This window comes from Scyliorhinus torazame, chromosome 9, assembly GCF_047496885.1.
Source record: "Scyliorhinus torazame isolate Kashiwa2021f chromosome 9, sScyTor2.1, whole genome shotgun sequence".
NCBI lineage: Eukaryota > Metazoa > Chordata > Chondrichthyes > Carcharhiniformes > Scyliorhinidae > Scyliorhinus > Scyliorhinus torazame.
The window spans coordinates 71,526,684-71,670,862 of NC_092715.1; the positions used below are offsets into that span (position 1 = coordinate 71,526,684).

A 144,179-nucleotide genomic window follows, 5' to 3' on the forward strand; every position below is an offset into this window, starting at 1 on the left:
ACTACTTTCTGTGGTAGAAAATTCCACAGATTCACCACTCTCTGGGTGAAGAAATTTCTCCTCACCTCAGTTCTAACAGGTTTACTCCTTATCCACAAACTATGACCCCTAGTTCTGGACTCCCCCACTATCAGGAACATTTTTTCTGAATCTACCCTACCTAATCCTGTTAGAATTTTGTAGGTTTCTATGAGATCCCGTCTCACTCTTTTAAACTCCAATGAATATAATCCTAACTGATTTAGTCTCTCCCCAAATGACAATCCCGCCATCCCAGGAATTAGCCTGGTAAACCTTTGCTGCACTCCCTCCATACCAAGAACATCCTTCCTCAGATAAGGGCACCAAAACTGCACACAATACTGCAGGTGTGGCCTCACCATTGCCCTATACAATTGCAATAAAACATCTCTATTACTATACTCAAACGTTATGAAGGCCTACATACCATTGCTTTCTTTACTGCCTGCTGCACCTGCGCGCTCACTATCAGCGACTGTTGCATGAGGACATCAATGTCTCACTGAGTATCCACCTCTTTCTATTTACACCCATTCGAATAATAATCTGCCTTCCTATTTCTGCTGCCAAAGCGGATAACCTCACATTTATCCACCTTATACTGCATCTGCCATACATGCGTCCACTCACTCAGCCTGTCCAAATACCGCTGAAGCATCTCTGCATCCTCCTCATAGCTCACCCTCCCACCCAACTTTGTATCCTCTGCAAATTTGGAGATAATCCATTTAGTTCCCTCGTCCAAATCATTAATATACAATGTGAACAGTTGGAGTCCTTGCACAGATCCCTCCGGTAGCCCACTAGTCACTGCCTGCCAATCAGAAAAAGACCCATTTATTCCAACCTTTTGCTTCCTGGTTGCTAACCAGCTTTCTATCCATCTCAAGACACTACCCCATAATCCCGTGCGCTTTAACTTTACATAGTAATTTGCTATGTCGAAAGTCTTCTGAAAGTCTAAGTAAACCACATCCACCGGTTCTCCCTGGTCAACGCTACTTGTTACATCATCAAAGAATTCTAATAGATTTGTCAAGCATGATTTTCCTTTTGTAAATCCGTGCTGACTTTGTCTGATTCTACCACTGCTTTCCAAATACTGTGCTATGAAATCCTTGATAATGGACTCCACCAACTTTTCTACTACCGATGTTAGGCTCACTGGTTCCCTGATTTCTCTCTACCTCCCTTTTTGAATAGTAGGGTTACATTTGCCACCCTGCAATCTGTAGGAACCATCCCAGAATCCAAAGAATTTTGGAAAATTACCACCAATGGATCTACTATTTCTAGGGCATTTCCTTACGTACTCTGGGGTGAAAACGATCAGACCCTGGAGATTTGTATGCCTTCAATCCCATTAATTTCCCCAACATAATTTCTTTACCAATATTACTTTCCTTCAGCTCTTCACTAAAAATTGTGATTCTCATAGCTTCCAGTACATTATTCATGTCTTTCTTTGGGAAGTCAGATGCAAAGTAGGAATTTAGTACTTTGTACAAAATAATTATACTTGTATCGTCGCTACTCTCATTTTTGGTAATAAAGGATTGCCTCATCCCTTACTCAAAATATTTATCACACCAAACTTGTTTCTCCAGGGTTACTCCCTCTCTGCTCTGCATTGCCCATTCACATCCCATTATCTCCCTTTCAAAGCCCACTAGGCTGCATTCAACTGCTTGCTGCTTTGTACTGTTCATTCACCGGTTATATCTGCATAGCGTACTAATAAATTGGCATCCCAGTATTGACAGAAACCCTGACTTATGGGTGGTGAATCTTTCAGTTCATTGAAATCTCTTTACCAGGCCAAACATTAGAAGTCCTGAATTCTCTGTTGAGTACTCCTTCTTAGTTCACCCATATCCTTGGTGCCTTCAACCTCTTTGCTAAATTTAAATTGAACATCACGTCAATTTCTTGCACACAGTAACTCAGCTTCACATTCTGCCCCATTCAATAAGATCAAGACTGATCTCAACTCCACCTTTTTTTTAAACTTAGAGTACCCAATTCATTTTTTTCCAATTAAGGGGCAATTTAGCATGGCCAAGCCACCTAATCTGCATAAAAGCAAATTACTGCGGATGCTGGAATCTGAAACCAAAAAGAAAATGCTGGAAAACCTCAGCAGGTCTGGCAGCATCTGTAGAGAGAGAAAATCTGCACATCTTTTTGGGTTGTGGAGGCGGAACCCATGCAAACACGGGGAGAATGTGCAAACTCCACACAGACAGTGACCCAGAGCCGGGATCGAACCTGAGACCTCGGCACCATGAGGCAGCAGTGCTAACCACTGCACCACCGTGCTGCCCCAACTCCACCTTCTTGTCTGCTCCCATGGCCTTCACTCTCTTGTCTATCAAAAATCTGTCGAATCCAACCTTGAATAAATTCAATGGCCCAGACCTCCGCTGCTTTCTGAGGAAGAGACACGAATTAAGAATCCTCTGAGAGGAAAAGAAAATCTCATCTCTGTTTTATTTTTAATAAAAACAGCAAGTATTAGAAAACTCAGCAGGTCTGGTAGCATCTGCAGAAAGAGAAGCGGAGATAACATTTGGAGTCCTCTTATTTTTAAACCGTGTTTCTCATTTTTAGTCTCTTCCACAAGAAGAAACATCTATCATGTAACCCCTCTATCAAATCCCCTCAAGATCTTTTATGTTTCAGTAAGATCACCTCTCATTTTTCTAAATTCCAATGGGTACAGATTCAACCTGTTCAAACTTACTTCATAATGAATTTGTGATGTATTTTGTAGTATCAAAGCTTGTAGTTTTTTGGGAATGACACTAATTGAAAGGGGAAACTGAGGAAGGAAATTGACCGACCCAGTTTCTAAGAAAACTAAGACTGAAATTATGGACAGCATGGTAGCACAGTGGTTAGCACAGTTGCTTCACAGCTCCAGGGTCCCAGGTTTGATTCCGGGCTTGGGTCACTGCTTGTGCGTTCTCCCCGTGACTTCGTGGATTTCCTCCGGGTGCTCTGGTTTCTTCCCACAGTCCAAAGATGTGCAGGTTAGGTGGATTGGCCATGATAAATTTTCCTTAGTGTCCAAAAAAAGATTGGGTGGGGTTACTGGGTTACAGGGATAGGGTGGAGGCATGGGCTTGAGTGGGGTGCTCTTAACAGGAGCCGGTGCAGACTCGATGGGCCAAGTGGCCTCCTTCTGCACTGTAAATTCTATGATTCTATGAAACCAAAAATTCTGGGGATGCTGAAAATCTGAAGGAGAGTCACATTCGACTTGAAACATTAATTTAGGGGTGGACAAGGCACGCTGGCCTAGCCAACAACACCCACATCACATCCCAAAAAAATGTTTAAATCAGTTTCTGCTGCCAGACTTACTGAGTATTTCCAGCACTTTCTGATTTTATTTAAAATATCTAGGGAGACTGGAACTGGCTGAAACCATTAAAAAAAGGATGTATTGCTCAATTGATGATGATCCAAATGGAAGAAACAGGCTGAAGAAGACCAGGCTAGATCCAAAAGCTAAGAATAGACAAAGATACAGTTGGCTGCAGCTGTTTTCTGTCACTTGGAGATAGCATTGGTGGATCCAGACCATCATAATAATAATATTTTATTGTCACAAGTATGAAGTTACTGTGAAAAGCCCCTAGTCGCCAAATTCTGGCGCCTGTTGGAGTAAGCTGGTACGGGAATTAAACCCGTGCTGCTGGCCTTGTTCTGCATTACAAACGGCTGTCTAGCCCACTGAGCTAAACCAGCCCATGAAGCAGAGTTGAGGAGACTCTGCAGGTTTGTGCCAGTTTTGATAAAGACCATGCCCACGGATCGTGTTGGTTGTGCACTGCTGTTGGCTGGGGTCAGGCTGGATCTCAGACGAGGAAGGGCTAAAATTCTTTGTGAGGAAGACCGAGTTCTGAAGGACCTTGTGAGAGAAATTGATTATACGTGCGCTGAATAGGCAGCAGAACCAATTTGTAAGATCTGTTTTAGTTGTGTCTGCCATTGAATTTGTAATTCATGGTTTAGAATTTACCTAAATGTGTTAATTCATGTCTAACTAATGTCGATTCTGAGTTTTAAAGTATAACTGGGCGCCCAAGATAGTAATTAGTGTTTGATTTGTTTGACTCTTGTATAGTTATTCCGTTTGTTTTATTCTGTGGCATCTTGTAGCTTTGTTCCTTCAGTAAATAACTGGCAATTTTGAATTTATTTTAAAACAAAGTTAGTGGATCTTGACCAAGTTCGCAACACCTTCTGGTGCTCTTTCGGGCTTCTTCTCCAGATTCCTGGCTCTCAAAATCACTTCCTAGCGTTATGCCCCTCAAAATATATCACTTCAGCCAAACTTTTGGATAAGTTTACTAACCCTGCCAGGTGCATCCTGCATCATGGAGTATCTTCGAAATGTTCTCTACATTAAAGGTTCTATATAATAGAATTGCAGTTATTCACGTTCCATTTTTCCAGGTTTCTACTCACTTGTTTTTTGCCTTCCTTTATTGTTTTATTTTCGAAATGTAAGTATTAGTTGGGTGGGAGTGAACTCACTCAGTCACGCAAAGGGCGGACGTGTTGTGAAAAGTCATGCCCAAGATTACAGGGCTGACGGCAACACTGGGGGCTCAGCTCTGGAACTCAGCACCCTCTGTAGGAAGCTGGTTCCGTGTCTTTGTTTCTGGAAGATTGTGGCTATTGACAAAAGGCGAAAAACCTCCGCCGGCCGCCAGCCATGCGAACAAGCAGCACTTCGGAAAAGAACCAGAAACGAAGTATCTTCGCTCCTTGGCGGGATAAGACTGAAGCTCATGTCTGGTTAAGGTTAATCACCTTAAAATCCAGCACAATCCCCGGGTGCATAAAAAGCACGGGTCCAAAACAAATGCAGCTTTTATCAAGTAACCCGATTCTTTTATGTGTGGTATTGAGCACAGGCCACTCAAGAGATGAATGAATGCACGCAAAGGAACCACTATTTGCCTTTTAGTGCTGCTTACAAGGCACAGCTGACAAGTCCAAATATTAGGCAAGTAAATAATCCAGTTAATCTTTAATGTGTAAACCCTTCGTTTGATGTCACCCACACCTGTAATGTTCCCCTGCCACTACCTACAGCGGACTGGGATGAATTTTATTGCCGCCAGTGGAAAAGGGCAACTGCCTCCTTTAAAACTGCCACAGCCAGTTACTGCACTTCGCGTGACTTTATAAACTTTAAAAGCTCCACTTACTGCATCTAAATCAAAACGGAAACATTACGCATTCCGCGTCCGAATCGCCCTTCTGCGGTTGTGTGGCCGGCATGTAACCTTTTGTGACGCAAAGCCCAGCCGTACTCCCGGAAATTAATATGATCTGATCAAAATTATAGGTATATCACCCCCCCCCCCCGCCCACCCACCACCACCACCCGCCAAAAATCTCACATTTAGTGACTTGTTTCTCTTTTAACTCTGATTGTATCAAATCCACACAGCAGCAGGAAGGTTTCTGAAATTCCGTTGTCACTACATAGGAATGGAAGGTTTTCTTTACACGATCAAGAAGACATTTCATATCCAAATATTGTCAAACACTTTATAATTTCTCACACAGCCAGGGATTTCTGTACCTCATTGCAACGCAGTTGCTCCGTTTTACATTTTCGCTGCTTTGTCAAAATAGAATTAAATAAATGCGTTGTTTCAAAAATGAACAATTCGAACTGTTTGTTTATTTACCCAATCACAATCGAGATATGAAATACACTTGTAGGTATTATTGAGGGAAATTGCCCAGGAACGTCCTTGAAATGCGATGAAAGTTGTGTCTGCAACTGGTGCCCACCCTACATCAGAACAATGGAAAGTCTCGCGGCTCTCTATATCTGCCAGCCATATAGATTCCTAACCTGCCAATCCATTTACACAAACATTTATACTCGAACTGAAACTGTTAAAGCCCGTTTTTAGGTTTTGTTCTGCTTCTCAAAGGGAAATTCCTTTGGGTACAATTTTTCTCACATGTGGCGATTTAGCGTCAGCTGAAATAAAAGGTCACTTTGATGGTTCAGATCATTAATAAGGAGGCAAAAAAAAAATCCTTCCTGACGGGTGAGTTCACAGGTCTCATAATTGCAGAATGATGGAATATCTCCCCGCAGACCAGAGGAGGACATTTGAAAGCCAAGTTGGTAATTAAGAAAAACAATATTTAAAAAAAGCTCAGAACAAACTTTACAGATGAAAGGGAGGTTTTTTTTTAAAAGGCAGATGTAAACTATGGGAGTGAACTCTGAAGAATAACCGCATTGTGCTTCACGACTTTGGACTCGAAAGTTTGGATAGGAGATCAGGAATGAAGGGTCACCGGGAAGGATTTGCCGTGTTTGTAAGTTGATTCAGCAATAGCTTCACAGATATAACCCTCCTTTTAAAGGGTTTGGATCGGGTGGTCCTTTTCGACAATTATTTTTAAAAGTTCTGTAATCAACTATCGCCTCTCCAGTTTCCTCTCCTGATCATTCCTGGCAGTATTGTCACTGCATTCACAAAGTCGACACTAAATCATCGCAGCGAATCTACTTCGCTGGGCAAGTCAACGTTTGAAATTAAATAATTCAAATAAATGAAATGCCAAATCTGTGTTGGCGTTATAGGCATTTTAATTAGTCTTTTAATTAAAATATTTGAACAGCGCATGAGGATAGAGAAGATTCATGAAACAGAAGCGGACAGATAAACGGCAAGGGCCAAATCCAATGGTTTACTTTGTAATGCATGAAAGTGGAACTTGTTCACACATAAACGCCGATACAGGTTTACTGAATACAGATACTCACAAACACAAGTAGAAAGACAGCACTGTACCTCGAATGAACCAGAGTAGAAATTTTAAATATAACATTATTCTATTTAATATATATTGGATACAATTATTGATGATACTGTAAATATAGCGTCTTCGAATGCCACTGTAATGCAAATTCGTTTTAATAACACTGCAGCTAAATATAAAGTGGGGTTTGTGCCTAGCCTGTTGTTTTTATTCATTTGTGGTATAATATTGTCTACGCCATATGAATGTAGATCAAGCATTCACCAAAAAAATAACACAGGTCTGGGTGTATCTAGGGGAAACTCATATTAGTTAATTTCGTGTGGATCTATTTGTCCATATCATAATAAATAAGGTAGGCTCTGCGGGGAGAAAGCAAATATTCGACTTGTGTCGTTTTCCTTTACACCGTCAATGAGTTCCCAAAGAAAAGGGGCAACTATACTCGAATTCTTCAGTCAAATCCTCACTTCCTTTTCTGAGCATTCTACCAGGTCAGCAACACCCACAGATGTGGGATTTCGTGTCTGAGAATGGTATTTTGATTTATTTTAACAAAACAGGTATCCCATAAATATATTTCCCAGATTGATTAACAGCTACAGATTTTTTTTGTGAACTCGGGTCATCTGACTGAATACGAGTTACCAGTTATTTGGTTTTTTTCTGAATAATTTGTTACTCTGTAGAAAATCAATCTAATTGGTCAAATCTCATTTCCAGCCGTTCTGTCAGATAAAAACTAAGTTATGAGTATGGTCATTTCACACACCCTGACGTTCACACATATACACACATACACCCTCGCCCATTACACATCTAAAATACAGACACACAGAGTTGTGTAACACTCCAGACTTAGTGATACACCCCACCCTACACACACACAAAGTAATATAACCCTTCACACACCCAAATTCGGTGACATAACCCCCACCCCCGGTAAGAAGTCTTACAACACCAGGTTAAATTCCAACAGGTTTGTTTGGAATCACTAGCTTTCGGAGTGCAGCTCCTTCATCAGCTCCAAAAACTAGTGATTTAAAGAAAACCTGTTGGACTTTAACTTGGTGTTGTAAGACTTCTTACTGTGCCCACCCTATCCAACACCGGAATCTGCACATCATGGATAGCCGCCCCAAACACACATAAACAGATACACAAATTGGTCTATCGCTCCACGCAAAAGCTTACTCCCCCCAGTCACAACCAATGGAGTACATTTTTACAGTGTGGTTGCTGTGGCCATCCAAGAAACACTGCAGCCAATATGGACTGAGAGATAAGTATTGGCCAGAGCAGTAGGGATTACTTTCCTGCTCTTCTTCAAAATAGTGCTTTGGGATCTTTCACATCAGAAGGCAAATGGTGCCTTGGTTAAATTTCTCATTTGAATGGCAGCATCTCTGCTGTGCAAAACTCCCTCGTTGCTCAACTAAAGGGGTTGTCTTGATTTTAGCCTTTAGGTTTCGAGAGTGGGGCTTGAAGTTGGGACCTTGTGACTCAGAAGCAAGAATTCAACTGACTGGGCCACAGTTAGCACAACCCATAAGGGCAAGCATAGTGGTAATGTAACTGGACTAGTAATCCAGAGGTCTAAATTGATGCTGTGGAGATATGAGTTCTAATCTAACATGCCATCAGGGAGAATTTGTGTTCCATTAATTAATTCAGTCTTGAATGTAATGTCTAGTTTCAACAACGGCGAGCATGAAACTTGGATTGTTGCCAAAAACTATTTGATTCACTCATGTCCTTTCATGAAGGAAATCAACAGAACTACATGTGCCTTCAGACCCATTGTCCTCCAAAATACCCCAGCAAAAATCTCAGTTATATCAAACTACCACAGGAAAGTTTACCAAAAATAAAACTGCAAGAAGTACCTGGCACTGGATACGACAAAGTGATAGCAAGACCAGTGAACTCTGTAAAGTCTTCTTAACTAATATCTGGGACTTGTGCCAATATTCAGACAGCTATCCCATAGAGCACTCGAGGAACACAAAATCAAAATGCTGCAGGCGCCTATTTCTGAGGGCAGTTCAGATGCTAGAAAAGTAAATTGTGTTTTTCTCTCCAGGAATGTTGCCAGATCTACTGAGTGTATCCAGAATTTTCTGATTTCATTCCATCAAGCAACTGCCTGACATAGTTCTGCGCACATAATCACACCTCGAGACAATTCCCCAGACTCCTCCATCATCATCCTTGGGCAGGGCAGACCAACAACCAGTAGTGGCACAGTGATAAACAGCCAGGAGGAAGTGACCTTACAAGTCCTCAACATTGACTTTGGACACGGTGAAGTGACATGGCTACAGGTTATACTTGAGTAAGGAAAGGTTCTGTTGATTACTACCTACCATCCTTCCTCAACTGATGAATCAGTACGTCTCTGTGTTGAACACCACTTGGAAGAGCCGTTTGGTAGATATTGTAAAAAATGTATTCTGTGTGGGGAACTTAAATGCCCCAAGAGTTACTTGTTGTCACCATTACTGACTAACTTGGCTGAGTCCTATACATATAGCTATCAGACTGGGCCTACAACATGTAGTAGAGATCCTAAACAGGGGAAAAGCCAGCTTGATCTCATCTTCACCAATCTACCTTTCATAGATACATTTGCCCATGACAGTATTGGTTGGAGCAGTCACCACATAGTCCTTGAGGAGCCAAAGCCCCAATTTCATATCAAGGACATCTTCCATTGCGTTCTATGGCACTACCACTGCACAAAATGAGATAGATTCAGTACAGATCTAGCAGCTTAAAACTGGGCATTCTTGAGGTAATGTGGATCATTAGCAGCAGCAGCAAAATGTTATTCTACCATAATATGAAATCTCATGGCTCAAAATAGCCTTTTCTCTACCATTACCATCAAGCCAAGGAATCAACCCTTTTTTTAAAATGAGGAATCCACTAGAGAATGGCAAAAACAAAACCAAACTACATACATGAAACTGATGTGTCAATCTGGTGAAGCTACAACACAGGATGGCAATCATGGCAATCTGCAGAAGCAGCATCCTAGAGATAAAGCTAAGTGACCCCATGACCAATGGAATGTATAAGGCTCTGTAGTCCTCCCGCATCCACTTATCAATCGTAGTGATCAATTCAACAACTAATGCGAGGATGAGGCTCCACAAATATTCCCATCCTTCATGTACATTAAGTAAAAAGTAAAGTTGCCGCAGTCCCAGATCATCATAGGCTGCTTTCCCCTTAGAGGGAGAGAGCTGTCTGGTGGTGATTTAACCTGCAGATCACCACACCTCAGGCAACGGGCAAGGTTGAAAAGGTGAGGCCTTCATGGTAAGGAAATGATAAGGAAACCAAGCATATCAGTGCAAAAGATCAGGCTGAATGTTTGCAATAATCTTCAGCCAGAAGTGCAGGGTGGATGATGCATACATGTTTCATCCGGAGGTCCACAGCATCATAGATGCCATGCTTCAGCTGAATGATTCACTCCACATGATTGTAAGAAATGACGGAATGCAGTGGATGCAACAACGTTTCTTGGTAGTTGCGTGTCTTGTCCCCAGAATCCAATTAGAACACTATCAGCCTGCTCTCAATCTTTGACAAATAAATAGAAGATGTCAATGATAATGCTATCAAATGGCATTTACTCACCAATAACCTGTGCACCACTGTTCAGTTTGGGCTCCATCAGTACCACCCAGCTCCAGATTCTCATTATAACATTGGTCTAAACACTGACAAAAGAGTTAAATTCCAGACATGTGGTCAGAGTGACTGCCCTTGAGACAAATGCTTTGACCAAGTGTTGCTTAATGGATGGGCAGCACGGTAGCATTAGGGCAGCATGGTAGCATAGTGGTTAGCACAATTGCTTCACAGCTCCAGGGTCCCAGGTTCGATTCCTGGCTTGGGTCACTGTCTGTGTGGAGTCTGCACATTCTCCCCATGTGTGCGGGTTGTCATCCGGGTGCCCCGGTTTCCTCCCACAGTCCAAAGATGTGCGGGTTAGGTGGATTGGCCGTGCTAAATTGTCCTTAGTGTCCAAAATTGCCCTTAGTGTTGGGTGGGGTTACTGGGTAATGGGGATAGGTGGGGTTACTGGGTAATGGGGATAGGGTGTAGGTGTGGGCTTGGGTAGGGTGCACTTTCTAAGAGCCGGTGCAGACTCGATGGGCTGACTGGCCTCCTTCTGCACTGTAAATTCTATGATTCTAAGTAAAATTGAAGTCAATGAGAATTTGTGGAAGCTCTCCTGGGGGCAGATATAGCTCAATGGGAGATGGTTGTGGTTGTTGAAGCATATCATCTCAGCGCCAGAACATTGGTACAGGAATTTTTAAGTGCAATTTCCTAGGCCCAGTCATCTTCAGCTACTTCAGCAATAACCTTCCTAGCATTATTCTTGATTCCTCGAGGAATTAAGGGCTATGGAGAGAGAGTGGGTAAATGGAGTTGAAATCAGCCATGATTGAATGGTGGAGTGGACTCGATGGGCCGAATGGCCTTACGTCCACTCCTATGTCTTATGGTCTTATGGTCTTATTATAAATTGGACATCAGAGTTCACTGATGAAGACAGAGTATTAGTCACATTGTGATTAATCAAATAAGTGATATGATACAGTAGAGAAGCTCACCAAGCCTTCTTCAACAATGTTTTCCAAACCCATGACCTCTGCCACTTGGAGAACAAAGGCATGGTAACATCACCTGCAAATTCTCCTTCAAGCCACACACCATTCTGACTTGGAAACATGTCACTGTTCCTTCATTGGTGCCGTGCCAAAATCCAGGAATCCTACATACAGCAGTGATTACACTGCAAAAGTAAGTCATTGACCATTAAAAAGTGTGGATGTCCTGTGGAACATGAAAAATTCAGGTTTTTTAGCTCCCTCCCTAAGAACCTCTATGGTGTACCTATAGATCACCATCAGTCAGCTCTCCCCTTCAAAGGGGAAAGCAGCCTATGGTCATCTGAGGCTATGGCAATTTTACCTTTACCACAAGAACCACAGCAGTTCAAGCAGCTGACATACTGCCCTTCGCAAGGGCAATTAGGGATAGGCAATAAATGTTAGCCATGCCAATGATGCCTACATCCCATGGACGAATAAAAAAATCACCCCTTATACCCCTATACATACCCACTCACAAACATATTCATATAAGCAGCCTTTCACACACACATAACATACATGCATGCTCGCACCTTGATATCATCACGTTTGCACACATCCATACAACCAGGCTTCTACACAGCCACAAGCACATTGACTTTATTACAGGTCCATACACCCACACATAGGCACACACACATGCACAAACACACACATAGCCACACACACAGACACACACATGCACACAGACACACACACATATAAACACACACAGACACATAGGCCCGCACACACACAGGCACACACAAAGGTGCACATACACACACCTACGCAAGTATGCTCACATGTAGGCACACATACACACACACATAGCCTCATACACACACGCACATGCATACACACATAGGCACATGCACATAGGCACACACACAGAGGCACACCCGCACATAGGCACAGCCACACACACACACCACACATACACATACATACACACATAGGCACACATATACACATAAGCCCACAAACACAGGCACATCCACATACACACACATATAGGAACATACACACATATATGCCACACACAGACACATAGAACGCACACATAGGCCCACACATACACACACACAAAGGAACACATACATAGGAACACAAACACATAGGAGCACGCACACATAAACACACATATAGGAACACACACACATAGCCACACACACATACCCAGATACATAGTCACACACACATAGGCATTCAGACACACATATAGGCCCACACACATACATACGCACATACACATATACACAGGCACACACACACAGATAGGCACCACCATATACACACATACATAAGCCACTCCCCCCACACACACATAGGAACACATATACAGGAACACACACATACGGATACACACATAGGACCAGGCACACACATAGGAACGCACACATACATACACACATAGGAAGACACACACAGGAACAAACAAAGAACAAAGAACAATACAGCTTTGGAACAGGCCCTTCGGCCCTTCAAGCCTGCGCCGACCATGGTACCTGCCTAAACTAAAACCATCTGCACTTACGGAGTCCGTATTCTTCCATACCCACTCTGTTCATATATTTGTCTAGATGCCCCTTAAATGCTGCTATCGTACCTGCTCCCACCACCTCCCCAGACAGCGTGTTCCATATATTTACCACCCTCTGTATAAAAAATGTGCCTCGCACATCTGTTCTAAACATTTCCCCATGCATTTTAAACCTATGTCCCCTAGTACTTGACTCTCGAACCCAAGGAAAGAGCATCTGACTATCGACTCTGTACATGCCACTTATAACCTTGCAGACTCTATCAGGTCGCCTCTCAACCTCCGTTGTTCCAATGAGAACAGACTGAGTTTATCTAACCTCTCCTCATTGATAATGCCCTCCATACCAGGCAACATCCTAGTAAACCACTTCTGTACCCACTCCGAAACATCCACATCCTTCTGGTAGTGTGGCGACCAGAATTGTACACAATATTTCAAATGAGGCCTAAGGTCCTGTACAGCTGCAACGTGACCTGCCAATTTTTATCTTCAATGCCCCGACTGATGAAGGCCAGCATGCCGTATGCTTTCTTGACCACCTTATCCACATGCGCTGCCACTTTCAGTGATCAGCGTACATTCATGCCCAGATCTCTCTGTCTGTCAGTACTCGCAAGAGTTCTACCATTTATTGTAATTCCTACATGCATTGGACCTTCCAAAGTGCATTACTTCACACTTAGCTGGATTAAACTCATTCTGCCATTTCTTCGCCCAAGACTCCAACCAGTTTATATCCTGCTGTATCCTCTGACAATCCTCTTCACTATCCACAACTGCACCAATTTTTGTGTCATCTGCGAACTTACTATTCAGACCAGCTACATTTTCTTCCAAATCATTTAGATACACCACGGACAACAAAGGCCCCAGACTGATCCCTGTGGAACGCAGCTACTCACAGCCTTCCATTCAGAAAAGCACCCTTCTACTGCTACCCTCTGTCTTCTCTGCCCAAGCCAGTTCTGTATCCAACTTGCCAGCTCTCCCCTGATCCCATGTGACTTTACCTTTTGTACCAGTCTACCTTGAGGTACCTTATCAAAGGCTTATCAAAGGTACCTTACTGTATTGTTATCTACACACATACACATACATTTACACACACATACACACACACAGGAACACACACCTAGGAACAAACACACACACAGGAATACACATAGACACACACACAGATATACACACACATAGGCACACACACAATGACGACTTCGTCCTTGTGTACACGCTGAACGATAACGGCCTCAAGCATGATACATGATACATTCGATTTCAATGCCGTCTATTTACAATTGCTGACTTATCGCTCTGCGACATTAAATTATTCACAATTTTGATCTGCTTCTGGCAATGCGTCCATTCTGAGAAGTTGGATTTTTTTCATTTTATTCACATTTGATGTTCCTTAACTTAGATAGGTCCTGGGGAAATTGTGTGATTGGCGCAAATCAAACGTGAATCCGCTCAATCCAGAGGTAGCTTGACCCGTGAGATTGAAGCCGGACTCAACATCCAACGCCGCATGCTTTAACATGAACGCTTGCAGAGGCCCATCTCGTCCTACAATTGCAGACACAGTAGATCACCTGATCTACTCTATAACCAGCAGTATGCGCCAATTTCTCCAAATTCAATCTTAACAGAGCTAGGACCCAACTACACTGAAGTGATGAGGAAGATGGACCAACAATATACGCTAATATAATTATTGCAAAATGTCCACAAGACAAATGACGGCGAACTGAATTAATTGCAGGGTTTCAAGTGAGATATGTTTTGTTTCATTTCTACCTCTTGCGCTTTAAGTTCAACAAAGGGTCAATTATTGACAAATTGACAAATGTGCAGAACAAAACACTTTTTTAACTGCGCGAACAATTCACTTACAAAGTTTTGGACAAAAACAATACTGGGCATGTAGTTCCCAGTTATAGTTAATACTGGACATTACCGGGTGTATACTGAAGAAAATATAGTTCCCAGTTATAGTTAACAGTGGACAATACGGAGTGTATACTAAAGAAAATATAGTTCCCAGTTGTAGTTAATACTGGACAATACCAGGTGTACACTGAAGAAAATATAATTTCCAGTTATCGTTAATACTGGACCCCCGGGAAATGCCTTTAGATATATGCAGGCGAGGGCTTTTATGAGGCGACAGGTGAGGGAATTCCCGTTGCTCCCGGCACAAGAAGTTCAAGATAGGGTGATCTCGGATGTATGGGTCGGGGAGGGCAAGGTGTTGTAAATACACCAGGAGTTGAAAGAAGAGGGGGAAGCGCTGGTAGAAGAGTTGAAGGGTAAATGGGAGGAGGAGCTGTGGGAGGAGATCAAGGAAGGTCTGTGGGCTGATGCCCTAGGTAGGGTTAATTCCTCCTCCTCGTGTGCTAGGCTCAGCCTGATACAATTTAAGGTGGTCCACAGAGCGCACTTGTCGGGGGCGAGGTTGAGTAGGTTCTTTGGGGTAGAGGACAGATGTGGAAAGTGCTCAGGGAGCCCGGTGAACCATGTCCATATGTTTTGGTCATGCCCGGCACTGGAGGGGTTCTGGAGAGGAGTGGTGGGAGCAATATCTCAGGTGGTGAAAGTCCAGGTCAAGCCAAGCTGGGGGCTAGCAATATTTGGAGTAGTGGATGAACCGGGAGTGCAGGAGGCGAAAGTGGCTGGCATTCTGGCCTTTGCATCCCTAGTAGCCCGGCGAAGGATCTTGCTAATGTGGAAGGAGGCGAAGCCCCCCAGCCTGGAGGCCTGGATAAATGATATGGCTGGGTTCATAAAGTTGGAGAGGATTAAGTTTGCCTTGAGAGGGTCTGTGCAGGGGTTTTACAGGCAGTGGCAACCGTTCCTAGACTATCTCGTGGAGCGTTAGAGGAAGGTCGGTCAGCAACAGCAGCAACCTTGTGGGGGGGGGGGGACGGGACGTCCTGGGAGGGGGAGGGGGGGGGAGAGGGGGGACTGCCTGGGAGGGTGGATGAGCAAGAGATAACATGAAGGGTTGGGGAAACTGGCACGTACGGGTGAGGGCCAGTGTACAAAGCTGTGTAAATATATCATTTTGCCATGTATATATCTTGCTTTGCGCGATTTCTCGGTTTTTTTTGTTACGGGGGGGGTGGGTTATTGTTTGTAAGGGAGAAAAATTGTGTTACAAAACTTTAATAAATATATTTAAAAAAAATAAAAATAGTTAATACTGGACATTACCGGGTGTATACTGAGGAAAATATAGTTCCCAGTTATAGTTAACACTGGACAATACGGGGTGTATACTGGAGAAAATATAGTTCCCAGTTATAGTTAGTACTGGACATTACTGGGTGTACACTGAAGAAAATATACTTCCCAGTTACAGTAAACACTGGACAACACTGGGTGTACACTGAAGAGAATATAGTTCCCACTTATACTTAACAGTGGACAATACAGGGTGTACACTGAAGAAAATATAGTTCCCAGTTATACTTAACACTGGACAACATCGGGTGTATACTGAAGAAAATATAGTTCCCAGTTATAGTTAAGAGTGGACAATACGGGGTGTATACTGAAGAAAATATAGTTCCCAGTTATAGTTAACACTGGACAATACGGGGTGTACACTGAAGAAAATGTAGTTCCCAGTTAAAGTTAATACTGGGCATTACCGGCTGTATACTGAAGAAAATATAGTTCCCAGTTCTAGTCAATATTGGACATTACCGGGTGTATACGAAGAAAATATAATTCCCAGTTATAGTTAACAGTGGACAATACGGGGTGTACACTGAAGAAAATATAGTTCCCAGTTATAGTTAACAGTGGACAATACGGGGTGTACACTGAAGAAAATATAGTTCCCAGTTATAGTTAACACTGGGCGATGTGTGTGTATACTGAAGAAAAGTGCTATCAAGGCACTTACTCAGCAATATCCTGCTCACAGACGCTCAGGTTGGGTTCGACAAGGGTTACTCAGCTCCTGACCACATTACAGCCTTGGTTCAAACATGGACAAAAGAGCTGAATGTCAGAAATGATGTGAGAGTGACTGCCTTTGACATCACGGCAGCATTTGACCAAGTATGGCATCAAGGAGCCCGAGTAAAACTGGAGTCAATGGGAATCAGGGGGAACACTCTTTGCTGGTTGGAGTCATACCTGGCACAAAGAAAGATGATTGTAATGGTTGGAGGTCAATCATCACAGTTCTAGGACATCACTGTAGCAGTTTCTCAGGGTAGTATCCTAGGTCCAACCATCTTCAGCTGCTTCATCAATGACCTTCCATCATAAGGTCAGAAGTGGGGACGTTGCTGATGACTGCACAATGTTCAGCACCATTTTGCACTCCTCAGATAATGAAGCAGTCCATGTCCAAATGCAGCAACATCTGGACAATATCCAGGCTTGGACTGACAAGTGGCAAGTTATATTCGGGCCACACAAGTGCCACATAATGATCATCTCCTACAAGAGAGAATCTAATCATCGCCCCATGACATTGAATGGCATTACCATCACTGAATCCCCCACAATCAACATCCTGGGGTTACCATTGATCAGAAACTGAACTAGCCATATTAATACTGTGGCTACCAGGGCAGGTCAAAGGCTAGGAATCCTAAGGTGAGAAACTCACCTCCTGACTCCTCCTAAGCTTGTCCACCATCTACAAGGAAGAAGTTAGGAGTGTAATTAAATACTGTCCACTTACCAGGATGAGTGCAGCTCCAACAACACTCAAGAAGCTCGACACCATCCAGGACAAAGCAGCCCACTTGATTGATAGCCCTCCCACAGTCAAACCCTCCACCACTAACGAACAGTAGCAGACGTGTGTACCCACACAGGATACACTGCAGTAACTCAGGAAGAACCCTTAGGCAGCATCTTCCAAATCCATGACCACTATCGTCTTGAAGGACAAGAGCAACAGATTCCTAGGAACTCCATCACTTGCAGATTCCCCCCCAAGTCACTCACCACTCTGACTGAAAATATATCACTGTTCCTTCACTGTGGCTGAGTCAAAATCCTGGAACTCCACCCCTTCTCCTCCCCCCCCCCCCCAACCTAACAGCACAGTGGATGTACCTACACCTCAGGGACTGCAGCGGTTCAAGAAGGCAACTCACCACCACCTTCTGAAGGGCAACTAGGGATGGGCATTAAATGTTGGCCTAACCAACGACGCCCACATCCGGTAAATGAAATTGTTTTAAAGATAGTTCCCAGTTATAGCCAACACTCGGCGATACCGTTGTATACTGAAGAAAAGATAGTTTCCAGTTATAGTCAACACTGGACAAAACCGACTTTTGGATCTAAGCGGGCAGGAATGGAGCATGTGTGAACTCTGGCCTTAAGTGTTCCTTTATAGTTGACAACAAGTGTATTTATTAATATTCTAATGCAATTTCTAGCTTCACAGTAAGACAGTGTAGGCAGTCGGGTTTTCAAGTAGTTAGTCATCATATTCCCAAGCTTTGGCAGAGAGCGATCAGAGTTTCGCATATATGGGACGGTCATACTGGGATGTCGGTGGATAATGGGGAAAGCGGGTGTGTATTTGATGTTGCGAAACTTCCCTGAGTTCACTGCAGCCCCCTCTAGTCAAATAACACGGGCTCCGGTTCCCGGAAAATCAATTCCATGAAACGGAGAGGAATGAACATATGTGCGTTAGAAAAAAACAACGATTGGTTGGGGGGGGGGGGGGGGGGCACAACTTTTAAAGGTCGCATGGATATTATTAAGAGGGCAACAGTGAAATGGAAATGCATGGATGAAGTGAAGGAAATAGATGAGGGAACAAAGAAAGGAGAGAGCAAAGGATTTGGGGAGGATGACCTGTGCATCAGAAACGGCGGAGGGAGTTGGAGTGGAAGAAGAGGAGAGGAGGATAAATAGAAAACCACAGAAAATGAAATAAAAATATGGAAAACAATGAGCCAGGAACAAGAGGAATTAAGAAAAAGTGTATACAATAAAGACAGAGAGAGATATAAAGAGGAAAAGACTGAGCTGTTTGGGGGAGGGGAGGGGAGGGGAACCTTCTCCTCTAAACGTTGCGTGACGCTCCTTAAAGGCCCTTGACTCATTTTTCCACTTGGCTGATCCATGGCTGAACTGTAAACTGAAAATGACATGGTCTCATTAATTTGGCAGAGACGGCAAGACGTGGTCATTTTACCCAGCAAGCCATTGCCTAATACATGAATGAACTTTGCAATACCTTAAACACAAATCTAGCTATCTGCAATCAACCGGGGCATCGTACAATAATATATTATTCATATATTGATATATACAATATATATTTCATCCATTATTCATAACTGTACGCGAGACCGTATATAGAGGGATCCATGATTGTAACCCGCTCGAATGTCTGTTTAATTTAAACGTAAGTTGTTTGTTATCCTTTTTACTTAGCAGACTGCTAAATATTCCAATTTCCGAATTCAGAATCCATACGGCATATTTTGCAATTCACTCCTTATCACTGTTTACTTGTGCTTGACATGTGTTGGCAAAATAGTCAAGCCGCAGATGCTTCATGTGCAAGGGAGCGATTTTAATTCAGACATGGGAGGTTTTCAGACTTGACAGTGAGGTACAATGCCCTCGAATAATAACATCAACGTATGGAGTGCAAACAATCCGAGCGCTCTCCCATTTCGGTGCGAATGTGGAACACGGGGACGTCCCGTTGTTTGCAGGAACAAATATTACAGATCCAAATGTACACTTTGATATTTATCTGTATTACATAGTTTACTCAGCTCACTGAAAGAATGCTCCTTTTAAGGTATAAATATTATGACTGAAAATATCTAAAGTTGATGTTAACAGTTTTAAAACATCTATTCTTTGTTTCCATATATTATTTAGGGCGTTTGGTATTAAATAAATAAAAGACCAAATGGTGCAAAAGGCGCCATTTTAGAGTTCTAACGTCGCTGCAATTATCGGTAGCAGGCAGGATTAATGTACAAATGTGTAGAATGCCAGATCAGCCACGAGGAGATCCCTTTAATATCTCTTTCTGTTTAAAATATTTATCGAAAAGTACACATTCCGGAACGAACGATTGTTTGAGGGTTTATTTTGGCAGTGACTCGTGAGTTTTCATTATATATATATCCATTTTGACAGCGTCAGATTTGCTGTGCAGAATTCCATGGTTTTAGTTAAGGTGAGTGCTCCCACCCCATTAACTCGCCTCATTGATTGCCACCACTTTTCTCTCAATTGACCCAGAGATAAACCCCGCCACTCCCGAGTCGTCATTTTGTCACTGACTGAATGAAGTCTGTCATATTCTTGGCATCGAATATGACAGAAACAAGAGTCTTTTTTTCTCTCGGGGTCAAGCAGTTCTCCTATGAAATTTAAATCTGAAAGCAATACCATCAATATTTTTGCACGTGGTCCTGTCGTGACCTTGTCTACTGGAATAGATTAACTGAATTTCAGAGATGTTTTCCTTTCTTATGTGAAGCAGAGACCTGAATGTTATTGACACTATTTAAATCGTTCTAATGATGGCTTCTGAAAATCCTTTAAATCGTTGTTAATTGAAAACGAACAATATTTAACGGCGCAGCATAAACATAGCAAAGGGACATATTAGAATAAACACACCTGAAAATTGTGAATTATTGGTCTGTTTTTTTCAAAAGAGCCCACACGATTATATAAAAACTAGAAATGGCCGATTTGCCTCTATTCCTGAACTGTTTACAGGACCTATGATTGCTTTCTCTTGGTCTCTTGTGACTCGCACCTTTGTAGTATTCCGGTCATTTTGCTCTACCTTTCCTTAATATCGAGGTGCATCTTCGTGTGATCTACTCCGGGACCTCAGTAACCTTTACAAACTTGCAATGGCAATTTTGAGGCATTTTCGACACTCTCACAAACAGTTGGCCTCGCAATCTGCAGTCGAGCCAGGGACGATGCCGTTTTTCTTGAATCTCGCTTATAATTGGCTAGTTAACATTCATGTTATTCCAAATAAGTTAGTTTACGGGCAAAACAATCTTGATACAAGTCTAACGATTCATAGCGCCTTACCCCTTTCCTTCAGGAGGACATCCTCCGCACTATTATTACATTCGTATTTATTGGAACCTGAAACTTTCAGTGCCCCAAGTTATAATAACAGTACAAGAAACTCTCAATTATCTGATAATAAGTCACAAAAACACAGATATGTAGAGAATGGGTAACATTTAATTGCTTAACAATATCCAGTCTTCCAAGTTAACTTTAGCTGAACTAAATTGACGTTTTTACTGATGCTATCTGCAAGTCTGCGGTTTTAAGTACTATAAATAAAACAATTGTGAATTAAAACTGAACCCATGCTCTCTGGGGGAGCACATTCAGACTTGTGCATTTTTTTGCAGCGAACTTCTCGAAAGTACTTAGCGGAAATTGGAAACGTGTTATATTATCTGTAACAAGAAGAGTTTATAGGTAACTAGCTGACCATAGAGTCTTTCTCCGTTGAAGTAAAATCGCTACGTTTGGTTATGTCTGTGTGGGGTCAGTTTAAATGAAAAAAGGGAGCGGGTCTCTTTATATCCAGATGGGACATATGGTGATCACATGTGGGCTACATGTATTTGTGTGTGGCTCTTGTCACAAACAAATGGAAATGTGAAGTGCTCGATCCCACATTATAAGTAGGACAAATGTAGCTGAAAAACTCTCTAACCACAACGCACATGGTCTAATCTTCTACTTAAGTATAATCTAAAAAACAATCTAACCAATGAAGTATGAAATTATAACATCATTGGGATCCGAAGGAGCAGCAAAGTTCCTGTGTGAACACTGAGGCATCGACAGTTGTTGGCTGCTGCCCAAGGTGGTCTATAGGCACAGGAGAATGTAATTGGGGAATTGGTCCAAAATCACCTACCCTGCAATCTGCAAGGGTGCAATCAGTCTCTGACATTTGTTTGAGGCATGGTTTGGCAGCTTCACGACTCTGGTGGTAAGCCTTCTGGCAAACTGTTATGCTACATAATGTACAAACATTAATACATAACAGCTTCCTCTTCTTGCCCATATGAATAGTTGTTTTGTTTCTGTTAAACGAAAATTACCCCTTAAGCCAAGGGAAATGTTTGTTGTGCTGCAGTCCTGGAGAATTAGATACAACAAAAAAGCTCTTGTGGGATGTGGAGAGCAGACAAGCGGCTGTTATGAAGGCCTGTTTTGCCTGAAGACAAGGAAATTCTTCCACAAGTCTTGGTGGGATTCCGAGCAGTGAAAATTGCTGGCCTCTGGTTTGTATTTGTTCTGTGTGAGGATATGGGAGGGGTGGGGGTGGGGGGGGGTCACTTTGATTATACCACCACAAATGTTTTAACTATTTGCAGTCAATTATCAACCATTTACTCTAACCGCGCATAACAACATTTCATATATTGCTTTGTATTAAAGTATGTACAGAGATAAAGATGCACTTAAGTAGAAATTTGCCAAACAATACGTCAAATTCAACAAAAACTTGTAAATTTGAGGAATAGATATAACCTATTAATTAGGTTGAATTTTAAACTGTTGTGGCATGTCAAGTGTAATAAGGTTATCTAATGCCAAGTGCTGTTGATTTATTAAATTTATCAATCGCCGTATTTCCAAGTTACTTTATCATATTCTAATAGGTACACGACCCAGTGACTGCTGCACCGACTCTAAAAAACAGAAAACCCCAAAGAAGTGAACAGTACTTCCGTCTCTCACATCAGTAAATAACATACACATTGAAATGAGTCTGTGCTTACAACAAACATTCCAGATATCAATGACACCAATGATATTTTAAAATCATTCTTGGTTGTATATTCCACATAACTGTACATTTTAAATAAGTCCTGTGTTTTGTGGTCTGCTAATTTGTATAACCCATGTATTGAGAAAATTGATAATTCCTTTGCAATTCTGCCCCAGATGTGTAAAAGTCAATATTCTCAGCTCTGTGACATTCAGAACCGTGTAACAAAAAATGCCATTACCTTCCATCTGTATAATTCCCTTCAATATCTTTTCAGCAAAAGTCAGCTCTTTGGAAGGAGGATGGTGCTGAATCATTTAAACCAAAGAGAACTGGTCCCTTTGCGACCCTGTGTAACTTAACTGAAAATGATTTATTTTTTAGAAAATATTAACTTTTGGTGGCATTACATGTAATAGCAGTTAATGGGGGGGGGGGGGTCCGAACTTAATGTAAATCTTAAAACTTGAAAAATAATAATTAGTGTTTGATCACCTCTTTTTAAAAATCTGCCGCGGTCGAATAATGAGCGACCAGGGTCTTGCTTTCCATTAATCCCTTAGCATTTATATCAAAATCTAGCAAAGTAAACTGCGAAATACAAGCTCTGAATGTAACCCAGCTATTTTAAAGAAATGCAAATTGAGACAAGAATGTTCCTTAGTCACATTCTGCAATGGGAAAATTTTACCTCAGTAACTCCTGCATTATTATTCCTATTACCCACCAGGTCCAGAGGCAAGTTTTCTCAGAATTCCTATTCCCAGGAGGATGCATCTAGATTTTTTTCTTTATCAATATACTTTAAAATGTTGAATTTGATGCAGTGGAGGGAGTTTTAATCTTGCACCCTGTAGAATACCCGTGCGTTTAAAGGTTTTAAGGCATGTAAGGTACGAAATGGAAATTAATTGGAGAACTCGAATGTAACCGCTGCATTTCAAGCGGGCGCACGCTTCCCCCCCCCCCCCCCCCCCCCCTGGTTTAAAACAAATACTTGTGATATTTAAAGCTCCGTGACATTTGTTATTCCGTGTCAGTGTAAGTGGGGAATCCGGATCCGAGGGAAGAGAAAGTGGAGGCGACGCTGGCCGAGCAGGCAGCGCGCCCGCTGTGCAATGTTAATGTTCCCACTGACGATTCGGTCAAGTTCACAAGGCTCTTTCTGCCAGCATGAATGGTGCCAAAACTCATCCCAGGAGACTACGCTTATGAGCGCAGCTCTGTTCGGCAAGAGGGTGGGGGGGGGGGGGGGGGGGGAAGCGCACTACTTACACAGTCCTGACCTGCCCGAGCAGACAAGAGGGCGGGTTTTTGATATCTGGTTTCCGACTGGAAGTTAAAACAAGAAATTAAACCATGGGGGTCCGCTTCACTCAGCGGAGCTAGAACAGCTGCTGTGCAATTTGGCACTGAAGGAAGGAAAGTATAAATTTGTTCTGTTTTCATAGGGAGTCTAAAGTACAAATTTAGTCAATGTCAATGCCTTCTTTCAAGGGAGGTTCAATCCTGCAACCTGAATGAAACTCATTTAGAATTGATAAGACTTCAGGATTTCGATCCAGCGGCGGATGTGAATACATATCTGCAACACAACATACGAACCCGTCCCGGGTCTGTCAACAAAAACGAAACAGCGTCTTTCAAGAATCGATGCTGATTTTGAAATATAAGATTCAATTTGGCCAGTTTTTCGAAAATAAAACAGACGGATGATATTCCTGGCGGCCAGGTGATTTTGTAAGAGGCTGACTTAAACACATCTGAAGATCAAGAGCTGAAAGGGTGGTAAAAGGAATTGTAGGAGTAAACGTTTCAGCCTCTTTATTGCTGGAATTGAACTCTGGAAATGGCATTATTTACAAATTACTTGGAAATTGCAACTTTACACGGGGGGGGGGGTTACTCTCCCCTTCGCCACAAAACGGCTTACTTGGCCACGTTTGTAATCCCCAAAGAGTGGCGAATGATCTCAGCTAAGCACAATAAAGTATCCCTTTTCACACTGGCCATGTCACAGAGGAAAGCAGTTCTTTCCCCATTAGCACTGGCTGTGAGCTTCACTTGTGTGGTCCCGGCAGAAAAGTTCATAAAACTGTAAAATAAACATAAATTCTGAAGCCTGTAATCCAAACCTAAATCAATAAATCATATGTTAATCATTATTGAGAACAGCTCGTTCTATTTTTGTTCGAGTCCTTAAAAAAAATCTGAAGTTTTCCGTTCGCTAAAATTCTTTATCCAGCGGAATGAAACAAGTTGTCCACGTCCAGGGCCTGGTAGCAGCTCTGCAGCAGAATAAATAAACACAGTATTAAATAAATATCTTATTACGTGTGTCAACATAATAGTATTCGTTTAATAAACATTACATAGGGCAAGAAATTATGCATTGGGAAAAATAGGCATCAGTACAATATATACAAATGGTTAAAATTGAAATAGTAACTGAGAAGTGCTAGAAACACAACCACTTCGAAAGATTCATCATTTTTATTGTTTTATATAAGTGAATTGAATGCTGCGTAAATCGCAGATGAACATTAATGTTAATGGTCGATTGAAGGAAAGGGAGACAGGTAAATTTCACACGAGGATGTAAACAGGTGCAGGAACCATGGTAGCCAACAGTGAAATGCCAAGAAGCAGTAATGGACATAGGTCGTCCTATCAACGTCATTTATCATCAGACCAGTGCCAGTGATGAGAGATAACACCAAAGTGCACACACTTTAACAGGTTCCAAACATTCCGAAAAGCCTTATAAGCGAAGGCGTGCGGATTGATCTCTCCCTTCTTTGACTACAACATGGGAGAACGCGCAAAAATCGGGAGGAATCGCGATGGAGGCAAAAAGACCGAACCACACGCCCCATATTGAGAGAACAGTGGGTTTAAAGATCCACATTCTGGACACCATCTTTCCAGACCACACGCGCTCTTTCATCAATGAAACCAATGGGAGGCTCGTCTGCTCAACACTTTCCATAAGCATTCAATCTAACCGCGGAAATTGGAATCGCGGTGAAATCCCCAAATAGCTGCCAGCTATTCTCAATGTGTGCAGTGCCCTGAGAGGGGAGGGAAAGCGAAAGTGTATTTCGTTACCGACTGGTAACAGACAAGGGGGGATTGCATGAAGTGTATATGAATGAATTTAAGTGTGAGCTGAATCTAGTCATTTGGAGCATAAATAGCGGCAAAGTCAAAAGACAAACTTACTCAAACAAGGCAAGGAGCCTCTGAAACTTTCCTGTTTTTCTTATTCTCAAAGTCAACAGTCTAAAGCTATTACGATGCTTCATGATAAGTTTATGAAGACACAGAACAATTTCAATTTGACCCCTGGGACTTGAGAACCATGCCAGGAAAGTCTTCAAATACCCACATTGACAGAACGACCAAAACGATATTTCACACAATGTAGTAAAAATAATATTTGTCTTTCTGCTTTCCAGCCGCTTCTTGCTTGACAGAAGAAAATTATTTTCTTATTGCGCTCCAAAAGCGGTGATCTAGATGAAGGGAGGTTTATTTTTTTAAAGCAATGATTTCATCCTAAACGTCTGGACGCAAAATAACAAGCGGTTTAATAAAAGGTCATTGCAAAGGCTGCCAGCAACTTTGCCATTTTCACCAAGAAACGATAATGAGGCGGGAATGTCTGGCCATAGTGACCACCGGTGTTGAATACCACAATGTGGACTACAAGAAAATCTGTATTGTTTATTTACAAGGGCTATGTTCAATCCATTGTCTTAGCTTGCGGCCTGCTGCGCTCGAGCTCATTGCCAGCGAGGGACACGTTGCCTAGGAGCCTTGGTGAAAAGGCTGGGCCTGTTCCCGCCAACCTAACATTGTAGGACTGGTGTTTTCAGAAGCACCATAGGAACATAGAGCCTGGGCCCATTCAGGCCATTCAATAAGATCAGGGCTGATGTGGTTACGGTGTAGCACCCCCCCCCCCACACACACACACATACACACATATAATCCATGTCTCCCTCGTTCATCAAAAAACTGCCCTTGAATTAATTCGATGGCCCATCGAAAATTCCACAGACCAACATCTCATCTCCATCTTAAAGTTTATTCTTAAACTGTGAACTCTGGTTCTAGTCTTTCTCACAAACGGGAACTTCCTCTCGGTATCCCCCCTAGCAAATCCCCTCACCATGTGTTTCAATAAGATCGCCTCTCATTCTCTTAACTTCGATGGGCAGAGGTCCAACCTGTCCAGCCTTTCTCCACAAGAAAAGTTTACATCTCTCTGGTCCTTAAGTTTATCCGATGTACGCTTCTTTTCTTTAAGATAACTGGGGCTCTTTCTGGGGAAGGTGGGACCTCTACAGACAGGATGGTCTACATCTGAACCTGAGGGGCACAAATATCCTGGGGGGGGAGATTTGTTAGTGCTCTTTGGGGGGGTTTAAACTAATGCAGCAGGGGCATGGGAACCTGGATTGTAGTTTTAGGGTAAGGGAGAATGAGAGTATAGAGGTCAGGAGCACAGATTTGACGTCGCAGGAGGGGGGCAGTGTTCAGGTAGGTGGTTTGAAGTGTGTCTACTTCAATGCCAGGAGTATACGAAACAAGGTAGGGGAACTGGCAGCATGGGTTGGTACCTGGGACTTCGATGTTGTGGCCATTTCGGAGACATGGATAGAGCAGGGACAGGAATGGATGTTGCAGGTTCCGGGTTTTAGGTGTTTTAGTAAGCTCAGAGAAGGAGGCAAAAGAGGGGGAGGTGTGGCGCTGCTAGTCAAGAGCAGTATTACGGTGGCGGAGAGGATGCTAGATGGGGACTCATCTTCCGAGGTAGTATGGGCTGAGGTTAGAAACAGGAAAGGTGAGGTCACCCTGTTGGGAGTTTTTTATAGGCCTCCTAATAGTTCTAGGGATGTAGAGGAAAGGATGGCGAAGATGATTCTGGATAAGAGCGAAAGTAACAGGGTAGTTATAATGGGAGACTTTAACTTTCCAAATATTGACTGGAAAAGATATAGTTCGAGTACAATAGATGGGTCGTTTTTTGTACAGTGTGTGCAGGAGGGTTTCCTGAAACAATATGTTGACAGGCCAACAAGAGGCGAGGCCACGTTGGATTTGGTTTTGGGTAATGAACCAGGCCAGGTGTTGGATTTGGAGGTAGGAGAGCACTTTGGGGACAGTGACCACAATTCGGTGACGTTTACGTTAATGATGGAAAGGGATAAGTATACACCGCAGGGCAAGAGTTATAGCTGGGGGAAGGGCAATTATGATGCCATTAGACGTGACTTGGGGGGGATAAGGTGGAGAAGTAGGCCGCAAGTGTTGGGCACACTGGATAAGTGGGGCTTGTTCAAGGATCAGCTACTGCGTGTTCTTGATAAGTATGTACCGGTCAGGCAGGGAGGAAGGCGTCGAGCGAGGGAACCGTGGTTTACCAAGGAAGTGGAATCTCTTGTTAAGAGGAAGAAGGAGGCCTATGTGAAGATGAGGTGTGAAGTTTCAGTTGGGGCGATGGATAGTTACAAGGTAGCGAGGAAGGATCTAAAGAGAGAGCTAAGACGAGGAAGGAGGGGACATGAGAAGTATTTGGCAGGAAGGATCAAGGAAAACCCAAAAGCTTTCTATAGGTATGTCAGGAATAAGCGAATGACTAGGGAAAGAGTAGGACCAGTCAAGGACAGGGATGGGAAATTGTGTGTGGAGTCTGAAGAGATAGGCGAGATACTAAATGAATATTTTTCGTCAGTATTCACTCAGGAAAAAGATAATGTTGTGGAGGAGAATGCTGAGCCCCAGGCTAATAGAATAGATGGCATTGAGGTACGTAGGGAAGAGGTGTTGGCAATTCTGGACAGGCTTAAAATAGATAAGCCCCCGGGACCTGATGGGATTTATCCTAGGATTCTCTGGGAGGCCAGGGAAGAGATTGCTAGACCTTTGGCTTTGATTTTTATGTCATCATTGGCTACAGGAATAGTGCCAGAGGACTGGAGGACAGCAAATGTGGTCCCTTTGTTCAAAAAGGGGAGCAGAGACAACCCCGGCAACTATAGACCGGTGAGCCTCACGTCTGTAGTGGGTAAAGTCTTGGAGGGGATTATAAGAGACAAGATTTATAATCATCTGGATAGGAATAATATGATCAGGGATAGTCAGCATGGCTTTGTGAAGGTCATGTCCTTATTGAGTTCTTTGAGAAGGTGACTGAACAGGTAGATGAGGGTAGAGCAGTTGATGTGGTGTATATGGATTTCAGCAAAGCGTTTGATAAGGTTCCCCATGGTAGGCTATTGCAGAAAATACGGAGGCTGGGGATTGAGGGTGATTTAGAGATGTGGATCAAAAATTGGCGAGCTGAAAGAAGACAGAGGGTGGTGGTTGATGGGAAATGTTCAGAATGGAGTACAGTCACAAGTGGAGTACCACAAGGATCTGTTCTGGGGCCGTTGCTGTTTGTCATTTTTATCAATGACCTAGAGGAAGGCGCAGAAGGGTGGGTGAGTAAATTTGCAGATGATACTAAAGTCGGTGGTGTTGTCGATAGTGTGGAAGGATGTAGCAGGTTACAGAGGGATATAGATAAGCTGCAGAGCTGGGCTGAGAGGTGGCAAATGGAGTTTAATGTAGAGAAGTGTGAGGTGATTCACTTTGGAAGGAATAACAGGAATGCAGAATATTTGGCTCATGGTAAAGTTCTTGAAAGTGTGGATGAGCAGAGGAATCTAGGTGTCCATGTACATAGATCCCTGAAAGTTGCCACCCAGGTTGATAGGGTTGTGAAGAAGGCCTATGGAGTGTTGGCCTTTATTGGTAGAGGGATTGAGTTCCGGAGTCGGGAGGTCATGTTGCAGCTGTACAGAACTCTGGTACGGCCGCATTTGGAGTATTGCGTACAGTTCTGGTCACCGCATTATAGGAAGGACGTGGAGGCTTTGGAGCGGGTGCAGAGGAGATTTACCAGGATGTTGCCTGGTATGGAGGGAAAATCTTATGAGGAAAGGCTGATGGACTTGAGGTTGTTTTCGTTGGAGAGAAGAAGGTTAAGAGGAGACTTAATAGAGGCATACAAAATGATCAGGGGGTTGGATAGGCTGGACAGTGAGAGCCTTCTCCCGCGGATGGAAATGGCTGGCACGAGGGGACATAACTTTAAACTGAGGGGTAATAGATATAGGACAGAGGTCAGAGGTAGGTTCTTTATGCAAAGAGTAGTGAGGCCGTGGAATGCCCTACCTGCTACAGTAGTGAACTTGCCAACATTGAGGGCATTTAAAAGTTTATTGGATAAACATATGGATGATAATGGCATAGTGTAGGTTAGATGGCTTTTGTTTCGGTGCAACATCGTGGGCCGAAGGGCCTGTACTGCGCTGTATTGTTCTATGTTCTATGTTCTAAGATAGTTAACCTTGCCATTACTTAGAATCTTAGAATTTACAGTGCAGAAGGAGGCCATTCGGCCCATCGAGTCTGCACCAGCCCTTGGAAAGAGCACCCCACCTAAGCCCACACCTCCACCCTATCCTCGTAACCACTCAACATTTTGGGACAGTAAGGGCAATTTATCATGGCCAATCCACCTAATCTGCACATCTTACAACAGGTGATGAAGAAGGCAAATGGAATGTTGTCCTTCATTACTAGAGGGATGGAGTTTAAGAATAGGGAGGTTATGTTGCAATTGTATAAGGTGTTAGTGAGGCCACACCTGGAGTATTGTGTTCAGTTTTGGTCTCCTTACTTGAGAAAGGACGTATTGGCACTGGAGGGTGTGCAGAGGAGATTCACTAGGTTAATCCCAGAGTTGAAGGGGTTGGGTTACGAGGAGAGGTTGAGTGGATTGGGACAGTACTCGTTGGAATTTAGAAGGATGAGGGGGGATCTTATAGAAACATATAAAATTATGAAGGGAATAGATAGGATAGATGCGGGCAGGTTGTTTCCACTGGCGGGTGAAAGCAGAACTAGGGGGCACAGCCACAAAATAAGGGGAAGTAGATTTAGGACTGCGTTTAGGAGGAACTTCTTCACCCAAAGGGTTGTGAATCTATGGAATTCCTTGCCCAGTGAAGCAGTAGAGGCTCCTTCATTAAATGTTTTTAAGATAAAGATACATAGTTTTTTGAAGAATAAAGGGATCAGATTATGGTGTTCGGGCCAGAAAGTGGAGCTGAGTCCACAAAAGATCAGCCATGATCTCAATGAATGGCAGAGCAGGCTCGAGGGGCCAGAAGGCCTACTCCTGCTCCTAGCTCTTAAGTTCTTATGTTCTTTGGACTGTGGGAGGAAACCGGAGCACCCGGAGGAAACCCAGGCACACATGGGGAGAACGTGCAGACTCCGCACTGACAGTGACCCAAAGCCAGAATTGAACCTGCGACCGTGGAACGGTGAATCAACAGTGCTACCGTGCCGCCCAATGTGCTATTCAACACTATACTTTAATTACAATCATAGAATGGTTGCAGCAGAGAATGGGGCCATTCGGCCCGTCCTACCTCTGCTGGCTATCTGAAGGAACAGTTCACCCAGTGTCACATCCATGCCTTCGCCCCCCCCCCCCCCCCCCCCACGAAGTTCGAAAAGTAACCGGATTGAATGAAATTGGTTCACGGTTAGTCTGAAGCATTCCGAAATCTAATTGCCTACTACTCAATATTCCATAGCTCAAGCCAAAGTGAAAGGTTTAATTCAATAACAACTGGCCGATCGTTCTGTTTTGTCGAAATCACAGTAGATTGGAGATTCTCCTGTGTTCTTTTCCATTCACTTCCTCCCCTGTGGCGGTCACATCGCCTCTCGTTGGGGGTGAGGGCTGTGGGGGGGGGGGGGGGGGGGGAGGGGGCATCCCGTCAGCTCGAGGAGGACTGCACATCTCACCTTGGTGAGGGCGGGAGGGGGGGGGGGGGGCGGCATCATTTATTTTTGAGGGGGGGTCATCTCCATCCTTCCAAATTGGCCTGGATTAAAATTCCTGCTTCCCTTTGGAAATCTAAAGTTCCAATAAATCAAGCAGTAGTCATCAAACAAGTCTGCCAGCGGGTCTGGAAAGTCGTGGTTGAAAATAAATATATGAGAGAAAAGCAATGTGTTATTTTTCGCGGAGGGCTGTTATTAATTAACAATCCTAGCGGATGGCTTTTCAATTTTCCCCCTAAATATTGTCAGAGCGGCAGTAATTGTTTCTCTGCCTCGGGCGTGGGGAAAATTTGTTTTAATGTTTCTAAACTTCAAACAAAAAGGACCTGCTCTGGGGTACGTCACCAGGGATGGACATTATAACAACATGTGACTAGCGGTCTTGGCAGTGTTCTGGCTGTCGGGATTAAAGTGTTTGCGGAAGAAATAAGCATTCCCTCCCCACCTTCCACAACAGAGTGCATCAGAACAGTCTCTGGCCATTTTCACCTACCGCCAAGTGTGATAAAATGTGACTGCAGTACATGGGACTGTTCCAGCTCAGTCCCGGGGTGAAATCGATCAAATGCATGATCACATAAGCAGCGCTTTTGCAAATGTGCTCCACAATGTCCTCCCACCTTCCCATAAACACAGAAACCCATGCTTGGCTCGCAAAGTATCAGGGGGAGAAATACACAGAAAATGCTGGGAATACTCGGGGAGACTGGCCGCGCTAACAGAGTTAACTGCGAAAAGTTAGAAATGCACTCGGTTTTAAGGAGATAAAATGGGTTGGAAAAGAGCAACAGGGGAAGCCTGTGTAAGGCGGATGACAATTGACAGAACATGAGGGGGGCAGAGCGGGAGATGAGTCCAGACGAGGTGTGAATGGCAAAATAAGAACGGCTGCCACCCAAATGCAGGAGGAAAACCAAATTAAGGCTGAAATGAACAAATAAAAATGGATGTGGGTCGGATGGCGGGCAGTGTTGAACTCGGTGTTGAATGCATAAAGCCGTCAAGTACCTAATTTAAAGATGAAGTGCTGTTTCTCCCATCTTAAGAAGTTCATTGGATCGCTGCACTTAGGCCAAGGACAGAGATGTCAGTGTGACAGGCAGGTGGAGGATGAGACTGGCAGGACAGTAGAAGTTCAGGGACACACTTGTGGACCTAACAGAGGGTGTTCCACAAAACAGTGTTTGATCCTCCCAATATAGAGAAGACTACATTGTGGGCAGCAAACTAAAAATACTAAATCGATAAAGGTACAAATAACTTGCTGTTTCACCTGGAGGAAGTGTTTGAGGCCCTGAATAACAAGAGAGGAGGTAAGAGGGCAGGGATTGCATATCCTGCACTTGAGTGGAAAGCTGGCCATAGGAAGGGAATGTGGGATGAAGATCCATCCAGGATGTGACAAAGGAAATGCCGGAAGGGGGAGCGGACGGTTTGTTTAGAGGTGTCATCGTACTGGGGGTGATGGGAAAGGTGGAGGATGACCTGTTGAATGTGAACGCTGGTGGGGTTGAAGGTGAGGAAAGGTGGCACCTTACACGATTCTGGGAGGAGAGCAGAAGAATTATGTCAGCCATGGGGGAGGGCCCGGTCCAACACTGTCGGAGGTATTGATAGGGAGACATATCAGAAGTAGTGGTCTGGAAGGTTGCATCATCAGAACAGAGATGAGGGAGGCAGAAAAACTGGGAGAATAGAATGGAGTCGCTATGGGAAGCAGGGTGTGAGGCAGTGTGGTTGAGGTAACTGTAGCAGTCAGTGCTCTCATGGTGAACATTGGTTGAAAGCCTCGCCGACCCCAGAAATGGAGACCCAGAGTTACGGAACGAAATAATCGGAGATGAGTCACGTGAGCGTGAAAGAAGGGTGGGGATTGAACGCAAAGTTCAGACAAGAGCAGGAAGCGGCATTGATACAGCCAGCAGTATACCAGAGAAATAGTTGGGGTAGGGGTCAAATTGGATTGGAACAAGGAATATTTCACATATCCCACAAAACGGAAGCCATGGCATGGGATACCCACAGCAACAACGTTTATTTGAAGAGTATGAGAGAAGTTAAAGCGGTTGTACAATGTGAGATCAAATGCAGCCAGACAGAGAAGGAATCTGATGCATTTCCCCTCAAGGAAGAAGCAGCGAAGCATCGCACTATCGCTGTGCCAGGTGGAGATGGAGAGAGATTGAACAGTAAGGTAGAGGGGTGATTGGGGCCAGGACATTTTCCATCATTATCAGGCATCTCTTGCCTGTGGCCCACTTCCAGAGAAACGCAAAGTCATGTAAAGAGTATTGGGGCGTTTTTCTTGTCTCGTTGTCCTCGTGGTTTGTAATTCTGTCCCGCCCCTGCAGAAGTTCAGGCATAACTTGCTGCATCAGGGTTCCTAGATCATGCTTAAGGTCGTGGGAAATTTGACATGTGGATTTTTGCCTTCCTTGTACAATTTCTCTTTTTCTATGTTTTCAGCAGTTGGGCCGGTTGTGAACAATTGTCTTCAGCTTCGCTGTTCTCTGCTAGCGGATATCTTGACACTTGCAAAATGGTGATCACAATTCCTGAAATAAACCCAGTTTGAAGTAAAGTAAAAGTAAAATGCTGCGGATGCTGGAAATCTGACATAAAAACAGAAAATACTGAATACACTCAGCAGGTCTGGCAGCATCTGTGGAGAGAGAAAAAGTTACGTTTCGAGCCTGAATGGCTCTGCTACAGAACTGTGAAATAAAGGCCATCTTCTGTGCACATGTACAATTTTCTCACTAAACAGCAAAGCTGTTCATTCAAACCTGTTTCGCATGAACAATTAAGGGTTCACTGATGGTCAGGGCTGGAGAGGACATCATGTCAGTGCTGGGAATGCATACAAAATTCAGAGTGATATTGAGATAATTGAGGACATTATGGTTAATATAATCCCAATTGCATCAGAACAGAAATAACCAATGTCCAGGAAGCTTAATAACCACTGCTGGATAGAGTCCCGTTCATACACAACTGAAACTCTACCAAATGTGATAGTCCATAGATGCGCGGTAATCGTTATGACCAGTGCCCTGTTAAATACCCGAGTACTTTAACGATGTTGGGGTCTTCAGATTAGATGTTGTATGGCCACTGCAGCCATACATGCGGCTACTTTGGAAAGTGAAGTGGACTTTCTCAGCGATTGATGCAAACGCATCAGCCAATACGATCGCGCAAATTCAGCAATTAAGCCAATCGAGTTATTTAAATAAATCCTGTGTGGTCACAGCTCATGACATGGCAGATCACAATCAGTATTTTGTTGCATTCTTCCCTTGCAAACTGCTGCCTTTATATTTTTATTTCCCGGGAAAGGGGCAATTATTTGGAAACAGGCACCAGCGAAGTTTATATACCTCAGTGATATACCCTCACGTGCTGGGCATTGATATCGTCCACAGAGTCAAGAACAGTCGCACAATCAGATATCAACGATATCTCACTGTAGATTATGTCACCGTGTCAAGTTTTGCCAACAATGTCTCAACAAAGAATTTTGTGGATTAGACCGAGTGCCCGGAGACATGTCCAGTAACTTTGGGCGCTAATGCTTAGCGAGCATGTTTTGCCCTCTCCATGTAAGGCTTCAGCTGCTGGTTGCAGACTCTTGCACGTTTTTGTGGGGTCAGGTTACTTGGACACGTCACTATTTGAGATCTTGCTAATTTATTTGTGTTGCCTTTTTTCTTTGAGAATGGCTCACATGAAAACGCGCTGTCCTCTGTACACCAGTTCTAGATACAGGCTACTCAATTATTCAAGGGCCAGCCATTGAGCTAGGCCATAAGATGCAGGAGCAGAAGTAGACCATTCGACCCATCGAGACTGCTCCGCCATTCAATGACATCATCACTGATCTGATATGATAATCCTCAACTCCACTTTCCTGACTTATCCCCATTACCCTTGATTCCATTACTGATTAAAAATCTGTCTATCTCACCCTTGAACATACTTAAGGACCCAACCTCTACAGCTCTCTGTGGTAAAGACATCCAGACATTCATCAACCTCTGAGAGAAAACAAATGCTGCTAATCACTGTTTTAAATGGGCAACCCCTTACTCTGAAATTATGCCCTCTGGCCCTCGACTCTCCCACAAGGGGAGCAGCCTCACAGCATCTACCCTGTCAAGCCCCCTGAGAATCCTATGTCGCAAAGCCGCTGCATCATCTGCAAGACACAATTCAGGATTGAGATGAAATATGAACACAAATGCTCAAAAAACTCAACAGCAGACAGCAACTGTGGAGAGAGAAACAGAGTTAACATTTCAGGTGGATGAACTTGCATCAGAGTAATAAACAATACCACTTAAGAAGCTCCAGTACACAAGCAGTCAGCTTGATAATGCCTTCATCCATTAAAGTAAACATCCATCCACACCCTCGCTGGCACACTGTGGTGCAGTATATACATTGACTACAGGAAGCACTGCAGGAAGTTACCAAAGCCTTTTTGCAGTACCTCCCAAACCCACAATTTCCACCATCTAGAACAACAAAGGCAGGCATGTTCATCTTTAATAATAGCTTCTGACATTTTCTCTATGACAAATGTTAAACTCAATGACCTATAAGTTTCTACTTTCCATATTCCTCCCATTTTAAATAAAGGAGTTACATTCACTATTTTCCAAAGTACCATTGGAACTGCAGTAGTCCCGGGAAACTGTTCTACATTTACTTAGGTCATGGCTGATCTATACCTCATTTTCATTTAGCTGCCTTTGCTCCATAGCCCTCAATGCCCTTTCTTCTTCCTCTTTAGGCTGTGTTCACCCAGTGTTGGATATAACCCTTGTTATGGACAGTAGGGGGATTAATTTAAACTGCCCTGATTTCTCCTCTTACTATCCACCTGTGAACCGAGAGGTATTTTGATTTCTGATTTCCCCCTTTATAAATGGTGGCAACTTTCCCCAAAGCCTCATTTCCGAGTGATCCAACCCTTTATTAATAACTGCACAGCAAACACAAGATAAAGTTATATTTGTTTATTTTACATGCACACAAAAAGTGGGAAGAGGCTTCACAACATCTGCTCCTTTTTACACTCAGACAACAGAATCATGGAATCTCTACAGTGCAGAAGGAGGCCATTCAGCCCATCAAGTCTGCGCCCGCCTTGGAAAGAGCACCACACTTTAAGTTTAGTTCACATCTCCATCCTATCCCTGTAAGCCAACCTAACGTTTTGGACACTAAGGGGCAATTTAGCATGGCCAATCCACCTAAGCTGCATATCTTTGGACTGTGGGAGGAAACCGGTGCACCGGGAGGAAACCCATGCAGACATGGGGAGAAAGTGCAGACTCCACACCGTCACCCGAGGACAGAATTGAACTCGGGTCCCTAGAGCAGTGAGGCAGCAGTGCTAAACACTGTGCCACAGTGCCACCCTAAAATAAGTACAAGTGGAATAATGGAAAGAAAGGGGGACAGAGGAAGACCCTGGTCAAAAATTAGAGTTATGGTTTCACATCACTCCCAAGTCCAGAGCCCAAAAACCCAATGTTGTATTCCACAATTGTCTCACTGTTACGGGGTGATTTATCACTCCAGAACTGAGGATTCCACAGTGGGAGAAGCATGTACAGATTCATTATTCTTGAAGGCACAAATACAGACGTTCCAATGTTCCAGTAGTTCACAGTCACAGGTGAGGGCCAGACCATTTACCTAGGCAAAACTCTTTCTGTTGCTACCTGTTAGATGGTAAAATGATAGACCTGGGGAGAGATGGTGGTCGAATGCAGACTGTGAGCCTGGAGTCCAGTTCTCTTCAGAACATAAACCGCAACTGAAGATAAAAATCAAAAGCTCTCTAATGAAAGGTATTCTGACAGCTCTAGTCTCGATCAAATGACATGGTAGTTTTAGGTTGAGATATTCAGCTAACAAAGCCCCTCGAGGAAACCCATTGTGTTTTGGAGCAGGCAATGGTGTAACCATTAGTACAGCATTTGAGATTAGGAGTCACAAATAGCTCTACCATTGTCTGTTGATGGCTAATGCAGACTTACTCCCTACTCTCCTTTGTGTTTGGTTGGGATGTTTATACAACGCAAGGCACCTTATGTTCCAGGGAGGTTGATGTCTTAACCTTTGTTTGCTTTCAAACTGCTCCAAATGTCCAGAAACCAGCCTGCGGTCATATTCATGTATATAAAAGCAAATTACTAGAGATGCTGGAATTTGAAACAAAAACAGAAAATACCGGATAATCTCAGCAGATCTGACAGCATCTGTGGAGAGAGAAGGGACCTATCATATCAGGTCTGGATAACTCTGCCAAAAATCATATTCAACTATTTTATCAGCCCAGCAATTGTCCATTTTGAGCAAGAGAAAAATAAATTATATATAGTAGCCAAGCTAACATATATTTATATCATACAATCAGAGAATCATTGAATTTACAGTGCAGAAGGAGGCCATTTAACCAATCGAGTCTGCACTGGCCCTTGGAAAGAGCGCCTTATTCCACCCTACGCCCGTAACCCAGTAAGCCCAGCAAACCTTTTTGGACACTAAGGACAATTTAGCATGGTCAATCCAACTAACCTGCACATCTGTGGAATGTGGGAGGAACCCAGAGTACCTGGAGGAAACCCACAGACACAGGGAGAACATGCAGGTTCCGCACAGAGAGTGACCCAAGTCGGAATTGAACCTGGGACCCTGGAGCTGTGAAGCAACAGTACTAACCACTGTGCTACCATGCCGCCCTATATAATGTTTTCTTCCTTTTTACTGAATGGAACACATCTCTCCCCCTGGAGGAAAGAATGAAATGAACTCCAATTCATTAAAAAAAACCATGCATGTGGCCATGGGAAGGAAATGTCGGAAGTAAAGATGTATGCACGCAGTCTCTCATTCAAAGCTGAAGAAAACAAACACACACAGCTAGTTGGGGGATGAGGGTGGGTGGTGCGGGGGAGGGGGAATATCAGTTCCCTGCTATACTTTCAAGGTTTACATATGGGACAGGGTGCCATCCGGTGTGACATAGTAGCACAGTGGTTAGCACTGTTTCTTCACAGTGCCAGGGACCCGGGTTCGATTCCTGGCTTGGGTCACTGTCAGTTGCGGAGTCTGTACGTTCTCCCCGTGTCTGTGTGGGTTCACTCAAGGTGCTACGGTTTCCTCCCACAAGCCCCGAAAGACATGCCTGTTTGGTGAATTGGACATTCTGAATTCTTCCTCAGTGTACCCGAACAGACACTGTAGTGTGGCGACTAGGAGATTTTCACAGTAACTTCACGCAGTATAATGTAAGCCTACTTGTGACACTAATAAAGATTATTATTAATAATTCCTTTTGCTGGGTAAAAGGCTGCAAGATCCAACACCAGGACAGAGGAGGGGAGATCCAGCTATATCAGGGTCCAGAGATGCCTGACCTGTGATAGCTGGTTGGACCTCTGCTTGTGCTTTATTCAATGTATTGGTGGGTGTTCTTCCATATTGACATCATGGACTGCTAGCAGGGTACCCTCCAGCAGATCCCTGGGAATTTCTTTAAAATTCCTGAGCAGGGAGGCCACAGCATCCGACTGATCTGGTGTCAGGGTTGCTGATGTGCATTTGAGTTCTAGGTTCAGCTGTGGAAGCCTGTTCTCCCTTGACCCCTCCTGGGTACTCTTAGATGTGTCCATCTCCTGCTAGACACTCATAGGTCGACTGGGTTCTGGGTTGAATTTGGTTCTAACTACAATTGAGCTCCCTGTGTGGTAGTCCCAAGGGCTTTGGAGTTTCAGGGTTACTGTCCATCCCTGACCTGTTAGCTGTAGAGGTTTGGTTCCCATCATATTCCATTTCGCTTGGGACACAACTGCCCTCAGGTGACTGTCCAGCTCCTACTGCATTTCCCTGCACCTCATCAGCTAGATGAGCAATCGCCCTCACTATCTTCATGTCTACTTGTGACCTTTCCTGTTCTCCCTTTAAGGTTGGACAAAAAGGTGTGACCAGACCTCCTGTTCTTCCAACAGGAGTACTGGCTTCTTTTTAAAAAAATTGTTCTGCCTGCTTTGAACATAAGAACCTAAGAACTAGGAGCAGGAGTAGGCCATCTGGCCCCTCGAGCCTGCTCCGCCATTCAATGAGATCATGGCTGATCTTTTGTGAACTCAGCTCCACTTTCCGGCCCGAACACCATAACCCTTAATCCCTTTATTCTTCAAAAAACTATCTATCTTTATCTTAAAAACATTTAATGAAGGAGCCTCTACTGCTTCACTGGGCAAGGAATTCCATAGATTCACAACCCTTTGGGTGAAGAAGTTCCTCCTAAACTCAGTCCTAAATCTACTTCCCCTTATTTTGAGGCTATGCCCCCTAGTTCTGCTTTCACCCGCCAGTGGAAACAACCTGCCCGCATCTATCCTATCTATTCCCTTTATAATCTTATATGTTTCTATAAGATCCCCCCTCATCCTTCTAAATTCCAACGAGTACAGTCCCAGTCTACTCAACCTCTCCTCGTAATCCAACCCCTTCAGCTCTGGGATTAACCTAGTGAATCTCCTCTGCACACCCTCCAGTGCCAGTACGTCCTTTCTCAAGTAAGGAGACCAAAACTGAACACAATACTCCAGGTGTGGCCTCACTAACATCTTATACAATTGCAGCATAACCTCCCTAGTCTTAAACTCCATCCCTCTAGCAATGAAGGACAAAATTCCATTTGCCTTCTTAATCACCTGTTGCACCTGAAAACCAACTTTCTGCGACTCATGCACTAGCACACCCAGATCTCTCTGCACAGCAGCATGTTTTAATTTTTTATCATTTAAATAATAATCCCTTTTGCCGTTATTCTTACCAAAATGGATAACCTCACATTTGTCAACATTGTATTCCATCTGCCAGACCCTAGCCCATTCACTTAGCCTGTCCAAATCCCTCTGCAGACTTCCAGTATCCTCTGCACTTTTTGCTTTACCACTTATCTTAGTGTCGTCTGAAAAGCTCGTCGGAGCTTTTTACATCCCTGCCCCATATCTTTGGGGATATTCTCACTCACAGGGATTGGAATAATGTCAGCCACCGCTCTCTGCAGATCTTCAACTGGGTGACGCACTTTCCGTATCAGCTCTGGGGGTATTTGGGAACCTCTCACGTCAGCCTCTAAATTTGGAATAGTGGGTTTGGGTAGCCAGTCCTCCTGCTCGCCCAGCAGGGGTTTTCACCAACTGAATATCAATTCAGTGTTTTCCTGGAATCCCTCTTCAAGCAGGGAAAAGAAGGTTTCAGACAACCACACCTCCTGCAGATCCTTTCTTTTTAAATTTGCTGGCTGGATCTGGGAACTTTCTGCACCCCTATTCATCCTTGGGAAGAAGGATTTTGTTAGTCCTTCCTTAGCAGCATCCTTGCATCATTTGCTACTCCCATCCCAGTCTTTTTGTTTCTCCCTGGCCCCTCAACTAAGTATTGCCCACTCATTTCAGATACTGTTTCGCCTTTTAAGTAGTTGGGAGCATGGACTTGCTCATGGGTTAATGACCTCCCCACTGTAGTTACTATAGGGGTGGGTTGGTCCCTATTTGGGCCCCATTACCCCTGGGACATCATGGCTCACATGGGCTGGCTAACTTCCACTGCTCTGCCATGCAGCTCTTTGACTATGTGAGGAAGCCACCTCACTATTATTTTGCTGCCTGAGAATGGCCCTGCTCCCTGGTTAGTTTCGCAAAAAAGTTGTTAACCAATTCGGTCTCTAGCTCAATCCGTTCATTTCTTTTGAAATCCATTTTCCTGACCTTTATTTTACTTTTGCTGACCTAATCTCAGCCTTTTTAAATCCAGTACGTAGTCTTACAACACCAGGTTAAAGTCCAACAGGTTTGTTTCGATGACACTAGCTTTCGGAGCGCTGCTCCTTCCTCAGGTGAATGAAGAGGTATGTTCCAGAAACACATATATAGACAAATTCAAAGATGCCAAACAATGCTTGGAATGCGACCATTAGCAGGTGATTAAATCTTTACAGATCCAGAGATGGGGTAACCCCAGGTTAAAGAGGTGTGAATTGTATCAAACCAGGACAATTGGTAGGATTTCGCAGGCCAGATGGTGGGGGATGAATGTAATGCGACATGAATCCCAGGTCCCGGTTGAAGCCGCACTCATGTGTGCGGAACTTGGCTATAAGTTTCTGCTTGGCGATTCTGCGTTGTCGCGCATCCTGAAGGCCGCCTTGGAGAACGCTTACCCGGAGATCAGAGGCTGAATGCCCTTGACTGCTGAAGTGTTCCCTGACTGGAAGGGAACATTCCTGCCTGGTGATTGTTGCGCGATGTCCGTTCATTCATTGTCGCAGCGTCTGCATGGTCTCGCCAATGTACCACGCTTCGGGACATCCTTTCCTGCAGCGTATGAGGTAGACAACGTTGGCCGAGTCGCACGGGTATGTACCGCGTACCTGGTGGGTGGTGTTCTCACGTGTAATGGTGGTATCCATGTCGATGATCTGGCACGTCTTGCAGAGATTGCCATGGCCGGGTTGTGTGGTGTCGTGGTCACTGTTCTGAAGACTGGGTAGTTTGCTGCAAACAATGGTTCGGTTGAGGTTGCGCGGTTGTTTGAAGGCAAGTAGTGGGGGTGTGGGGATGACCTTGGCAAGATGTTCATCGTCATCAATGACGTGTTGAAGGCTGTGAAGAAGATGACGTTGTTTCTCCGCTCCGGGGAAGTACTGGACGACGAAGGGTATTCTGTCGGTTGTGTCCCATGTTTGTCTTCTGAGGAGGCTGGTGCGGTTTTTCGCTTTGGCGCGTTGGAACTGTTGATCGATGAGTCGAGTGCCATATCCCGTTCGTACGAGGGCATCTTTCAACGTCTGTAGATGTCTGTTACGCTCCTCATCGTCTGAGCAGATCCTGTGTATACGGAGCGCTTGTCCATAGGGGATGGCTTCTATAATGTGTTTAGGGTGGAAGCTGGAGAAGTGGAGCATCGTGAGGTTATCTGTGGGTTTGCGGTAAAGCGAAGTGCTGAGGTGACCGTCCTTGATGGAGACGAGTGTGTCCAAGAATGCAACTGATTTTGGAGAGTAGTCCATGGTGAGTCTGATGGTTGGATGGATCTTATTAATGTCATCGTGTAGTCGTTTCAGTGATTCTTCGCCGTGGGTCCAAAGGAAAAAAATGTCATCGATTATCTGGTGTATAACGTCGGTTGAAGGTCCTGTACGGTGAGTAGGTCCTGTTCAAACTTGTGCATGAAGATGTTGGCGTATTGGGGTGCGAATTTGGTCCCCATGGCTGTTCCGTGCGTCTGGATGAAGAACTTGTTGTCGAAGGTGAAGACGTTGTGATCCAGAATGAAGCGGATGAGTTGCAGAATTGCGTCTGGAGATTGGCAGTTGTCGGTGTTGAGTACTGAGGCTGTTGCAGCAATGCCGTCGTCATGGGGGATGCTGGTGTAGAGTGCCGAGACGTCCATTGTGACGAGGAATGTTCCTGGTTCAATTGGTCCATGGGTGCTGAGTTTCTGCAGGAAGTCCGTCGTGTCGCGACAGAAGCTGGGCGTACCTTGTACGATGGGTTTCAAGATGCCCTTGATGTAGCCAGAGAGTTTCTCACACAAGGTCCCATTGCCTGAAACGATAGGCCGGCCTGGTGTGTTGGCCTTATGTATTTTTGGGAGGCAGTAGAGATCTCCAATGCGGGGAGTACGTGGGATGAGAGCACGTAGGGTGCTCTGAAGATCTGGATTCAAGGTCTGGATCAGTCTGTTAAGTTGGCGGATGTGTTTCTTGGACGGACCTGCGGGTAACTGTCTGTAGTGTTCTTGGTTGTTCAGTTGTCGGCATACTTCTTTGCAGTAGTCCGTTCTGTTCAGTACGACAGTGGCCCCTCCTTTGTCTGCTGGTTTGATGACGATGCTGCGATTGGTCTTGAGAGTGCGGATGGCATTGCGTTGTGCTTGGGTGACGTTCGGGGCTGTCTTGTGAATGCGACTGATGAATCTGGCATTGATGCGACTCCTGACGGCCTGAGCATACATGTCGAGTCTAAGGCAGCGGCCTTCCGGAGGGGTCCAATTCGACTCTTTCCTCTTCGGTTGCAGCACCGCAGATCTCTCGGTCTGCTGTTCCGGTTCATTGATAGTCTGCTTGGGTTCGCTGTTGGCCTCTTCGGGTCTGTGGAAGAATTCCCGGAGCCTCATTCGCCTGATGAATTCCTCCGTGTCTGCCGCGAGACTGATGGGGTCCATTTTGGTGGTGGTGCAGAAATTGAGCCCTCTGCTGAGGACTTCGATTTCGTCTGGTTGAAGGGTGTAGTCTGACAAGTTGACAATAGATTTCCCTGTATTGTTTTCTACTGTGGCACCGGGGGTGGCTTGGTTGCTGCCGGTGGTGATGCCAACTTTCTCAAGCTTTTTGTTCTTGGTGTGCATATATTGCATAGTATTGTTGTCTCATCTGTTTGGCGGTGTTCCGCAGCTGGTCTGCTGCATCCTGAGCGCAAGTTGAGAATATGGCCTCTATCTTGGTTTCCAGGTTGCGTCGTCTGCTGTAGAGCTGGCGGACGAGGTGGTTGAGGAGTGTGAGAGAGGTGCGACGGCAGAGTACGCTGCAGGAAACGATGTCCCGAAGCGTGGTACATTGGCGAGACCATGCAGATGCTGCGACAACGAATGAACGGACATCGCGCAACAATCACCAGGCAGGAATGTTCCCTTCCAGTCGGGGAACACTTCAGCAGTCAAGGGCATTCAGCCTCTGATCTCCGGGTAAGCGTTCTCCAAGGCGGCCTTCAGGATGCGCGACAACGCAGAATCTCCGAGCAGAAACTTATAGCCAAGTTCCGCACACATGAGTGCGGCCTCAACTGGGACCTGGGATTCATCCCCCAACATCTGGCCTGCGAAATCCTACCAACTGTCCTGGCTTGATACAATTCACACCTCTTTACCCTGAGGTTACCCCATCTCTGGATCTGTAAAGATTTAATCACCTGCTAATGGTCGCATTCCAAGCATTGTTTGGCATCTTTGAATTTGTCTATATATGTGTTTCTGGAACATACCTCTTCATTCACCTGAGGAAGGAGCAGCGCTCCGAAAGCTAGTGACATCGAAACAAACCTGTTGGACTTTAACCTGGTGTTGTCAGACTTCATACTGTGCTCACCCCAGTCCAATGCCGGCATCTCCACATCATTTTTAAACCCAGGTAGTTTTCCCGGAGCCATCATATCCCGGATTGGTTCTTTTGCCTCCCGCAGGGTTTCTGAGCTTTTCTTTTAGCCTTTTGCCACACTGCACAGCTTTGCTGAAATTGTTTGTGTTCTTTACCCTCTCTGGCCTATTCTGGCTTCTCGGGACATTGTACTTGGCACCTAACCAAGTTATTTCTCTGAAGTATAGCTAATTCCCCCTGTCTCCTTTCCATCTCCTTTAGCAATTTGCTGTCTGCTTCTTCATTTTCAATTTCATATCCAGCATCTTTAGCTGGTGAGCCTGTTCTATCTCTCTCTCTCTCACTCTAGGGATAACCCTGGGAATTACAGGCCAGTTAGTCTTACTTCGGTGGTAGGCAAAGTAATGGAAAGGGTACTGAAGGATAGGATTTCTGAGCATCTGGAAAGACACTGCTTGATTCGGGATAGTCAGCACGGATTTGTGAGGGGTAGGTCTTGCCTTACAAATCTTATTGAATTCTTTGAGGAGGTGACCAAGCATGTGGATGAAGGTAAAGCAGTGGATGTAGTGTACATGGATTTTAGTAAGGCATTTGATAAAGTTCCCCATGGTAGGCTTCTGCACAAAGTAAGGAGGCATGGGATAGTGGAAATTTGGCCAGTTGGATAACAAACTGGCTAACCGATAGAAGTCAGAGAGTGGTGGTGGATGGCAAATATTCAGCCTGGATCCCCGTTACCAGTGGTGTACCGCAAGGATCAGTTCTGGGTCCTCTGCTGTTTGTGATTTTCATTAATGACTTGGATGAGGGAGTTGAAGGGTGGGTCAGTAAATTTGCAGACGATACGAAGATTGGTGGAGTTGTGGATAGTAAGGAGGGCTGTTGTCGGCTGCGAAGAGACATAGATAGGATGCAGAGCTGGGCTGAGAAGTGGCAGATGGAGTTTAACCCTGAAAAGTGTGAGGTTGTCCATTTTGGAAGGACAAATATGAATGCGGAATACAGGGTTAACGGTAGAGTTCTTGGCATTGTGGAGGAGCAGAGAGACCTTGGGGTCTATGTTCATACATCTTTGAAAGTTGCCACTCAAGTGGATAGAGCTGTGAAGAAGGCCTATGGTGTGCTCGCGTTCATTAACAGAGGGATTGAATTTAAGAGCCGTGAGGTGATGATGCAGCTGTACAAAACTTTGGTAAGGCCACATTTGGAGTACTGTGTACAGTTCTGGTCGCCTCATTTTAGGAAGGATGTGGAAGCTCTGGAAAAGGTGCAAAGAAGATTTACCAGGATGTTGCCTGGAATGGAGAGTAGGTCTTACGAGGAAAGGTTGAGGGTGCTAGGCCTTTTCTCATTAGAGCGGAGAAGGATGAGGGGCGACTTGATAGAGGTTTATAAGATGATCAGGGGAATAGATAGAGTAGACAGTCAGAGACTTTTTCCCCAGGTGGAACACACCATTACAAGGGGACATAAATTTAAGGTGAAAGGTGGAAGATATAGGAGGGATATCAGAGGTAGGTTCTTTACCCAGAGAGTAGTGGGGGCATGGAATGCACTGCCTGTGGAAGTAGTTGAGTCGGAAACATTAGGGACCTTCAAGCAGCTGTTGGATAGGTACATGGATTACGGGAAAATGATATAGTGTAGATTTATTTGTTCTTAAGGGCAGCACGGTAGCATTGTGGATAGCACAATTGCTTCACAGATCCATGGTCCCAGGTTCGATTCCGGCTTGGGTCATTGTCTGTGCGGAGTCTGCACGTCCTCCCCGTGTCTGCGTGGGTTTCCTCCGGGTGCTCCTGTTTCCTCCCACAGTCCAAAGATGTGCGGGTTAGGTGAATTGGCCAATGATAAATTGCCCTTAATGTCCAAATTGCCCTTGGTGTTGGGTGGAGGTGTTGAGTTTGGGTAGGGTGCTCTTTCCAAGAGCTGGTGCAGACTCAAAGGGCCGAATGGCCTCCTTCTGCACTGTAAATTCAATGATAATCTATGATTAATCTAGGACAAAGGTTCGGCACAACATCGTGGGCCGAAGGGCCTGTTCTGTGCTGTATTTTCTATGTTCTATGTTCTATGTTCTCTCACACACTCTCTCTCTCTCCCTCCCTCTCACCTCCTCTTTTCCAGATCGAACAATCGTTTTGCGGCCAGAGTAACGATCTTGAATACAGGTCACCAATTAATCTTTGGTTCTGATTCTTCTGTTTGTTCTAGATAGGCCTAACCACTCCAAAGTGCCTTGGGATTTTTGGTCCCAAGAGGAACTTTACCTGTATTTTTCTGCCAACAAATCTTAATTGTCCATAACTTAGGGAAGCTAGGATTTCATTATTAGTACTTCCTTTTCCATATCCATCTTTGTAGTATAATTTATGATGTTGCACTAATGTGCTATTAAAAGAGTTTGCTGCATGGATTTGTCTTAAAATTAGTTCCTGCCACCGCGTTTCCCTCTTTTGGCTTCCAATTGACTCTATTTTCTCTAATTTGGCTTATCTCTTAACTTGGACTCTGGTAAAATTCAAATTGGATCAATCCCGGATGTGAGCTCTCAATTTCGGTTGCAGACAGGAGGGGGATTAATTTAAATTGCCCAAATTTCTCCTCTCGTTACCCATCTGTAAACAGAAAGGTTCTGATTTCCCCCTTTATAAGTTGTGGTGTCTTTTCCTCAAACCTTCAGTTTGGTGTGATCCAATCCTCTATTAATAACCCCACAGCAAATTTGAGATAAGCAGCAGAATTTACCGGCTGCGCCCTGCCGGAATTGAGATGGGAAATGACCGGTTGATCCCGGGAGAGGCTTCTCTCAGGATTCCTGATGGTCGTTACGCTTTTCAAAGTCTATACAGATCTCATGAGATGTCGAAATCTGGATCCCGCTCACAATGAGGACCAGGCGTAACCGCAGTTAGGGGGTGTCCCAGATGACCGGAGGCCCCCGGGTGGTCAGCCTCTGTGTAGGGTGCACCCTGGCACAACTGGTGCCACCTGGGCACCCTGGCAGTGTCACCTGCGTGTCACTCTGGCACTGCCAGTGTGCCCAGGTGGCACTGCCAAACTAGCAGGGGTACTGCCAGGGTGCCAGGCAGGTAGTGCCATGGTACCAGGCTGGCATTTTCTCCATGTCGAGGGTGTCTTTCGTATGTGAGGTGGGGTGCAGGGGCTCAAAGACCTCTTTATAGGTGAGTTCAGGCATTAGGGTGTCTGGGGAGTGTGTCGGGGGTCGAGAGATGGTGTCATGTAAGAATGGTGCCCTGATCTCCTCCTGCACTTGCGAGAGGAGCTCCTCAATGCAGGAAATTACGCTAAGTACGGCTTTGGAAGGAGGGGGTTTCCCTGCCGGGGGACGAAATAGCAACAAGGTGCCGTTAGATAGGTGGGGGGGGGGGGGGGGGTCCCTGCCGCTACATGAGGACAATCAGGTGCTCGGCCAAAACCAAGGATGCGCTGAGCGCTGAACCGACTGCTATGCTCTGGCCCCCCACTGGCTGCGGGATCGGGGTTCACGCTCTTGTGTACCAGATGGTCCTCTGAGCCGGGAATCACATGGTGGGGGCTTACTACAGGTATCACCAAATGTGAACCTGATATGGTGCTCCTCACGGTGAGCCAAGGGGAAAATTCTTTAAGGGAATTTCCCCCAATATCCATTCGAGGGCCACCCTCCCCCTCACAATGCAAGCCCTGCCCAACCCTCCCATACTAGACACGCCTGCATGAGACTCCCTAAATAGGGAGACCCCCAGGGATCCCATAAATAGGGAGACCCCCCACTGAAACCTCCTAAATAGGGAGACCCACCCCAGGGTCTCCTTAACAAAAGGACCTTCCCACAGAGATCCCTAAATAGGGAGGACAACCCATAAGGACCCACTAACTAAAGGCACACTACTGTAGAGACCTGTTAAATAAGGAGACTCCCACAGGGATACCCCTAGCTAAAGGAACCCCCCCACAGAGACCCCCTAAATTGGGAGACCCCCCCCCCCACAAGGATCCCCTAACTAAAGAGACCCCCAGAGACCCCCTAACTAAAGGGACTCCCCAGAAAAGAGACTCCTGTCTGGAAGCTAGTGAGCAGCCCAGACCGAGGCAGTGAAAATAATTACAGTTTAAGACTCACCTGGAAGCACCAAGTGTCCATTCTTGGAAAGAGAATAGCTGCAGCCTGTGTTTAAAACCCTCAGATCCTTTAGCTGCAAGCTATTCATTCATTTCTTCCAGTGGGCTGTCATTGACAACTTCATCAAAACAGCTGTGAGCCTTGCTTCATTCATCTTCTTCATGGATGTAATTCTACGTGCTATGACTAAAATGTTTACAAACATCAACCACATCAAAGAGACTTATGTGCATTCCAATCAGGCTTGAGTGATCTTGAAGTGCTGAGCTGGAAATTGACAGCACTTAACATTAATTGACCGCAGGAGCACAAACCAATAGCGTTCTCCTCCACAGGAGGGCATAGTTTCCCAAACGGAGAATGCTGGCTGCTGTATAGTTAATTGGAATTCAGACAGCTCTCGTCTTGATCATGTGACAGGATGGTTTTGAGTTGAACTATCCAGCTAACAAGGCCCCTGGTTGAAACCCGTTGTGTTCTGGAGCAAGCAGCAGTGGGGCCATTTGCACAACATTGGAGATTAGGAGTCGCAAATGGCTCTATCTTTATCCATAGCTGGCTGGTGCACACTTATCATCTATTACCCTTTGTGTTGGCTTGGCTTGAATGTTCATACGATGCAAGATGTGTTGCACTCCAGGGGGTTTGATGTGTTAGCATCTGTTTGCTTCCAAACTGCTCAGAAACATCCAGAAACCAGCATGAGCGGTACAGTAGCACACTGGTTAGCACTGTTGCTTCACAACGGCAGGGATTGATTCTCAGCTTGGGTCACTGTCTGTGCCAAGTCTGCACGTTCTCCCCGTGTCTGCGTGTGTTTCCTCCGGGTGCTATCGTTTCCTCCCACAGTCCCAAAAGATGTGCTTGTTAGGTGAATTGGACATTCTTCATTCTCCTTCAGTGCCTGAACAGGTGCCGGAATGTGGCGACTAGGGGATTTTCACAGTAACTTCATTGCAGTGTTAATGTAAGCCTACTTGCGACACTAATAAAGATTATTATTATTAATGTGATCAGCAGCAACCATTTTATCAGCCCAGAAGTTGTCCATTTTGAAAAATAGAAAAAATAAATTTATAAAGTAGCCAGGCTGATGTAGATATATATATATTATGGGCTGGATTCTCCGGTCCCTCATCCATGTATTTCTCAGAGGCGCACCATTCGCTGGCGACGGGATTCTATACTCCTGCTATTTGTCAATGGGATTTCCCATTGACGCCAGCCCAGGAAACCTGCGGGGAGGGGTGCGCTGCCGGCGGGAAAAGAGAACTCCACTGGTCGGAGATTCTGAACTTTTTTCCCTCCTTTTATCCCTTTACAGGAGGGATTTCTGCCATGTACTAATGCACTGGGAAGGCATGTTGTCAGTATTAGCTGACCAAAAATCTCTCCCATTGTTATAACTTGCCATGGCTGTATTGGAAGAATTTGCAGATTGATATTCCCACTTGATACCCTTAACTGACTATAATCCATTGCTGTCATTATTGAATATTTAAACTGATCCAGCATTCAAAGCGTTTTGAGCAGACAGTTCTAGACCACTACATGCTATGAGAAAAAGTGCTTCCTGAGTTTGTTCTCACGTGGCCTAGCTCTAATTTTAACACCATTCCCTATTGTGCCACATTTTCCCATCAGAGAAAATAGTCTTTCTGCATTACCCTTTACTATTTTAAAGATCTCCATTAGATCACCTTGCAATCTTCGAAATTCAAGCTGTCCTCAATAACCTATTCAGTTAGGCCTTGGAACTCTTTACTTAATACTGTGGGAGTATCTTCACGACACTGACTCTAGTAGTTTAAGAAGCCCCACCAGCACCTTCTCAGAGCAATGAAGGATTGACAATAAAAATGTCAATTCTGCCAAAACCCCTCAGATCACAAGACTGGACTTAAAAGGATAGCTACTATCCCAATATCCCATTGTGGTTCTAGTGATGAATTCATTTATATGGCAATGGTGGGGGTGGGAAGAGGGGTGGGTGTATGTGTAAGCTAATATTTATTTCATTTAAGAAGGAGGATGGACACATCTCAAATGAAATTTAGCCTTTGAAAGACAGTATGAGTTTAACATGTTTCAGATGTTTTACTCTCAGTCAATTACTTGAGTTGAATATTAATAACCCTGTTCCCACCCCCACATTTACACACTGGCACCACCTAACCAGAAAACAATGTCCAGCACAGCTAGTGCAATTCGCTCTGGCTGAGCAGTTCAATTGGGGGGCAACAAGCTGTTTCCAAGATTAAATCATGCCCTGGAGGTGGGAGATTTTGTTCCGAGGCAAGTTGGCAGCCAGGATCTTTGCACTGTTTACACAACCACAACATAACTGAGTACAGCTGATGATTCGCCACAAAAATGAACAGTTACCATCATGTAAAAAAGAACAGATGATACTTTGATATATCGCAACCCCTGGGAAAGACTTGTTCCACTGCTCATTTTAGATCTCAACAGAACATTTGTTCTTTGGCTGAATGTAAGCAGTGCACAGTTTTGTCATCTTATTGTAACAGCTATATGATCAGCAGCTTTCATTATAGTGGTATCTAAAAAGTAGGCTTCATTTAAAAATCTTTTACAAAATATTTAACATAATATTCCCTGTTCCCAAAGCGAACAAAATTATTGTGTTATAATTGTTCAAGAAACAGACAGATTTCCCCATTTCTATATGTATCGGTTATTGAAAATGTCGAGACAATAGAAGAGGAGTAGGCACTTTAGCCTCTCACCTGTTCAGCCATTCATTGAGATCATGGCTTTTTAAAAAATTTAGTGTACCCAATTCATATTTTCCAATAAAGGGGCAATTTAGTTTGACCAATCCACCTATGCTGCACATCTTTGGGTTGTGGGGGCGAAACCCACGCAAACAAGGGGAGAATGTGCAAACTCCACACGGACAGTGACCCAGAGCCGGGATCGAACCTGGGACCTCGGCGCCGTGAGGCACAGGGCTAACCCAACGTGCCACCGTGCTGCCCGAGATCATGGCTGATCTGTGACCCAATTACATGTGCCTTCCTGTGTGCCAATCAACAGTGTTACATTTCATGTGTCACTCTGTCAACATGTCACATTTAATAGGTATGAACAATTCCATTTGGTTCCAATCACCAAATATTCAATGGACTCAAAATGGACAAAGTGAAAGTAACACATTGTACCAACGAGGAATAAATATTCAATAGAAACATCAATCACCAAATCTGGATAAACCTTTTCTACACCCATACAAAGCTTATGTACTTTTATAAGATCACATTTCAGGAATTTTTTCTCCAGGATGTAAAAACAGAATTTCTCCAGTCTTTACTTTGCAACTCATTGTTAATATTGAGTCTCTACCGAACTGAGTCTGGTGCTTCAATGGCTCTGTTCTTCCTTGGTGTTCAGAATGCAAGATTCAAAGTGAGGTCTAACTAGAGCATTATGCAGTTTGATCATTCCCACCTCTGACTTATATTCGACTATTTTCCCTACATGATTCCACATGGAATCATAGAATGATACACAATAGAAGGAAGCCATTCAGCCCATTGTTCTTGTGCTGGCTTTGCTGATCACTGCTACTCCTTGGTCAGTCATGTGCAGTGTTCAGTCGACTGAGGTTCCTCGGTCTCCTTCAATTCTTCCATAGCGATGTCAACGCCATTCGTGAACTGTGTTCTCTGTTTATTTTTACTATGCACAGCATTTTGTACCTATCTATATCACATTTCGATTCCCATTGTTCTCCACTCCTATACAAAAGTACAAAACTCAAGACTGATTCTCCAATGCAATACTGAGAGATTGCTGTGCAGGGCAGCACGATAGCATTGTGGATAGCACAATTGCTTCACAGCTCCAGGGTCCCATGTTCGATTCCGGCTTGGGTCACTGTCTGTGTGGAGTCTGCACATCCTCCCCGTGTGTGCGTGGGTTTCCTCCGGGTGCTCCGGTTTCCTCCCACAGTCCAAAGATGTGCAGGTTAGGTGGATTGGCCATGATAAATTGCCCTTAGTGTCCAAAATTGTCCTTAGTGTTGGGTGGGGTTACTGGGTTATGGGGATAGGGTGGAGGTGTTGACTAAGGGTAGGGTGCTCTTTCCAAGAGCTGGTGCAGACTCGATGGGCCGAATGGCCTCCTTCTGCACTGTCAATTCTATGAGAATCAGACGTGTGACTTTTTGAATGAGATATTAAACCAAGGGTGTGGGTGGTGCGCTGGTCTGGGCTGGCCACCTCCCCACCGCCCCGACCGTCTCACCACCATCACCCCAGGGGTTCGATGGGACTGTGTGATGGAACGGCCCTTGGGGAGGTGGTGTGTGGGGTTGGGATGCAGTGTCCAGGCCGCTGGCCAGTCCCGCCCTCCCTAGGTGGTGAACCTGGAGATGATCAGAGTGTCCTGTGCGCGTTGGCCCTGGAGCACAGGTCATGGAGCCTCCCGTGACTGCCTGAGCCCCATGACCTGTCCATCCTCTCCCTCCCCCCGCATCCTCCTCATCGGGCGAGGCCTGCCATTCCGCCTCCTCCAGCACATCACCCCTCTGCTGCGCGATATTGTGGAGGACGCAGCACGCTAAAACGATGCGGGCGACCCTCTCAGCATCATACTGGAGGGCCAGGCAGCTGAACCGCATCTTCAGGAGGCTGAAGCACCACACGATGATGTTTCTGGTTGCTGTATGGGCGTCACTGCAGCGGGTCTCCACGTCAGTCTGTGGCCTCCGGATAGGTGTCTTCAACCACGACCGCAGCAGATAATCCCTGTCATCCAGGAGCCAAGCCCTCAGCCGGGGCGGGGCGGGGGCGGGGGTGGGGGTGGTGGAGGTGGTGGGGGTGGGGGGGGGGGGGTCTCGAACATGACAGGAACCATTGAGTGTGCCAGGACAAAGGTTTTGTGCACACTGCCTGGGTTTCGGGCGCAGTGGTGAATGATGCGCAGCTGATGATCACATATCAGCTGCACGTTCATCGAGTGGAATCCCTTTCGGTTTGTGTAGAGCGGCCTGTCATCTGCAGGTGCTCGTAGGGGGACATGTATTCCGTTGATCAGCCCCTGGACCCGGGGCATCTCGGCGATGGCGGCAAACCCCGCTGCCCAGGCATCCTGGTGGGCTCAGTCCACATTGAAGTGGATGTATTGCTCCGCCTGGGCATATAGGGCCTCAGTGATGGCACGGATGCACCTGTGCACCGTGGTCTGTGAGACCCCGGACAGGTCCCCACTCGGTGCCTGGAAGGACCCCATGGCATAAAGGTTCAGGGCACCCGTCACCTTGACGGCCATAAGGAGCGGGTGTCCTCACCCATAGCCCCACACGCACAGGACATATCTGACAGATATGTCGCACTGTCTCAAGCTCAGCCGGATGCCCGGTCCGACAGCTCCTCAAATGACAGGCGGGGCCGGTATATACAAGGCTTCATCTGGCATCTCATTGGCAGCCCCCGTCCTCGGCATCTTGGGTAGCTCACTCTCCCTCCTGGCGGCTGCCTTCGGTCCCTCTGTGGCACACTCCACTGCTGCAGCTTCCACCTCTTCAAGAAGCTCCAGCTACAGCTCATACAGACTCAGGGTATCCCCAGTGCTGCGGTGATTAGCAGAAAGGCCACCATTGATGGTTGAATTCCAATATCCATTGTCTGCAGGGGGTAAGAGGCTGACATGTTAGCATGTTGCTCAACCCCGTGCCCAACCAAGTCTACCAGGCTACATGGTGGCCCCGCTTGGCACTGCACTTGTCCCACCATCATCCCTGCACCCTTGGCCCCGTTACTGCCCAGCAGTGTGGGGGCCTCTGGCCCTGGCGGCTATCCCCGATGCCAGGGACACCATTGGCTGGCACTGCCTTTGCCAGTGGTACTGTCTGCGGGCCCCGCCTTGTGCCTCCGTAGGGGCTACTGTGGGCATTGCCCTAGGTGGGCCGGCGGCAAGTGGGAGGGGTTGGGCGGAGGGTGGGGTGAGGGCACCCATACTGCTGGTGTCACTCGGCAGAACCAGGGCCCAAGGTGGGTGGTCAGTGGGTGCGCAGCAAACAAGCAGGCCGCAGTAATGGCAGCACGGTAGCATTGTGGCTAGCACAATCACTTCACAGCTCCAGGGTCCCAGGTTTGATTCCGGCTTGGGTCACTGTCTGTGCGGAGTCTGCACATCCTCCCCGTGTGTGCGTGGGTTTCCTCCGGGTGCTCCGGTTTCCTCCCACAGTCCAAAGATGTGCAGGTTAGGTGGATTGGCCATGATAAATTGCCCTTAGTGTCCAAAATTGCCCTTAGTGTTGGGGTTACTGGGTTATGGGAATAGGGTGGAGGTGTTGACCTTGGGTAGGGTGCTCTTTCAGAGAGCCGGTGCAGACTCAATGGGACGAATGGCCTCCTTCTGCACTGTAAATTCTATGATAATCTATGACTGTACACCATCCCAGTCCCGCGGGGGGGTCTCCCCGGCCACTTGGTCTGTTTTCCCCCGTCACCACCTCCTACCCCCGGCCCTGGCTGGGTCACCGCCACCCCTTCCAGTCCAGCCAGTGTCCGGCCCGGTAGCTCACAGTTGCTCCTCTCTGTGTCCTACCTCCTCTCTCTCTCCCTCATCAGCCATGACGCATGTTTCACAATTTTTAAAAGCACCAGTGAACCACGCCATCGGGAACTCGGGCCATCGGAGGAGGCAAATCGCAGAGGCCCCGCTAATGACATGCAAACGGTTTTTACTGTTCCGGAACACCTGACGCCGTTGCAGAGGTGACGGAGATTTGCAATTTGGCGTCAAATTGGCAATTGCCGCAATTTTGGTGTCGGAACCTATTCCTCACCCAATCGCGTTTCCCGATTTCGGTGTCGGCCAACGGAGAATCCCGCCAACGTTTTATTTCTTAAAAGTGTTAAAAGGTTGTTTGTAGAATCCTTTCTTAGTTGCCAAGATGAGTAAAGATTTTTATAAACACTTCAACCAAAAGCAAAGTTTGTGGTTATTCAAAGCCTGTGGTCATAACCACTTCCTTGTTTCACCCAGTCACAGATAAATTGCCCCTTATTTCTGCAACTTTTAAAGTCCAGAAAAACACTGTTATAAATGACAAAATTTCAGGGATGGCAGTTTTGGCTCTTTAGCTGGTGTTAAAATAATGAAAACTGTAGAATCTAGGCCACAGATTTATCACAGTGCATCATATACACGCCACAGAATGGGGTCAATGGCATATCCTTCACATTTTACTACGAGAATTATTAGTGCAGAAATGATTTTGTCGGGCGGTACGCTGGCGCAGTGGTTAGCACTGCTGCCTCACGGCACTGAGGACACGAGTTCGATCCCGGCCCTTGGTCACTGTCGGTGTGGAGTCTGCACATTGTCCCCGTCTCTGCATGGGTCTCACCCCACAACCCAAAAATAAAAGGATGTGCAGGGTAGATTAATTGGCCATGTTAAAATTGACCCTTAATTGGAAAAGAAGACTTGGATACTCAAAATTTATTTAAAATAAAGAAATGATTTTGTCCAGCCTGATAACCCAGGGTAAATTTATTTACATAATGTTATACACCCCAGCATATCATGCATGATAAACTCAGAGAGGGCTAGAATTTTGGATGGTAGCCAACAATTGAGGATTACTTGCTGCCTGTTCATAGAATCATATAATCTTACAGTACGAAAGAAGACCATCAGTCAATCATCCCTGTGCCAACTCTTTGAAAGAACTGTCCAGTTTAGTCCCACATCTCAGCTTTCCCCCCATAATCCTGGGAACTGATCATCTTCAAGTATGTGTACAGTTATCTTTTGAGATATCCAATGGAATCTGCTTCCAGTTTCTTTTCTGTTTGTTCTTTCCCGATCTTAACAAGCATCTATGTGAAACAACTTCTTCTCATTTCCCCACGGCTTATCATGCCAATTATTTGAAATCATATCTGGAAATTGATTCACTTGTCAAAGGAAATAGTTTCTCCCAATTGCTTTCTCAAAATACTTTATAATTTTAAATACCTCTTCTCAGGAAAACAATCCTAACTTCTCTGTTCTCTCCACACTTAAGTCTCTCATCCCTGCTCTCATCCTGCTGAACCTCCCCTTTACCCTTTCCAAGGTTGGCCATTCTTCCTAAAGTCTGGTGTCCAGAGTTATACACAGTACCTCAGCAGTGATTTCTACATGCTTGGCATGACTTCCTTGTTTATATATGCAATGCTTCAATTTACAAATGATGTGGAAATGCCGGCATTGGACTGGGGTGGGCACAGTAAGAAGTCTTCCAACACCAGGTTAAAGTCCAACAGGTTTGTTTCGAATCATTAGCTTTCGGATCCCAGCTCCGAATCACCTGAGGAAAGAGCTCCGCTCCGAAAGCTAGTCAACTTACAAAGCCAAACATTCCATATGCTTTCTTAACTGTCTTGTCAACTTTCTCTCATCTCCAAAGATTTGTGAAAATGCACACCTTACTCTTGCACCTCCCTCAAAATAGTACAATTTAGATTATATTGCATCACTGTTGTTGGTCTCAAAGTGCAACACTATAAATGTGTCTGTCCATTTCACGAGTTCGCCTATTTACTAAGTTGCCAAATTCTGTGTCATCTGCAAACTTGAACATTGAACTCCCTATGCTCAAGTTCTGGTCATTTATATATAACTAGAAAAGCAATAAGCAACAGCCACTTGTGTTTATATCGAACCTTTAATATACTAAAATATCCTATGGAACTTACAAGTCATAATAATGATCTTTACTGTCACAAGTAGGCTTATATTAACACTGCAATAAAGTTACTGTGAAAAGCCCCTAGTTCCGGCATCTGTTTGGGCACAGAGGGAGAATTCAGAATGTCCAATTCACCTGACAGCATGTCTTTCGGGCTTGTGATAGGAAACCGGAGCACCCGGAGGAAACCCACGCAGACACAGGGAGAATGTGCAAACTCCACACAGACAGTGACCTAAGCCGGGAATCGAACTTGGGACCCTGGAGCTGTGAAGCAACTATGCTACACACTTTGTAATCAAACAAAGTTTGACACCGCATCACGTAAGAATATATTAGGCCAGATGATCAAAGTCTTGGTCAAAAGTGTTAAAGAAGCATCTTAAAGAAGCATCTTAAAGAAGCAAAGAGAGGCAGAGAGATGGAGGAATTTAAGGGGCGAATTCTAGAGCTTGGGATCTTGGCACCTGAAAGCACGGCCACCAAATGGTAAAATGGTTAAAATTGGGAAAAGTTAAGAAGTGAGCATTGGCAGAGTGCAGACATCTTTGGGGGATTGGGAAGATGCTGTAAGCATTTTGAAAAAAGGTGATGAATTTTAAAATTGAAGCATTGCTTAACTGAAAAACAATGTAGGTCAATGAACAAAGGGTGGGCGGGAAGACTGGTGAAGTGTGCAATGTAATGGTTAATCTACAGATAATTACAGCATGGATAAGGGTTTAAGCTGCAGATAAACTGAGGCAGGGTTGAGTCAGGTGATGTAATGGAGTTGAAAGTAATAGTGTGGATATAATCACAGATCTCCACAGTGCAGAAGGAGGCCATTCGATCCAATGCGCCTGCACCGACGCTTCGAAAGAGAATGCCACCCAAGCCCACTCCCCACCCTATCCCAATAACCCCTTAACCTAACCTACACATCTTTGGACACTAAGGGGAAATTTAGCTTGGCCAATCTACCTACCCTGCACATTTTTGGACTGTGGACATGTTTGGCTTAGGCTCAGAGAAGTGCCAGAGCGAGGAAGAGGGGATGTAGTTTTTACCTTCTCTCTTCCCAATACAAAGGAGTGAGGGCAGATATCGCACAGGGGAAGAAAAAGGAGATAAAATGTAAGGGATGGAAAGTTGCAGGTAGGGATATACAGATTAATTTTGATCCCGTTTTAATTATCGAGAGGCATCTATTTACATGTATTTTTGACGCCATAATGATCCTTTCACACATTATCTGTGCAGGTTCCAAACATTCTTCACCTGTTCGGTGCTTTCATATGTCAGAGGCCTTAGGCTTCCATTCTCAATAATGCAAGAATAGTTACAAGAGGTTGCTCAGTGTAATCGATAACTGCTGTCACATTATTGCCCCTCCTTGGACAAGTATAGTTCATGAATTTGTCATGTTGTTTATCTCTTATTACAGTTACAGCCATAGTACAACAGTCTGTGTTTGTGATAACAGGAATTTGGGAATGAAGTGCTTCCATATGTTATCCTGCAACTTCTAAAAAATAAGGAACAGTTTTCCTTTAATACATTAATCAGAAAATTCCATTGAATTGGACAGGTAATTATAGTTAACAGATTTTCTATTACTCTAAGGGTACAGTTACACTGCCAATTTCACGTCAATGCAAATTGCTTTGGGGTGAGCATTCTGTGTAAATAGAAACCAAACTCTGGAGGCAGACCCCATGCTAAAAGCAAGTAGTGTAAAATCTCTTTGGTTAGGCTCCCCACCTCCACTATGGATAACACCAGTGTGGCGAAATGACAGGTTTCAAAAGCGTTCAGTCAGACTGTGGGACCTCCTGTGCACTTTATAAACTTCCTGCAAAATCATTTTAATATTATGGGAAAGCAGACCTACCCACACTCTCAAAATAAAAGAAATTACTGGCTAGGAGTAGAACTCATCTGAGTATATGTGCTCAGAGGTCTCTGCTGGTGGGCAGAGTCAAATTCAAAGCCCAGGGTAGATTGTAAGTGTTGAAGTCTGCACTTCACACTGTTCAGTTGCTGGTCTCAGCCCAGTAGTGCAGCATAGCTCCAGCCTCATTAATGTGTCACATAACAGAAACATCTGTTTTGCCTTCCATCTTCTCCCAGTATGTCTTTCAAATCAATTATGCTGTTCCTTAAATCCACTGTGCTTTTACAAATGCTGATACTGTCAGTATATCCTGGCTCAGATCTATGGCTTGGCTCCAGCAGATTAAAGAAAACCGAGTGAATGAACATAGGAATGCTGGGATTAAAACTCTATTTGGAGTCAAATAATTTGCACATTGTCAGGTTGAACTTAAATAGATGAAGAATGAATGGGATGAGTGTAACAAATGGAATTTCTGGTCAAGGACAAATAAGATGGCTTTGAACTGTGAGTAATTATCACTCGTCCAGCATTTGATGTCAAACAGACAGTCAGATAGCATTTTGTTAGTTCCTGAATAAAATATCTATTTTCTTGGGAGGTCCCCAACATCGTAAACGACAGCATTTAGCCAACTCCATTTGCTTCACTCCATGTGCACTGGACAAGGCAAAGGGCCTATTAATAACATTTCAACTGTTGATGTTGCTCTTTTTAATGAGTGGAATACTATCCCACCAGCGTCACCAATAATGTTGCCAATCGGCACCTATAATGTGGCCAAATTTACTAGACATGGCAGTTATTAATGATAATATTGCTTTTCAGAGTCGCCAGGTATCGAATGATACCACCACATGGCTTTACTGGATATCAATCAAAGAGCAAACAACCAATTAGTCAGTTCAAGTTCAAAGATAAGTTTATTTACACACAAGGATTACTTCGACATGCAACATAAAACACTACAAGTTAAACTACACTTAACAACTACAATAACCTATACTTAACTTCAGGGCAACCGGCTCTTTGCAGATGAACAAGGCCTTTGTTCGGATCTTGCGTGGCTGGGTAGAAGAAATGGCTTCGTTTCCGCTGGGCTCATCCGTCTGGCAGCGATCGTTGGTTTTGAACTTGTCTTCTGGTCGTAATGCTACACTTGGTTTTAGGCATAGGCCAGGGCCAACAGAGACCAAACACATGGCTGTGTCTCTTTTTATCCCTCTCGGATTTCACGCTCTTTGGGTCGTTCCTTAGCTTTGGACCCAATAATTTGACAGGCTTCAATCACTGCTTTCGATTTTGGCCAATAAAGAGGTGGGTGCCTTGATGGCTGGGCGTGTCCTGAGCGGTCATTGACCTTGGCTGTTTGGGCTTTCTTAGCAAAGGGAGTGGCGCCGGTTAGTCTGCATCTGTATCGGTTACCTGAGTCCTTTTGTTCTGGGGAAATGGGCCATTAGAATGCAAACGAGCGGGGGTTTCGATCGAGTCCAGCTATCTGGGTTGCAAATACACACACAAGCTCTGAGTGTGTCTGAGTCCTGGGTTGGCCATAATTCCCATGGTGCTTTGCAGGTGGCCATCTGAGATGGCTACAGGAGGTCCCCACCATCATAAACGACAGTGTTTAGCCAACTCCATTTGCTTCACTCCATGTGCACTGGACAAGGCAAAGGGCCTATTAATAACATTTCAACTGTAAGCAAAATATCTATGGAATAGGCTATAGAGTCTCATCGGGTCCTGTATAACCGTACAGCCCAACAATGTGGAAGATTGCATAAGTATGTCCTATATACAAAAATCAGGATAAATCTAACCCAGCCAAGTGCCATGCTGTCAGTCTCCGCCCAGCTGTTAGTAAAGTTATGGAAGAAGAATCATCGGACCACCAAGCAAAACTACTCAGAATAATCAGTTCAATGATGTTTATTCTGGATCTGCCAAAAATACTTTGCCGCAATCCTCATTACAGCCCTTATCTAAACATGGACACAAAGGCTGAATGCAAAGTGGAGGTGAATTCAACATCAGGGCACGATTCAATTGAACCAAGTACATCACTAGAGAGCTGTAGCAATTCAGAGGTTTGCCTGGAGTTACATCTGTGCAGTGGGAAATGACTGTAGTCGTTGAAGGCCAGCGATTACAACCCAGGATATCACAGCAAGAATTCCTGAGGGTACCATCCTCAGTAGAACTATCATCAGCTGCTTCATTAATGATGATCACTGGGGATGGGCAATAAATGCTGGCCCAGCCAGCGAGGCCTACATTCTATGAATGAGTTATTAGAAAATTAACTTTGTCAAAGATCAGGAATGTCCATGTTCACTGATGAATCCACATATTCCCCACACCTGGCAACCCATGCCAACCAGGCCATCCAGGCTTGACTGACAAGTGGTAGCTAATATTCACACTTCATAAATGTCAGGTAATTAAAATCCTAGTCATCTCCCCTGACTTTCAATTACATCATCTGTGCTGAGTTCTCCACCAGCAACCATCCTGTGGTTTACCAGAGGCCAAAGCTTAACTGAACTAGCTAACTCACCACTGTGAACAAGGCAGAGGTTGAGTACTCTGAGATGAGTGACTTTTCTGCTGGCCACTCAAAGTTTATCCATGATATACCAAGTTTAGGTCAGGAGCCAGGAAGGAATACTCACTCACCTGGATTCATGAAGCTGCAACAAGATTCAAGAAGCTCAATATCAGGATCTCCCCTGCCACTCAATTACATATCCACTACTAGCACATTGAGGCTATCATATGTATGACTTGCAGAATACACTGCAGTAACTCACAAAAGTTAATTCAACAACATCTGCAATTTGGAGATGGTGCTGCTGTTGTCCTTCTTGATGTTTGAGGTTGGGCCATTTCCATCAAATCAGACGCTATTTTGACTTAGACATATATATCCCTTTGTTATTGTTGGATCGATATTTTGGAATTTTATATTAGATTGGTGGAATTTTATATTAGATTAGTGGAATTATCGAGATTTCCTGAATAGAACATTTACCTGAACTGCACTGTACTCCAGCTCCAGGAGATCACATGGCTGCTGGGAGTTAAGGATGCTTCAGATATCATGGGAAGGAGTTGGGGGTTTGGCTCTGCTGGGGTCCAATGGGTGTCACTGTAGCCATCTGGGATGGCCACTTTCCAATTACAAAATGGACACTTTGCAAAGATTGCAGGGAAAATGGACAATACTGAGAAAACAGGCAGGTTCAGGGTTTGGAGCCACAGCTCCCAGACAAGACCAAAACTGTAGGCCGATTAGCATACTAATGACCCATCTCCGGGAACAAAAGAGTAACATTTGAGTAACCGATACTAAGGCAGACACCCCGGCGCCAGAGGAGACCGAAACAAAGCAGGCCAACGGCCACCTAGGACACGCCCAGCCATCAGGGCACCCACCCCTTTATTGGATGAGATCAATATGAATGATCAAGAAATGGCCCAATTGATTGGGGCCAAGTTCAAGGCCCGCCCAAAAGAGCGCAAAGCCCCTTTGGGTATAAGAAGGAGCCCCAAGAGAGAATCATTCTCTTGGACCCGGCTCTCACCGAGGAGAGACCTATCCACCAGCTGCACCAGAAGCAAGTAAGTCCAAGGTCAACGCATGCTACCAGACAGACGACCTTAGCTATTCCCCTGTACCAGTTCGACCCCAGCAGCCTCAGAACCGACAACGGCCATTGTTCCTCTGACTGAGTGGGCGCCCGAAGCTAAGTATAGGCTTTAGCAGTAGTGATAGTTTAGTCTGTAGTATTTCGTGCATGAGTATATTTAACTGTGTGTGTAAATAAATAAGCATTGACTTTGAACTAACTAACTGGTGTATCGAGTCTTTGATCAGTATTCGGTTTTGAACCTTGTGGCGGTATGGAAAGATACCTGGTAACTCCAGAGCAAACGTAATTAGAATTAAGGAAGGCGACCATATTGACCGTCATATTCAGAGCCAACCAAAGAGAGCAACATTTACTGGCGACTCCGCCGGGACTCGACCTAGAAGTGGCCTAGTCACTCCGAGAGAACACAAATTTGAATTGGAATCCAATTGGAAACAGGAAAACCACAAGTGTGAGAACGATACTGATCAAACCTCCGAGATTCCGAAGTGTGTTAATGCATGCGTACTAACAGGGATATAAGGTAAACCTGAGAGATTTTGTTGCGTAAAATTGTCGGGGGTTTTGTAGGCCGGAAATGAGAGTAAGCCGTACCCGTGTTTACATCACCACTTTATCACCCCCTGTTCCAAATTCAGTAGACCACAGAGATAGTGAGAAAATGGCAATGAAGGCAATGGATGAGAATATGGATCAAGCTACTGGATGTCAAACCGAGTTTTAGTTTGGATCTAGAATCAAGCTTGATGGGAAAATGAAATGTCAAAAAGAACTTTTTGGTCTAACGGAATTTATGTTATCTTTATGTTTTTGTGCTAGACAGTTGCAGTAACAAAACACGGCCTTGGGAATCGTTTCTATTTCTACAGATAACTTCATTTTAGCTGAGAGCCACAGAATGCTGTATTTCTCAGACCTCTTCTAAAGGGGCTGTCCTTGGGAAGGAAACATTGTCATTTTATTATATAAGTAATAGTCTGCTGTATTAACTTCGACTTGCATCTGTAGACACTCTGATGTACAGTGCTCAAGTCCCGGCCGTGAATAAACGTACGTTGGAGTAGCTTGGTGTTCGATTGATCATTTCATCCGGACTGAAGGGAAACTAATTCACATTTGGTAGCAGAGAATGGTTCTCACGGAGCCTTGCCAGGAGCAGACGGTGTAACTGACTGATCGTGTCGGGAGGCGTTGGAGGAATTGGATCCCCAAATGTGAGTACCCTTGTTACCACTTTGGCTTCCCCCTCCGCTGTACCGAGCGCGACCTGGTCCTACCGTCTGTTTCTGGAGAGACTCTTACGAGATCAGGTCAGTCCGGCGAACCCGTTACAGTCCGGGTTAGAGGCCCGGGAAGGGTTGGAGTCCCGTAGGAGCTTAGAGTTCTCCTCAAATTCTGGGTTGGAGTCCCGTAGGAGCTTAGAGTTCTCCTCAAATTCTGGGTTGGAGTCCCGTAGGAGCTTAGAGTTCTCCTCAAATTCTGGGTTGGAGTCCCGTAGGAGCTTAGAGTTCTCCTCAAATTCTGGGTTGGAGTCCCGTAGGAGCTTAGAGTTCTCCTCAAATTCTGGGTTGGAGTCCCGTAGGAGCTTAGAGTTCTCCTTAAATTCTGGGTTGGAGTCCCGTAGGAGCTTAGAGTTCTCCTCAAATTCTGGGTTGGAGTCCTGTAGGAGCTTAGAGTTCTCCTCGAATTGTAAAGGTGCTTGGCTGTGAAGATCCTTCTGGTTGCTTGATACCTTCGCGATAAAAGGTTGCCCTTAAAACAAGTGATTGTCTCAACCAGTATCTCGACTTGTTCGACACTCCGGGTTGACTATTGGCTACAGCGGAGAACGGATAACTCCGTCTAAATTATAGTACTTCTGACCATGTGGATGACGCCTTAAACTCCACAATAAAAAGGGTTTCACCGTTGCGCACCCTGTCGGAACACTCAAACAATTTCTTAAATCTGTTAGTTCTGTCTTTAATTCTCTGAGTCTGTCTATCTGTTGTTCTGTCTTTGATTCCCTGAGTCTGTCAGTCGGTTTTGATCAGTCCTCTCTCTCTCTCTCTCTTCATGTTTCATTTCCAGACTTTGACCGTCTAAAAATCACTTTCGAACAATTGCCTAAGCCTCCTGATTGGGTAACGGGGCAGGATAAACCCGTTTAAATTCTTGATTGAATAGGCGATTTAGGATCGCTACCAAAATTACATAGGTAACCACAAAGATCATCCGAGGAAGGAGACAATGCGTAATACTCTGGATAGCACCTCTGATAGAGGAAGCGCGCTTCAGATTCTTTGTGAACAGTATCCGGAACATTCTCAGCAGCTGCGGCAGTTATCGGGAGAATTGCATAAGAAATTGGGAAAGGGGAAATGGCCCCTGGGAGGATCAAAAGATTTGCCTACGGTTATAGAGGCACAGCAGATTATTTGGCAACATAACCGTAGCTCCACGGCTAAGAAATTGCTTGAGTTATGGCGGGAGTACTGCCAAAAATTAAAAGATACATCCTTATTGACTAGTTGGCAGGCTAACGCTTTAAAATTGGGTATTGAATTAACAGAAGGGGGAATTGTTAAGACTGCGGAGGATTTGAAAAAGGAATGTGCCCACCATAGAAGAAGACCTAAGTCTGTAGAACCCCCCATTTCTAAATCAGGACCGTACGGTCAAATGGCCGGCCTTGCCCTGACCGAGGGAGACAATGAAGATGACCCTGAAAATTGGCAATATAGGGGACGATCGACCGTTACACCGCCAGTACCACCAACTCCACCGTCGCAAGGAGGTCCGGCGACTCGCACTCGTTCTAAAACCCATGCTAATCAATTCCCACAGATGAATCAAGAGTTAGTCCTGGGAAAAGAGGGGGCACTAGAGGTGGATTTCCCTGATTACCCAGACGATTATCAACCGCAGGGTCAGTTCCCCGTCCGGCAAGTTCCCAATATAACATACAACCCTGCCAACCACAGGGGCCCAACAACCAGGCATTTCAAAATAATTATTATAATTAATAAATTAATCAAATTTGATACTACTGACTCAGTATTAATAAATTATACAATATGTTACTAATAGTCAAACAGTTGATTGATTAGTAACATTTCAATAATAGTATTTCAGCTCAAATTCATCGATTGGGGGTACAGTTGGGTTAGTTGAATCATTCTAATAGTTGGTCCCCTGCGTTTAGCGAATAGTTTTTTATGCACTTAGCACATTGGTATGAATACAGCTACACAGGAGAATAAGATTATTTTTATTATGGACATCCCAGTATGTCCAAGCCACCCACAAATTTTATCCCAGAGAGAGATAAATTGGGGTGGATCACGTTTTTTGATTTCTTTTTGGATATGTAATGCCAAATCTTTAACTTCTTTAGAGTTATTGGGAATGAAAGTGCAACATTCTGCACTTTGACATCTTCTGGATTATACACAAAAGCTTGTTGAAAGGGTTAATTTTCTTGCAGAGACAAAAAGAGGCGTATAGCTTGGAATGATGCCATTCGCATCTCCAAACTTTAAAAAAATATATATATATATTTGTCACTCAAATGGACTGGGAGTAAAAGTTGGATTGCTGCCAAATTTCCGTTATCAAATGTCTTTGAACGATCTGTTCTTTTTAATCAGCTGTTTTGTTTTTTTAAAACCAGCTTCCACATTGTTTGAAATTTTAATTCCCAGGCTAATTCTAAACATTTATTTTAAAATATCAAACACAATAACTTATTAAACATATATAACTGAACCAATCTTATGCTGTCTCTTGGTTTTCTGTATATTAATTCTTCGATTCTATTAAAGAAAGCACTACTTGCAAGATATGTTAATTTCTTAAAATTAATAAAGCAATATTCAGAATAATTACAGTTCTCTTAAGTTGACAGTTCTTGACTATCCCGCCTGCACTCAGATCCTTGCTTCTATTTGCAACGGCCTCCAGTCGGCGGCTAACCTTACCCTCCAGCAGGACATTGTGGTTTACAGTTCCCACTCTGTCACGGCATTGCTCGGACAGCTCCAAACCCAACATTTAACCATGGCTCGGCAGAACAAATACGAGATTTATCTCCTGAATAATCCCAAGCTCGAATTTCGCCACTGCACCACTATCAATCCAGCAAGTTTTCTCTCCGAACCACCCTCGGAATGCTTACAGTCAGACCACGATTGCCTGACGCTCCTCAGAGAGGAAGCCTCCGTACGCGATGATCTCACTGACACTCCCCTGCCCGATGTAGACTTAACTGTTTTCACCGACGGCAGTGCTTCCGTCGGCGAAAGGGGGGATAGATTATCAGGGTACACTATAGTTAATCAGCAGGGCGAAACCCTGGAAGCAGCAGCATTTGAAACGCCGTTCTCCACCCAACAAGCCGAGCTATTTGCACTTATCCGAGCGTGCGTGTTAGGAGAGAATAAGAAAATAACCATTTACACAGACTCCAGATATGCATTTGGAGTCACACACAACTTCGGTCAATTATGGAAGAACAGGGGATTTCTTACATCTGCAGGCACTCAGATATCCCACAAACAGTTAGTTACACAATTACTACAGGCTTTAATGCTCCCTAAACAAATAGCCGTAATAAAGTGCGCTGCCCATACGACAGGCAAAACCCTGGTGGACACGGGTAATCGGCAGGCGGACCACCAAGCCAAAGAGGCTTCTCGCTTAAAACACATGGTGATACCAAAAATGATGAGCCAGACTAAAAGCTCTAAGGGTCAGTCTCCCTCTGAAAAGCCAATGCCGACCATCACTGACATCATTCAGTTACAGGAGGACGCTCCTGCCTGTGTAAAAAGACTATGGGAAGAATTGGGATGTTGTTATGATCCTGTAAACAAATTGTGGGTCACCCCGGCAGGGCAAACCTGTATGCCCGATGCATTAGCAGCCTGGGTCACCGAATGTGTTCACTTTGCAACTCATTGTGGTGCGCGAGCTACGGGTGATGTATTGCTCAAGACTTGGTGGCATCCAAGACTGCAGGACATAGCGCAAAACATTAGCAGTCGTTGCCTAGTATGTCAGCAGTATAATCCTGGAAAAGCAATACCCTGTGAAATGGGTAAAACCCCGCTACCGGAAGGTCCCTTTGAGACACTCCAGATGGATTACATTGAGTTGGAAAGATGCCAATGTTATAAACATGTATTGGTTATTGTTGGATAGAAGCTTACCCCACTGTAGATAACAAAGCTTCCACGGTAGTAAAAGTTTTAATGCGAGAAATTGTTCCTAGATTTGGGATTCCATATCGATTAAGCTCTGATAATGGACCTCATTTTGTGGGACAGATCAATGAGGAATTTTGTACTCAGCTGGGAATAAAACAACAATTTCATTGCACATACGGACCCCAAGCAGCAGGAATGGTAGAAAGGGCTAATCAGACATTAAAAGCAAAACTGGCAAAACTACAGGCAGAGACTGGAGTCACTTGGCTCAAATTATTGCCTATTGCCCTCTTCCAAATACGTGCAACCCCAGCTGGAAAGACGCGGCTGAGTCCCGCCGAAATGTTATACGGAGGATCCTTGCGTACTCCTTGGGATCAAGGGAAACATAAGGAAGTACAGTTTCACCACATGACCACTAAAATGGCCAACTATGTGATAGCCTTGACTAAAGTACTAAAAGGCCTCCATTCACGGGTACGAGCTGCTTATGAGGAGATACCTCCCTTGTCCAGTTCTGTCACTATTAATCCAGGGGAGTATGTTCTGATTCGTAATTGGGTTAGGAAAGGATTAGAACCCCGATGGGAAGGACCACACCAGGTCCTACTCACTACTCCCACTGCTGTAAAAGTGGAAGGCAGAAATGCCTGGATCCACATCCACCATTGTAAGGTTGTGAAAATGCAATAGAGAATAACCCTCTGTTTCGAGCCCTAGGTAATACCTTCGACACCACTTCTAGGATGAGGGCCACACTTATTATCGTAACCCTCCTGGGACTTTTGGAAACTGGAGGAGAGGCAAAGCGAAGAACCTGTGGCCCCAAGGGAAGACGGGCTCATCACCTCTGTCGAGGAGACACCTTACAATGCACCAGTCAAGGCTCAGGAGAAGGACCTTGGAACGCGACCCCTGTGGACGGATGTTCGGCCTACGTACAACGATGCAATCGGACCATACTCATCAGTGGAGTGACTAAGGGCAACCTACCCTGTCATCAGGTCAACTGTAAATGGGACTATAGCTGCAGAAACAAAAAAAAGACTTTACCCTTGGCATGCGTTGACCAAGGGAGGGCAAGGCTGCGGAAAAAAAATGGAATTACATGTAAACACGTATCTGTATATGTCATATGTGTACGCAAAGGACATGAATGTTTCTGGTTGCTGGGTATGTGCACATATCCCGACCCATGCTAAGGGAGGGATCCCCCTCAGACCTGTTCTGCTTAACCTGTTAGAAACAGTAGAATGGTATATTTACCAGAATGGTACTCGTCAATCCCCCAGGACTATAAGAATTGCATCTATGGTAAGACACCCAGATGGTGGGGCAGCTTCTAGTTTATCGTTTCTCCCCATATCCCCAAGACCTTGGAAAGAGGGGGGCTATCCAATGAACACCTTTGAGATGTGGTACCAACCAAGTTATAACAAATCCCACCAGCCTCCGTTTCTTACCCTCACTAATACCACCAACATGGGAAGACCACTGGGAATAATATGTTTAGTAAGGAATGTGGTTAAAGGGATATTTGTAGGTGCGAGTCAATGCGAGCACAGATTTGTGGTGGCCAACATATCCGAGGTCTATCCTGTATATACGTCTCCTCAGTTTTATGGGTGTACACTGGACGTCCCATACGCAAATGGGACAGGTACCTTCAAGTACTCCTTGATGGCTGAAGGGTTTGATGTGGACAAACTCACTTCGTGCAATGGGGCGTATTTTATTTGTGGCCACAAGGCTGGCTGCCAGAGAATTGGACGGGATCCTGTTATCTGGGGTATGTAGTCCCCTTTATACACCACCTCGCCAATTTAGGCGACCATTACCAAATGATGACAAAAGAGAGAAATAACTAAAACGCAACGATACTTTGGGATCCTGCTTCCCCCTATCGGGGTAGCTCTTGCAATAAAGGAAATAAGGAAGATAGCAAAAATCCTGGAGGAGGTAGCAAACGACACCACTGAAGCATTGACTGAGATAAATAATGAAATGGTGGCAATAATAACCGTAGCCCTACAAAACCGAATGGCCCTCGATTATCTCCTTGCAAACAAAGGTGGGACTTGTGCCATGATTGGTTCGGAATGTTGCACCTACATCCCCGATAGTTCGGAGAACAGAACTCACCTCGTGGATCATATCCACAAAGAGGTTAAGAAACTGCATGAAACATCAAGGGATGGGGGTTAGATTGGTTATTTGCCGGATCATGGGGGTCTTACCTGGTGCATGGATTGATAATCCTGGTAGTTGTAATACTTGTAATAATTATGTTTAGCTTCCCAATGAAATGCTTGTGTAAAAGAGTCAGTGCAGCAGTAATTTCTCAACAGTTAATGCAGCAACATGAAGTGCGCCTTGAAGAGTTAATGGATGTGAAAGAAAGTGCAGAAGAAAGTAAGAAAATGATAGACGTACAGATAGAATGGGAGAGACTGAGACGATTGGCTATGGATTAGAAGTTATCATGAAATGATAAAAGGGGGGAATGAGAATATGGATCAAGCTACTGGATGTCAAACCGAGTTTTAGTTTGGATCTAGAATCAAGCTTGATGGGAAAATGAAATGTCAGAAAGAACTTTTTGGTCTAACGGAATTTATGTTATCTTTATGTTTTTGTGCTAGACAGTTGCAGTAACAAAACACGGCCTTGGGAATCGTTTCTATTTCTACAGATAACTTCATTTTAGCTGAGAGCCACAGAATGCTATATTTCTCAGACCTCTTCTAAAGGGGCTGTCCTTGGGAAGGAAACATTGTCATTTTATTATATAAGTAATAGTCTGTTGTATTAACTTTGACTTGCATCTGTAGACACTTTGATGTACAGTGCTCAAGTCCCGGCCGTGAATAAACGTACGTTGAAGTAGCTTGGTGTTCGATTGATCATTTAATCCGGACTGAAGGGAAACTAATTCACAATGGAACGCCTTATGAACCCCCAAGAATTTGAGGTCGCAGCGACCAGTAGAGTAGGACAGTGTCCCGTATGGGAAGAAGAGATCAGGAAATATCTCAAAGGGAAAGGATGGTCCCATGGAGTGCATTCTGCGCCAATGACGAAACAGGTGCCGGGAGTATAGGACATACTTGGTGGGAGAACCTGTCAGAGATTCATAAGAAGAGCTTAGGGATAGCTCGCAAGCCAATGGCAATCGTGTCCTGCTTGGCACAATTGTGAGGCACAGCGGAGGTCGTTAGAACGCTCCGTAGAGAGATTGAGGAGAGAGACAGAATTAGTAAGGGAGATGTGAGTGAATTTGAGAAGGAGAATAAAGAGTTAAGAGAACAGCTAGCAGCGAGGGACAGAGAGGTGGATGATGCCAAGAGGGCACACCAGTCTTGTCTCGCCCATTTGAGTAGTTTTCAGACCCAGTACGATAAGGCCTACCAGGACACGCAACGCGCGGTCTTGGTAAGACAAGAAACCGAGCAACAGGTAGAACAATTGCAGAAACAGTGCAATGATTTAAAAGCAGCCCTACGAGCACTCCACACTTCCACAATGGAACAAAGGCAGAGCTCCGTAGATCATTCAAAGTGCCGGAAGCAAATTGCAGAATTACAATCTCTGCTTTCTGTCCAGAATCAGTATCAAAGTATATTTGGATCCCAGTTAGACCAGGAAAACGGCCCCGATTGGCAGGAGTTAAATGAAACTGATTCCAGTGACCCCTTCGAAATCATGTACATCAAAGCCCCTGACCCAGACCCACCGCCCGACGATTACGGATGAAAACCTAGGAGCTCCAACCTCGACACACGATTCTGGCACTGAGACAATTCGTTCAGGCTCATCTGGAATGATGAGATGGACCCCAATTCGCCCCAAGCAGCTTTAGCCAATCAACTCCAGTCAAGAGTATGGCAGCCGGGAGAAGATGATGACATAGAGTCTGACTCCCACCAAACGAATCCCTGTTCGCTACTGAGAAATGAGCTGTCCACATGATGGTAAAAAGGAACCGATGGAGAGATACGGTGTCCTTTCTGATGGAACCTGCACCTTGTTTGTCGTATGTTTGTTCGTTTAATGTACATGTTAAATGTTGTTTGTGAATTTAAAAGTTTTCATGGCCCCACGCCACCACTCTTTTAATGCCCACTGGCAGTTAATGGAACAAGTTTGTCGACAGACAACCGATCAGAGGAACTAGTTTGTTGGCAGACACCACTCATAGCTACTCTTCTGATTCGATCATAAGAGACAGCCCCTACGACGACCACATTCTTATCCGTTCTTGCCGGTCGCTCAGGCAGTGGAGAAACGGCACTGGTCCCCGCCCTGCCTGAGGACCCCCCTCTGGTCAGCTACGCACAGGTAGAGCACAAACGGCACTGATCACCCAGAAGGCCTGCCATTGTAGGGGTTCAACCTTCACAATAGTTGACTGGCTGTTACGTCTATTTTTTATTTGAATGTTTAAAAGGTTGGAGAGCAAACATGAGGTCCCCTCTCTCTCGTACCTGAAAAGGCATCCTGTTGCTTCTTCCTCCAACTTTGAGTGCTTCCCCACGACATTTAGATTAATGACAAGCCAACCACCTGGTCACTAATTTGCCGATTGGGGGGAAATTCACATCAGGTGACTGTTGTGAGGTCTTGTGGTGCAGTGGGTAGCATCCCTACCTCTGAGTAAGAAGCTTCAGGTTTGAGTCCCACTTCAGAACTTGATAGTGAAGGAAGGTGTGTTGGCAACATTGTAAATCCTTCCAATATACCTGTCAGTAAGAGCGGGAGAGTTTCCTGGTCAGCCACACTGCAGAAAACATCAGCCCCCGCAACACCCAACCCCTCGGGGGCAAAACAACCAATGAAAACCTCAATACATCAAGTGCCAAAATTTGATTTTCATCTAATAGGATGATCAAAACTGTCCTAGGAGACCATGACCCTGCTTATATTATCTTTTTTTCAACCATCTTTTATAGGATGTGATTTTTGCCACAGTCAGTAAATGGTTTTGGTCTTTTTTCAATGTGCAAGGGAATTAGCACTCACTGTACAAGCCATAGACCCACCCCATCTGGGAAAAGAAAAACTAACTTATAACCCTGCCCTACTCTTGGATAACTTATATGTATGACTCCTGGCCTTCCCAAATCTACCAAATTCAAATTTATGATTTATTATGAGGAACAGAACTTAGTTATTTAACTATGATATGTACATCTATCAAATCACCCTTGCCAATACATCTCTAAAATGAATGGACACAGCTTTAAGCATATTTGAGTAATGAGCACTGATTCAATTTGGAATAATTCTTGGGATCCTCTTCTGGACCATTACCAGCACGATGGCACAGTGGTCAGCACCTCTGCCTCACAGCACCAGGGACCCAGGTTCAATTCTGGCCTTAGGTGACTGTCCGTGTGCAGTTTGCACTTTCTCCCTGTGTCTGAGTGGATTTCCTCTGGGAGTTCCAGTTTCCTCCCACAGTCCAAAAATGTGAAGGTTAGGTGGATTGGTCATGCTAAATTGCCCCTTAGTGTTCAAAGATGTAGGGTAGGTGGGGTTATGGAGGTAGGAGTGGAAAGTGGGCCTAGGTAAGGAGCTCTTTCCGACAGCCGGTATATACTCAATGGGCTGAATGGCGGCCTTCGGCACTGTAGGTATTCCATGGAATTCTATTGTTCATATTACTCACCATTTGAAGATTCAAGTTTGGATGCACTATTCTAAATATAGTCTAACCAAGGTTTGCTTCAGGTTTGGAAAGTTGGTTGACTTTAAAGTCCAATTTTGCTCCCTGATACAAGGGAACAATACTGCAGATGCTGAAAATCTAAAATTAAACCAGGAAATGGGTTACAGAGGCCCCAAATTTCTGCTCTTTGTCCTATGTTACATAGGCTCCTCACAATGCTAATCGATCACATCTTCATATCAGCGATCGTTTTTTGCGTTTGTTGACGTATCAGTTGGATCCCCTTAACCAGCACTGATAACATTGGCTGGCCTGATCCCCTCAACCAGCACTGATAACACTGTCTGGCCTGATCCCCTTAACCAGCGCTGAGAACACTGTCTGGACTGATCCCCTTAACCAGCACTGATAACACTGTCAGGCCTGATCCCATTAACCAGCACTGATAACACTGTCTGGCCTGATCCCCTTAACCAGCGCTGAGAACACTGTCTGGACTGATCCCCTTAACCAGCACTGATAACACTGTCAGGCCTGATCCCCTCAACCAGCACTGATAACACTGTCAGGCCTGATCCCATTAACCAGCACTGATAACATTGGCTGGCCTGATCCTCTCAACCAGCACTGATAACACTGTCTGGCCTGATCCCCTTAACCAGCGCTGAGAACACTGTCTGGACTGATCCCCTTAACCAGCACTGATAACACTGTCAGGCCTGATCCCCTTAACCAGCACTGATAACACTGTCTGGACTGATCCCCTTAACCAGCACTGATAACACTGTCAGGCCTGATCCCCTTAACCAGCACTGATAACACTGTCAGGCCTGATCCCCTCAACCAGCACTGATAACACTGTCTGGCCTGATCCCCTTAACCAGCACTGATAACACTGTCAGGCCTGATCCCCTCAACCAGCGCTGAGAACACTGTCTGGCCTGATTCCCTCAACCAGCACTGATAACACTGTCAGGCCTGATCCCCTCAACCAGCACTGATAACACTGTCTGGACTGATCCCCTTAACCAGCGCTGAGAACACTGTCTGGACTGATCCCCTTAACCAGCACTGATAACACTGTCAGGCCTGATCCCATTAACCAGCACTGATAACACTGTCTGGCCTGATCCCCTTAACCAGCGCTGAGAACACTGTCTGGACTGATCCCCTTAACCAGCACTGATAACACTGTCAGGCCTGATCCCATTAACCAGCACTGATAACACTGTCTGGCCTGATCCCCTTAACCAGCGCTGAGAACACTGTCTGGACTGATCCCCTTAACCAGCACTGATAACACTGTCAGGCCTGATCCCCTCAACCAGCACTGAGAACACTGTCAGGCCTGATCCCATTAACCAGCACTGATAACATTGGCTGGCCTGATCCCCTCAACCAGCACTGATAACACTGTCTGGCCTGATCCCCTCAACCAGCACTGATAACACTGTCAGGCCTGATCCCATTAACCAGCACTGATAACACTGTCAGGCCTGATCCCCTCAACCAGCACTGATAACACTGTCAGGCCTGATCCCATTAACCAGCACTGATAACATTGGATGGCCTGATCCCCTCAACCAGCACTGATAACACTGTCTGGACTGATCCCCTTAACCAGCGCTGATAACACTGTCTGGCCTGATCCCCTTAACCAGCACTGATAACACTGTCAGGCCTGATCCCATTAACCAGCACTGATAACATTGGCTGGCCTGATCCCCTCAACCAGCACTGATAACACTGTCTGGCCTGATCCCCTTAACCAGCACTGATAACACTGTCAGGCCTGATCCCCTTAACCAGCACTGATAACACTGTCAGGCCTGATCCCCTTAACCAGCACTGATAACACTGTCTGGCCTGATCCCCTTAACCAGCACTGATAACACTGTCAGGCCTGATCCCCTTAACCAGCACTGATAACATTGGCTGGCCTGATCCCCTCAACCAGCACTGATAACACTGTCAGGCCTGATCCCCTTAACCAGCACTGATAACATTGGCTGGCCTGATCCCCTCAACCAGCGCTGAGAACACTGTCCGGACTGATCCGCTTAACCAGCACTGATAACACTGTCAGGCCTGATCCCATTAACCAGCACTGATAACACTGTCAGGCCTGATCCCCTTAACCAGCACTGATAACATTGGCTGGCCTGATCCCCTCAACCAGCACTGATAACACTGTCAGGCCTGATCCCCTTAACCAGCGCTGAGAACACTGTCTGGCCTGATCCCATTAACCAGCACTGATAACACTGTCAGGCCTGATCCCCTTAACCAGCGCTGAGAACACTGTCTGGCCTGATCCCATTAACCAGCACTGATAACACTGTCTGGACTGATCCCCTCAACCAGCACTGATAACACTGTCTGGCCTGATCCCCTTAACCAGCACTGAAAACACTGTCTGGACTGATCCCCTTAACCAGCACTGATAACACTGTCAGGCCTGATCCCCTCAACCAGCACTGATAACACTGTCAGGCCTGATCCCATTAACCAGCACTGATAACACTGTCAGGCCTGATCCCATTAACCAGCACTGATAACATTGGCTGGCCTGATCCCCTCAACCAGCACTGATAACACTGTCAGGCCTGATCCCCTTAACCAGCACTGATAACACTGTCTGGCCTGATCCCATTAACCAGCGCTGAGAACACTGTCTGGACTGAGCCCTTAACCAGCACTGATAACACTGTCTGGCCTGATCCCATTAACCAGCACTGATAACATTGGCTGGCCTGGTCCCCTCAACCAGCGCTGATAACACTGTCAGGCCTGATCCCCTTAACCAGCACTGATAACACTGTCTGGCCTGATCCCCTTAACCAGCGCTGAGAACACTGTCTGGACTGATCCCCTTAACCAGCACTGATAACACTGTCAGGCCTGATCCCATTAACCAGCACTGATAACACTGTCAGGCCTGATCCCCTTAACCAGCACTGATAACACTGTCTGGACTGATCCCCTTAACCAGCACTGATAACACTGTCAGGCCTGATCCCCTTAACCAGCACTGATAACACTGTCTGGCCTGATCCCCTTAACCAGCACTGATAACACTGTCAGGCCTGATCCCCTTAACCAGCACTGATAACATTGGCTGGCCTGATCCCCTCAACCAGCACTGATAACACTGTCAGGCCTGATCCCCTTAACCAGCACTGATAACATTGGCTGGCCTGATCCCCTCAACCAGCGCTGAGAACACTGTCCGGACTGATCCGCTTAACCAGCACTGATAACACTGTCAGGCCTGATCCCATTAACCAGCACTGATAACACTGTCAGGCCTGATCCCCTTAACCAGCACTGATAACATTGGCTGGCCTGATCCCCTCAACCAGCACTGATAACACTGTCAGGCCTGATCCCCTTAACCAGCGCTGAGAACACTGTCTGGCCTGATCCCATTAACCAGCACTGATAACACTGTCAGGCCTGATCCCCTTAACCAGCGCTGAGAACACTGTCTGGCCTGATCCCATTAACCAGCACTGATAACACTGTCTGGACTGATCCCCTCAACCAGCACTGATAACACTGTCTGGCCTGATCCCCTTAACCAGCACTGAAAACACTGTCTGGACTGATCCCCTTAACCAGCACTGATAACACTGTCAGGCCTGATCCCCTCAACCAGCACTGATAACACTGTCAGGCCTGATCCCATTAACCAGCACTGATAACACTGTCAGGCCTGATCCCATTAACCAGCACTGATAACATTGGCTGGCCTGATCCCCTCAACCAGCACTGATAACACTGTCAGGCCTGATCCCCTTAACCAGCACTGATAACACTGTCTGGCCTGATCCCATTAACCAGCGCTGAGAACACTGTCTGGACTGAGCCCTTAACCAGCACTGATAACACTGTCTGGCCTGATCCCATTAACCAGCACTGATAACATTGGCTGGCCTGGTCCCCTCAACCAGCGCTGATAACACTGTCAGGCCTGATCCCCTTAACCAGCACTGATAACACTGTCTGGCCTGATCCCCTTAACCAGCGCTGAGAACACTGTCTGGACTGATCCCCTTAACCAGCACTGATAACACTGTCAGGCCTGATCCCATTAACCAGCACTGATAACACTGTCAGGCCTGATCCCCTTAACCAGCACTGATAACACTGTCTGGACTGATCCCCTTAACCAGCACTGATAACACTGTCAGGCCTGATCCCATTAACCAGCACTGATAACACTGTCAGGCCTGATCACCTTAACCAGCACTGATAACACTGTCTGGCCTGATCCCCTTAACCAGCGCTGAGAACACTGTCTGGACTGATCCCCTTAACCAGCACTGATAACACTGTCAGGCCTGATCCCATTAACCAGCACTGATAACACTGTCAGGCCTGATCCCATTAACCAGCACTGATAACACTGTCAGGCCTGATCACATTAACCAGCACTGATAACACTGTCTGGCCTGATCCCCTTAACCAGCACTGATAACATTGTCAGGCCTGATCCCATTAACCAGTACTGATAACACTGTCAGGTCTGATCCCCTTAACCAGCCCTGGTGCACACTGGTTGGTCCGATCCCCTTAACTAGCACTGCTGCTCACTGGCGGCCTGATCCCCATAACCAGCCCTGGTGCACACTGGCGGCCTGATCCCCTTAACCAGCCCTGGTGCACACTGGCTGGCCTGAGCCCCTTAACCAGCACTGATACTCACCGGCTGGTCTGATCCCCTTAACCAGCACTGGTGCACATTGGCTGGCCTGATCCCCTTAACCAGCACTGGTGCACACTGGCTGGCCTGGTCCACTTAACCAGCCCTGGTGCACACTGGCTGGTCTGATCCCCTTAACCAGCAATGATACTCATCGGCTGGTCTGATCCCCTTAACCAGCACTGGTGCACATTGGCTGGCCTGATCCCCTTAACCAGCACTGGTGCACACTGGCTGGCCTGGTCCCCTTAACCAGCCCTGATAACACTGTCTGGACTGATCCCCTTAACCAGCACTGATAACACTGTCTGGACTGATCCCATTAACCAGCACTGATAACACTGTCAGGCCTGATCACCTTAACCAGCACTGATAACACTGTCTGGCCTGATCCCCTTAACCAGCGCTGAGAACACTGTCTGGACTGATCCCCTTAACCAGCACTGATAACACTGTCAGGCCTGATCCCATTAACCAGCACTGATAACACTGTCAGGCCTGATCCCCTTAACCAGCACTGATAACACTGTCTGGACTGATCCCCTTACCCAGCACTGATAACACTGTCAGGCCTGATCACCTTAACCAGCACTGATAACATTGGCTGGCCTGATCCCCTTAACCAGCACTGATAACACTGTCAGGCCTGATCCCCTTAACCAGCACTGATAACACTGTCAGGCCTGATCCCATTAACCAGCACTGATAACACTGTCAGGCCTGATCCCATTAACCAGCACTGATAACACTGTCAGGCCTGATCCCCTTAACCAGCACTGATAACACTGTCTGGCCTGATCCCCTTAACCAGCACTGATAACACTGTCAGGCCTGATCCCCTTAACCAGCACTGATAACACTGTCAGGCCTGATCCCCTCAACCAGCACTGATAACACTGTCAGGCCTGATCCCATTAACCAGCACTGATAACATTGGCTGGCCTGATCCCCTCAACCAGCACTGATAACACTGTCTGGCCTGATCCCCTTAACCAGCGCTGAGAACACTGTCTGGACTGATCCCCTTAACCAGCACTGATAACACTGTCAGGCCTGATCCCATTAACCAGCACTGATAACACTGTCAGGCCTGATCCCCTTAACCAGCACTGATAACACTGTCTGGACTGATCCCCTTAACCAGCACTGATAACACTGTCAGGCCTGATCCCATTAACCAGCACTGATAACACTGTCAGGCCTGATCACCTTAACCAGCACTGATAACACTGTCTGGCCTGATCCCCTTAACCAGCGCTGAGAACACTGTCTGGACTGATCCCCTTAACCAGCACTGATAACACTGTCAGGCCTGATCCCATTAACCAGCACTGATAACACTGTCAGGCCTGATCCCATTAACCAGCACTGATAACACTGTCAGGCCTGATCACATTAACCAGCACTGATAACACTGTCTGGCCTGATCCCCTTAACCAGCACTGATAACATTGTCAGGCCTGATCCCATTAACCAGTACTGATAACACTGTCAGGTCTGATCCCCTTAACCAGCCCTGGTGCACACTGGTTGGTCCGATCCCCTTAACTAGCACTGCTGCTCACTGGCGGCCTGATCCCCATAACCAGCCCTGGTGCACACTGGCGGCCTGATCCCCTTAACCAGCCCTGGTGCACACTGGCTGGCCTGAGCCCCTTAACCAGCACTGATACTCACCGGCTGGTCTGATCCCCTTAACCAGCACTGGTGCACATTGGCTGGCCTGATCCCCTTAACCAGCACTGGTGCACACTGGCTGGCCTGGTCCACTTAACCAGCCCTGGTGCACACTGGCTGGTCTGATCCCCTTAACCAGCAATGATACTCATCGGCTGGTCTGATCCCCTTAACCAGCACTGGTGCACATTGGCTGGCCTGATCCCCTTAACCAGCACTGGTGCACACTGGCTGGCCTGGTCCCCTTAACCAGCCCTGATAACACTGTCTGGACTGATCCCCTTAACCAGCACTGATAACACTGTCTGGACTGATCCCCTTAACCAGCACTGATAACACTGTCAGGCCTGATCCCCTCAACCAGCACTGATAACACTGTCAGGCCTGATCCCATTAACCAGCACTGATAACATTGGCTGGCCTGATCCCCTCAACCAGCACTGATAACACTGTCTGGCCTGATCCCCTTAACCAGCACTGATAACACTGTCAGGCCTGATCCCATTAACCAGCACTGATAACACTGTCAGGCCTGATCACCTTAACCAGCACTGATAACACTGTCTGGCCTGATCCCCTTAACCAGCGCTGAGAACACTGTCTGGACTGATCCCCTTAACCAACACTGATAACACTGTCAGGCCTGATCCCATTAACCAGCACTGATAACACTGTCAGGCCTGATCCCCTTAACCAGCACTGATAACACTGTCTGGACTGATCCCCTTAACCAGCACTGATAACACTGTCAGGCCTGATCACCTTAACCAGCACTGATAACATTGGCTGGCCTGATCCCCTTAACCAGCACTGATAACACTGTCAGGCCTGATCCCCTTAACCAGCACTGATAACACTGTCAGGCCTGATCCCATTAACCAGCACTGATAACACTGTCAGGCCTGATCCCATTAACCAGCACTGATAACACTGTCAGGCCTGATCCCCTTAACCAGCACTGATAACACTGTCTGGCCTGATCCCCTTAACCAGCACTGATAACACTGTCAGGCCTGATCCCCTTAACCAGCACTGATAACACTGTCAGGCCTGATCCCCTCAACCAGCACTGATAACACTGTCAGGCCTGATCCCATTAACCAGCACTGATAACATTGGCTGGCCTGATCCCCTCAACCAGCACTGATAACACTGTCTGGCCTGATCCCCTTAACCAGCACTGATAACACTGTCAGGCCTGATCCCATTAACCAGCACTGATAACACTGTCAGGCCTGATCACCTTAACCAGCACTGATAACACTGTCTGGCCTGATCCCCTTAACCAGCGCTGAGAACACTGTCTGGACTGATCCCCTTAACCAGCACTGATAACACTGTCAGGCCTGATCCCATTAACCAGCACTGATAACACTGTCAGGCCTGATCCCCTTAACCAGCACTGATAACACTGTCTGGACTGATCCCCTTAACCAGCACTGATAACACTGTCAGGCCTGATCACCTTAACCAGCACTGATAACATTGGCTGGCCTGATCCCCTTAACCAGCACTGATAACACTGTCAGGCCTGATCCCCTTAACTAGCACTGATAACACTGTCAGGCCTGATCCCATTAACCAGCACTGATAACACTGTCAGGCCTGATCCCATTAACCAGCACTGATAACACTGTCAGGCCTGATCCCCTTAACCAGCACTGATAACACTGTCTGGCCTGATCCCCTTAACCAGCACTGATAACACTGTCAGGCCTGATCCCCTTAACCAGCACTGATAACACTGTCTGGACTGATCCCCTTAACCAGCACTGATAACACTGTCTGGACTGATCCCCTTAACCAGCACTGATAACACTGTCAGGCCTGATCCCCTTAACCAGCACTGATAACACTGTCTGGACTGATCCCCTTAACCAGCACTGATAACACTGTCAGGCCTGATCCCCTTAACCAGCACTGATAACACTGTCTGGACTGATCCCCTTAACCAGCACTGATAACACTGTCAGGCCTGATCCCATTAACCAGCACTGATAACACTGTCAGGCCTGATCCCATTAACCAGCACTGATAACACTGTCAGGCCTGATCCCATTAACCAGCGCTGATAACACTGTCTGGACTGATCCCCTTAACCAGCACTGATAACACTGTCAGGCCTGATCCCCTTAACCAGCACTGATAACACTGTCTGGACTGATCCCCTTAACCAGCACTGATAACACTGTCAGGCCTGATCTCCTTAACCAGCACTGATAACACTGTCTGGCCTGATCCCCTTAACCAGCGCTGAGAACACTGTCTGGACTGATCCCCTTAACCAGCACTGATAACACTGTCAGGCCTGATCCCATTAACCAGCACTGATAACACTGTCAGGCCTGATCCCATTAACCAGCACTGATAACACTGTCAGGCCTGATCCCATTAACCAGCACTGATAACACTGTCAGGCCTGATCCCCTTAACCAGCACTGATAACACTGTCAGGCCTGATCCCATTAACCAGCACTGATAACACTGTCAGGCCTGATCCCATTAACCAGCACTGATAACACTGTCAGGCCTGATCCCATTAACCAGCACTGATAACACTGTCAGGCCTGATCCCCTTAACCAGCACTGATAACACTGTCAGGCCTGATCCCCTTAACCAGCACTGATAACACTGTCAGGCCTGATCCCATTAACCAGCACTGATAACACTGTCAGGCCTGATCCCATTAACCAGCACTGATAACACTGTCAGGTCTGATCCCCTTTACCAGCACTGATAACACTGTCAGGTCTGATCCCCTTAACCAGCCCTGGTGCACACTGGTTGGTCCGATCCCCTTAACTAGCACTGCTGCTCACTGGCGGCCTGATCCCCATAACCAGCACTGCTGCTCATTGGCTGGCCTGATCCCCTTAACCAGCACTGCTGCTCATTGGCTCGCCTGATCCCCTTAACCAGCACTGATAACACTGGCTGGTCTGATCCCCTTAACCAGCACTGATAACACTGTCTGGCCTGATCCCCTTAACCAGCACTGATAACACTGGCTGGTCTGATCCCCTTAACCAGCTCTGATAACACTGGCTGGTCTGATCCCCTTAACCAGCACTGATAACATTGGCTGGCCTGATCCCCTCAACCAGCACTGATAACACTGTCAGGCCTGATCCCCTTAACCAGCACTGATAACACTGTCTGGCCTGATCCCATTAACCAGCGCTGAGAACACTGTCTGGACTGATCCCCTTAACCAGCGCTGAGAACACTGTCTGGCCTGATCCCATTAACCAGCACTGATAACATTGGCTGGCCTGATCCCCTCAACCAGCACTGATAACACTGTCAGGCCTGATCCCCTTAACCAGCACTGATAACACTGTCTGGCCTGATCCCATTAACCAGCGCTGAGAACACTGTCTGGACTGATCCCCTTAACCAGCACTGATAACACTGTCTGGCCTGATCCCATTAACCAGCACTGATAACATTGGCTGGCCTGGTCCCCTCAACCAGCGCTGATAACACTGTCAGGCCTGATCCCCTTAACCAGCACTGATAACACTGTCTGGCCTGATCCCCTTAACCAGCGCTGAGAACACTGTCTGGACTGATCCCCTTAACCAGCACTGATAACACTGTCAGGCCTGATCCCATTAACCAGCACTGATAACACTGTCAGGCCTGATCCCCTTAACCAGCACTGATAACACTGTCTGGACTGATCCCCTTAACCAGCACTGATAACACTGTCAGGCCTGATCCCATTAACCAGCACTGATAACACTGTCAGGCCTGATCACCTTAACCAGCACTGATAACACTGTCTGGCCTGATCCCCTTAACCAGCGCTGAGAACACTGTCTGGACTGATCCCCTTAACCAGCACTGATAACACTGTCAGGCCTGATCCCATTAACCAGCACTGATAACACTGTCAGGCCTGATCCCATTAACCAGCACTGATAACACTGTCAGGCCTGATCACATTAACCAGCACTGATAACACTGTCTGGCCTGATCCCCTTAACCAGCACTGATAACTTTGTCAGGCCTGATCCCATTAACCAGTACTGATAACACTGTCAGGTCTGATCCCCTTAACCAGCCCTGGTGCACACTGGTTGGTCCGATCCCCTTAACTAGCACTGCTGCTCACTGGCGGCCTGATCCCCATAACCAGCCCTGGTGCACACTGGCGGCCTGATCCCCTTAACCAGCCCTGGTGCACACTGGCTGGCCTGAGCCCCTTAACCAGCACTGATACTCACCGGCTGGTCTGATCCCCTTAACCAGCACTGGTGCACATTGGCTGGCCTGATCCCCTTAACCAGCACTGGTGCACACTGGCTGGCCTGGTCCACTTAACCAGCCCTGGTGCACACTGGCTGGTCTGATCCCCTTAACCAGCAATGATACTCATCGGCTGGTCTGATCCCCTTAACCAGCACTGGTGCACATTGGCTGGCCTGATCCCCTTAACCAGCACTGGTGCACACTGGCTGGCCTGGTCCCCTTAACCAGCCCTGATAACACTGTCTGGACTGATCCCCTTAACCAGCACTGATAACACTGTCTGGACTGATCCCCTTAACCAGCACTGATAACACTGTCAGGCCTGATCCCCTCAACCAGCACTGATAACACTGTCAGGCCTGATCCCATTAACCAGCACTGATAACATTGGCTGGCCTGATCCCCTCAACCAGCACTGATAACACTGTCTGGCCTGATCCCCTTAACCAGCACTGATAACACTGTCAGGCCTGATCCCATTAACCAGCACTGATAACACTGTCAGGCCTGATCACCTTAACCAGCACTGATAACACTGTCTGGCCTGATCCCCTTAACCAGCGCTGAGAACACTGTCTGGACTGATCCCCTTAACCAGCACTGATAACACTGTCAGGCCTGATCCCATTAACCAGCACTGATAACACTGTCAGGCCTGATCCCCTTAACCAGCACTGATAACACTGTCTGGACTGATCCCCTTAACCAGCACTGATAACACTGTCAGGCCTGATCACCTTAACCAGCACTGATAACATTGGCTGGCCTGATCCCCTTAACCAGCACTGATAACACTGTCAGGCCTGATCCCCTTAACCAGCACTGATAACACTGTCAGGCCTGATCCCATTAACCAGCACTGATAACACTGTCAGGCCTGATCCCATTAACCAGCACTGATAACACTGTCAGGCCTGATCCCCTTAACCAGCACTGATAACACTGTCTGGCCTGATCCCCTTAACCAGCACTGATAACACTGTCAGGCCTGATCCCCTTAACCAGCACTGATAACACTGTCAGGCCTGATCCCCTCAACCAGCACTGATAACACTGTCAGGCCTGATCCCATTAACCAGCACTGATAACATTGGCTGGCCTGATCCCCTCAACCAGCACTGATAACACTGTCTGGCCTGATCCCCTTAACCAGCACTGATAACACTGTCAGGCCTGATCCCATTAACCAGCACTGATAACACTGTCAGGCCTGATCACCTTAACCAGCACTGATAACACTGTCTGGCCTGATCCCCTTAACCAGCGCTGAGAACACTGTCTGGACTGATCCCCTTAACCAGCACTGATAACACTGTCAGGCCTGATCCCATTAACCAGCACTGATAACACTGTCAGGCCTGATCCCCTTAACCAGCACTGATAACACTGTCTGGACTGATCCCCTTAACCAGCACTGATAACACTGTCAGGCCTGATCACCTTAACCAGCACTGATAACATTGGCTGGCCTGATCCCCTTAACCAGCACTGATAACACTGTCAGGCCTGATCCCCTTAACCAGCACTGATAACACTGTCAGGCCTGATCCCATTAACCAGCACTGATAACACTGTCAGGCCTGATCCCATTAACCAGCACTGATAACACTGTCAGGCCTGATCCCCTTAACCAGCACTGATAACACTGTCTGGCCTGATCCCCTTAACCAGCACTGATAACACTGTCAGGCCTGATCCCCTTAACCAGCACTGATAACACTGTCTGGACTGATCCCCTTAACCAGCACTGATAACACTGTCTGGACTGATCCCCTTAACCAGCACTGATAACACTGTCAGGCCTGATCCCCTTAACCAGCACTGATAACACTGTCTGGACTGATCCCCTTAACCAGCACTGATAACACTGTCAGGCCTGATCCCCTTAACCAGCACTGATAACACTGTCTGGACTGATCCCCTTAACCAGCACTGATAACACTGTCAGGCCTGATCCCATTAACCAGCACTGATAACACTGTCAGGCCTGATCCCATTAACCAGCACTGATAACACTGTCAGGCCTGATCCCATTAACCAGCGCTGATAACACTGTCTGGACTGATCCCCTTAACCAGCACTGATAACACTGTCAGGCCTGATCCCCTTAACCAGCACTGATAACACTGTCTGGACTGATCCCCTTAACCAGCACTGATAACACTGTCAGGCCTGATCTCCTTAACCAGCACTGATAACACTGTCTGGCCTGATCCCCTTAACCAGCGCTGAGAACACTGTCTGGACTGATCCCCTTAACCAGCACTGATAACACTGTCAGGCCTGATCCCATTAACCAGCACTGATAACACTGTCAGGCCTGATCCCATTAACCAGCACTGATAACACTGTCAGGCCTGATCCCATTAACCAGCACTGATAACACTGTCAGGCCTGATCCCCTTAACCAGCACTGATAACACTGTCAGGCCTGATCCCATTAACCAGCACTGATAACACTGTCAGGCCTGATCCCATTAACCAGCACTGATAACACTGTCAGGCCTGATCCCATTAACCAGCACTGATAACACTGTCAGGCCTGATCCCCTTAACCAGCACTGATAACACTGTCAGGCCTGATCCCCTTAACCAGCACTGATAACACTGTCAGGCCTGATCCCATTAACCAGCACTGATAACACTGTCAGGCCTGATCCCATTAACCAGCACTGATAACACTGTCAGGTCTGATCCCCTTTACCAGCACTGATAACACTGTCAGGTCTGATCCCCTTAACCAGCCCTGGTGCACACTGGTTGTTCCGATCCCCTTAACTAGCACTGCTGCTCACTGGCGGCCTGATCCCCATAACCAGCACTGCTGCTCATTGGCTGGCCTGATCCCCTTAACCAGCACTGCTGCTCATTGGCTCGCCTGATCCCCTTAACCAGCACTGATAACACTGGCTGGTCTGATCCCCTTAACCAGCACTGATAACACTGTCTGGCCTGATCCCCTTAACCAGCACTGATAACACTGGCTGGTCTGATCCCCTTAACCAGCTCTGATAACACTGGCTGGTCTGATCCCCTTAACCAGCTCTGATAACACTGGCTGGTCTGGTCCCCTTAACCAGCACTGGTGCACACTGGCTGGCCTGAGCCCCTTAACCAGCACTGATACTCACCGGCTGGTCTGATTCCCTTAACCAGCACTGATACACACTGGCTGGTCTGGTCCCCTTAACCAGCACTGGTGCACACTGGCTGGCCTGAGCCCCTTAACCAGCACTGATACTCACCGGCTGGTCTGATTCCCTTAACCAGCCCTGGTGCACACTGGCTGGCCTTATCCCCGTAACTAGCACTGATACACACTGGCTGGCCTGGTCCACTTAACCAGCCCTGGTGCACACTGGCTGGCTTGTTCCCCTTAACCAGCACTGATACTCACTGGCTGGTCTGATCCCCTTAACCAGCAATGATACTCATTGGCTGGTCTGATCCCATTAACCAGCCCTGGTGCACACTGGCTGGCCTGATCCCCTTAACCAGCACTGGTGCACACTGGCTGGCCTGAGCCCCTTAACCAGCACTGGTGCACACTGGCTGGTCTGATCCCCTTAACCAGCACTGGTGCACACTGGCTGGTCTGATCCCCTTAACCAGCACTGATACACACTGGCTGGTCTGATCCCATTAACCAGCACTGGTGCACACTGGCTGGCCAGTTCCCCTTAACCAGCACTGATACACACTGGCTGGCCTGATCCCCTTAACCAGCACTGATACACACTGGCTGGCCTGATCCCCTTAACCAGCACTGGTGCACATTGGCGGTCTGATCCCGTTAAGCAGCCCTGGTGCACACTGGCTGGCCAGATTCCCTGAACCAACTCTGATACGCACTGACCGCCCAGATTCCCTTAACCAGCTCTGGTGCACACTGGCTGGCCTGGTCCCCTTAACCAGCACTGATACACACTGACTGGCCAGATTCTCTTAGCCAGCACTGGTGCACACTGGCTGGCCTGATCCCCTTAACCAACCCTGGTGCACACTGGCTGCCCTGAGCCCCTTAATTGCCCTGATGCACACTGGCTAGCCTGATCCCCTTAACCAGCACTGGTGCACACTGGCTGGCCAGATTCCCTGAACCAACTCTGATACGCACTGACCGCCCAGATTCCCTTAACCAGCTCTGGTGCACGCTGGCTGGTCTGACCCCCTTAACCAGCACTGATACACACCGACTGGCCAGATTCCCTTAACCAGCACTGGTGCACACTGGCTGGTCTGATCCCCTTAACCAGCACTGGTGCACACTGGCTGGCCTGATCCCCTTAACCAGCACTGGTGCACACTGGCTGGCCTGATCCCCTTAACCAGCACTGGTGCACACTGGCTGGCCGGATCCCCTTAACCAGCACTGATACACACTGACTGGCCAGATTCCCTTAACCAGCACTGGTGCACACTGGCTGGTCTGATCCCCTTAACCAGCACTGGTGCACACTGGCTGGCCTGATCCCCTTAACCAGCACTGGTGCACACTGGCTGGCCTGATCCCCTTAACCAGCACTGGTGCACACTGGCTGGCCGGATCCCCTTAACCAGCCCTGGTGCATACTGGCTGCCCTGAGCCCCTTAACCAGTCCTGGTGCACACTGGCTGGCTTGTTCCCCTTAACCAGCACTGATACTCACTGGCTGGTCTGATCCCCTTAACCAGCCCTGGTGCACACTGGCTGGCCTGATCCCCTTAACCAGCACTGGTGCACACTGGCTGGCCTGAGCCCCTTAACCAGCACTGCTGCACACTGGCTGGTCTGATCCCCTTAACCAGCACTGGTGCACACTGGCTGGTCTGATCCCCTTAACCAGCACTGATACACACTGGCTGGTCTGATCCCATTAACCAGCACTGGTGCACACTGGCTGGCCAGTTCCCCTTAACCAGCACTGATACACACTGGCTGGCCTGATCCCCTTAACCAGCACTGATACACACTGGCTGGCCTGATCCCCTTAACCAGCACTGGTGCACATTGGCGGTCTGATCCCGTTAAGCAGCCCTGGTGCACACTGGCTGGCCAGATTCCCTGAACCAACTCTGATACGCACTGACCGCCCAGATTCCCTTAACCAGCTCTGGTGCACACTGGCTGGCCTGGTCCCCTTAACCAGCACTGATACACACTGACTGGCCAGATTCTCTTAGCCAGCACTGGTGCACACTGGCTGGCCTGATCCCCTTAACCAACCCTGGTGCACACTGGCTGCCCTGAGCCCCTTAATTGCCCTGATGCACACTGGCTAGCCTGATCCCCTTAACCAGCACTGGTGCACACTGGCTGGCCAGATTCCCTGAACCAACTCTGATACGCACTGACCGCCCAGATTCCCTTAACCAGCTCTGGTGCACGCTGGCTGGTCTGACCCCCTTAACCAGCACTGATACACACCGACTGGCCAGATTCCCTTAACCAGCACTGGTGCACACTGGCTGGTCTGATCCCCTTAACCAGCACTGGTGCACACTGGCTGGCCTGATCCCCTTAACCAGCACTGGTGCACACTGGCTGGCCTGATCCCCTTAACCAGCACTGGTGCACACTGGCTGGCCGGATCCCCTTAACCAGCACTGATACACACTGACTGGCCAGATTCCCTTAACCAGCACTGGTGCACACTGGCTGGTCTGATCCCCTTAACCAGCACTGGTGCACACTGGCTGGCCTGATCCCCTTAACCAGCACTGGTGCACACTGGCTGGCCTGATCCCCTTAACCAGCACTGGTGCACACTGGCTGGCCGGATCCCCTTAACCAGCCCTGGTGCACACTGGCTGCCCTGAGCCCCTTAACCAGTCCTGGTGCACACTGGCTGCCCTGAGCCCCTTAACCAGCACTAGTGCACACTGGCTGGCCTGTTCCCCTTAACCAGCCTTGGTGCACACTAGCTAGCCTGATCCCCTTAAAGAGCACTGGTGCACACTGGCTGGTCTGATCCCCTTAACCAGCACTGGTGCACATTGGCTGGCCTGATCCTCTTAACCAGCTCTGGTGCACACTGGCTGGCCTGATCCCCTTACCCAGCACTAGTGCACACTGGCTGGTCTGATCCCCTTAACCAGCACTGATACGCACTGGCTGGTCTGATCCCCTTAACCAGCACTGGTGCACACTGGCTGGCCTGCTCCCCTTAACCAGCACTGGTGCACACTGGCTGGTCTGATCCCCTTAACCAGCACTGGTGCACACTGGCTGGCCTGATCCCCTTAACCAGCACTGATACACACTGGCTGGCCTGATCCCCTTAACCAGCTCTGATACACACTGGCTGGCCTGCTCCCCTTAACCAGCACTGATACACACTGGCTGGTCTGATCCCCTTAACCAGCACTGGTGCACACTGGCTGGTCTGATCCCCTTAACCAGCACTGGTGCACACTGGCTGGCCTGATCCCCTTAACCAGCACTGATACACACTGGCTGGCCTGATCCCCTTAACCAGCTCTGATACACACTGGCTGGCCTGCTCCCCTTAACCAGCACTGGTGCACACTGGCTGGCCTGATCCCCTTAACCAGCGCTGATACGCACTGGCTGGTCTGATCCCCTTAACCAGCACTGGTGCACACTGGCTGGTCTGATCCCCTTAACCAGCACTGGTGCACACTGGCTGGCCTGGTCCCCTTAACCAGCCCTGATACACACTGACTGGCCAGATTCCCTTAACCAGCCCTGCTGCACACTGGCTGCCCTGACCCCCTTAACCAGCACTGGTGCACACTGGCTGGCCTGATCCCCATAAGCAGCCCTGGTGCACACTGGCTGGCCTGATCCCCTTAACCAGCACTGGTGCACACTGGCTGGCCTGATCCCCATAAGCAGCCCTGGTGCACACTGGCTGGCCTGATCCCCTTAACCAGCACTGATACACACTGGCTGGCCTGGTCCCCTTAACCAGCACTGGTGCACACTGGCTGGCCTGATCCCCATAAGCAGCCCTGGTGCACACTGGCTGGCCTGATCCCCTTAACCAGCACTGGTGCACACTGGCTGGCCTGGTCCCCTTAACCAGCCCTGATACACACTGACTGGCCAGATTCCCTTAACCAGCCCTGCTGCACACTGGCTGCCCTGACCCCCTTAACCAGCACTGGTGCACACTGGCTGGCCTGATCCCCATAAGCAGCCCTGGTGCACACTGGCTGGCCTGATCCCCTTAACCAGCACTGGTGCACACTGGCTGGCCTGATCCCCATAAGCAGCACTGGTGCACACTGGCTGGCCTGATCCCCTTAACCAGCCCTGGTGCACACTGGCTGGCCTGATCCCCATAAGCAGCCCTGGTGCACACTGGCTGGCCTGATCCCCTTAACCAGCACTGATACGCACTGGCTGGTCTGATCCCCTTAACCAGCACTGGTGCACACTGGCTGGTCTGATCCCCTTAACCAGCACTGGTGCACGCTGACTGGTCTGATCCCCTTAACCAGCACTGGTGCACGCTGACTGGTCTGATCCCCTTAACCAGCACTGGTGCACGCTGACTGGTCTGATCCCCTTAACCAGCACTGGTGCACACTGGCTGGCCTGATCCCCTTAACCAGCACTGATACGCACTGGCTGGTCTGATCCCCTTAACCAGCACTGGTGCACACTGGCTGGTCTGATCCCCTTAACCAGCACTGATACGCACTGGCTGGTCTGATCCCCTTAACCAGCACTGGTGCACACTGGCTGGTCTGATCCCCTTAACCAGCACTGATACGCACTGGCTGGTCTGATCCCCTTAACCAGCACTGGTGCACGCTGACTGGTCTGATCCCCTTAACCAGCACTGGTGCACGCTGACTGGTCTGATCCCCTTAACCAGCACTGGTGCACGCTGACTGGCCAGATTCCCTTAACCAGCACTGATACACACTGACTGGCCTGATCCCCTTAACCAGCACTGGTGCACGCTGACTGGCCAGATTCCCTTAACCAGCACTGATACACACTGACTGGCCGGATCCCCTTAACCAGCACTGATACACACTGACTGGCCTGATCCCCTTAACCAGCTCTGATACACACTGTTTGGCCTGATCCCCTTAACCAGCACTGATGCAACTGTGTGGCCTGATCCCTTTAACCAGCACTGGAGCAAACTGTCTGGCCTGATCCCCTTAACCAGCACTGATACACACTGGCTGGTCTTGTCCCTTTAACCAGCACTGGTGCACACTGGTTGGTCTGATCCCCTTAACCAGCACTGGTGCACGCTGACTGGTCTGATCCCCTTAACCAGCACTGGTGCACGCTGACTGGTCTGATCCCCTTAACCAGCACTGGTGCACGCTGACTGGTCTGATCCCCTTAACCAGCACTGGTGCACACTGGCTGGCCTGATCCCCTTAACCAGCACTGATACGCACTGGCTGGTCTGATCCCCTTAACCAGCACTGGTGCACACTGGCTGGTCTGATCCCCTTAACCAGCACTGATACGCACTGGCTGGTCTGATCCCCTTAACCAGCACTGGTGCACACTGGCTGGTCTGATCCCCTTAACCAGCACTGGTGCACGCTGACTGGTCTGATCCCCTTAACCAGCACTGGTGCACGCTGACTGGTCTGATCCCCTTAACCAGCACTGGTGCACGCTGACTGGTCTGATCCCCTTAACCAGCACTGGTGCACACTGGCTGGCCTGATCCCCTTAACCAGCACTGATACGCACTGGCTGGTCTGATCCCCTTAACCAGCACTGGTGCACACTGGCTGGTCTGATCCCCTTAACCAGCACTGATACGCACTGGCTGGTCTGATCCCCTTAACCAGCACTGGTGCACACTGGCTGGTCTGATCCCCTTAACCAGCACTGATACGCACTGGCTGGTCTGATCCCCTTAACCAGCACTGGTGCACGCTGACTGGTCTGATCCCCTTAACCAGCACTGGTGCACGCTGACTGGTCTGATCCCCTTAACCAGCACTGGTGCACGCTGACTGGCCAGATTCCCTTAACCAGCACTGATACACACTGACTGGCCTGATCCCCTTAACCAGCACTGGTGCACGCTGACTGGCCAGATTCCCTTAACCAGCACTGATACACACTGACTGGCCGGATCCCCTTAACCAGCACTGATACACACTGACTGGCCTGATCCCCTTAACCAGCTCTGATACACACTGTTTGGCCTGATCCCCTTAACCAGCACTGATGCAACTGTGTGGCCTGATCCCTTTAACCAGCACTGGAGCAAACTGTCTGGCCTGATCCCCTTAACCAGCACTGATACACACTGGCTGGTCTTGTCCCTTTAACCAGCACTGGTGCACACTGGTTGGTCTAGTCCCCTTAACCAGCACTGATACACACTGGCTGGTCTGGTCCCCTTAACCAGCATTCGTGCACACTGGCTGGATTAATCCCCTTCACCAGCACTGGTGGACACTGGCTGGTCTGATCCCCTTAACCAGCCCTGGTGACACTGGCTGGCTTGATCCCCTTAACCAGCACTGGCGCACACTGGTTTGGCTGGTCCCCTTAACCAGCACTGCTGCACACTGATTGACCCGATCCCCTTAACCAGCATTGGTGCACACTGGCTTGGTTGGTCCCCTTAACCAGCACTGCTGCACACTGATTGGCCCGATCCCCTTAACCAGCACTGCTGCACACTGATTGGCCCAATCCCTTTAACCAGCACTGATACACACTGGCTCGCCTGCACCAGTAGCTGGGTTCTTGCTTAATGAGCAAGTCCTGGGGTGGGACTTCAAAGGGGGACCTTCTGGTTCCTTGGCTGGAGAGCCACCCAGTGAACATGTCCAGTCCTTGCTTTCATTTGATACTGCATAGTGTAAATTTAAACAGGTGTCAAATATGGTGTGCTAAAGTGGGAGCGGTCATTTTTTGGTTAGAGGTGAATTTGAAATAGGCCGCTTAGGGGATTTTTCTAACAGGACAAAGGTAGCTAAGTCATTTCCAGGTGCACACTGCGGTTTTGAATGTGGGTCAGGCTCATAGATGTCCCAAAATTACGATTACTGGCTCCCCATCACAAAGAGTCACCCAGACTCAAAATGTTAGCTCCGTTCTCGCTCCACAGATGCTGTCAGACCTGCTGAGATTGTCCAGCATTTTCTGCTTTTCTCTCCATCACATTTCCAGCTCTGACTTTTGGCTCCACATAGCTTTCAATGCACAGGAGCAGACATCCCCTGCCTCATACCTCTCCTTGGCTGCCGAGCTGAGCTCTCTCTTGATCTGTAAAGACTTAATTTCCTGCAAATGCTCGCATTCAAAGTATCATCTTGCACCTTTGACTTTGTCTATATATATCTTTCTGGAAGCTACCTCTTCATTCACCTGAGGAAGGATCTGTACTCCGAAAGCTAGTGATTCGAAACAAACCTGTTGGACTTTAAACTGGTGTTGTAAGACTTCTTACTGTGCTCACCTCAGTCCAACGCCGGCATCTCCACATCAGAGCTAAGCTCAGTGAGATGATGATCAGTTTTGCCTGCTGTAGATGGGGAGGGTCAAGTACATGGGATCATGTAGAGGAGAGATGGCCTTCGCCGGAGGACACCAGCAAGGTGTGTGACACATTCAGGGTGCTCTCCTGACAAAGTGGGCTTGTGTCATAGATATCATAGAATTTACAGTGGAGAAGGAGGCCATTCAGCCCATCGAGTCTGCACCGGCCCTTGGAAAGAGCACCCTACCCAAGTTCACATCTCCACCCTATCCCCATAACCCAGTAACCCCACCCAACACTAAGGGCAATTTATCATGGCCAATCCACCTAAACTGCACATCTTTGGACTGTGGGAGGAAACTGGAGCACCCGGAGAAAACCCACGCACACACGGGGAGGATATGCAGACTCCGCACAGACAGTAACCCAAGCCGGAATCGAACCTGGGACCCTGGAGCTGTGAAGCATTTGTGCTATCCACAATGCTACCATGTCACCTCGGACAAGATTACCGAGCATCATCCCAGAGCGAGCAATGAAACCTGGTGACAAAAATGTGCAGTCGAAGTGACTGGTGCAACATTGCATCCAACCCGTGACAAGAAAGTGGAATCCTGAAGAAATACTTCAAATATTGTGTGAATTAATTAGGCCTTTACTCCTTGTTTTGATGCCGGCGTTTTTAAAAATTGAACATTTTACAGCTAGAATCATAAATGCACCGACCATTGTTGACCTTTTACAGATTTACGCGGGGAAAGATTTAATTGGTTCTGGGGTGAGTATGTTTGATATTTCTGAAATTATAATGGGTCGTTTTGTTAAAATGTATTCTGAAGAGCGTGCTAAATTGTCCAAATTCGAGGTTTGAAGTTTGGCCTGAATTTGAAGAGATGGAAGTCTGGATGTATACAACTGGGTAAGTTTCTGAGTCGGGGCTGGATGGGGAGATTTACCTGTGCAGTGTTTATTGGTCTCCCCCTAGAGGTGTCCCATTTGGCTGTCCGTCTGGCTGCTCTTGATTCACTTCTCAACATATTTTCGATTGCACGATTGTAAATTTAAATTGATGGTTATCCTGTTCTAATAAAATCACAACATTGAAATAGTCAAGCAAAATAAATAGTGAACGCACAGAATACATTCCTTCATTGGTAACTGGAGTCTAAACATGTTTATGTGGACCTTCTGTTATGCAGAAGCCTATCAATATTTGAATTATACTCATGTATATTGATTCTTAATTGACATCTTAGCGTTTCCCCGAAAAGTGTTTTTTAATATAAAAAGACACACAGCAAAATCTGACTAAAACTGAGTCGCTCCATTATACTTCTTTGCGGGGTAAATTAGGGGCAACATTCTGAGTTAGCAAGTCCCATGGAAACAGAACTAAATAATAACATTGCTCCGTCTAACAGTAACTAACTAAATCTCATCCAAACCAGCTAATTGATAAATGGATATGTTTGTCCCGTGTGCTGTGTTAACGAAAATACATTAAGCTGCGGGTAAAGACGAATTTGTCCGCACTTCTCACTGGTGTGTACTAAGATAGACATTTCCCGCCAATGGACTGAAGGATTTCTACCCCCTCTCTCTCTCAAATAAACTTCACCCCTCCATTCCTTCAGACCCAAAGGCGGCCTTATGGGACAGCCAAAGATTTATCTTAAAAAGGGTACCATGCACAATTGTTTCAATGGAATTCACGGTTTTACACATTTAGTCAATCATGTCATTGGCACAAGTTACTTAATTTATCTAACGATATCTCTGCGTATAACTTTAAATAAGTCAACGGTAATTAGCAATGAAGTCCAATTTAACCAGGTCGAAAGCTACTAAAAGTTCATAACTTTCTGAGGCACTTTAAAATGTTTTTCCTCTTTCCGATCTAATTGCTGTTGAGAAATGCAACGATCGCTGAAAGTTTGAACTACTGACGTCCTGTTTCTGGGGGTTAGAACTGCTATGTGCTGAGGATCTGGGGGCAGTGGAGGAGGTATAAGAGAGTGGAAGGAGCATCGATTTGGACCCCGATTTATAACAACCACAGGTTTGTACCGGGTAGGCTAGATGGCGGGTTCCGGAATTGGCAGAGGGCAGGAATTAAAAGGATGGGGGATCTATTTATAGATTGGAGCTTTCCCAGCTTGAAAGCTTTGGAGGATAAATTTAAATTGCCAGCAGGGAATGGTTTTAGGTATTTGCAGGTGCGCGACTTCCTGAGAAAACAGGCGCCGGACTTTCCGCTGCTGCTGCCAAGGGGGATACAGGAGAGTAGTTTCCAGTACCTGGGTGGGAGAGGGGAAGGTATCGGATATTTACCAGGAGCTTTCAGAGGCGGAGGAAACTCTGGTGGAGGAGCTCAAGGGTAAGTGGGAGGGCGAGCTAGGAGGAGAGATAGAGGCGGGTCTATGGGCGGATGCCCTAAGCAGGGTTAATACCTCTTCATCGTGAGCCAGGCTTAGACTGATACAATTTAAGGTACTCCACCGGGCACACATGACAGTGGTTAGGATGAGCAAGTTTTTGGGGTAGAGGATAGGTGTGTGAGGTGCGTGGGAAGCCCAGCAAGTCATGTCCACATGTTTTGGGCATGCCCGAAGCTTAAAGGGTTTTGGCAGGGTTTTGCTAAGGCAATGTCCACTGTGCTAAAAACACGGGTGGTGCCGAGTCCGGAGGTAGCGATCTCTGGAGTGTTGGAAGAGCCGGGAGTTCAGGGCACGAAAGAGGCCATGTCCTGGATTTTGCCTCCCTGGTAGCCCGGAGATGGATCTTATTAATGTGGAGGAACTCGAAGTCCCCGAGTGTAGAGACCCGGGTTAGTGACATGGCTGGGTTTCTCAGTCTTGAGAAAATAAAGTTTGCCTTAAGAGGTTCAAGAGGTTCTCCCGGAAGTGGCAGCCGTTCGTCGACTTTCTCGGGGAAAATTAAAAATGTCAGCAGATGCAGTATTCCAAGGGGGGGGGGGCGGGGGGTGGATTGTTGTAGTTTGGTTGAGGTGTGTGAAGATTGGGCTGGGGTGGGGGGAAATGTTTATTTTACCATGTTGATGTCATTGTTTTTGTTCCTGTTATAACATTTTCAAATACTTTAATGAAATATTATTATTTTTTTAAATAGAACTGCTATGTGGTAAAAGTCAGGACCTTATTGATGCAGAGGGAAGCACTGGGTCGGCGTTTACACCCTTTGATGAACATGATCAGATAATTGCAGCAAGGGACATGGACTTACTCCCACTGCAGCAGATAGACATTTGCATAGATGCTGGAGGGAGAAGTGAGTGACCATACTGAGGGATCGAGACAGCGAACGCCCAGTGCGCTCGCAAATCCTACGGTAGGATCATGCTGGGTGACACTCAGATAGGCAATCTAGTTCCAAGGTAACAAATGAAACAGTATTTGGATTGGATTTGTTTATTGTCACGTGTACCGAGGTACAGTGAAAAGTATTTTTTGCGTGCAGCTCAAACAGATCATTTGTACATGAAAAGAAAATACGTAATGTACACAATTTTGATAGAAACCTCGAAGTTTTAAGACGCCCTCTTAAAGCTGAATGTCAGCAAGCCAATAACTTATTAAAGCCAAGTTCTTGCATCAGAAGTGCCTTGGGATTTTGGTGCAGATTAGGAGTTCTGTGCAAGGGACCATCCAGTACGTCTGCAACATATTTATAAATATTTATCATTGTTACATAAACAGAACCAATCCCAGCCACCTCTCTTTCAACATACCCCCGTCTTCCTGTTCCGTTCTTGTGGTGTAGCAGCGCCTGTCAACGTGACCTCGGGACCAATAGCGCGCAAGGGAGTCCATTGGCGGAGTCCAGAAGAAATATTCAAGGGGAATAGGCCACAACTGCACTTTCCAAATTCCCAATGTAGATCCTAAAACATCCAAACAAGCAACGGGCTGTGAAGCAACCTCCCTCCCTCTCGCTTGTTCTTTCCGGTCGACGTGGTAATACGAGCAAAGGTATAACAAATAATTGTTTATGCAAGAAAAGGTTGCTTGTCATCTCCCAGAATTGTAATGTAACATTGTCAACACATACACCACGCCTCATAAGAACATTGCGAGGATTGTATTAATATAGTAACGCGCTATTGAAAAAACGACCGTGTTAGCAAATTACCAGATGCATTAAATTGTACAAGAAGACAAAATTCCCTTCGGTATCTTTGATCCTATTCACTGTAATTGTTATGCTTTTAAATCAAGATCACTTAAAATGGCATTGTTTGGACACTGAGTATTAATTGTGGTGGAGGGTGGATAATTGGTACTGGGATGTGTCCACCCTCTTCTGTATTATAATACCGTGCCCTGTTTTTTTAAAGTCTGTGTTGCTATTTCCCAGCCACTGTTTAATGATATATATTTTCCGGCCTCATTTCAGGCATCTGGGGATCGATCATGCTGCATTCTTAGCACTATTTCCACTTTTCTTTTTTTAAACTTTTTGAACACTTCGGCACACACACACGGCCATTTCACAACTCTCCGGTTTTATTTTTTTAATAGACTGCTGGCTTCGTATTTGTTTAAAACAGCATATAGTACAAACCAGCACATTGTAGCTAAACGTTAATAAACTTTCAGTCCCATTAGATCCGCAGAGAATTTGTAAAGCAGAATAATGAACAGTGGGTTCAGACATGCTTCGATAGGGCGGCGAAGGGGGCGAGAGAGAGTCTGTAACAAGGCGTTCAAGAACTGCTTAACAGGACTGCAAATTGAATTTCTTGTTGCTCGCAAGCCACCCGATTGTCCTGCCAACTTTTGTGCTTGTTACTCCAGCTGGACCTTCGGTGTATTTATTTTTGAAAGTAATTCTTTTAATGCTATGGTGGGGCAAAGTTGAACACCAAGTGGTAAGGGTCATTCCAGCCGGCGTAGCTACGTGACAAATGGGATTGCAATGGTTCCCTTAACACCTTCCACATTTTGGAGAAATACCCAAACGTTGATGAACGCATTGACAGCGTGATTACACAGAACGACCTTCTGACCTGATTTTGGAATAAAAAGCTACCCACACACTTCGAGATTCACGACCATCATAAATATCACTATAGAATGAGATGATCCAAATAAACAATTTAAAAATTCCCGAGGATATTTATTACCTGATGTCAGATGAACAGATAATTCTGATTTGGTTAAAACAAATTACTGCGGATGCTGGAATCTGAAAGAAGATCAGAGAATACTGGACAATCTTAGCAAGTCTGACAGCGTCTGTGAAGAGAGAATGGAGGCAACATTTCAATCTGGATGAGTATTTGTCAAATCTGATGAAGAGTCATCCAGATTGAAACGTTAGCTCCCTTCTCTCTCCACAGACGCTGTCAGACCTGCTGAGATTTTCCAACATTTTCTGTTTTTGATTCTTGTTTGGTGTTTAGACATGTTCCTGCATCACCATTTAACGAAACATTTTCTGGAACATCTTTCATCGACAACTATTTTGATGGCTTTGATCTGTCACATCGCGACCTTTTCGACTGCGCCCCCAAATCTATGCATTTTTGTTGTTGAAAAAAAATGGAAACAATAACATTTCATAGAATGCCAGTTGGGGTCCATTGCAGTGAAACCTTATGCTACCTGTTCACTTTCCTAACCATCAACAGAATTATTTTGTTAATTCGGGTATTTTAAAACAATTGAAGTAATTGCAAAGCACAACAGTGCTATTCACTGTCCACCGCAAGAGTGGACAACCTACTTATTGAAGTTATTCTGTCCTCCCTATAATCGTCACAGTGCTTTTGGTTAAGAAGTAACAATCCAGTTGGATTCATCTGTGACTTTTTAATCCGCCCCTTCATCCTACTATAAATCATAACGTTTATTTTACAAATATAATTTTGACGTTATTATGTAATTAAAATCATGCTGCAGTGTTGGAAACTTGAAAGGAAAATGCGGTATATATAAACATGATTTACTGGTGAGGTAATAATTTCTCCCGGATAGTTTAAATAAACACATTAGAGAAAGAATTTCAGACATGCCCAGATGCATATTGACTGGCATGAAGCAGGGTTTGAAAAGTGATGAAACATCTCACTATTTAATACATGTCTTTGCTCCCATACCGTGTAAATTACAGGATAATGGTGTGCAGACGATAGCAGCCTCTGTTTATACAATCTATTTCTTCACACAAGTTCCCAGTGCTTTTTGTAGCCTTTGCTGTATGTGGTGGTTCTCTGATCCTGCTGACCTCAACCATGTGTTTTCACTTTTTGTTCTGATCTCAATTCCATGACCAGCGGGGAATGAAATACAAATTGAATAGTAGCCATTCAAAGGCCGGTCTTTTCAAACTGCTTTTAAGTCTTCTTTGTCTTGTCTATGAAGCAATAGTCTAGAACTAAATGCGATGGACTTTACCGACTCAATTACTACAGCTGTTAATGTACCCGCTCTAGCGAAGGAACATCACCCCCTAATGCAATAGCAATATATATATATAAAAATAAATGGATAAAAGAGCAAATTAACTGTAGGTTACTTCATAAATCTCGGGGGTATCTTACCTTCAAACACCGTCTTCGTTTCCCTCATTTTACTTTCCAGAAGAGCCCTGGTGATTTTTTTGTTTGTTTGATGTAGACTGGATGCTTCTGTAGAACTGAATTCTCATCATCTCCCCCCTTCTTCAATAGTAAGATATCTGCAGAAAGGTAAAGCAAAAGGAACAGCAGTATTAAAAAAAAAACACCGTACACACCGAACAAATAAAACAATACTGTTTATTGCGGGTGACATATTAGTGTACAGATGTATCACTGCGAGCTACCCCCCAATGCAGGCTGCGTTGCGTGCTATAAAGGAGGCAGGGTTTGTTTATTCAGCTTCTTTCCTGGAAGGGGCAGCTTGGAGAATTCAAAACATTCTTTATGTTCACTGCAGGCGTGCTTTCCCCATCTCTCCCTTGCACTGGAGTTCTGTTAAGCAGCTTGTAAACGAACAAACGCTCTGACTAGTCTTGGGTGTGTGTGTGCGTGTGGGAGGGGGGTGTACTGAAATCCTAATATTTAAAGTTAGACTTGCAGAGGAGGGAGCTGCCTTTCTGTCAGCAGGGAGTTTCGATGGATTCGCTTTATTACTCATTACTAATGTCTAATGGAGCTGCTCCGAATCAAACAGCTCAAATTACTGCAAAATCCACCACACGCTTTGAACTGAACCATGCTCTATATTATCAACCATAAAACCAAAGCGCCACTTCAACTTGAATAAAATTCGCCCAAACGCCAACTTTAAAGAATTGTACCGCGCGAATGTGAACAGGGGAGCGAGTGTTAAATTGCCGAACGAGGAAAGTGATATCGCGCGAAATGATTCAAAGTTGATGTTCGGATTGGGATAGGTGCACTGGTTTAGCATAGGGCTAAATAGCTGGCTTTTAAAGCAGGCCAGCAGCGCGGTTCAATTCCCGTACCAGCCTCCCCGAACAGGCGCTGGAATGTGGCGACTAGGGGCTTTTCACAGTAACTTCATTTGAAGCCTACTTGTGACAATAAGCGATTTTCAAACATGGGGCCAGATTTGCGGTTGTAGCCAGAGCTGATTAACGTGACGGATAACAAAGGGACATAACAGTCAGTGAGATGGGCGGCTAATGTTTGGAAAGCCCACAGGCTTAACTTTAAAATGTCAAGCAATTGTTTCGTCTGCACAACAGCCATATAAACTTCCCTGGGTTTATGTAGCCTGGTTTTCATTGCTTTGGCATTGTACGGTTTGCTTTTGTTTGGTTTATTAGCCCAGAGGGATACCCAAACTAAACATCTGGGATGAATATTTTGGAGTCGGGTTTCGCAGCTATCTAACATTTTTCAAACCCATTGGAAGCTGCAGAGCTTTATGAAGCAGGTTATTACAGAAATGTGGCATGGGATGGAGGGATTCTCGTAAAATAAATGACCTGCACTGAAGCTGTACTCAAGCACAGAATAAAACTGCTACTTGGGACAATTTACTGTGTGTGTGTGTGTGGGGGGGGGGGGGGGGGGGGGGTGAGTGGGGGGGGGATGTTACGGAATAACTAGGAATGTGTTTTGAGAAAAAGTTCCAGCTTGAAAGTTAACTTAAAACCGATGGATGGAATTTACGTCTCCTCGTGACAGCAATCTATCTTTTGCTATATGAATATATAAATATACAGCCCAGCATCTTTTACTCTGCTCATTCCGTGTAGGATTACACAATGTATTGTCTCCCGGAAGGAAAAATTGAAGAACAAATATAAAATAGAGCAAAATCAGAATATTCCATGCTAATGTTTAAATGCAGATGACACGACTGCAATCCCGACATTATATCTAAAAAATACTTTCCGAATTCCACCCCCAGACTAAATATTATCCCTTTATTCAGAATCTAGCCCAGACTAAATATTATCACTTTATTCAGAATCCCCCCAAACTCAATAATATAGCTGTACACAGAACCTCTCTCCCCCCAAACTAAATGTTATCACTTTATTCAGAATCTCTCCCTCCCCAGACTAAATGTTAGCATTTTATTCAGAATCTCTCCCTCCCCAGACTAAATATTATCATTTATTTAGAATCTCTACCCCCAGACTAAATATTATCACTTTACTCAGAATCCCCTCACTTTATTCAGAATCCCAAGCCCCACAGTGCATAATATCACTTTATTCAGAATAGCTCCCCCAGACTAAATGTTATTGCTTTATTCAAAATCTCACCCCCAGACTAAATATTATCCCTTTATTCACAATCTCTCCCCCAGACTAAATATTATCGCGTTATTCAGAATCTCTCCCCCAGACTAAATATAATTGCTTTATTCAGAATTTACCCAGACAAAATACTATCGCTAGAATTGGAATCTGCACCGCAGTCTAAATATTATCGCTTTATTCAGAATCTCTCCCCCGACTAAATATTATCACTTTATTCAGAATCTCAAACACCCAGACTAAATATTATCACATTATTCAGAATCCCCCCAGACTAAATATAATCGCTGTATTCCGAATCCTCCCAGACTAAATATGATCGCTTTATTCAGAATCTCCACCCCTGACTAAATATTATCGCTTTATTCAGAATCCCTGTGCGGGATTCTCCACTCCCGCGCGAAGTGCCCACGCCGTCGTGAACGCCGTCGAGGTTCATGACGACGTGAAACGGCCCCTATCCCGAAGGATTCAGGGCCCGATACTGGGCTAGGATCGGGGCCGTGTCATCTACATGCGCCTGGCCCTGGGGCTGCTTAAAGGCGATATACGACGCGGCCGGCGCCGCGTAACTGGCGTCACCCGCGCATGTGCGGGTTGGCCGGCACCAACCTGCGCATGCGTGGTTGCCGTCATCTCGGAGTCCGCCCCGCAAGAAGATGGCGGACGGATCTTGCGGAGCCACGGAAGGAAGGAGGTCCTCCTTCAGAGAGGACGGCCCAACGATCGGTGGGCACCGATCGCGGGCCACCCCACATTTGAGGTACCCCCCGGTACAGGATCCCCCCCCCCTTGCAGGCCGCCCCCCCAGCATTCCCGCGCTGTTCCCGACGGCAGCGACCAGGTGTGGACGGCGCCGGGGGGAACCCGCCGTTTTGGCCTGGCCGCTCGGCCCATCAGGGCCAGAGAATATCGGGGGTGCCGGAGAATGGCCATTTTGGGTGTCTCCGGCGATTCTCCAGCCTGCGGAACCCGATGGCGCCGTTCCCGCCGCTTGGGAGAATCGCTGGACGGCGTCGGACCGGCGTCCCGGGAGTGGAGAATCTTGCCCCCTATCTCCAAAAGACTACGGCGGGATTCTCCACTCCCTCGCCGAAGTGGCCGCGCCGTCGTGAACGCCGTTGAGTTTCACGACGGCGCGAAACGGCCCCGATCCCGACCGATTCAGGCCCTGACAATGGGCCAGGATCGGGGCCGCGTCATCTACCCGCGCCAGGCCTTGTCGCCCGCGTAAAGGCGACGCCGCATAACGGGCGTCATCCGCGCATGCGCGGGTTGGCAGGTGCCAACCTGCGCATGCGTGGTTGCCGTCCTCTCTAGGTCCGCCCCGCAAGAAGATGGCGGACGGATCTTGCGGAGCCACGGAAGGAAAGAGGTCCTCCTTCAGAGAGGACGGCCCAACGATCGGTGGGCACCGATCGCGGGCCACCCCACATTTGACGTACCCCCCGGTGCAGGATCCCCCCCTCACCCCCTCGCAGGCTGCCCCCCCAGCGTTCACGCACCATTCACGACGGCAGCGACCAGGTGGGACGGCGCCGGGGGGAACCCGCCATTTTGGCCTGGCCGCTCGGCCCATCCGGCCCTGAGAATAGCGGGGGTGCCGGAGAATCGCCATTTTGGGTGTCTCTGGCGATTCTTTATTCAGAATCCCCTCAGGCTATATATTATCGCTTTATTCAGAATCTCTCACCCCAGACTAAATATTATCGCTTTATTCAGAATCGCTCCTCCCCAGACTAAATGTTATCACTTTATCCAGAATCTCCCCTCCCTGACTAAATATTATCGCTTTGGTCAGAATCGCTCTTCCCAGACTAAATATGATCGCTTTATTCAGAATCTCTCCATAGACTAAATATTATCGCTTCATTCAGTATGTCTCCCCAGACTAAATAATTTGGCTTTATTCTGAATCTCCCCCTCCAACTAAATATTATCTCTTTATTCAGAATCTTCCCCCCAGACTAAATATTATCCCTTTGATCAGAATCTCCCCCCCAGACTAAATATTATCGCTTTAATTAGAATCGCTCCTACCAGACTAAATATTATCGCTTTATTCAGAATCCCCACCCCAGACTAAATATTATCACTGCTTTCAGCATCCCTCTCCAGACAAAATATTATCGCTTTGTTCAGAATACCTGTCCCAGACAAAATATTATCTCTTTAATCGGATTCCCCCTACCCCCGACTAAATGTTATCGCTTTATTCAGAACCCCCCCCAAGGCTAAATATTATCACGTCATTCAGAATCCCCCCCCTAGACTACATATTTTTACTTTATTCATAATCTGTGCCACCAGACTAAATATTATCGCTTTATTCAGAATGCCTGAGACAGATGAAATATTATCTCTTTATTCGGAATCCCCCCATTGTAAATATTATTGCTTTTATCAGAATCTCTCCCCCAGACTAAATATTATCGCTTTATTCAGAATCTCTCCCCCCCCAGACTAAATATTATCGCTTTATTCAGAATCTCTCCCCCCCAGACTAAATATTATTGCTTTATTCAGAATCTCTCTCCCCAGACTAAATATTATCGCTTCATTCAGAATCTCTGCCCCATTAAATATTATCCCTATATTCAGAATCTCTGCCCCACTAAATATTATCACTTTAATCAGAATCCCCCCCAGACTAAATAGTATCGCTTTATTCAGAATCTCTCCCCCCAGACTAAATATTATTGCTTTATTCAGAATCTCCCCAGACTAAATATTATCGTTTTATTCAGAATCTCCTCCAGACTAAATATTATCGCTTTATTCAGAATCTCTCCCCAGAATATATATTATCGCTTTATTCAGAATTCCCCCCAGACTAAATATTATCGTTTTATTCAGAATCTCCCCCAGACTCAATATTATAGCTTTATTCAGAATCCCACCCAGACTAAATATTGTCATTTTATTCAGAATCCCACCCAGACTAAATATTATCACAGATTATCATAGAATTTACAGTGCAGAAGGAGGCCATTCAGCCCATCGAGTCTGCACCAGCTCTTGGAAAGAGCACGCGACCCAAGGTCAACACCTCCACCCTATTCCCATAACCCAGTAATCCCACCCAACACTAAGGGCAATTTTGGAGACTAAGGGCAATTTACCATGGCCAATCCACCTAACCTGCACATCTTTGGACTGTGGGAGGAAACCGGAGCACCCGGAGGAAACCCACGCACACACGGGGAGGATGTGCAGACTCCGCACAGACAGTGACCCAAGCCGGAATCTAACCTGGGACCCTGGAGCTGTGAAGCAATTGTGCTATCCACAATGCTACCGTGCTGCCCTCACTTTATTCAGAATCTCTCAACCCCTGACTAAATATTATCGCTTTATTCGGAATTCCCCCCATTGTAAATATTATCGCTTTTATCAGAATCTCTCTGCCTGACTAAATATTATCGCTTTATTCAGAATCTCTCCTCTACAGACTAAATATTATCGCTTTATTCAGAATCTCTTCCCCAGACTAAATATTATCGCTTTATTCTGAATCTCTCTCCCCAGACTAAATATTATCGCTTCATTCAGAATCTCTGCCCCACTAAATATTATCCCTATATTCAGAATCTCTGCCCCACTAAATATTATCGCTTTATTCAGAATCTCCCCAGACTAAATATTATCGTTTTATTCAGAATATCCCCCAGACTAAATATTATCGTTTTATTCAGAATCTCCCCCAGACTAAATATTATCGCTTTATTCAGAATCCCACCCAGACTAAATATTATCGCTTTATTCAGAATGCCACCCAGACTAAATATTATCGCTTCATTCAGAATCTCTCCCAGACTAAATATTATAGCTTTATTCAGAATCCCACCCAGACTAAATATTATCACTTTATTCAGAATTCCCCCAGACTAAATATTATCGCTTCATTCAGAATCTCTCCCAGACTAAATATTATAGCTTTATTCAGAATCCCACCCAGACTAAATATTATCGCTTTATTCAGAATTCCCCCAGACTAAATATTATCACTTTATTCAGAATCTCTCAACCCCTGACTAAATATTATCGTTTTATTCGGAATTCTCGCCCTAGACTAAATAGCATCAGTTCATTCAGAATCTCTCCCCCCGCCAACTAAATAATCTCGCTTTATTCGGAATTACCGCCCCAGACTAAGTATTATCGCTTTGTTCTGAATCCACTCCAGGTGAAATATTGTCGATTTATTCAGAAACCACCCCAGACTAAATATTATCGCTTCATTCACAGTCCCACTCCACACTAAATATTATCACTTTATTCAGAATTACTCCACCCACAGACTAAATATTATCACTTTATTTGGAACCTCGCTCCTGCCAGACTAAATATTATCACTTTATTCAGAATCCCTCCCCCCCAGACTAAATATTATCGCTTTATTCAGAATCTCTCCCCCCAGACTAAATATTATCGCGTTATTCAGAATCTCTCCCCCCAGACTAAATATTATTGCTTTATTCAGAATCCCCACCCCAGACTAAATATTATCGCTGCTTTCACAATGCCGCTCCAGACAAAATATTATCGCTTTGTTCAGAATCTCTCCCCCAGAGTAAATATTATCGCTTTATTCAGAATCCCCCCCTAGACTACATATTTTCACTTTATTCATAATCTATCCCACCAGACTAAATATTATCGCTTTATTCAGAATCTCTCTCCCCAGACTAAATATTATCACTTTATTCAGAATGCCTGAGACAGATGAAATATTATCTCGTTATTCGGAATCCCCCCCCAGACTAAATATTATCGCTTTATTCAGAATCTCTCCCCCCAGACTAAATATTATCACTTCATTCAGAATCTCTGCCCCACTAAATATTATCATTTTATTCAGAAATTCCCCCCAGATTAAATATTATCGTTTTATTCAGAATCTCTTCCACCACACTAAATATTATCGCTTTATTCAGAATCTCTGCCCCAGTAAATATTATCGCTTCATTCACAGTCCCCCTCCACACTAAATATTATCACTTTATTCAGAATTACTCCACCCACAGACTAAATATTATCACTTTATTTGGAACCTCGCTCCTGCCAGACTAAATATTATCACTTTATTCAGAATCCCTCCCCCCCAGATTAAATATTATCGCTTTATTCAGAATCTCTCCCCCAGACTAAATATTATCGCGTTATTCAGAAACCCTCCCCACGCAGGCTAAATATTATTGCTTTATTCAGAATCCCCACCCCAGACTAAATATTATCGCTGCTTTCACAATGCCGCTCCAGACAAAATATTATCGCTTTGTTCAGAATCTCCCCCCCAGAGTAAATATTATCGCTTTATTCAGAATCCCCCCCTAGACTACATATTTTCACTTTATTCATAATCTATCCCACCAGACTAAATATTATCGCTTTATTCAGAATCTCTCTCCCCAGACTAAATATTATCACTTTATTCAGAATGCCTGAGACGGATGAAATATTATCTCGTTATTCGGAATCCCCCCCCAGACTAAATATTATCGCTTTATTCAGAATCTCTCCCCCAGACTAAATATTATCACTTCATTCAGAATCTCTGCCCCACTAAATATTATCATTTTATTCAGAAATTCCCCCCAGATTAAATATTATCGTTTTATTCAGAATCTCTTCCACCACACTAAATATTATCGCTTTATTCAGAATCTCTGCCCCAGTAAATATTATCGCTTTATTGTGAATCCCCTCCAGACTAAATATTATCGCTTTATTCAGAATCTCTGCCCCAGTAAATATTATCGCTTTATTCAGAATCCCCTCCAGACTAAATATTATCGTTTTATTCAGAATCTCTTCCACCACACTAAATATTATCGCTTTATTCAGAATCTCTGCCCCACTAAATATTAGCGCTTTATTCAGAATCCCCTCCAGACTAAATATTATCGCTTCATTCAGAATCTCTGCCCCACTAAATATTATCACTTTATTCAGAATCTCTGCCCCACTAAATATTATCATTTTATTCAGAATTCCCTCCAGACTAAATATTATCGTTCTATTCAGAATCTCTTCCACCACACTAAATATTATCGTTTTATTCAGAATCTCTTCCCCCCCAGACTAAATATTATCATTTTATTCAGAATTCCCCCCAGATTAAGTATCATCGCTTCATTCAGAATCTCTGCCCCACTAAATATTATCGCTTCATTCGTAATCTCTGCCCCACGAAATATTATCATTTTATTCAGAATTCCCCCCAGATTAAATATTATCATTTTATTCGGAATCTCTTCAACCACACTAAATATTATCGCTTTATTCAGAATCTCTTCCCCCCCAGACTAAATATTATCGCTTTATTCAGAATTCCCACAGACTAAATATTATCACTTTATTCAGAATCTCTCAACCCCAGACTGAATATTATAGCTTTATTCGGAATTACCTCCCCAGACTAAATATTATCACTTCATTCACAATCCCCCTCCACACTAAGTATTATCACTTTATTCAGAATTACTCCACCCACTAAATATTATCACTTTATTCAGAATCTCTTCCCCCCCAGACTAAATATTATCATTTTATTCTGAATCTCACCCCCGCCAGACTAAATATTATCGCTTCATTTTGAATCCCCTCTAGACTAAATATTATTGCTTTATTCAGAATCTCCCCCCAGACTAAATATTATCGCTTTATTCAGAATCCCACCCAGACTAAATATTATTGCTTTATTCAGAATCCTCCCCAGACTAAATATTATCACTTTTTCAGAATCTCGCCCAGACTAAATATTATCACTATATTCAGAATCTCTCCCAGACTAAATATTATCATTATATTCAGAATCTCTCCCAGACTAAATATTATCGCTTTATTCAGAATCTCTCCCAGACTAAATATTATCGCTTTATTCAGAATCCCTCCCAGACTAAATATTATCACTTTATTCAGAATCTCTCCCAGACTAAATATTATCACTTTATTCAGAATCCCCCCAGACTAGATATTATCGCTTTATTCAGAATCTTCCCCACAGACTATATTTTATCGATTCATTCAGAATCCCCCCAGACTAATTGGGTTGCTGCTGCTAAGGAGAAGGGGGAGCTGTTATGGGATGGGGTGGTCGAGGAGGGAGGGCGCCGTCGGGGGGATACACGGGCACGTGGGAACCGGGTGAGGAGCTGGGTTAAAAAAGGGGATGGCTAGTCGACAAGGGGGGGGGGGGGGTAAAGAGCCCCCCCAACCCGGCTGATCACGTGGAACGTGAGAGGGCTGAACGGGTCGATTAAAAGGGCACGGGTACTCGCACACCTAAAGAAATTAAAGGCAGGTGTGGTTATGTTGCAGGAGACGCATCTGAAACTGATAGACCAGGTCAGACTACGTAAAGGATGGGTGGGGCAGGTGTTTCATTCGGGTTTAGATGCGAAGAACAGGGGGGTGGCTATCTTAGTGGGGAAACGGGTACTGTTTGAGGCAAAGACCAGAGTGGCGGATAGTGGGGGTAGATATGTGATGGTGAGTGGCAGATTGCAAGGGGAGGCGGTGGTTCTGGTGAACATATACGCCCCGAACTGGGATGATGCAAATTTAATGAGGCGTATGTTGGGACGTATCCCGGACCTGGAGGCGGGAAAGTTGGTAATGGGGGAAGACTTTAATACGATGCTTGATCCAGGGCTGGACCGGTCGAGGTCCAGGACCGGGAGGAGGCTGGCAGCGGCCAGGGTGCTCAAGGACTTCATGGAGCAGATGGGAGGAGTAGACCCCTGGAGATTTAGTAGGCCTAGGAGTAAGGAGTTCTCATTTTTCTCCCATGTTCACAAAGTATACTCACGGCTAGACTTTTTTGTCTTGGGAAGGGCACTGATTCCGAAGGTGACAGGGACGGAATATACGGCCATAGCTATTTCGGACCACGCTCCACATTGGGTAGACCTGGAGGTAGGAGAGGAAAAAGAACAGCACCCAATCTGGAGAATGGATATGGGCTTATTGGCGGATGAGGGGGTATGTTTAAGGGTGAGGGGGTGCATCGAAAGGTACTTAGAGCATAATGACAATGGAGAGGTTCAGGTGGGAGTGGTCTGGGAGGCGTTGAAGGCGGTGGTTAGAGGGGAACTGATATCCATAAGGGCACATAAAGGGAAGCAAGAGGGTAAAGAAAGGGAGCGATTGCTGAAAGAACTTTTGAGGGTGGACAGGCAATATGCGGAGGAACCGGAGCAGGGACTGTACAGGGAAAGACAAAGGCTACATGTGGAATTTGACCTGCTGACCACGGGTAAGGCAGAGGCACAGTGGAGGAGGGCACAGGATGTACAGTATGAGTATGGAGAGAAGGCGAGTCGGCTACTGGCCCACCAATTGAGGAAGAGGGGAGCAGTGAGGGAGATAGGTGGGGTGAGAGATGAGGAGGGAGAGATGGAACGGGGAACGGAGAGAGTGAACGGGGTGTTCAAGGCATTTTATGAGAGGTTATATAAGGCTCAGCCCCCGGAAGGGAAGGAGGGAATGATGTGTTTCTTGGATCAGCTGGAATTCCCTAAGGTGGAGGAGCAGGAGAGGGCAGGACTGGGAGCACAGATTGAGATGGAGGAGGTGGTAAAAGGGATTGGGAGCATGCAGGCGGGGAAGGCCCCGGGACCGGACGGATTCCCGGTGGAATTTTATAGGAAGTATATGGACCTACTGGCCCCGCTTTTGACGAGAACCTTTAATGAGGCTAGGGAAAGGGGGCAGCTGCCCCCGACTATGTCGGAGGTAACGATATCGCTCCTTTTGAAGAAGGAAAAAGACCCGCTGCAGTGTGGGTCCTACAGGCCCATTTCCCTTTTAAATGTAGATGCTAAGCTCCTGGCCAAGGTGATGGCGACGAGGATAGAGGACAGTGTCCCGGGGGTGGTCCACGAGGATCAAACTGGGTTCGTTAAGGGGAGACAGCTGAACACGAACATACGGAGGTTGCTAGGGGTAATGATGATGCCCCCACCAGAGGGGGAGGCGGAGATAGTGGTGGCAATGGACGACGAGAAAGCATTCGACAGAGTGGAGTGGGATTATCTGTGGGAGGTGCTGAGGAGATTTGGTTTTGGAGAAGGGTATATCGGATGGGTACAGCTGCTGTATAGGGCCCCGGTGGCGAGCGTGGTCACGAACAGACAGAGGTCTGATAACTTCCGTCTTCATGGAGGGATGAGGCAGGGGTGTCCCCTGTCTCCGTTACTGTTTGCATTGGCGATTGAGCCCCTGGCCATAGCACTGAGGGGCTCCAGGAAGTGGAGGGGAGTACTCAGGGGAGGAGAAGAACACCGGGTATTCTTGTATGCAGATGATTTATTGCTGTATGTTGCGGACCCAGTGGAGGGGATGCCTGAGATAATGCAGACACTCAGGGAGTTTGGGGAATTTTCGGGGTACAAATTGAATATGGGTAAGAGTGAGTTGTTTGTGGTGCATCCGGGGGAGCAGAGCAGGGGAATAGATGACTTACCGCTGAGGAAGGTAACAAGAGATTTCCGGTACTTAGGTATTCAGATAGCCAGGAGTTGGGGAACCTTACATAGGCTTAATTTAACAAGATTGGTGGAACAGATGGAGGAGGATTTTAAGAGATGGGACATGGTGTCCCTGTCACTGGTGGGTAGGGTGCAGGCGGTTAAAATGGTAGTCCTCCCGAGATTCCTCTTTGTGTTTCAGTGCCTTCCGGTGATGGTCACGAAGGCTTTTTTCAATAGAATTGAGAAAAGTGTCATGAGTTTTATGTGGGCCGGGAAAACCCCGAGAGTGAGGAGGGGGTTCTTGCAGCGTAGCAGGGATAGGGGGGGTGCTGGCACTACCGAGCCTAAGTGAATACTACTGGGCCGCCAATATCTCAATGGTGTGTAAGTGGATGGGAGAAGGGGAGGGAGCGGCGTGCAAGAGATTGGAGATGGCGTCCTGCAAGGGAACCAGCCTACAAGCAATGGTGACGGCGCCGTTGCCGTCCTCCCTGAAGAAATACACCACAAGTCCAGTGGTGGTGGCAACACTAAAAATTTGGGGGCAGTGGAGAGGACATAGGGGAAGGACGGGAGCCTCGGTGCGGTCCCCGATAAGAAATAACCACAGGTTTGTCCCGGGGAGAATGGATGGGGGATTTGGAGCATGGCAGAGAGCTGGGGTTATGCAACTGAGAGATCTGTTCGTAGACGGGACGTTTGCGAGTCTGGGAGCGCTGACGGAAAAATATGGGTTGCCCCAAGGGAATGAATTTCAATACATGCAACTGAGGGCTTTTGCGAGGCAGCAGGTGAGGGAATTCCCGCAGCTCCCGATGCAGGAGATTCAAGATAGAGTGATCTCAGGGACATGAGTGGGGGATGGTAGGGTGTCGGATATATACAGGGAAATGAGGGACAAGGGGGAGATCATGGTGGATGAGCTGAAGGGGAAATGGGAAGAAGAGCTGGGGGAAGAGATTGAGGAGGGGCAGTGGGCTGATGCCCTACGTAGGGTAAACACGTCGTCCTCGTGCGCCAGGCTAAGCCTGATACAATTCAAGGTTTTACACAGGGCGCATATGACCGGAGCAAGGCTCAGTAAATTTTTCGGGGTAGAGGATAGGTGTGGGAGATGCTCGAGAAGCCCAGCAAACCACACCCACATGTTTTGGTCATGTCTGGCACTGCAGGGGTTCTGGGTAGGGGTGGCAAAGGTGATTTCGAAGGTGGTGGGGGTCCGGGTCGAGCCAGGCTGGGGGTTGGCTATATTTGGGGTTGCAGAAGAACCGGGAGTGCAGGAAACAAAAGAGGCTGATGTCTTGGCCTTTGTGTCCCTAGTAGCCCGGCGAAGGATATTGCGTATGTGGAAGGAAGCCAAATCCCCGGACGTGGAGACCTGGATAAATGACATGGCAGGGTTTATAAAACTAGAACGGATAACGTTCGCACTAAGGGGCTCGGCTCAAGGGTTCACGAGGCGGTGGCAACCGTTCATTGACTACCTCGCAGAACGATAAAGGAAATGGGAAGGTAACAGCAGCAACCCGGGGGGGGGGGGGGGGGGTGGGGGGGGGGGGGGGGGTGGGGGGGGGGGAGGCCCGGGCGGGTCCTCAGGGATGTTTGTGTATAGATACTTGTACTAGGTTATGTATATTGGATTGTTTGATTTTATTTTTGGAGAGTTATTATTTTTGATATGGCAGTTGCCATTTAGTTTATATATTATTTATTCATTTGTTAAAATGGCCACTGTTATTTATGCTATTTTATTGTTGTAAAAAGGAAAACCTTTGTATTGTTTTGTTTGGCCAAAAAATTTTGAATAAAATATATTTTTAAAAAAGGAATCCCCCCAGACTAAATATTATCGCTTCATTCAGAATCTTCCCCCCAGACTAAATATTATCACTTTATTCAGAATCTTCCCCCCAGACTAAATATTATCACTTTATTCAGAATCTGTCCCAGACCAAATATTATCACTTTATTCAGAATCTTCCCCCCAGACTAAATATTATCACTTTATTCAGAATCTGTCCCAGACCAAATATTATCACTTTATTCAGAATCCCCCCAGACTAAATATTATCACTTTATTCAGAATCCCCCCAGACTAAATGTTATCGATTCATTCAGAATCCCCCCAGACCAAATATTATCACTTTATTCAGAATCCCCCCAGACCAAATATTATCACTTTATTCAGAATCCCCCCAGACTAAATATTATCACTTTATTCAGAATCCCCCCAGACTAAATGTTATCGATTCATTCAGAATCCCCCCCAGACCAAATATTATCACTTTATTCAGAATCCCCACAGACTAAATATTATCACTTTATTCAGAATCCCACCCAGACTAAATATTATCTATTCATTCAGAATCCCCCCAGACTAAATATTATCGGTTCATTCAGAATCTTTCCGACTAAATATTATCACTTTATTCAGAATCTCTCCCAGACTAAATATTATCGCTTTATTCAGAATCCCCCTAGACTAAATATGAGCGCTTCATTCAGAATCTCTCCCAGACTACATATTATCACTTTATTCAGAATCTCTCCCAGACTAAATATTATCGCTTCATTCAGAATCCCACCCAGACTAAATATTCTCGCTTTATTCAGAATCTCTCCCAGACTAAATATTATCACTTTATTCAGAATCATTCCAGACTAAATATAATCGCTTCATTCAGAATCCCATCAAGACTAAATATTATCACTTTATTCAGAATCCCCCCAGACCAAATATTATCACTTTATTCAGAAGCCCCCAGACTAAATATTATCGCTTTATTCAGAATCCCCCCAGACTAAATATTATCACTTCATTCAGAATCACTCCAGACTAAATATTATCACATCATTCAGAATCACTCCAGACTAAATATTATCACTTTATCCAGTATCCCACCGAGACTAAATATTATCAGTGTATTCAGAATCTCCCCGGACTAAATATATATATATTTTTGAAATATATTTATTAAAGTTTTTTAACACAATTTTTCTCCCTTACAAACAATAACCCCCCCCCCCCCCCCCCATAACAAAATAACGAGAAATCGCACAGAGCAAGATATATACATGGCAAAATTATATGTTTACATAGCTTTGTACACTGGCTCTCTCCCGTACGTGCCAGCCTCCCCAACCCTTCCTGTTATCTCTTTGCTCATCCATCCTCCCAGGCAGTCCCCCATTCCCCCCTGCCTCCCCTCCCAGGACGTTCCCCCCCCGCGCCCCCACCCCCCAGGTTGCTGCTGCTGCTGACCGACCTTCCTCTAACGCTCCGCGAGATAGTCTAGGAAGGGTTGCCACCACCTGTAGAACCCCTGCGCAGACCCTCTCAAGGCAAACTTAATCCCCTCCAGCTTTATGAACCCAGGCATATCGTTTATCCAGGCCTCCACGCTGGGGGGCTTCACCTCCTTCCACATTAGCAAGATCCTTCGCCGGGCTACTAGGGACGCAAAGGCCAGAATGCCGGCCTCTTTCGCCACCTGCACTCCCGGTTCGTCCACTACTCCAGATATTGCTAGCCCCCAGCTTGTCTTGACCCGGACTTTCACCACCTGAGATATTGCTCCCACCACTCCTCTCCAGAACCCCTCCAGTGCCGGGCATGACCAAAACATATGAACATGGTTCGACGGGCTCCCTGAGCACCTTCCACATTTGTCCTCTACCCCAAAGAACCTGCTCAACCTCGCCCCCGTCAAGTGAGCTCTGTGAACCACCTTAAATTGTATCAGGCTGAGCCTGGCACACGAGGAGGAGGAATTAACCCTACCTAGGGTATCAGCCCACAGACCTTCCTCGATCAATCCCCCAGCTCCTCCTCCCATTCACCCTTCAACTCTTCTACCAGCGCTACCCCCTCTTCTTTCATCTCCTGGTGTATTGCCGATACCTTGCCCTCCCTGACCCATACACCCGAGATCACCCTGTCTTGAATTTCTTGTGCCGGGAGCAACGGGAATTGCTTATGTGGAAGGAAGCCAAACCCCCGGGGGTGGAGACCTGGATAAATGACATGGCAGGGTTTATAAAACTAGAACGGCTCAAGGGTTCACGAGGCGGTGGCAACCGTTCATTGACTACCTCGCAGAACGATAAAGGAAATGGGAAGGTAACAGCAGCAACCCAGGGGCGGGGGGGAAGGCCCGGGCGGGTCCTCAGGGATGTTTGTGTATAGATACCTGTACTAGGTTATGTATATTGGATTGTTTGATTTTATTTTTGGAGAGTTATTATTTTTGATATGGCAGTTGCCATTTAGTTTATATATTATTTATTCATTTGTTAAAACGGCCACTGTTATTTATACTGTTTTATTGTTGTAAAAAGGAAAACCTTTGTATTTTGTTTGGCCAAAAAATTTTGAATAAAATATATATATTTTTTAAAAATCCCCCCAGACTAAATATTATCGCTTCATTCAGAATCTTCCCCCCAGACGAACTATTATCACTTTATTCAGAATCTCTCCCAGACCAAATATTATCACTTCATTCAGAATCCCCCCAGACTAAATACTATCATTTTATTCAGAATCCCACCCAGACTAAATATTATCACTTTATTCAGAAACCCCCCAGACTAAATGTTATCGATTCATTCAGAATCCCCCCAGACCAAATATTATCACTTTATTCAGAATCCCCCCAGACTAAATATTATCACTTTATTCAGAATCCCCCCAGACTAAATATTATCACTTTATTCAGAATCCCACCCAGACTAAATATTATCGATTCATTCAGAATCCCCCCAGACTAAATATTATCGGTTCATTCAGAATCTCTCCGACTAAATATTATCACTTTATTCAGAATCTCTCCCAGACTACATATTATCGCTTTATTCAGAATCCCCCCAGACTAAATATTATCGCTTCATTCGGAACCTTCCCCCAGACTAAATATTATCACTTTATTCAGAATCCCCCCAGACTAAATACCATCATTTTATTCAGAATCCCACCCAGACTAAATATTATCACTTTATTCAGAATCCCCCCAGACTAAATACCATCATTTTATTCAGAATCCCACCCAGACTAAATATTATCACTTTATTCAGAATCCCACCCAGACTAAATATTATCACTTTATTCAGAATCCCCCCAGACTAAATACCATCATTTTATTCAGAATCCCACCCAGACTAAATATTATCACTTTATTCAGAATCCCCCCAGACTAAATGTTATCGATTCATTCAGAATCCCCCCAGACCAAATATTATCACTTTATTCAGAATCCCCCCAGACTAAATATTATCACTTTATTCAGAATCCCACCCAGACTAAATATTATCGATTCATTCAGAATCCCCCCAGACCAAATATTATCACTTTATTCAGAATCCCACCCAGACTAAATATTATCACTTTATTCAGAATCCCCCCAGACTAAATGTTATCGATTCATTCAGAATCATCCCAGACCAAATATTATCACTTTATTCAGAATCCCACCCAGACTAAATGTTATCGATTCATTCAGAATCCCCCCAGACCAAATATTATCACTTTATTTAGAATCCCACCCAGACTAAATATTATCACTTTATTCAGAATCCCCCCAGACTAAATGTTATCGATTCATTCAGAATCCCCCCAGACCAAATATTATCACTTTATTCAGAATCCCACCCAGACTAAATATTATCGATTCATTCAGAATCCCCCCAGACTAAATATTATCGGTTCATTCAGAATCTCTCCGACTAAATATTATCACTTTATTCAGAATCTCTCCCAGACGAAATATTATCACTTTATTCAGAATCTCTCCCAGACTAAATATTATCTATTCATTCAGAATCCCCCCAGACTAAATATTATCGCTCTCTTCAGAATTCCACCCGGACTAAATATTATCATTTTATTCAGAATCCCCTCTAGACTAATTATCGCTTCATTCAGAATCCCGCCAGACTAAATATTATCATTTTATTCAGAATCCCCCCAGACTAAATATTATCATTTTATTCAGAATCCCCCCAGACTAAATATGATCGCTTCATTCAGAATCCCCCCAGACTAAATATTATCACTTTATTCAGAATCCCATCAAGACTAAATATTATCACTTTATTCAGAATCCCACCCAGACTAAATATTATCACTTTATTCAGAATCCCACCCAGGCTAAATTATCACTTTATTCAGAATCCCCCCAGACTAAATATTATCACTTTATTCAGAATCTCAACCCAGACTCAATATTATCACTTCATTCAGAATCCCATCAAGACTAAATATTATCACTTTATTCAGAATCCCACCCAGACAAAATATTATCACTTTATTCAGAATCTCAACCCAGACTCAAAATTATCACTTCATTCAGAATCCCACCCAGACAAAATATTATCACTTTATTCAGAATCCCCCCAGACTAAATATTATCGCTTTATTCAGAATCCCACCCAGACAAAATATTATCACTTTATTCAGAATCTCAACCCAGACTCAATATTATCACTTCATTCAGAATCCCACCCAGACAAAATATTATCACTTTATTCAGAATCTCAACCCAGACTCAAAATTATCACTTCATTCAGAATCCCACCCAGACAAAATATTATCACTTTATTCAGAATCCCCCCAGACTAAATATTATCACTTTATTCAGAATCATCCCAGACTAAATATTATCACTTTATTCAGAATCCCCCCAGACTAAATATTATCACTTTATGCAGAATCCCACCCAGACAAAATATTATCACTTTATTCAGAATCTCAACCCAGACTAAATATTATCACTTTATTCAGAATCCTTCCCAGACTAAATATTATCACTTCATTCAGAATCCCACCCAGACAAAATATTATCACTTTATTCAGAATCCCCCCAGACTAAATATTATAACTTCATTCAGAATCACTCCAGACTAAATATTATCACTTTCTTCAGAATCCCACCCAGACTAAATATTATCACTTTATTCAGAATCCTCCCCAGACTAAGTATTATCACTTTATTCAGAATCCCCCAGATTAAATATTATCACTTTATTCAGAATCCCCCCGACCAAATATTATCACTTTATTCAGAAGCCCCCAGACTAAATATTATCGCTTTATTCAGAATCCCCCCAGACTAAATATTATCACTTCATTCAGAATCACTCCAGACTAAATATTATCACATCATTCAGAATCACTCCAGACTAAATATTATCACTTTATCCAGTATCCCACCGAGACTAAATATTATCAGTGTATTCAGAATCCCCCCGGACTAAATATATATATATTTTTGAAATATATTTATTAAAGTTTTTTAACACAATTTTTCTCCCTTACAAACAATAACCTCCCCCCCCCCCCCGTAACAAAATAACGAGAAATCGCACAGAGCAAGATATATACATGGCAAAATGATATGTTTACATAGCTTTGTACACTGGCTCTCTCCCGTACGTGCCAGCCTCCCCAACCCTTCCTGTTATCTCTTTGTCCATCCATCCTCCCAGGCAGTCCCCCATTCCGCCCCGCCTCCCCTCCCAGGACGTTCCCCCCCGCGCCCCCACCCCCCAGGTTGCTGCTGCTGCTGACCGACCTTCCTCTAACGCTCCGCGAGATAGTCTAGGAACGGTTGCCACCACCTGTAGAACCCCTGCGCAGACCCTCTCAAGGCAAACTTAATCCCCTCCAGCTTTATGAACCCAGGCATATCGTTTATCCAGTCCTCCATGCTGGGGGGCTTCGCCTCCTTCCACATTAGCAAGATCCTTCGCCGGGCTACTAGGGACGCAAAGGCCAGAATGCCGGCCTCTTTCGCCTCCTGCACTCCCGGTTCGTCCACTACTCCAGATATTGCTAGCCCCCAGCTTGTCTTGACCCGGACTTTCACCACCTGAGATATTGCTCCCACCACTCCTCTCCAGAACCCCTCCAGTGCCGGGCATGACCAAAACATATGAACATGGTTCGACGGGCTCCCTGAGCACCTTCCACATCTGTCCTCTACCCCAAAGAACCTGCTCAACCTTGCCCCCGTCAAGTGAGCTCTGTGAACCACCTTAAATTGTATCAGGCTGAGCCTGGCACACGAGGAGGAGGAATTAACCCTACCTAGGGCATCAGCCCACAGACCTTCCTCGATCTCCTCCCCCAGCTCCTCCTCCCATTCACCCTTCAACTCTTCTACCAGCGCTTCCCCCTCTTCTTTCAACTCCTGGTGTATTTCCGACACCTTGCCCTCCCCGACCCATACACCCGAGATCACCCTGTCTTGAATTTCTTGTGCCGGGAGCAACGGGAATTCCCTCACCTGTCGCCTCACAAAAGCCCTCACCTGCATATATCTAAAGGCATTTCCCGGGGGTAACTCGAACTTCTCCTCCAGTGCCCCTAGGCTCGCAAACGTCCCGTCAATGAACAGGTCCCCCATTCTTCTAATCCCCACCCGTTGCCAGCTCTGGAACCCCCCGTCCATCTTCCCGGGGACAAACCGGTGGTTACCCCTGATCGGGGACCACACCGATGCTCCCATTGCACCCCTGTGCTGTCTCCACTGGCCCCAGATCCTTAGCGTTGCCGCCATCACCGGGCTCGTGGTATACTTTGACGGCGAGAGCGGCAGCGGTGCCGTCACCAACGCCCCCAGGCTCGTTCCTTTACAGGACGCCATCTCCATCTTCTTCCATGCCGCCCCCTCTCCCTCCATAACCCACTTGCGGATCATCGCCACATTTGCTGCCCAGTAGTAGCTCCCTAGGTTTGGCAGCACCAACCCTCCTCAGTCCCTACTGCATTCCAGGAACTCTCTCCTTACCCTCGGGGTCTTATTCGCCCACACAAACCCCATAATACTCCTACCTACTCTCTTAAAAAAGGCCTTGGTGATCACGATGGGAAGGTACTGAAACACAAACAGAAACGTCGGAAGGACCACCATTTTGACCGACAGCACTCTACCCGCCAACGAGAGCGGTAACATATCCCATCTTTTGAAGTCCTCCTCCATTTGCTCCAGATTCAGTTTATGTAGGGCCCCCAACTCCTGGCTATCTGGATCCCCAGATACCGAAAGCTCCCCTCCGCCCTCCTCAGCGGTTGGTCCCCTATCCCTCTTTCTTGGTCCCCTGCCTGTAATACAAAGTGCTCACTCTTCCCTACATTGAGCTTATAGCCCGAAAACTCCCCAAATTCCCTTAGAGTCTGCATGACCTCCACCATCCCCTCCATTGGATCCTCTACGTACAGCAACAGGTCATCCGCATATAGCGACACCCGATGCTCTTCTCCCCCTCGGACCACCCCCATCCATTTATTAGACTCCCTCAATGACATAGCCAATGGTTCGATCGCCAATGCAAACAGCAAGGTGGACAGGGGGCACCCCTGCCTCGTCCCTCGGTACAGTCGAAAGTACTTCGACCTCCGCCGGTTCGTCACTACACTCGCCACCGGGGCTCTGTAAAGGAGCTTAACCCAACTGATAAACCCTCCCCCGAACCCAAACCTACGCAGCACCTCCCAGAGGTACTCCCACTCTACTCGGTCAAAGGCCTTCTCCGCGTCCATAGCTGCCACTATCTCCGCCTCTCCCTCCTCCGATGGCATCATCATCATCACGTTTAAGAGCCGCCGCACGTTAGTGTTTAATTGCCTGCCCTTTACGAATCCCGTCTGGTCCTCGTGGATCACCCCCGGGACACAGTCCTCAATCCTTGTGGCCAGCACTTTTGCCAGCAACTTAGCATCCACATTGAGGAGCGAGATCGGCCTGTACGATCCACATTGCAGTGGGTCCTTGTCCCGTTTTAGGATCAAAGAAATTGTCGCTTCCGACATTGTCAGGGGCAGGGTCCCCTCCTCTCTTGCCTCATTAAAGGTCCTCACTAGGAGCGGGGCCAACAGGTCTACGTACTTCCTGTAGAACTCCACCGGGAACCCGTCCGGTCCCGGGGCCTTCCCCGCCTGCAAAAAACCCCAAACACTTGCTCAGCTCCTCCAACCCAATTGGTGCCCCCAAACCAGCCACCTCTTGTTCCTCCACCCTCGGGAATCTCAGTTGGTCTAGGAATCGTCTCATCCCCTCTTCCCCCGCTGGGGGCTGGGATCTGTACAGCTCATCGTAGAAGGCCTTAAATACCTCGTTTATTTTCGTCGCACTCCGAACCGTGGCTCCCCTTCCATCTTTGACTCCCCCTATTTCCCTCGCTGCCATCCTCTTATGGAGCTGGTGTGCCAGCATCTGACTAGCCTTTTCCCCATATTCGTAGGTTAGCCGTGCGCCTTCCTCCACTGTGCCTCCGGCTTACCTGTGGTCAACAGATCAAACTCCGTCTGGAGCCGTCGTCTTTCCCCAAGTAATCTTTCCTCCGGTGCCTCTGCGTACCTCCTGTCCACTCTCAAAATCTCCCCCACTAACCTCTCCCTTTCCATGCCCTCTGTCTTCTCCCTATGAGCCCTGATGGAGATTAGCTCTCCCCTGATCACCGCCTTCAATGCCTCCCATACCACCCCCACCCGCACCTCCCCGTTGTCGTTGGCCTCCAAGTACCTTTCGATACACCCCCTCACCTTCCCACACACCACCTCATCCGCCAGCAGTCCCACATCCAGCCGCCACAGCGGGCGTTGGTCCCTCTCCTCTCCCAGCTCCAGTTCCACCCAGTGCGGGGCGGGGTCCGAAACGGCTATGGCCGAATACTCCGTCCCCTCCACCCTTGGGATGAGCGCCCTGCCCAGAACAAAAAAATCTATCCGGGAGTAGGATTTGTGCACATGGGAGGAAAAAGAAAATTCCCGGGCCTGCGGCCTTGCAAACCGCCATGGGTCCACTCCCCCCATCTGATCCATAAACCCCTCAGCACCTTGGCCGCCACCAGCCTCTTTCCAGTCCTTGATTTGGAGATGTCCAGTGCTGGATCCAACACTGTATTGAAGTCCCCTCCCATTATCAGGCCTCCTATCTCCAGGTCCGGAATGCGCCCCAACATGCGCTTCATAATGAATCCTGCATCATCCCAGTTCGGGGCGTATACGTTTACCAACACCACCCACGTCCCTTGCAACCTACCGATCACCATCACATATCGCCCTCCATTGTCCACTACAATAGTCTTGGCCTCAAATGGCACCCGCTTTCCCACCAATATTGCCACCCCTCTATTCTACGCGTCCAGTCCCGAGTGGAATACCTGTCCTACCCATCCCTTTCTTAACATGACCTGGTCCGCCACTTCAGGTGTGTCTCTTGGAGCATGACCACGTCTGCCTTCAGTCCCTTTAAGTGCGCGAACACTCGGGCCCTCTTCACCGGTCCATTCAGGCCCCTCACGTTCCACGTTACCAGCCGGATTGGAGGGGCTCTCACCCCCCCGCCGCCCCCCCCCCCCCCTGCCGACTAGCCATCTCCTTTTGTGGGCCAGTCCCGTGTCCGCGCCTCCCTCACCCTCCAGTCCCCCAGGTGGGGGACCCCCGTCCCGACCACCTCTTCTGTGTCCCATTCCCTTTCAACCAGTGCAGCAGCAACCCTTTCCCCCCCCCTTCCCCCCTTCCCTCCCCCCGCTAGACCCCTGTCTAGCTTTTTTGCTCCCCCCATGTCACTCCCATAAGTCAGCTGACACCTGCTGACCCCGTCTTCGCCCGCTGTCCCATTGACCTCCCCGTGTGGGAGTCTCCCAATCAATATGCGTTCCTTCGTTCCCCTTCCCGCCTTTCTTCCCGCGCGCAGGGAAATCCCCGCGCGCAGGGAAATCCCCGCGCTTTCCAAAGCCCGCTCCACCCCCTCTGGCGCAGCTCCTGTCGCGGCCTTGTCTCTCTCCCCAAGCCCATGTAACATTTCCTGCGCGTGACTGACACCCTATTTACAACAACCATCACACATCAAACCTCAAACATCACCCCCCCCCCCCCCCCCCCCCCACAAACTCTCAGTTAGAGTCCAACTTTTCGGTTTGTATGAAGGTCCACGCCTCTTCAGGCGTTTCGAAGTAATAGTGTTGGTCCTTGTATGTGACCCACAGTCGCGCTGGCTGCAGCATTCCGAATTTCACTCCTTTCCGATGCAACACCGCTTTGGCCCGGTTGAAACCCGCTCTCCGCTTTCCAACCTCCGTGCTCCATTCCGGGTATATTCAGATCTGCACTTACTGCTCCGCTCCTTCTTGGCCCATTTCGGGACCCTCTCTCTGTCCGTGAACCGATGAAACCTCACCACCATCGCCCTTGGCGGCTCATTTGCCTTGGGCCTCCTCGCCAGCATCCAGTGTGCCCCGTCCAGCTCCAGCGACCTCGAAGGGGCCTCCGCGCCCATCATCGCCCCAAGCATTGTGCTTGCGTATGCTCCGGCATCGGCCCCCTCCACTCCTTCAGGGAGACCCAGGATCTGCAGATACTTTCTCCTCGACTTGTTCTCCAGGTCTTCGAGTCTTCCCGTCCACCTCTTGTGTAGCGCCTCGTGCTGCTCCACTCTCACCGCCAGGCGCAAGAGCTCGTCCATATTCTCACTAACTCTTTTCTGTACCTCCTGGATCTTCACCTCGTGGGCCTTCTGGGTGATCCCTAGTCCTCCAATTGCCGAAAGCATAGGCGCCAGCATCTCCTTGCGCAGCTCCTCGAAGCAGCACTGGATGAACTGCTGCAGCTCTGACCCAGACTCCGCTTTGTCCCCGGCCGCCGCCATTTTGATTTTTTTCCCTTGCTTCTCCCGCTGCTCCAATGCCGCTTTTTTGGCCATTGCACTTCTGGTCCGGTCCATAAAAGTTGGAGGGGGACCTCTCTCTTCCCTTCCCCACGGGTTGTCTTCGAAAAAATTCCGTTGGGGCTCCTCTAGCGAGCCCGACGTCCGTAATAGCGGGAGCTGCCGAAACGTGCGGCTTAGCTCCGCATAGCCGAAACCGGAAGTCCCCCCAGACTAAATATTATCACTTCATTCAGAATCACTCCAGACTAAATATTATCACTTCATTCAGAATCACTCCAGACTAAATATTATCACTTTATTCAGAATCCTCCCCAGACAAAATATTATCACTTTATTCAGAATCCTCCCAGACTAAATATTATCACATCATTCAGAATCACTCCAGACTAAATATTATCACTTTATTCAGAATCCTACCCAGACTAAATATTATCACTTTATTCAGAATCCTCCCAGACTAAATATTATCACTTTATTCAGAATCTCTCTCTGAATAAATATTATCGTTTCATTCTGAATCCCCCCAGACTAAATATTATCACTTTATTCAGAATCCCACCCAGACTAAATATTATCATTTTATTCAGAATCCCACCCAGGTTAAATATTATCACTTTATTCAGAATCGCCCCAGACTAAATATTATCTCTTTATTCAGAATCCAACCCAGGTTAAATCTTATCACTTTATTTAGAATCTCTCCTCCAGGCTAAATATGATCACTTTATTCAGAATCCACCCAGACTAAATATTATCGTTTCAATCTGAATCCCCTCTGGACTAAATATTATCACTTTATTCAGAATCACTCCCAGACTAAATATTATCACATCATTCAAAATCCTCCCAGACTAAATATTATCGCTTTATTCAGAATCCCACCCAGACTAAATATTATCACTTTATTCAGAATCTCTCCCAGACTAAATATTATCACTTTATTCAGAATCTCTCCCAGACTAAATATTATCGTTTTATTCAGAATCCTACCCAGACTAAATATTATCACTTTATTCAGAATCTCTCCCAGACTTAATATTATCACTTTATTCAGAATCTCTCCCAGACTAAATATTATTGTTTTATTCAGAATCCTACCCAGACTAAATATGATCACTTTATTCAGAATCTCTCCCAGACTAAATATTATCGCTTTATTCAGAATCTATGCCAGACAAAATATTATCGCTTTATTCAGAATCTCTCCCAGACTAAATATTATCACTTTATTCAGAATCCTCCCCAGACTAAATATGATCACTTTATTCAGAATCCTCCCAGACTAAATATTATCACATCATTCAGAATCACTCCAGTCTAAATATTATCACTTTATTCAGAATCCCACCCAGACTGTATATTATCACTTTATTCAGAATCCCCCCACACAAAATATTATCACATCATTCAGAATCCTCCCAGACTAAATATTATTGCTTCATTCACAATCCCTCCAGACTAAATATTATCGCTTTATTCAAAATCTCTCCCAGACTAAATATTATCACTTTATTCAGAATCCCACCCAGACTAAATTTTATCGCTTTATTCAGAATCTCTCCCAGACAAAATATTATCGCTTTATTCAGAATCTCTCCCAGACTAAATATTATCACTTTATTCAGTATCTCTCCCAGACTAAATATTATCACTTTATTCTGAATCCCCCCAGACTAAATATTATCATTTTATTCAGAATCCCCTCTAGACTAATTATCGCTTCATTCAGAATCCCGCCAGACTAAATACTATCGCTTTGTTCAGAATCACTCCCAGACTAAATATTATCACTTTATTCAGAATCTCTCCCAGACTAAATATTCTCGCTTTATTCAGAATCCCGCCCAGACTACATATTATCGCTTTATTCAGAATCTCTCCCAGACAAAATATTATTGTTTTATTCAGAATCTCTCCCAGACTAAATATTATCACTTTATTCAGAATCTTCCCCACAGACTAAATATTATCACTTTATTCAGAACCTCTCCCTGATTAAATATTATCGTTTCATTCTGAATCCCCTCTGGGCTAAATATTATCGCTTTATTCAGAATCTGACCCAGACTAAATATTATCACTTTATTCAGAATCCTACCCAGACTAAATATTCTCACTTTATTCAGAATCTCTCCCATACTAAATATTATCATTTCATTCTGAATCCCCCCAGACTAAATATTATCACTTTATTCAGAATCCCACCCAGACTAAATATTATCACTTTATTCAGAATCTCTCTCTGACTAAATATTATCGTTTCATTCTGAATCCAACCCAGACTAAATATTATCACTTTATTCAGAATCTCTCCCAGACTAAATATTATCGTTTAATTCTGAATCCCCTCTGGACTAAATATTATCACTTTATTCAGGATCTCTCCCAGACTAAATATTATCGTTTTATTCAGAATCACTCCCAGACTAAATATTATCACTTTATTCGGAATCCCACCCCAGACTAAATATTATCACTTTATTCAGCATCTCTCCCAGACTAAATATTATCGTTTCATTCAGGATCCCACCGAGACTAAATATTATCACTTAATTCAACATCTCTCCCAGACTAAATTCTATCGCTTTATTCAGAATCCCACCCAGACTAAATATTATCACTTTATTCAGAATCCCCCCAGACTAAATATTATGACTTCATTCAGAACCCCCCCCACACTAAATATTATCGCTTTCTTCAGAATCCCACCCCAGAGTAAATATTATCATTTTATTCAGAATCCCCCCAGACTAAATATTATCACTTGATTCAGAATCCCACCCCAGAGTAAATATTATCACTTTATTCAGCATCTCTCCCAGACTAAATATTATCACTTTATTCAGAATCACACCCAGACTAAATATTATCACTTTATTCAGCATCTCTCCCAGACTAAATATTATCACTTTATTCAGAATCCTACCCAGACTAAATATTCTCACTTTATTCAGAATCTCTCCCATACTAAATATTATCATTTCATTCTGAATCCCCCCAGACTAAATATTATCACTTTATTCAGAATCCCACCCAGACTAAATATTATCACTTTATTCAGAATCTCTCTCTGACTAAATATTATCGTTTCATTCTGAATCCAACCCAGACTAAATATTATCACTTTATTCAGAATCTCTCCCAGACTAAATATTATCGTTTCATTCTGAATCCCCTCTGGACTAAATATTATCACTTTATTCAGCATCTCTCCCAGACTAAATATTATCGCTTCATTCAGGATCCCACCCAGACTAAATATTATCACTTAATTCAGCATCTCTCCCAGACTAAATTCTATCGCTTTATTCAGAATCCCACCCAGACTAAATATTATCACTTTATTCAGAATCCCCCCAGACTAAATATTATGACATCATTCAGAACCCCCCCCCCCCCACACTAAATATTATCGCTTTCTTCAGAATCTCACCCCAGAGTAAATATTATCACTTTATTCAAAATCACTCCAGACTAAATATTATCGCTTTATTCAGAATCACACCCAGACTAAATATTACCACTTATTCAGCATCTCTCCCAGACTAAATATTTTCACTTTATTCAGAATCCCCCCTGACTAAATATTATCGCTTCATTCAGAATCACACCCAGACTAAATATTATCGCTTTCTTCAAAATTCCACCCGGACTAAATGTTATCATTTTATTCAGAATCCCCTCTAGACTAATTATCGCTTTCTTCAGAATCCCACCTCGGCTAAATATTATCACTTTATTCAGAATCCCACCCCAGAGTAAATATTACCACTTTATTCAGAATCCCCCCAGACTAAATATTATTGCTTCATTCAGAATCCCCCCAGACTAAATATTATCACTTGATTCAGAATCTCTCCCAGACTAAATATTATCACTTTATTCAGAATCCCCCCAGACTAAATATTATCACTTTATTCAGCATCTCTCCCAGACTAAATATTTTCACTTTATTCAGAATCCCCACTGACTAAATATTATCGCTTCATTCAGAATCACACCCAGACTAAATATTATCGATTTCTTCAAAATTCCACCCGGACTAAATGTTATCATTTTATTCAGAATCCCCTCTAGACTAATTATCGCTTTCTTCAGAATCCCACCTCGGCTAAATATTATCACTTTATTCAGAATCCCACCCCAGAGTAAATATTATCACTTTATTCAGAATCCCCCCAGACTAAATATTATCGCTTCATTCAGAATCCCCCTAGACTAAATATTATCACTTGATTCAGAATCTCTCCCAGACTAAATATTATCACTTTATTCAGATTCACACCCAGACTAAATATTATCACTTTATTCAGCATCTCTCCCAGACTAAATATTATCACTTTATTCAGAATCTCCCCAGACTAAATGTTATTCGCTTCATTCAGAATCCCCCCAGACTAAATATTATCGCTTCATTCAGAATCCCGCCAGACTAAATATTATCAGTTTATTCAGAATCTCTCCCAGACTAAATATTCTCGCTTTATTCAGAATCCCGCCCAGACTACATATTATCGCTTTATTTAGAATCTCTCCCAGACAAAATATTATCGTTTTATTCAGAATCTCTCCCAGACTAAATATTATCACTTGATTCAGAGTCTCTCCCTGACTAAATATTCTCGCTTTATTCAGAATCCCGCCCAGACTACATATTATCGCTTTATTCAGAATCTCTCCCAGATAAAATATTATCGTTTTATTCAGAATCTCTCCCAGACTAAATATTATCACTTTATTCAGAATCTCTCCCAGACTAAATATTATCGCTTCATTCAGAATCACACCCAGACTAAATATTATCGCTTTCTTCAAAATTCCACCCGGACTAAATGTTATCATTTTATTCAGAATCCCCTCTAGACTAATTATCGCTTTCTTCAGAATCCCACCTCGGCTAAATATTATCACTTTATTCAGAATCCCACCCCAGAGTAAATATTATCACTTTATTCAGAATCCCCCAGACTAAATATTATCGCTTCATTCAGAATCCCCCCAGGACTAAATATTATCACTTGATTCAGAATCTATCCCAGACTAAATATTATCACTTTATTCAGAATCACACCCAGACTAAATATTATCACTTTATTCAGCATCTCTCCCAGACGAAATATTATCACTTTATTCAGAATCTCCCCAGACTAAATGTTATTCGCTTCATTCAGAATCCCCCCAGACTAAATATTATCGCTCTCTTCAGAATTCCACCCGGACTAAATATTATCATTTTATTCAGAATCCCCTCGAGACTAATTATCACTTTATTCAGAATCTCCCCAGACTAAATATTATCGCTTCATTCAGAATCCCGCCAGACTAAATATTATCGCTTTGTTCAGAATCTCTCCCAGACTAAATATTCTCGCTTTATTCAGTATCCCGCCCAGGCTACATATTATCGCTTTACTCAGAATCTCTCCCAGACAAAATATTATCGTTTTATTCAGAATCTCTCCCAGACTAAATATTATCACTTTATTCAGAATCTTCTCCACAGACTAAATATTATCACTTTATTCAGAACCTCTCCCAGACTAAATATTATCGTTTCATTCTGAATCCCCTCTGGACTAAATATTATCGCTTTATTCAGAATCCCACCCAGCCTAAATATTATCCCTTTATTCAGAATGTGACCCAGACTAAATATTATCACTTTATTCACAATCCTACCCAGACTAAATATCCTCACTTTATTCAGAATCTCTCCCATACTAAATATTATCATCTCATTCTGAATCCCCCCAGACTAAATATTATCACTTTATTCAGAATCCCACCCAGACTAAATATTATCACTTTATTCAGAATCTCTCTCTGACTAAATATTATCATTTAATTCTGAATCCAACCCAGACTAAATATTATCACTTTATTCAGAATCTCTCCCAGACTAAATATTATCGTTTCATTCTGAATCCCCTCTGGACTAAATGTTATCACTTTATTCAGGATCTCTCCTTGACTAAATATTATCGCTTTATTCAGAATCACTCCCAGACTAAATATTATCACTCTTTCGGAATCCCACCCTAGACTAAATATTATCACTTTATTCAGCATCTCTCCCAGACTAAATTTTATCGCTTTATTCAGAATTCCACCCAGACTAAATATTATCACTTTATTCAGAATCCCCCCAGACTAAATATTATGACTTCATTCAGAAGTCCCCCCCCCCCCCCCCCCCCCACACACTAAATATTATCGCTTTCATCAGAATCCCACCTCGGGTAAATATTATCACTTTATTCAGAATCCCACCCCAGAGTAAATATTATCACTTTATTCAGAATCCCCCCAGACTAAATATTATCACTTGATTCAGAATCTCTCCCAGACTAAATATTATCACTTTATTCAGAATCCTACCCAGACTAAATATTATCACTTGATTCAGAATCTCTCCCATACTAAATATTATCGTTTCATTCTGAATCCCCCCAGACTAAATATTATCACTTTATTCAGAATCCCACCCAGACTAAATATTATCATTTTATTCAGAATCCCCCCAGACTAAATATTATCACTTGATTCAGAATCTCTCCCAGACTAAATATTATCACTTTATTCAGAATCCTACCCAGACTAAATATTATCACTTTATTCAGAATCCCCCCAGACTAAATATTATCACTTCATTCAGAATCCCCCCAGACTAAATATTATCACTTTATTCAGAATCCTACCCAGACTAAATATTATCACTTTATTCAGAATCACTCCAGACTAAATATCATCACTTTATTCAGAATCACTCCAGACTAAATATTATCGCTTTATTCAGAATCACACCCAGACTAAATATTACCACTTATTCAGCATCTCTCCCAGACTAAATATTATCGTTTCATTCTGAATCCCCTCTGGACTAAATATTATCGCTTTATTCAGAATCCCACCCAGCAAAAATATTATCACTTTATTCAGAATCTGACCCAGACTAAATATTATCACTTTATTCACAATCCTACCCAGACTAAATATCCTCACTTTATTCAGAATCTCTCCCATACTAAATATTATCATTTCATTCAGAATCCCCCCAGACTAAATATTATCACTTTATTCAGAATCCCACCCAGACTAAATATTATCACTTTATTCAGAATCTCTCCCAGACTAAATATTATCGTTTCATTCTGAATCCCCTCTGGACTAAATATTATCACTTTATTCAGGATCTCTCCCAGACTAAATATTATCGCTTTATTCAGAATCACTCCCAGACTAAATATTATCACTTTATTCGGAATCCCACCCCAGACTAAATATTATCACTTTATTCAGCATCTCTCCCAGACTAAATATTATCGCTTCATTCAGGATCCCACCCAGACTAAATATTATCACTCTTTCGGAATCCCACCCCAGACTAAATATTATCACTTTATTCAGCATCTCTCCCAGACTAAATTTTATCGCTTTATTCAGAATCCCACCCAGACTAAATATTATCACTTTATTCAGAATCCCCCCAGACTAAATATTATGACTTCATTCAGAAGCCCCCCCCCCCCCCCCCCCACACTAAATATTATCGCTTTCATCAGAATCCCACCTCGGATAAATATTATCACTTTATTCAGAATCCCACCCCAGAGTAAATATTATCACTTTATTCAGAATTCCCCCAGACTAAATATTATCACTTGATTCAGAATCTCTCCCAGACTAAATATTATCACTTTATTCAGAATCCTACCCAGACTAAATATTATCACTTGATTCAGAATCTCTCCCATACTAAATATTATCGTTTCATTCTGAATCCCCCCAGACTAAATATTATCACTTTATTCAGAATCCCACCCAGACTAAATATTATCATTTTATTCAGAATCCCCCCAGACTAAATATTATGACTTCATTCAGAACCCCCCCCCACCCCCCACACTAAATATTATCGCTTTCTTCAGAATCCCACCTCAGCTAAATATTATCACTTTATTCAGAATCCCACCCCAGAGTAAATATTATCACTTTATTCAGAATCCCCCCAGACTAAATATTATCACTTGATTCAGAATCTGTCCCAGACTAAATATTATCACTTTATTCAGAATCCTACCCAGACTAAATATTATCACTTTATTCAGAATCCCCCCAGACTAAATATTATCACTTCATTCAGAATCCCCCCAGACTAAATATTATCACTTTATTCAGAATCCTACCCAGACTAAATATTATCACTTTATTCAGAATCACTCCAGACTAAATATCATCACTTTATTCAGAATCACTCCAGACTAAATATTATCGCTTTATTCAGAATCACACCCAGACTAAATATTACCACTTATTCAGCATCTCTCCCAGACTAAATATTATCACTTTATTCAGAATCACTCCAGACTAAATATTATCACTTTATTCAGAATCACTCCAGACTAAATATTATCGCTTTATTCAGAATCACACCCAGACTAAATATTACCACTTATTCAGCATCTCTCCCAGACTAAATATTATCACTTTATTCAGAAAATCCCCCAGACTAAATATTATTGCTTCATTCAGAATCCCCCCAGACTAAATATTATCGCTCTCTTCAGAATTCCACCCGGACTAAATATTATCATTTTATTCAGAATCCCCTCTAGACTAATTATCGCTTCATTCAGAATCCCGCCAGACTAAATATTATCGCTTTGTTCAGAATCTCTCCCAGACTAAATATTATCACTTTATTCAGAATCTCTCCCAGACTAAATATTCTCGCTTTATTCAGAATCCTGCCCAGACTACATATTATCGCTTTATTCAGAATCTCTCCCAGACAAAATATTATCGTTTTATTCAGAATCCCTCCCAGACTAAATATTATCACTTTATTCAGAATCTCTCCCAGACTAAATATTATCACTTTATTCAGAATCTTCCCCACAGACTAAATATTATCACTTTATTCAGAACCTGTCCAAGACAAAATATTATTGTTTCATTCTGAATCCCCTCTGGACTAAATATTATCGCTTTATTCAGAATCCCACCCTGACTAAATATTATCACTTTATTCAGAATCTGACCAGACTAAATATTATCACTTTATTCAGAATCCTACCCAGACTAAATATTCTCACTTTATTCAGAATCTCTCCCATACTAAATATTATCGTTTCATTCTGAATCCCCCCAGACTAAATATTATCACTTTATTCAGAATCCCACCCAGGACTAAATATTATCACTTTATTCAGAATCTCACCCCCAGACTAAATATTATCGCTTTATTCAAAATTCCCCCGGACTAAATATTATCGCTTCATTCAGAATCTTCCCCGCAGACTAAATATTATCTCTTTATTCAGAATCCCCCCAGGCTAAATATTATTGTTTCATTCGGAATCTCTCCCCCCAGATTAAATGTTAGCTCCTTTTTCAGACTCGCTCACTCAGAAAAAATATTATCACTCTATTCAGAATCTTCCCCCCCCAGACTAAATATTATCCCTTTGATCAGAATCTCCCCTCGACTAAATAATATCCCTTTGATCAGAATCTCCCCCCCCCCGACTAAATATTATCACTTTAATCAGGATCGCTCCCACCAGACCAAATATTATCACTTAACTCAGATTCCCCACCCCAGACTAAATATTATCACTGCTTTCAGAATCCACCTCCAGGCAAAATATTATCGCTTTAATTGGATTCCCCCTACCCCCGACTAAATGTTATCGCTTCATTCAGAATTCCCCCCCTGACTAAATATTATCACTTTATTCAGAATCCCCCCACTAGACTACATATTTTCACTTTATTCAGAATCTATCCCAACAGACTAAATATTATCGCTTTATTCAGAATGCCTCTCCCAGACGGACTATTATCACTTAATTCGTAATCCCCCTCCATAGTCAATATTATTGATTTATTCAGTATCTCTCCCCCCAGACTAAATGTTATCGCTTTATTTAGAATCTCTACCCCAGACTAAATATTATTGTTTTATTCAGAATCTCTCCCCCCAGACTAAATATTATTGCTTTATTCAGAATCTCTGCCCCACTAAATATTATCGCTTTGTTAAGAATTCCTCCCCCCCTGGCTAAATATTATCGCTTTATTCAGAATCTCTCCCCGAGACGAATTATTATCGCTTCATTCAGAACCTCTGCCCCACTAAATATTATCGCTTTATTCAGAATCTCCCCCCCAGACTAAATATTATCGCTTTATTCAGAACCTCCCCCCCCAGACTAAATATTACTGCTTTATTCAGAATCTCCCCCCCAGACTAAATATTATTTCTTTATTCAGAAACTCCCCCCCCCAGACTAAATATTATCACTTAATTCAGAATTCCCCCCAGACTAAATAGTATCACTTTATTCAGAATCTCTCCCCCGCAGACTTCAGAAGGGGAAGCTGGAATCAGATGGAACGGTATTACAATTAATTAAGGGTAAATACAAAGACATTAGGGAAGATCTGGTCAGAACTGATTGGAAAAGGAGACTAGCAGGGAAGACAGTGGAATAGCAATGGTGGGGGATTTTGTGGGTTGTTCGGGAAGCACAACAGAAATTCATCCCAAGGAGGAGGAAACATGCAGGGGAGGACAAGGCATCCATGGTTGACGAGGGAAGTCAAGGACAGCATAAAAGCTAAAGAAAAAGCTTATAAAGTGGCGAGGATTAGTGAGAAACCAAAGGATTGGGAATGCTTTAAAAGCGAGCGAAGGACAACTGAAAAAGCAATAAGAAGAGAGAAGATGAAATATGAGTGCAAGCTAGCTAGTAATATAAAAGAAGATAGGAAGAGTTTTTTCCACTGGAAGATGTGGCTGGAGAAGTAAAAATAGAAAACCATGAAATGGCAGAGGAACTAAATATTTACTTTGCATCTGGCTTCACGGTGGAAAACAACAGTGGGATGCCAGAGCTCCAGGAGAATCAGGGAGCAGAGGTGAGTGCAGTGACCATTACTAAGGAGAAGGTCCTGGGAAAACTAAAAGGTCTGAAGGTGGATAAATCACCTGGACCGGATAGACTACACCACAGGGGTCCAAACGAGATAGCTGAGGAGTTTGTGGAGACATTGGTGGTGATCATTCAGGAATTACTGGGAGCAGGAAGGGTCCCAGAGGACTGGAAAGTGGCTAATGTAACATCATTGTTTAAGAAGAGAGGGAGGCAGAAGATGGGAAGTATAGGCCCGTTAGCCTGAATTTGGTCATTTTAGAGTCCATTATTAAAGATGAGGTCGCAAAGTACTTGGAAGTGCATGATAAAATAGGACTGAGTCAGCAAGACCTTTGTCTGACAAATCTGTTAGAGTTCTTTGAGGAGGTAACAAGAACGTTAGACAAAGGAGAACCAATAAACGTGATTTATTTAGATTTCCAGAAGGCCTTTGTCAAGGTGCCGCATAGGAGACTGTTAAATATGTTAAGAGCCCATAGTGCTAACGGTAAGATCCTGGCATGGATAGAGGATTGGCTGACTGGCCAAAGTCAGATAGTGGGGATAAAGGGGTCTTTTTCAGGATGGCAGCAGGTGACTCGTAGTGTGCCGCAGGAGTCTGTGCTGGGACCACAACTTTTCACCATATACATCAATGATCTGGAAGAAGGATCTGAAGGACTGTTGCTAAGTTTGCAGATGATGCAAAGACCTGTAGGGGGACAGTTAGTATTGAGGAATCGGGGGGCTGCAGAAGGATTTGGACAGGCTAGGAGACTTGGCAAAGAATGGCAGATGAAATACAATGTGGAAAAGTGTGAGGTTACGCACTTTGGAAGGAGGAATGGAGGCATAGAATATTTTCTCAATGGGGAAATGCTTAGGAAATCAGAAGCACAAAGGGACTTGGGAGTCCTTGGCCGGGATTCTTCAAGCCTCACGCCGCAATAGCGTGGGGGCGGAGAATGGGGCTTCGGACCCGTGATCGGAGACCAGAGAATCGCCGTCAGCCGCGCGCAAGTGGTCGATGCGGCGCCGGTCGAGGTCGTTGAAAGTGGCCCCCACGGAGATTCTCCGTGCTTGACCGGCCAAATTCCTGCCGGCGTGATTCCCGTATGGTTCCACGCGGTGGGAGCTCGGCGTCGTGGCTGCGGTGGCCGTCCGGGTGGGGAGCAGGGGGGACCAGTCTCCGGGGGAGGGCCTCCACCTTGGCCAGGCCCGTGATCGGAGGTCACCAATCGGCTGTGTGGGTCGCCATGTTGCGCGGATCCGGTGCAGCAAACAGCCGCCGCGCGCATGTGCGGACCCGCGGCCGGAAGTGCAGGGCCGCATATCGGGACGGGATCGCTGGGCCAAGAGGCCTGTTGATGCCGGCATTAAACACTCCGGTGTTTACGCCGGTGTCAACAGCTATCCGCCGTTTTGCAAAATCCCAGCCCTTGTTCATGAGTCTCTTAAGGTTAACGCGCAGGTTCATCAGCAGTTCGGAAGGCAAATGCAATGTTAGCATTCATGTGAAGAGGGCTAGAATACAAGAACAGCGATGTACTTCTGAGGCTGTAGAAGGCTCTGGTCAGAACCCTCCCAGAATGAACTGACGGAGGAGTTGGAACTATCGACAGGACAAGAAATGAGGCACCTACAAATAAAATACTTCCTCCGCAAAGAGACAGTAGGATACCCCATAGCCCTGATCAAAGGACCTGATGAATAAGGACAGTAATGAAGGGGGTAGCTGGGAAAATGTACGGACAACTACTGGAAGGGCCCGAACGCCACTAGACGAGACCAGATGGGTATTGGAGGATGAACTGGGGACAGAAGTGGGTTGGGGGCTCTGGAGTGAAGTACTGAGCAGGGCCAACTCCCCCTCCCCTTGCGCAAGGCTCAGCCTCATGCAGCTCAATGTGGTGCACAGAGCACGCCTAACGAGAACCCGAATGAACAGGTTCTTCTCAGAGGTGGAGGACAAATGTGAACAGTGCCAGAGAGGCCCGGCCAACCACACCCACATGTTCTGGGCCTGCCCCAAACTTGTTGGGTTCAGAACAGCCTTTTGCGGGGCAATGTGCAAGGTTGTGGGAGTGAAGATTGAGCTGTGCCCAAAAGTGGCAATCTTCAGGGTATCAGAGCAGCCAGAGCTACACACGGGGAAGAGGAACGACGCCCGAGCTTTCGCTTCCCTAATCGCACGCCGGAGAATCCTGCTCGGTTGGCGATTGGCAGCACCACCCACAGCTGCAGACTGGTTGGCAGACCTGGCGGAATTTCTCCACCTGGAGAAGATCAAATACACCATCCGAGGGTCGGAGGAAGGTTTCCTCAAAGCTTGGGGGATGTTTGTAGGGCTGTTCCAAGGTCTGTTCGAAGCCAATAACAACTAGAAAGGAATAAAATTAAAAATTAGAAGAAGACTGACAGGAATACACAACCCGGGGAGTGTGGAGGTGGGAGCGGGGGGGGGGGGGGGGAACCTGAGGGAAATGAAAGGAACACCACAGAGGGAGGGCTGGAAGACCCTCCCCCTCACCCACAAGGCAGACACGGCAGAAAACACAAAGAAAAGAAGGAGGAGTGCGGAAGCGAGGATGGGGCACACCCCTGAGCGAACAGAGAGGATACCAAGGGGAGGCTGGGGGGGGGGGGGGGGGGGGGGGGGGAGCTGTGGATAGAGGATAGCACACCCAGACAGATGGTGACAAAATGTAAATAGATTTATAAGAATCTCATGTATTGGACAAAAAGGACACGAAATGCAACTGTATATAAAAACGAGAATTCCAATAAAAATATTTTTTACAAAAAGAATCTCTCCACCGGCAGACCAAATATTATCACTTTATTCAGAAACTCTCCCCACAGACTAAATATTATTGCTTCATTCAGAACACCCCAGACTAAATATTATCGCTTTATTCAGAATCTCCCCCCCAGACTAAATATTATTGCTTTATTCGGAATCCCCTCAGACTAAATATTATTCCTTTATTCAGAATCTGCCCCCCAGATTAAATATTATTGATTTATTCAGAAACTCTCCCCCCAGATTAAATATTATCTATTCATTGAGAATCCCCTCAGACTAAATAGTCATAATCTCCCCCCCAGACTAAATTTTACCGCTTCATTCAGAATTCCCCCAGACTAAATATTATCACGTTATTCAGAACTTCTCCCCCTCAGACTAAATATTATTGCTTCATTCAGAATCCCCCCAGACTAAATCTTATCACTTTATTATGAACCTCCACCCCAGACTAAGTATTACCGCTTTATTCAGAATCTCTCCCTCCCCCAGTCTAAATATTATCACTTTATTCAGAATCTCTGCCCCCAGACTAAATATTATTATTTTATTATGAACCTCCCCCCAGACTAAATATTATCACTTTATTCAGAATCTCTGCCCCCAGACTAAATATTATAATTTTATTCAGAATCTCTCCCTCCCCCAGACTAAATATTATCACTTTATTCAGAATCTCTCCCCCCCAGACTAAATATTATCACTTTATTCAAAATCTCTGCCCCCAGACTAAATATTACCACTTTATTCAGAATCTCTCCCTCCTCCAGACTAAATATTATTGCTTTATTCAGAATCCCCCCAGACTAAATATTATTGCTTTTTTCGGAATCCTCCAGACTAAATGGCGACTAGGGGCTTTTCACAGTAACTTCATTGCAGTGTTACTGTAAGCCTACTTGTGACAATAAAGATTATTATTATAAATATTAACGCTTTATTCAGAACCTCTACTCCCCCCCCCCCATTAAATATTATAAGATTTCCGTTGTTATTTTCATCGGTAATTGTGTCACTTTATCAAAGGACGGTACTGAATACGAAATCATTGGAAATAATCCCTCAGAAATAAGAACACATCAGAGTACTGCTACATAAACATAAATGTTAACTTGTGATGAAAGAGTCAGCCTGAGGGCGGGAGCCTCATTGCCAGACCGACTTTTCTGATTTCACATAGACGTACTTCACAGCAGTCTGTCGCTTGGAGAAAACAACCAGTCAGAGGACTTTGTGACCGTGAAATAAGCTTGCAGTAGCCGTGGTGTTGCGTGTGTACAAGGTCAGGTTTGTTGGTTCTCTGGGTTCAATTTAAGCAATAAATCAGTCTGACCTCCTAACCGTAACTGGAAACGCTCTGGTAAATTACATTCAGACAGTATGTCGCATGAACAGACCGATCTTCGAAACATAGGAACAAGGGTTGGGCCATTTAGCCCACCGTTTAGATCAGGCATTGTCAAACTCGGGGGCGCGACCTGCAGGTGGGTCGCGGGCGGGTATCGGGAGGGTTGCGGAGCCATCCGTCGCGGCGCTCCCGATCGTGCAACAGCCGCAGCAGCCGGATTTTAATAATGCTGGCTGCGAGCGGACTCAAAATGGCTAGGAACAGATTTTAAAAATTTGGCCACACTGCGCATGCGTGCCCAATCATCGGTGCGCAAACGCATATGCGCACCAATGATCGGGCACACATGCGCAGTGCGGCCGCATTTGTTTTTATATGGTCGCAGCCTTTTTTTTTCCAAGTTCGGGGGGCCAAAGGGACAAAGGGACCATTGGGGCCAAAGGGACCCAAAACCATTTCCTCCATTTTTGTCAGCAACAGACAAGGTAAGAGAAAATGGTGGGTCGGCAGGTCGGCCGGCGTGGGTTGCAAAGGTTGGCCGGTGTGGGTCGCGAAAGTCGGCCGGCGTGGGTCGCGAAGATCGGCCGGTGTGGGTTGCGAAGGTCGGCCGGGTTGGGTCCCGAAGGTTGGCCGGTTGATAAAAATGGATCCCTGGAAAAAACGTTTGAAAAACATTGGGTTAGATCTGTATTTGAACCTGGTGTATCTGCCTTGCTCCGTATCTTGTAACGCTCTTACCAACACAAATGTAGTTATTTATCATTTAACACCTGGAACCTGAATTTCAATTCATTCCTGATTGATAGGGTGAACATCTCCCACCCTAGAAAGGTACAATGGTTCTTTGAAATAGAAGCAAAATTAAAGTAGTTCATCACTATAAGTTGCAATGTGTAATATATGGTTTATCACGAAATGTGGACAATTCTGGACATGTTAAACACATTTCAGTGGTGACCGAGTGAGATTCAAACCATTTGGATGTCACCAGCTTCTGTAGCTGAAAACAATTGTTGAACACAAATTCCTCTAGATACTTTCTCGTGAAGGCCATAGAAAAACCTTCAATCTCTGTGACTGACATGTGACATTATTCATAAGGCAATCTGAGTAGAAATGAGAGTGAATAATGTATTTGCGCCCCTGATCTCTGACCACTGATGGCAGAATACCATGTTAACAGGGAATTGGTTAACTAGCAAAATCACACCATCATTATATCCAATTTTACTCACTTTCTGCCTATAATTAACCATCACAATAATATAGGGGATATTCTCCACCCCCGTTTGGAAGCCTGCCTCCAGCCACTTATCCACCTCCTGTCATGAAGCCGAACTGGGGGCTGGTTAAAAACCACAAACTAGAACCAGTATCATTGCCCCAATATCTTCAAAGGTTTGGCAAAATGGAATACATTGGGCGCGATTCTTCTTCCACTGGCAGCGCACCCACACCCATAGGTTTTCCGACGTTGTGGGGTTGGCCACAACGGGAAATCCCATTGGCCGCCTGCCGGAATGCAGGATCCCACTGCCGGCAAGGGTGCGCTGCGCAGGAAAGCGTGACTGGCAGACTGGAGAATCCCGCCCTAAGTGTTGATGCTGGGACAGAATCGGTGGACGTCTACGACAGCATAATTTGCGGCGGTCCCGGAGCATTTCCGGAACCATTAATGGGCTAGCACCGGCGCCACATGAACCACCAGCGATTCCGATGAAAAACGGTGTTGGATTCGCCGGAGTCAGGATTGACATTCGAGAGGCTGACAAGCTGCAGCTGCATATTAGCACTCCACTCCCCACACACACTCATCCCAGCAAACAACATGGCACTGGTTGCTTAGCGCCCATCCTGTTGATGGGTCGGCTGGGGCCAGAGGTACCTAGGGGGGTGACCCGTGGCTCTCTAAGGTCACAGTGGGCAGTGAGCAGCATCCGCAGCCGCATGTCTGCATTGCAGGTTACGGCAATGGTGTTCTGTGCCCGTCCACACTGACCCCAGGGCCTATCTCCTGCTATTCCACCTGGCCCTGGCAGCGGCACACCTATGAGCACAGTATAGCGATGTTGGACACTTTTCATACTCCCGCTCTCTCCCTCAGCAGCCACAGCGCCTGTTTCCCAAATTTTAAAACCACAAACTAAACCCGCTGTCGGAGTTTCCTGGCGAAGGCGGTGGATCATGGGAGCCCCGGAGAATACGAGGTCAGGCCCGCTAATGATATGCCAACAGCGTTTATTGTACATGTGGAGCAGAACGCATTGACTCGGCTGTCAAGACACCAGAGCATGACATTGTGTCGGGCGCCTGGCACCGGCCTCGATTTTTGCCTCATGCACGATTCTCAGCCCAATTGTGTTTCTCGATTCTGGCGTCAGCTGATGGAGAATCCCGGCCATTGTGTTCCCAAGAATATCGCTGTCCATGGATACAGTGGTTGTTTTTGTCGCACATGTGGGTTGTGAAGCTTCTTTGACGTTTCCATGGCCTAAAGTAGGGGCAGGTTACCATTCACGTCCCTTACCCTTTGACAGTGTCGAAGTTCCGACATTTAGTCACTACTCGCTTGACAGTTTCAATTCTGCCCCCTCCCCCATCACATTTCTTTGCTCCATCTATTGCAGCTTTCAAAAGCCCGACTTTTCTACATTGCTTTTAATTGTCATCCTCTCCTGCTGGTTCTCCAGCTTACTGCCTTGTACAGCACTCTCGGATGTTCTCTTTACGAAGAGGAGCAGCAACAATGCAAACTGCTGCAATTGTTCCCAGTTTGTCCATATTCCTCCTACAGACCTGTCCTCTCAGAAATAAAAGATCATAGGGCAGCACGGTAGTGCAGTGGTTAGCACAGCTGCCTCACGGTGCCAAGGTCGCAGGTTCGATCCCGGCTCTGGGTCACTGACCGTGTGGTGTTTGCACATTCTCCACGTGCTTACGTGGGTTTCACCCCCACAACCCAAAGATGTGCAGGGTAGGTGGATTGGCCACGCTAAATTGCCCCTTAATTGGAGAAAATGAATTGGGTACACTA

At 45.7% G+C, this 144,179-nt stretch overlaps 1 long non-coding RNA gene across 2 annotated transcripts; it reads right to left on the bottom strand.

Annotated features, from left to right (window-relative positions):
- Nucleotides 1-24,105: 24,105 nt before the first annotated feature.
- LOC140429301 (uncharacterized) lies at nucleotides 24,106-102,157 on the bottom strand. 2 transcript variants are annotated; one of them, XR_011949028.1, is made up of 3 exons: nucleotides 102,015-102,157; nucleotides 101,752-101,888; nucleotides 24,106-25,098 (listed from the first exon to the last, which is right to left on the bottom strand). It is a non-coding gene; the product is annotated as an uncharacterized lncRNA (long non-coding RNA). The 2 variants fall into 2 exon arrangements; XR_011949029.1 differs by lacking the exon at nucleotides 24,106-25,098 and adding an exon at nucleotides 98,602-98,863.
- Between the last annotated feature and the right edge of the window lie 42,022 nt (nucleotides 102,158-144,179).